The sequence below is a fragment of the Macrotis lagotis genome, chromosome X (assembly GCF_037893015.1).
Source record: "Macrotis lagotis isolate mMagLag1 chromosome X, bilby.v1.9.chrom.fasta, whole genome shotgun sequence".
In the NCBI taxonomy this organism is placed as follows: domain Eukaryota; kingdom Metazoa; phylum Chordata; class Mammalia; order Peramelemorphia; family Peramelidae; genus Macrotis; species Macrotis lagotis.
In genome coordinates, this window is record NC_133666.1 from 247,111,221 (window position 1) to 247,255,399 (window position 144,179).

The 144,179-nt window shown below is 36.5% G+C and overlaps 2 protein-coding genes and 1 non-coding gene across 4 annotated transcripts; 1 reads left to right on the top strand and 2 right to left on the bottom strand.

Moving 5' to 3' along the window:
• Positions 1-20,474: 20,474 nt before the first annotated feature.
• AGGF1 (angiogenic factor with G-patch and FHA domains 1) lies at positions 20,475-77,896 on the top strand. Of its 2 annotated transcripts, none has more exons than XM_074204101.1 (14): positions 20,475-20,686; positions 24,615-24,717; positions 26,125-26,327; positions 27,040-27,219; positions 34,037-34,225; positions 57,532-57,880; positions 58,463-58,574; positions 62,151-62,202; positions 63,250-63,351; positions 65,495-65,660; positions 67,568-67,650; positions 71,791-71,918; positions 73,691-73,790; positions 76,138-77,896. In XM_074204101.1, the coding sequence occupies exons 1-14, from the start codon at positions 20,507-20,509 to the stop codon at positions 76,336-76,338; spliced, it is 2,148 nt and encodes a 715-aa protein (XP_074060202.1). In that variant the 5' UTR covers positions 20,475-20,506; the 3' UTR covers positions 76,339-77,896. The 2 variants fall into 2 exon arrangements, with proteins under 2 accessions (XP_074060202.1, XP_074060203.1); XM_074204102.1 differs by having other exon boundaries at positions 27,055-27,219; positions 76,138-77,894.
• Positions 74,409-114,362, bottom strand: ZBED3 (zinc finger BED-type containing 3). Its single transcript, XM_074204103.1, has 3 exons — positions 114,167-114,362; positions 91,157-91,267; positions 74,409-89,888 (listed from the first exon to the last, which is right to left on the bottom strand). The coding sequence occupies exon 3, from the start codon at positions 89,840-89,842 to the stop codon at positions 89,192-89,194; it is 651 nt and encodes a 216-aa protein (XP_074060204.1). The 5' UTR covers positions 89,843-89,888; positions 91,157-91,267; positions 114,167-114,362; the 3' UTR covers positions 74,409-89,191.
• On the bottom strand, positions 95,834-95,975 carry LOC141503871 (small nucleolar RNA SNORA47). Its single transcript, XR_012473155.1, has one exon. It is a non-coding gene; the product is annotated as a small nucleolar RNA SNORA47 (small nucleolar RNA).
• Positions 114,363-144,179: the final 29,817 nt, after the last annotated feature.

A 144,179-nucleotide genomic window follows, 5' to 3' on the forward strand; every position in this document is an offset into this window, starting at 1 on the left:
GAAGAGACAAGAAGGGGTTGAGGACAGGGCTGAATCACAAAGGTCTAGGCGAGGTGCTGGAAAGACACCTAAAAGAGTTGGCAGGACTGAAACACCAGGAGAAAGGGAGAAAGGAAAGTTCCAGAAGAGCTGGTGGGGCTCAGGCTCCGTTGAGTCCTGCACTGCGAGGGGGGCTTAGCCCAGATGTTGATAGTCTTGCCCACTTCCTGGGCAGAGAACTTTGGTAAAGGGGAAGAATCCACCCCCCACTGCCTATGTGACTGAGGTCAGGTAATGACTGGAAACTGGAGGATGAGCTGAGGTTGCTCTTATCTTGGCAAATTTATATTTGACAATGAGATACATTGAACAATAGGAGGCAATTTATATCTTATTGGGGCCTGTGGAGTTGAGGGAAGCCCTTAAGAAACATCAGACAGGTACAAATAACATTTTCTTTTCTTTCTTTCTTTCTTTTTTTTTTTTTAAAGGTTTTTGCAAGGCAAACGGGGTTAAGTGGCTTGCCCAAGGCCACACAGCTAGGTAATTATTAAGTGTCTGAGACCAGATTTGAACCCAGGTACTCCTGACTCAAGGGCTGGTGCTTTATCCACTATGCCACCTAGCAGCCACCAAATTACATTTTCTTAATATTAAAAACTAGACAAATATTTCTCCTTTTACAGGAGGACCCATCAGAGCTTACAACCCACAATACAATCTTTGAGAAGTCAGTTACTTCTCTCAACTAGAAGCAGAACTTTGGTGGAACAAATAGAAGACCCATCCAATTAAAAGGGCATATATGTATTTTTACTAGGGAATGGAGAGGGTGGTTCAGTACCAAGTCATGGAAAACCGACATGTTGGAAATTACTTGCCTTTCCAAGGTTAGTATTTTCCAAACTACCTTCTTCACTAGGCCTCCCTTTTAGAATTAAAATATGTCATGATGAAAAATTATAAAGAAGCAAACCCTATATGGGAAACTCCATAAATTAGGTTTAATGGAAGAGGGATAAGAACTAGTCCTGTGACAGATTTTAGTGATACTGGGAACTCTCGGGTGAAAAACTTCCTTCTACCTTTGCTGCTACTTTTTTGGGGAAGGTTGAGGGTGGGTGGGCAGGAAATCACAGTTAGGTGAATTGCCCAAGATCACCCAGCTAAGAGTCTGAGGTTGATTTGAACTCAGGTCCTCCTGACTCCAGGATGGCTCTATGTACTGTATCACCTAACTGTCCTTAGCTAATATTTCTCAAAGAGTGGTCTTGAATGCTGAGAGATCAGTGTTTTCTCCTGAGTCACAAAACCAATATGATTTGAATGAGGGACTTGAACCCAGGCCATCTTGGTTCTAAAGACAATTCTCTCTATCTGTTCCCATAAAGTAGGGATAGAAACATTAGCTAATCAAGAAAATAAACTATTCCAGTTTAAAGTGGAGAATAAAAGGTGATGAGATATCTTTTCATTTACAGTTTTATATTACTTTCGATCCTTTTCAGCCTTTATGTTAGGAATAAGTAATGAGAAGAAGTCACAAACTCTGGGATCCTTTCCACCCTCCAAAAGGAAAAGTACAATGCAATGGGATGAGGAAAAAGGGGACCTGGGTTTGTGATTTCATTGCCATAGAGATGTGCTGGGTGAAGAAATTTCCTCTAACATTACAGATCAACATTTTTTTCTTTTTTTGGGGGGGGGGAATAGTCTTAAAGGCTTGGATCTTTGCCTAGGTGACTTCCTTAGAGCAACATTCCTAGGAGGTGTTAGAAGAAAAAATTCAAACCCAGGTCTTCCCGGTAGGGCACAATAAGAGGCACTATGTTGCCTCCTCACCATGAAGAATGTTTTAAAAGTTATTAACTTACCAACAACAACAAAAAACAAATAATTGGGGCAACTAGGTGGTACAATGGATAGAGCACCGGCCCTGGAGTTAGGAGTACCTGAGTTCAAATCCGGCCTCAGACACTTAATAATTACCTAGTTGTGTGGCTTTGGACAAGCCACCTAACCCCGTTGCCTTGCAAAAACAAAAACAAAACCAAATAATCAGATAAATATACAAAAGAAGTATCAAAATCTTACAATAAATCCTTAGTATTTTATAAGGTAGAAGTAGATGAAAATTAACAAATAATAAAAAGGGGAAATATTGTTCTCTATCTTTCATATTTCTATGTATGCATACAGTATCATATATACATGTGGACATAAACACACATGTATATATGTATATATACTTGCACATTATATACATGCATATATGAAGGACAGAATTAAAACTAGTTTGTTTTATATAATATTATATATTTTCAGGTTGCTGACTTTGTACTACATCATTCCATAAAGATATCTCTATTTCCTTGATATCATCATATTCTGTTATATTAATATAACCTCATTTAGTTGTCATTCTCCAATTGCTGGACAAATAGGTGTTTGCTTCCAGTGTTTTACTATTACAAACAGAGGAAATAGAAATATTTTTGTAGTAGTAGGTCCTTTCTTTTATGAGGAGGAAGGTAGAGAAGCAGGAATGAAGTCTTATATGCAGAATCATTGGGTTGGAAGGTATGATTAATGTTTTATTTTTATTGTATATTACTCTCCTAAAAATTTACCCTGATGTACCTTACCCATTAGACAGTGAGATGATACAATGGATAAAGTGCCCAACCTGAAGTCAGAAAGGCCTGAGTTCAAATCCTGCCTCAGATACTAGCACTAGAAAATAGCAAGTTGCTCAACCCCATGTGTAAAATGTGCTGGAAAAGGAAATGGCAAACCACTTCAGTATCTTTGAAAAGAATACCAAAAATGGATTCATAAAGAGTCAGACATAATTGAATAGCAAATCTCCTACCCATTCTGCATCTCTAAGATAGAATTAGGGTTAGGTAGTTCCAAAACTTCACTTGGGATCTTTTTTTAAAATGATGCTTTATTGCCACCTGCTGGTGAGAAGTCAACCAGATTCTATTTTTTCCTTTCAGCAAATTAAATAAAGGGCCATAATGGGAACTTAGGCTAAGGGTTTAATAGAGCCTATCAAGCAAGAAGCAACCTTAATAATTCATCTACCCTTCATTTTCATACAGTACTTCCATTAAAAACAATTGACCAATTTTATTCCTCTCCCTTTACTACTCCTTAATAGTAATTTCATAACTATTCTCAATCAAAAACCCCTGAATTTTATGATATTCTTTAATTTTACTAACTTTTTATGTAGTAGTTCCATATGGTCATCATTCTTTGTATAAAACTTTCCATCTTCATTAAATAGTAATTTTTGTACCTTTAACTGTCTTTAGCTAATTGTCTTTCTTTAATATTTTCATAGAGTTCCTGAGCTATTGGAACTCTGTGGCTCTCCTATGAATTATAATTAAATTTCTCTCAGTCCCTTTAATTTGTAATTACCCAAATTTCTCATTCTGAATCTATTATTTTTTTTCTGTGACTCTAGGCAAGTCCTTGAGTTTTTATGACCTTGGTCAAAAGAAGAGGATGGATTAGATGATTTTAAGGGTCCTTTCTAATTTTATGTCTTCTGATGACTCTATGAAAATCCCTACAAACATCTCACAGCTCAGCTCTACCTAGGCAGATCATAGCCCCTCTATAGCTCAAAGCATTCCCTGTGATTGGAAGAGTCTAAGAAACTTGGTCACACATCTAGCAAGTAGCAGAGGAAAACTGAAAATCTGTACCCGGATCCTCTTGATATTTCTCACATTGTACCCACAACTCCACTGTGCTTCACTATATATTCTTTTGTATACATTCCATTCAGAGTTCACTTTTTTAATGCTAGGCATGTACCTCTAAGTAAATAAAGTTAGTAGAAGAAAAATCAAAGCACACAAAAGATATATTAGACACTTCTTAATTTCTTGCAAAAACCCTTTGCTCTGCTACAGGATTCCTGATGGATTCATTTAATTAACATGTTTCATGAAAACATTTTAAATCACTGAATTTATAATAATTTGATATGCATCCAGTTCCAGGGGAAAAAATCAATTATGTAAAGGAAAGAAATAAACATTTATTAATCACCTACTATGGTGATTGACAAATAGCATCTCATTTATTTCTCATAACAATCTTGTAAATTTTGTGCTATTATTATCATCACCATTTAACAGCTGAAGAAGCAGATGCAAATAGAGATTAAGGGATTTTCCCAGTGTCCTCAGTGAGGCTGGATTTGAACTCAGACCTCCCTGACTCCAGATTCAGCACTCCATTCACTATTCCATCTAGCGAAGTACACCTATAATATTTGGGTCTGCCTCATCTTCAGATGATTACTGACCCCTCTTCTCCTTTGACTATTTAAATTTTAAATTAATATTTTGTTTTCCAAATATATACAATAGTAGTTTCTACCCATCATTTTTTTTAGGTTTTTGCAAGGCATACAGAGTTAAGTGGCTTGCCCAAGGCCACACAGCTAGGTAATTATTAAGTGTCTGACACCGGATTTGAACCCAGGTACTCCTGACTCCAGGGCCGGTGCTTTATCCACTACACCACCTAGCCGCCCCTCTACCCATCATTTTCTGTAAAGTTTGAATTTTAAAAATCTTTCCTCCACCCTCCCTTCCCTTCCCCATCCCCCCTCAGAAGACAGCCTGATAATCTTAATGCAGTAGTCCTGTTTCCATGCTATACATTGATCAAAATTGAATGTGTTGGGAGAGAAATCATATTCTTGAGGAGAAAATAAAATATTAGAGATAGCAAAATTATGTAATACATAAGATACTTTTTATTTAAAAAAATGAAGGTAATAGACCGGTCTTTGTTTAAACTCCACAGTTCTTTCTCTGGATACAGATGGTATTCTCCATTGCAGATACTTTAAAATTGTCCCTGATTATTGCATTTATGGAATGAGCAAGTCCAATAAGATGATCATCACCCCCATGTTGCCATTATAAAACCTAGGATATAAGCCCATTGCAGAAAGCACACCCAGGGATTGAACTTCCCCATCTGGAACACCCCAGGGACAGTGATTTTATTGGTTGTGCTGTCTCCCAGATGATGAATGTCTCCCATAATTTAAAGTATGAAAGAGTTGCCTAAAGCTTACAACGTTGTGACTTACACAGAATCATGCAGCTGTGCCATAGGGGAGATTTGAACCCTAGATCTCAGAGCAATTTTCTTTCTATTACCCCATTCTGCCAAAATGTAATCATACAGCATGTTTGTTTGTTTTTCTTGTTCTAACTGGCACTTTATCAATATTGAATGTTATAATTTTATGTAAAACCAAATCAATTTTTCATTCCATGCTTATCTTTTCAAAATCCTAGGCAGCCTGCTTGGCTTGGGATCATCTGGGAACCTAATGAGCTGATCAGCAACGCCACTGTGTTCTCCATTTTAAAGTTATTGGCCTATTTACTGGTGAATTTTATTTCAATTCACACATACTTTTTAATCAGATACAAATAGTCCCAAGCACAACATCTTAAGTACACTTAATGTGTACTTGATGATCATGATAAGGGCATCAGGCTTAGAAATGCTGGATCTTCTTCCAGAGAATGTTTCAGTGGGTTAAAGCAATTACTTAGTACTTTTATCCTAATTGCAATTACGGTAGAATATTTGTCAGAAAAAGAGAAGAAAGAAGTCTGTTTTCAACAGATGATATTAAAATATCTTGCACTTTTATAAACACATGAATAACAAACATGAAAGCACTTTTAAGACACTCTAACTCAATCTTTAAATGTGATTTCTATTTTTATTTCTTTGATTCAGATGAATTCGAAACTGTCCTGTGCCTAATGCCAAAGAATCATTTAACCTACCTTCAAAAGGGGTTGGGAAGAAGGAAAAGTTCTGAGAGTATTTCAGGACTCAAACTGGCAATTGTTAGACTCTTTCCTAATTACATAGGTGTCTAAAAGCATGTTTGTTTGTTTTTTCCCTCAAGTCTTACTAATGCCTTCCGGTTTTACATCACAGCTATTTCCAGACATTTATGGATATTTCTAGCAGCTAGTTGGAGCAATGGATAATGTGCTGGGACTGGAATCAGAAAGATTGTTCTTCAAGAGTTCAAATTTGGATTCAGATACCTTTTGTGATGCTAGGCGAGTCACTTAACCATCTGTAAAATAATAATAATAATGTTTGTCCTTCATTCTCAAAGAAGACCATGATATCCACGAGGGATGACCATAATACCATGAGAAGCACATAAATTGGATGGGGGCGAGGCAGGGCTGTGCTAAGTCACCAGCTTCACTTTCTCCTCCAGAGTCATTTGGGTCCAGTGACCAGATATGAAACAGGACAACTTGGAGAGGTCCTAGATCTGAGGCAATGAGAGTTAAGTGACTTGCCCAAGATCACACAGCTAGTAGGAGTCAAGTGTCTTAAGTCAAATTCGAACTCTCATCCTTCTGACTCCAAGACCAGTGCTCTATCCACTGCATCATCTGACTGCCCTATCTGTAAAATAAGCTGGAAAAGAAAATAGCAAACCACTCCAGTGTCTTTGCCAAGAAACTCCCATTAAGAGTTAGAAAGAGGGGGGCAGAGCCAAGATGGCAGTGTGAAGGCAACATTTCCCAGGAATTCCAATCCCCAACCTCCAAAAAAAACAAACAAATGAGAGCTCTAGCCAAAATTTAGAGTGGGGCAGAACCCACAGAAAGACTGAGTAAAACATTTTCCTAGTCCAAGGTAACTTAGAAGTTCCATGGGAAAGGTGTGTTTCACCAGGACCAGGGGTTGGGAAAAAAGCTGCAGCCATGATCCACAGCCCAGCCCAGCACGGCACGGCACAGCCCAGAGATCACCAGCAACAGCTTGAAGGGTTGGGAAGAAAACTGCTCCACCAGAATGAATGTGGAATGAGACAGCACCAGCCGCAGAATCTGCAGCGAGAATCTGTAGAAAGCAGCTTGTATCCCTAGAGACAGTAAGTGAACTCTGCAGAGATTTCTCTGCTCTCCTTGGGGTAGGACTCTGCTGTTTGCCTATACTCACATATTGCAGTTTGGGCCCTCATACTAAATAACCAAGCTGGATCCCTCCTTATAGCCCCAGGGCAGAGGGGAAGTACAGGGACCATTTACATATCAAAGCACAGGCTAGACAGCATAAGACCTTAGGAGAAATAAAGGTCCTAGTGGGGTGTCTCAAAAACAAAAAAACAACTCCAAAGCCTTGGAAGTGCAGTAAATTAGTCTTGGGCTGAGGAAAGGAGTAAACAACAGAAAAAAGAAGAATCTGACCATAGAGAATTACTTTGGTCCCATGGAAGATCAAAACACATACTCAGATGACAACAAAATTGAAGCTTCCATATCCAAAACCTCCAAAAGAAACAGAAAATGGGCTCAGACTATGGATGAGCTCAAAAAAGACTTTGAAAAGCAATTAAGGGAGGTGGAGGAAAAATTGGGAGGAGAAATAAGAGCAATACAGAAAAATCATGAAAACCAAATCGAAAGCTATGTGAAAGATATACAAAAAATACAGAAGAAAATAATATGTTATAAACCAGTTTAGGCCTCATGGAAAAAGCAAAACAAAAGGCAAATGAGAAGAATGCCTTAAAAAGCAGAATTGACAAGCTGGAAAAGGAGATAAAAAAGCTCTCTGAAGAAAATAACTCCTTCAAATACAGAATGGAACTAAAGGAAGATGCTGACTTTGCAAGAAATCAGGAAGAAATAAAATTTCCAAAAAAAAAGTCAAAAATTAGAAGAAAATGTGAAATATCTCATGAGAAAAACAACCAACCTTGAAAAACAGATCGAGAAGAAATAATTTTAAAATTATTGGGCTATCTGAAAGCCACGATCAGAAGAGCCTAGACTTCATTTTTCAAGAAATAATACAGTAAAATTGCCCTGAGATCCAAAGCTGAGGGTAAAATAGAAATTGAGAGAATTCACTGCTCACCCCCAAAAGAGATCCCAAAAGAAAAACTTCCAGGAATATAATAGACAAATTCCAAAACTCCCAAATCAAAGAGAAAATTCTAAAAGCTGCCAGAAACAAACAGTTTAACTACTGAGGCTCCATAGTCAGGATTACACAGGATCTGGCAGCATCTACATTAAGGGCTTGTAGGGATTGGAATGTGATATTCCGGAAGGGAAAAGAGCTTGGTTTATAACCGAGAATCAACTAACTACCCAGCAAAACTGAACATCCTCTTTCAGGGGAAAAGATGGACTTTCAATGAAACAGGGGACTTTCAAACTTTCCTATTGAGACAACCAGGGCTGAACAGAAAGTTTGATCTCCAAGTACAGGACTCTGGTGAACCATAGAGGGAGTGGAAGAGAGGGACTAACTATGAGGAACTCGATGATGTTGAATTGTTTGTATTCCTGCATGGGAAGATATTGATAATTCATATGAACTTTCTCATTTACAAGAGCTGTTAGAAGGAGTATATATAAGGGGTGGCTAGGTGGTGTAGTGGATAAAGCACCGGCCCTGGAGTCAGGAGTACCTGGGTTCAAATCTGGTCTCAGACACTTAATAATGACCTAGCTGTGTGGCCTTGGGCAAGCCACTTAACCCCGTTTGCCTTGCAAAAACATAATAAAATAAAAAATAAAAAAAAGGAGTATATATAGACAGGACATAGGAAGGAGCAGAATATAATGGTAATGATATGGTAATGGGATGGAGTCAGTGGGTGATGGGGGAAAGTACTGGGAGAAAGGAAAAGGAGAGGAGATGAAGCTGAAAGATTTCACATAAGAGCCAAGAAAAAGTTTTTTTTCAATGGAGTGGAAAGGGGGAAAGCAAGGGGGAATGAGTGAGCCTTCATTCTCATTGGAAATGGCTCAGGGAGGAAATGACATACACACTTAATAGGGTGAGGAAATCTGTCTTGCCCTGGAGAAGGATGGGAGGAAAGGGACAGGATAAGAGGGAAGGGGGTGGGGAATAGGTGACAGAAGAGAGGGAGGATTGAGGGAGAAGGTACTCAGATTCAACACACTTTTGGACAGGGCCAGGATGAAAGGCGAGAGAGAATAAAATGAGAGTGGGGAGAAATAGAGTGGAGGTACAGCTAGTAATAGCAACTGTGGGAAAAATATTGAAGCAATTTCTCTGGTGGACTTATGATAAAGCAACTCACCCCAGAGACAGAGTCACTGAAATCTGAACACAGACTGAAGTATAATTGTTTTTTTTTCTCTCTCTCTATTCTTGAGGTTTCTCATCTTCATGGGGGGGGGGGTTTATGTTTATTCTTATGTATACTCTTATAATACATTCAATTTACATCAATGTATGGCATGAAAACAATGTAGAGACTATCAGACAGCCTTCTGTGGGGGGGGGAAGGGAGGGGGGAGAAAAATTGTAGAATTTAGAGCCTTGCAAAAAATGATGGGTACATATTACTATTGTATATAATTGGAAAACAAATAAAATGCTAAAAAAAAATTTTAAAGAGTTAGAACTGAAAAACAACTCAATAGCCACATTTCTAAACATCTCCTACCTCCAATCCCAATGAGCCTTTCCTTAAAACAAAGGAAAAAAATCTAATTAAACCCATCTTTTCTGATGACATCTCTCCAAAGAAATACATTTCTTGACATTTATTCTGGGACAGAAATTAGTCATTAGAGCAAAAAAGTATTTGTTTTCATAAAAGTGTCTTTACATCAACATTTGAAAATGATCCATAATTCATCTTCTCTGTTCCTTCTAATACCACCTTTTTATTGGACTACTGTATAGTTACATGCATGTAATAATCATATAAGAAGTATTATAAAACCAACAAAACTTGGGATTTTTGTGTTGCCTTTCTTCCTAAATCCTTACTTTCCTTCTTCAAGGGTCTGTGATTTCATTGATCTTAATAGTCCTTCTCATGCAGATAGCAACTCATCTATAGGATGCACTAATATGATGACATAGTATTAGAATGTCAGAACAAAGAAAAGATCCAAAGGGGAACATGGTTGAGGGCTGCCTGCCTACTACCTGACTAGCTTGTTGGGTTTTACTGTTCTTTGTATTCCCAGTATTTAACATGGTGCTTAGCACACAGTAGATCCTTAATATATACTTCTTGATTTTATTTGACTTGCTGTCAGGAAACCTGTTGGTAGGAATAATAGATACAGTGCTGGACATAGAATCAAGAAGACCTGGATTTGAATCCTGACTCAGATACCCACTAGGGATGTGACTGGGCACATCAATTAATTTTTCCCCATCTCAATCTCTTCATCTGTGAAATGAAAAGGATAGCCATAGATGACCATGAAGGTCTCTTTCAACTTTCAATACAAGAGTCCATGATCCAGGATCCTATCTCTTTGAGAATCTGCTTTGGATTTCCCTGGAAAAAAAATGGGAGTGACTTGTCATTTCCTTCTCCAGCTCATTTTACAGATGAGAAACTCAGGCAGACTGAGTTAAGTGACTTGCTCAGGAACACAAGTATCTGAATATGGATTTAGACTTAAATTCTCCTGATTCCACAGTGCCACCTAGCTGCCCAATGCTTGTGATAGCTAAACTTATTTTCTTATTATTCTCTATGTCTTAATTCCTAGATTCATATTCATATATCCTAATCAAAGGAAAGACTAAGATATAGAATAGCCATTGTTTAAGGATACAAACTACTGCCCAAAGCACTCTCCTACCCAAGTAGGTCTTGGCCTTTGAAATGTCACCTTTATCTTTAATGACCCACTTCCACTATAGTTCTGGCAGACTTCAGAAAAACCTGGAAAGAATTGCATGAGTTGATTTTTGAGGGAAGAGAGCAGAACCAGGAGAGCATTGTACACTTTAACAACAATAATATTGTGTGATGATCAACTACACTGGATAAAGGACTTGTGATGGAAAATACCATCCACATCCAGAAGAAAAAGACAGAAGTATACTATATTCACTTTTAAAACTTGTTTTATGTTTTTTTCTTTTTCTCATGTTTTATCCCTTTTTGATTCTTCTTTCACAACATAACCAATATGGAAGTATGTCAAAATGTACATGTACAACCTATATCAGATTACTTATCTTGGCAAGTAGAGAAGTAAAAAGATGTGGAACCCAAAAAGCATACCAAAAGATGAATGATGAAAACTATCTTTGCATGTAATTGAAAATATAAAATACATTCTAAAAAGGGGAAGCAGCTAAGTGTTGCAATAGATAGAATATGGACTTGGAGTCAGGAAGAACTGAGTTCAAACATGGCCTCAAACACTTACTGGATGTGTAACCTCGGGCAAATCACTTAACCCCAACTGTCTGCTCCCCCCCCCACCAGTAGCTTTGCTGCTGCACCCTATGAATCATGAGGCCTTTTCACCTGACTCACAGGAGAAAACTCCTCTATTTGTTTCCTCTTAGAATGTGAGCTTGAAAACAGAGACTACTATGCTTTTCTCTTTGTACAGTACTTTGCACATTTTAAGTGTTTAAAACATGTTTTTTTTCATTTATTCATTTATGGACTATTTAGGGGTAACAATAGGTACACTCAACATGCTCAGCTATTCTATTTTCTGTCTCTGTGTTGGTGGCTCTCTATTCTATAGTCACCAATGTTCCTTTTAATCATTACCACTATTGTTAATAGGGATGATGAGACACACATACCCCCACAGACAAGTGCTACTATTAATCTCCTTATCTTTTCTTCCTAGTCTTTTCTTTTTTTGGATCTTTCTGCCCCTGTCTCATCTTTGTTTTGGTCTTTCAAAGCTTTCATCAACCATCTAGTTCCTTTCCTTCTGCATTTTCATCTAATCAATCTCCACACATTAAGATTAAGCATGAAACCTTTAACTTTCCTTAATTACATTCATTTGTTGTTGAGTTTTCAGAAGTTATTTTTTTGCTGCTTTTTGTTATTTTGGTTACTTATGGGCATGAAATAAACTCAAAGTTTCTACAAAGCTATGGTCTTATTATTTTACCAAATAAATGACTATTTCTAATGGATATAGCAAAATCAAATTAATACCTAAAAAATATTTAAAATGTAATCAATTCTATTTAAGAAAACTATCATCAAGTTTTTAAAGCAATTAAACATAAAAAAATGTAATCATGTACAGAGCCCCGAATATATAGGCACTTAAAAAAATTTGTGAATGACATTGGAAGCTCGTAGGGCTTGGAATACAATATACCAGAAGGCAAAAGAGCTTAGAATGCAGCCAAGAATGAACTACCCAGCAAGGCTGAATGTCCTCTTCCAGGGAAAAAGATGGACTTTCAATGAACCAGGAAAATTTCAAAGGTTCCTTTTGGAATGGCCAGAGCTGAACAGAAGGTTTGATCTTCAGATACAGGACTCAGGTGAAGCATGGAGATTGGAGGAGAGGGGGGAAATATGAGGGACTTAACGAGGATCAACTGCATGTATAGAAAAACGATACTGATAATATTCATATGAACCATCTCAGTTATTAGAGCAGGTAGAGGGAGCTTTTATAGTTGAAGCACAGGAGAAAGCTGAATTCGAAGATAAAATATGGTGTAAAAATGGAGTCAATAAGAAAAAAGGGAAATGGAATGGGAGAAAGAAAAAGGAGAGGGGAAATCGTCCAAGCTATTTCACATAATAAGATTTTTTTTTTTTTATTACAATGAGCTATTGCAATGATATGGAAGGGGGGAGGCAAGGGGGAATGAGGGAACCTTTTCTCTCATCAGAGATGGCTAGGAGAGGAAACAGCAAATATACTCAATGGGATATAGACATCTGGAGTAAGAAGGAGGGGGGAGCAGGGGGAAGGGGTGGGGATGTAAATAAAGGAGGAGAGGATGGACCATGGTGGGAGAGTGGTCAGATATAACACATTTTCTTTTTTTACTTCTTGCAAGGGGCTGGGATTGGATGGCCTGTCCAGGACCACAGGGCCAGGTGGATTCTGGGCCTAAGGGAGGGTATGGGGGCTCAGGGCTTCTTGGCCCCAGGACCAGGGATCTGTCTGCTGAGCCACTCAGCAACCCTACAGCAGAGTCAGAGTGAAAGGAGAGAGAAAATATAGTACATGCTAGTGGAGAAATAAGAAAGGAGGCAGTTGTGATCAGCAATGGCAACGTTGGAAAAATATGGAAGTAACTTTTGTGATGGACTTATCATAAAGAATGTGATCCACTCACAACAGAGTTGATGGTGTTGGAACGAAGACTGAAACACATTTTTTATAATTATTATTTGGGGGAGGGTGCAGGGCAAGTGGGGCTGGGTGGCCTGCCTGGGGCCACATAGTAGGGTGATCTTTGGGTATCTGGGGCCGGATTCAGACCCAGGTGCTCCTGGCTCAAGGGCCAATACTCTGCCACCCAGCCACCCCTACTATTATTATTATTTTATTTTATTTTGGGTCTTTTTTCTTCTTCTTCTTTTTGGTTTTTGCAGGGCAGTGGGGATTGGGTGGCTTGCATGTCACATGGCTAGGTGATTGTTGGGTTTATGAGGCTGGATATGGACTCGGGTGCTCGTGGCTCCAGGGCTGGTGCTTCGTCCATTGCACCACCTGGCCATACCTACAATTATTACTATTATTTTTTTAATTTTAATTTTTTTCTCCCCCCTTTACTTTTTTGCCCAAGCAAGTCTATCTATATTCATGGGGGGAGGGGTATTTTGTTTACTTGTAAACAAGTATATTTTATTAATGTAAAGAAAAACATTTGTACAAAATGAGAATAAAAAATAAATTAAAAAAAAGTTTGTGAATGAAAGTAGAGTAGAACAAGTTATAAACTGAGATTGAAACAATTTCACTAACAAATATGGATGCAAAAGTCCTAGAGAAAATGTTAGTAAGGAGACAATATGTTACAAAGATATTGTAACCAAGTAGGATTTATGCCAGAAATGCAGTCGGTTTAACAGAAGAAAAACTATTAACATAATTGATCATATCAATAACACAAGTAACAAAAATCATATTTAATAGATGCAGGAAAAGCTTTTGACAAAATACCATTCTCATTCCTATTAAAAACATTTGAAAGCATAGGTATAAATGGATTTTTCCTTAAAATGATAAGAAGCATCCAACTCAAGCCATCATTGGGCATTATTTGTAATGAGAAGCTAGAAGCCTTGCTAATAAGATCAGAAGTGAAACAAGGATGTTCATTATCACCCAAATTATTCAATGAGAAAAGAAAAAGAAATTGAAGGAATCAGAATGGGCAGTGAGGTAATAAAACTATCTCTTTTTGCAGATGATATGAAAATTCTATAGATTCAACTAAAAAGTCAATTGAAGGGGTGGCTAGGTGGCACAGTGGATAAAGCACCAGCCCTGGAGTCAGGAGTACCTGGGTTCAAATCTGGTCTCAGACACTTAATAATTACCTAGCTGTGTGCCTTGCAAAAAACCTAAAAAAAAAAAAAAGTCAATTGAAGCAATAATTTTAGCAAAGTAGCAGGATATAAAATAAACTCACAGAAATCATCAGCATTTCTATATATCACTAAAAAAATCACATAAGAAAAGATAGTAAGCTTAAGACATCATTTAAAATAACTGTAGGCAACATAAAATACCTGAGAGTCTTTTTACCAAAACAAACCCAGGAACTATATGAACACAATAATAAAAAACACTTTTTATATGAAGACAGATTTAAATAATTGGAAAAATATTAATTGTCCGTGGGTAGGCAGGTCAAATATAATAAAAATGACAATTCTACCTAATCTACTCATTCAATTCTATTTCAATTAAACTATAAAAACAATTATTTTATTAAGCTAGAAAAATTATGAGAAAATTCATTTGGAAAAACAAAAGGCCAAAAATCTAAAAGAAATTAATGAAAAAATGTAAAGGAAGGTTTACCAGCTGTTAAACTATATTAAAAGGTAAGTAATTATCAAGACTATTTGATGGCTAAGAAATAGAAAAGTGGAACAAAAGAGACATGCAATACATTAGCAAATGATTAAAGTAAGCTATTTGACAGATGTAAAGATTTAAGCTTTTGGCTAAAAAAATTTGTGGGGAAAACTGGAAAGCAGTTTGGCAGAAATTGGGTATAGATAATACCTTATAACAGTTATCAAGATAAAATCAAAATGACTACCTGATCTAGATATAAAGAGAAATATAATAAGTAAGTTAGAAGACCATGGAACATAAAAGAATTTATGTATAAACAAGAGGTAGAGCGCATTTAAATTAAAAGATTTTTACAAAAAATCAATTTGGTCAAAATTAAAAAGAAATCAGAAAATTGGGAAAATTTGTATAAGGCAGTTTTTAGACAAAAATCTGTTTCCCAAGATGAATGGGGGAAAGGCATAGAATTTATGTGCTCTAAAATATTTATAGCAGTTTTCTTTGTGGTACCAAAGAACTCGAAATTGAAGGGATGCCTATCAATTGGGTAAAGTTAAATAAGTTGTGGTATATCATTGTGATGTAATACAACTGTGCTGTGAGAAATAAGTTTTTTTAAGAAAACATGGCAAGACTAGTATGAAATAATAAAGATTGAAATGAGCAAGATAGAGTACACTGTATACAGTAGCCAAAATATTGTTCAATGACTAGGGCAGCTAGGTGGTGCAGTGGATAGAGCACTGACCCTGGAGTCAGGAGTACCTGAGTTCAAATGGGACCTCAGAAACTTAATAATTACCTAGCTGTGTATGTAGCCTTGGGCAAGCCACTTAACCCCATTTGCCTTGCAAAAAAACACAACAACAACAACAACAAAAAAACACCAAAGACTAACTGTGAATGACTGTGTAGTTCTGAGTAGTATAAATACTCAAATCAACTACAAAGGACCTATGAAGGAAGATGCTATCTACTTCCAGAGGAAAAACTGATAAGTAGAAATATGCATAGTTTGGTTTTTATAAATATGTGTGTATACACATACATTCATATATATGTCAAATGGTGGCTTTCTCTATTGCAATGTGGGAATGGGGAAGTCAGGAGGGAGACAGATCAGAACTTAAAATGTAATAAAAACTCAATAAAAAAGAAAAAGATATTAATAAAACTATATCTTTTATATTTACTATCTAGCTAACATGATTCCACATATCTTTCTCTCAGAGAAAAATTGCACTCATATAATGATGCATTCATTTAGCAAAAGTTATGTTGTTTTTAGGCGTTGCTCAATTTTCAAAAATTCCTCAGCTATTAAACTTGTAAAATTTTGTAGAGTTGCATAGTAACTTCTTTCTAACAATTGTCAAGTTTCAAATTAGCATGAGGTTGGATTTAACTCAAAACGTACCAAAATGCTATTGGAAAAAAACATACAATTTTACAAAACAAATTATTCCTTAACATGTCTAGAAGTACATATTTAAACATTAAATCCAAATATTTGCAAAATTAAATTTTACTTATGTTATAAGTAAACTAAGAAACTGGCACCCACATTGTCATCATAGGCAATAAGTGAAAAAGCATCCACTCAAAATTATAGCTATTAAGTATTCACTGATTAACTTTTTCTGCAAAAAAATTCATTGATACGTTTTATTTTTACATTATTAACATTTCTAGATTATCCTCCATCTATGAAAGGTCTCTTTTAAAAAGCAAAACAATTAGCATTAAAAACAAATAATTCATTGACCTCATCTGACATTTCACATCGATTAGCACCCTCCCACATCTCTATTTTTAAATGAACATAAATCTGTTATTTTTTCTAATTCCTACCTCATTGAAAAGAGAAAAAAAAAGAATTTCTACTGAAAAATATGCAAATATCCATTCATGTGTCTGGCCTCATATATATACATACATACATACATATACATATACATGTATATATACACACACACACACACACACACACACACATATATAAATAAAACTATTGAGGAAATTTGTTTTGCTTCACTCTGGAAAACTAACCATACAATTTGTCATACATATCAAAAGAGAGGAACAAATGATGATTTTTCTCTTGTGTCTACCTCAAACTAGGTTATCCAATAACTAGAGTCTTAAGTGAAGAATCTGTCTAGTAGTTCCACACATATTTGAAGGGCTCAATATTTAATGTCAGCCAGATTCCCATGTGCAGTATCCACTTTGGGCTCCCTTTCCCAACTCTCATTTGAACAGGCAGGTTTGTTTGCAAAACTGACATGCTTTGAGGTGAGGCAAAGGAGGCAGAGTTATGCTTCACTTCTCATTGCAAAGACAGGGGTGGAGGTGGAGGCTGCAAGACACTACAAGAAGCGTATTAAAAATTTATGATTGCACTATTTAACATAAAAGAGAAAAATAGACTACACAGACTATTGAAAAGAGGAACAATAGACCCTAAGAAGTTAATCTACTTAGACTGACTGAATGAAAAATCATTTATTAAGTATTCACTATGTGTTGAGTATGCAAATAAAAAAAGAAAATCTCTGCTCTTAAGGGGTTTACATTCTAATAAGAGATAACACATATAGGAGATGTGCAAGTTGTATGGAAAGGCCCCATGACCTTACAGTACAGCAGAGGGTAATGCAGATTTTTAATGTTACATATGATCTTTTTATATGCAATTATTTACATGTTGTTTTCCCTATTTGATTGTGAAGTCCTTGAGGATAAAGACTGTCACATATAGACCACATTCAGTCGCAAGAATTTTCTTTTCTGGGTTTTCAGTATCTGTGGCTGTTAAAGAAGCAGGGGCCAGGTGAGATCCCCACCAGATTTTCTCTCCTTTCTCAGCTTCTTCTTGCTTAGGCAAAATTATATGCAACATTTAGACCCAGTTTGGGAATGGCAAGACACTGCTGGATAAATGCTCTAATTTTATTAATTATACTTTTCAGCATGAAAGAAAAAAGTCTGAAGACTTTAGGCTCAACATGGATAATGGAATGTGGCAGATGGGGTTGTTATTCCTGAGACCTTGGAACTTATATGTTCATTAGAAACAGTTGGTCAGTATTTGGTGTTAATGGCAGTGGGCCACTGATTGGTAAACAGAGGCATGATCTGAAACTGCTCCACCTGGCCAGGAACAGGATTGCTCTGCAGATGCAGACACAGACACCTGGGACTGAGAGGAAGAGGGTAGGTGCTTGCTCTGTGTGTTCTCCTGATTTACCCTAGCTCTTCCAACCTTATTCATTTACTGCATGTAGATGTTCCTTGTCACACATGGGGAGTGCTCCCCTAAACCCATCCCCCCATCTAGACTATCTTAACACAGTACATGTGCAGTTTATGTGGGAAAGCTTCCTAATAATTGGAACAACTCAAAAGGGGATGAGGTTTGACTCAGAAGCCAGTGGATCTTCACTGGAGATCTTCAAGCAAAGAGACTGATTGAATGCCTGTCAAGTATATTGAAGAGGGGATTTTTGCTTAGGACTGCTTAGACTACATAGTATTTGAGATCTTTTTTTTAAATTTAGATTCTATGGTATTTACCTCTCTGAGTTTCAGATTTCCTCATCCATAAGAGACCAGACTAGATGAGTGCTAAGGTGTCTTCTTTACCCTTTCTTTTTAGGTTTTTACTAGGCAATGGGGTTAAGTGACTTACCCAAGGCAACATAACCAGGTAATTAAGTGTCTGAAGCTGGATTTGAGCTCATGTCCTCCCGACTCCAGGGCCAGTGCTCTATCCACTATGACACCTAGCTGCCCCGTTCTTTCACCTTTAAATTATGAAGTCTGAAAGAGGTAAGCTTAGTAAATAAAAGGAAATACTACTTAAACCAAAGAGTTTTATTCACTTTTCATTAGAAAGAAAAAAGTGGACAGAGTTGGCCTCAGATATACCTGCTTTCAAACTGCTGCCTCCCTCTGATACATACCTGTTGTGTAAAACCAAGAAAATCATGTCCTCTCAATGTCCCTAGCAACTCTCTAAAACTAAAAGCTGCAAAGCAGTTTCAGATCCTGAATTGGAGTTCCACACACATATGAAATCACAGGTCTGGACCTCCCCCAAAATCTTTAAAATTAAATTTAAGGGGGGGGGGCGGCTAGGTAGCAGAGTGGATAGAGCACCGGCCCTGGATTCGGTAGGACCTGGGTTCAAATTCGGTCTCAGACACTTAATAAATTACCTAGCTGGGTGGCCTTGGGCAAGCCACTTAACCCCATTGCCTTGCAAAACCCCCCCAAAAATAAATAAATTTATGGGTGGTAGAACCAGAATTCATTATTGCCAGTCTTTGTGGTTCTCTGACATAATTTTGTAAGAGACTTTGTCAGGTTAATTTTTCTATTTTTGAGTTGCATCTACGCTCAAAGATAATAAAACCCACTTTTATAATTTCTGCATCATGTTGATCAATTTGGCAGCAGCAGCCTTACGCATAAACTTTTAAAAAATAGCAAAAACACAGGCTACCTGACCTCTCTCTACAAAGTGAAAGGATGACCAATACAAAATAAAAATAATAAGCATGTTAAGATTTACAAAGTTTACTTTTACAAATATGATCTCCTTTTATCCTTATAGATATCTAAAACATATACATATAAATATCGAATACATATAAATATATAGTGCATATAAATACATAATACATATATAATACACATAAGTATATAATACACATAAATATATAATGCATATAAATATATAATACATATATAATACACATAAATATATAATACACATAAATATATAATGCACATAAGTATATAATACACATAAATATATAATGCATATAAATATATAATACATATATAATACACATAAATATATAATGCATATAAATATATAACACATATATAATACACGTAAATATATAATGCATATAAATATATAACCTTGTAATCCTTTATCCTTATATCCTTTTTTTTTAGTTTTTTCAAGGCAATGGGGTTAAGTGGCTTGCCCAAGGCCACCCAGCTAGGTAATTATTAAGTGTGTGAGGTCGGTTTTGACCTCAGGGCCTCCCGATTCCAGGGCCGGTGCTCTATCCACTGGGCCCCATAATCTCCTTACATCCTGGGAAGTGTCGGCTGTCCCCCTGGTTCCGGATGAGGGAAGCGAGGTAAACAGACCCGAGTCCATCCGGCTAGTCAGTTTCCGAGGCTGCATTTGAACTCGCGACCTCCCGTGACTTCCGGAACCTGCTCTCGCCCCAGCCCGCGGCGCGCGTGCGCAACAGCTTCGCGGCCCCGTTTCCCCCCCCACCGTGCAAGCGGAGACTAAGGCGCTCCGTCACTTCCGGCTCCGCCACGGAACACATCCGGGTTACGCGAGGCCGTCGCGCCCGCGCCTGGCCTCCCCGCGCCGGCTCGGTCACCGGAGGAGTCAAAGTTGTCGCCAATAAAGTTTTGGTGGTTGCGGTTCGGGGCGCGTCCGGCTCCTCCGTCCGTGCTTCCCGCGGGCGCGCCCGGAGGCTCGGGGCGGGGAGGCATGGCCGGCGGGGGCCGCCGGCAGGTGGGCGTCGGGCGGGGCCGCGCCTCCCGCGCCCTCGGGCTCCGGCTGAGCCGGCGGGCCGCCTCCTGAGCGCGGCCTCTCGCCCCCCCCCCCCCCCCCCCCCCGGGGCGCCGGCTCCATGGCCTCGGCCGGCCCGGCCCCCGGGCCCGAGCTGGTGCAGCTGCGGCGCAAGGTGGAGAGGCTGGAGCAGGAGCTGCGCAGCTGCCGGCGCCAGGTGCGCGACATCGAGAAGGTGCTGCAGCACACGGAGCGCTTGTACCAGGGCGCCGAGAGGTGCAACCAGGAGCTGCGCGCCCAGGTAACCGCCCGCCCGCCCGCGCCCATCTAAAAGCTGCTGACCCTCGCGTCCAGCCCGGGGCAGATCCTGTACTCTGTGCCCCCCACGCACGCACTCGCACAACTTGCACGCTCTCGGCTGTTTGACCCGTTAAGTTGGGCGCCGGATGCTGCCCAGCCCCGGACTTCTGGAACCTCACACTCCACCGGGCATTCCTTCTGTTTCAGGAAAAGGCGAAATTGCTCGAGAGGAAAAACTGAGAGCCGCGTTTCGCTTGTTTATAAAGTGAAAGGCTCTGACGGGCCGGCCGAGGTAGCTTCAAGTCCCGGATTCTATCATGATTCCCTTTTTTTTTTTAGGTTTTCCAAGGTCACACAGCTAGGGCATCATCGTGTCTGAGGCCGGACTTGAACTCCCGACTCCAGCGCCGGGGTTCTATCCGCTACGCCGCCCCGCGTGATTTTTTCTTAAGATTAACATTGTTTGGGGCAGCTAGGTGGCACGGTGCACACCGGCCCTAGAGTCAGGAGCACCTGGGTTCAAATCCGGTCTCAGACACTTAATAACTACCTAGCTGTGTGGCCTTGGGCAAGCCGCTTAATCCCGTTTGCCTTGCAAAAACCTTAAAAAAAAGATTAAAATTGTTTGGGGCAGCTAGGCGGCACAGTGGATAAAGCACCGGCCCTGGAGTCAGGAGCACCTGGGTTCAAATCCGGTCTCAGACACTTAATAACTACCTAGCTGTGTGGCCTTGGGAAAGTCACTTAATCCCGTTTGCCTTGCAAAAACCTTAAAAAAAGAAAGATTAAAATTGTTTGAAAAGCACACAGCCTATGCAGTCTATATTATCCTCAAGTTTGTTGCTTGACTTTTGTACAACTTCTAATACCTTTGAAATCCTAAGACAACATTGCTGAGTTGAAGACATTTAAAAATCCTGCAAACATGGGCATCAGCTGAAATTGTGCCATGTTTTTATGAATTTATATCTGGCTATAGTCTTCTTCTATCTCCTAAACATGACTCACATCCATCCACCCACCCCTCAGTACTTTTTCAGAACACTATTCCCACCTTTAACTTAACTTTTCCCCCTTTCCAACCTGGACCCAATCCTTAGCCTCAGTGTCTGGATCCAACCAATCCTATCACTGCACATCCCTCGCCAAACCTTGACCCTGGATACTTCCACCATTCCTTACTTCTGTGCTATTGAAAAAGCAGAAAGAATAGGCCCTGTAGACTGGGCTCATTATAAACGCATGCTGTGTAACTTTTATTGGGCCTTTGTTGTATCATTGTCACAATCCTTTCATTCCTGTCTGTTTCTTTTTCCTTTAGATGGTCAGCTCAGGAACTCGGAGACTTCTTTTGTATCCCCAGTACTTAGCATGAGCATGGCACCTAGAAGGCACTTAATAAATGTTATACTTAGAAACTTCTTTTTCCCCCTTATCTTCATCTAAAAACCACTTCCAGTTTCTGACAAAATAGGGTGGACAGACACTCTGGCTGAGGCATCCATTCTCTTCAACTTCTCCCTTTGTATTGGTTCCTCCTCTAAAGGCGGCAAAAATGCCTATCTTCCACCACCACTTGTGGTTGGGGTTGGGGAAGGACACATACAGCCCCTTGATTAGAGCCTGCTCTCCACTCAAGCTGTCCTATCTAGCATTCCTCCCTTTTTTAACCAGACTCCCAGAAAAAGTTATCTACACTCTTAATCTTTTATTATTTTCTGTCATTCATTCCTCAGTCCTTTTTACTATGGCTTTCACATTGATCAATTGATCAGTGTTGGGTTTTTTTTTAACTTTTTGAACTATCATTTGACACACTGTTGAATACTTTCTCTCTACACTTTGTTTTCTCTAGGTTTTCAAGACACATTATGACATTCATTCTCCTGGTTCTCTTCCTACTTAATTGCTCCTTTTCACTCTTTTGCTGGTTCATCCTCAATATCACATCTTGGTGCTCCCCAAGTCTTTGTCTTGGGCCATTCTCTGTCTTCCTTTTTTCTTCCTCCTGTAGTCTTGTCACTTTCTCTTTCTTTTTTCTACTCTTCCACTCTCCCTCCTTTTCTCTCTTTCCCCCTCACCTCGTTGTCTCTCCTTTAATTGACTTCAAAATCTGTTTAAATTTCCTCAGTCTCCTGAATATCATCAATTGTCTATTAGTCCCTTTTAACTAGATTATCCTCAAGGCCTCACATCTGTTTTATCTAAATTAGGACTTGTTTCCCAAAACTTCACTTTCTTCCAGACTTCCCTTTTTTCTGTCAAAGACAATACCGTGCTTCATAATCTTATTATCCTGGTTTCCTCATTTTCTCTGAGTCTACATGCCCAGTCAATTCCTTTCACCTGTATCAAGCTTCTAATTGGTCTCCCTGCTTCACATTCCCTAATCCAATTCTTCTATGCTGCTGCCGAAATGATTTTCTAAAAGTGCAGATCTGACCACATCACGTCCTTGCTTAATAAACTCTATGTCTCCCTTTTGACACTAGGATAAAACATGCTTTTAAAGCTCTTTACAACTTGGCTCCTCATTTCTAGCCTAACTGAACACTGTTCCTCCTCCCTTACTCTACAGTTCAGCTATACTGGCCTTTCTCATATATAACCATACATCTCCCATCTCTCATGAGTGCACGTCCTCCCAAACTGTTGTTCAGTCTTTTCAGTTGTGTCCAACTTTCACACTTTGTTATTATTTTCCAAAGAATGTTTATATTATTGATCTTTTCAGCTCAATAAACCAAAGTACATAAGAAGAGGATCAAAGTAAGATGGAGAGTTTCAGAGAGAAGTTTTAGTTTTTAAAATATGTGGTTTAAGTTGGTTTTACACGTATTTGATTAGGAAGTGGTTTTGTCAACATTTTAAGACATACTTGATCAAGAATTTAATATGAGAGATAGCATGAATAATTGAAATGGATGAAGTGCTTCCCCCAAGTTACTTTAACCCTTCATGTCAACTCTCTCTTTCTACTGCCCCTGTTTTTGTGCTTGTAAGTGGCTAAAATTGTGAATTAGCCAAAATTAGGTACTTAAGAGGCAATAAGTGCTCAAAATAGGAATAATCTAAATTGCCTACATATTTGGCACATAATGAAGAATTGATTCTGAATTTTTCATCACTTTTCAAAGGCCACAGAGGTTATTCAGGTAATATGTCATTACCTGCCCTTTGGACAGTTGACAGAACAAAGAGAGCATGACTTGTAGCAAACTAACATTATTTTGTGTTAAAAGCAATATTAGGCCATAACATGAAAAAAGCAACTTTTGATTTTCTCCCTGTCAAATGCCCTAGATATCAGAGTAGAATGCTTAAGAGTTTGTTCAAGGACTTAAATGACATAGGCACATATAGGGTAGTTATATCCCAGTAGCTAACATAGTTTTCTTCTATCAGAGCAGTGGTTTTTAATCTTGAAACTGCTATTTTAAGAAATAAGCTCACAAAAGCATTTAAACTGCATTAATACATTTAATTAAGTACATATTGTCAAGGTTGAAGGGCACTGAGTAATATTACAGATTTAATTGCAATACAGATAGAAATTTGTATTTTTCTAGTTTTGTAATTCTTTATGGAGAACTACTAACCTTTTTAATCTTAGCATCATATTTATAAATCATTTGACATGTTGGTTAGAAAGAATCCATTTAGGGAATTCTTTAATCTCCTTCAATTAGTTAGATACTGATTTCTGTAAGAATTAATACAAGAGATATTAAGAATCATTATATCCAGTTCCTTGGATTAAATAGGAAAGATGAAAGAAACTCAGTGTTAGCTCTGTATACTTAAAAAAAAACAAACCTAACAGCTTTTGTCAAGAAAAACAGTTACTGATAGTTATGTAGAATGTTGTCTGTAATTGGTTAAAAGTATCTTTTTTTTTTTTTTAAAGATAGTCCTTTGTTTTCTTTCAGGTAGAAGAGCTCAGTAATGAAATCCATTCTAGGAAAAAAAAAGAAAGTACCAAGTCTGATGTAGAAGTCCAAACAGACGACTATATTCCTTGGTCAACCTCAGGTATTTAGTAATGTTTTGTTCTTCATTTTCAAAGAAGATCACAACATCAGGGAATGTTGCCAAGAGCTGCATGTGAATTGAATTTGAGTGAGGGGAATGCTGTGCTAAGTTACCAGCCTCACTTTCTCCTCCAGAGCCATTCGGTTCAGATATGAATTAGGACAACTGGAGATGGCCCAGGATATGAGATAACCAGGGTTAAGTCACTTGCCCAACATCACACAAATAGTTTGAGGCAAGTGTCTGAGGCTGGATTCGAAGTCTCATCCTCTTGATTTTAAGGCTCTATCCACTGTGTCACCTAGGGTTATCTTTCTTTAAATTTAAAATAAATAAGTATCTGGTAGAATTTTTTGTCCTGTTCAGTTCAATACAGTGAGCTAATTCCAATAAGTCAGAAAACCCTTTGAATGGAAGTTATTGGCATGTGCTGTGCTTAATATAGGAATGTGTTGCTGATAAAATGTCATCAGGAGAATTATTTTAAATTATGTTTTTAGTAGTGGTGATGATTGATGGATCTAAGCCATCTACCTTCTCACACGAGCCTTTGTATAACAAAAAGATGTATCTGTGATGTTTTTGAGATTAGTGCAATAATTTATGTGAGTAGTGTGGAGTATTTACGCAGTGCAAAGCTTACTGTCTCTTATGGGATGCTGTCCATCCTCTTGGCCTCATTAGCACCATAGCCTCAGTAAGTCTAAATAGAGGATCAGTGATCCTGACTGATTTTTAACTGATCTTTTCCTCAAATAAACCGTCTTGTCTAACTTATCTGAACTGCTAAATTCCTAGGTTCATATCTGTAGGTATATGAGCTTCAGTTCAAAGAGCTCACACTTAATAAACTTGCCATTTAACAAGTGTTTTCTTTCCAACAACCCTATGAAATAGCTGGTATATAGCCAGAATGTACAGTTTCATACTAAGCAGAGAAGCTGAAACTCAAGCCTGATTCTTGTTGTTCCAAGTGTGATGTTCTTCCTTCTGCATCATGTAAAAGTGCCTTATTGGGCAGACCAAACTTTTCTACCCAGTCTTCCTGTTATTGTCATAGTGAGGAGAGAGAGCAAGGAGTCTGTATAGAGAGTAAGTGGTTGCTAAAGGTTATTTATAATAGAGTTTACCTTAATACTTCTTTCTTTTCATCTTTCTCAGACAGTTCCCTTTTTTAAAAGTTTTAAAGCTAAGATACTAGAGATACCTGGAAAGAGATTTGTTATTGAAAATTGATTTGAATATTATATGGAAGTTTTTAAAGTACATTATATGGGTAATAGAAATCAATGTGGTTATAATTTAATAACATTGTTTTTTGAGGGTCCTTCATTGATTACAAAATACTATGAAAATATAATGTCCTTTCTGACCTGCCTAATATAATTTACTTTACTTTTGCTACAGATTATTATTATCAGACATACTATCAGAATGTTAGTCCTCCAGATGAGGGGTCTGAACATCCACTTGAACAAAATCAAAAGCATGAAGAGCCCAATCATAATTCTACAGACCCATTACATAGAGAGAATGAGGGTCATACTGACATTGATACAACAGAAAATGCTAAATATGAACAAGAGGATAATTTTACCCCCAGTTCACAGGTAATAGACTTGCAAAATTCAAACTGTTACTACGTGGTATTTTTTTTTCACTTTGTAAGTTCATTTCTAACTGAGAATTTCAATATTATAAAATAGGTGAAACTAGACTTTAAATAATCATAAATGAAAGCAAAGTATAGAAATCCTTGGGCAGATAGATAAAGAATTTCTTAGATGTGTATTTTTTTATCTGTATGTCATATACTACAAAAATTTATGATGTAACATTATTACATCACCTGCTTTAAATATTTTCTTATGCAAATTTCTTTAGTAGTTATGGTCATATAAGGGAAATAACTTTCAAAAGTAAAAAACCGAGGAAATTTTAATTATGAAATAAAAAATACATTTTTGAAGGTAACAGTTCCATTTATTTTTACCTTCAGGATCTATTATTTGCTATTCTGCTTCTTATTGATCTGAGAAATAAAAAAAGATACCTAACTAATTGGTGGTGGCTTAACATTGGTTATTCAGTAATTATCACATACTAACTTTGAACTTCTTCAAAACTGGATCATATTTGAATAGAATACCTTAAAGAATTAAAAAGCCATCCTCATTGAATATTGAAGTCTCAGTCACCTTCAGTAGAGCTTTTCTCATGTTACCTGAGTCATATTGTTTTTAATCATTTTTTCAGGGTCAAAACCTATTTATGCTTATCTCTTGGTCCTCTTCAGGATACCTTTTGTCTCATTTCATTCAGTTTTTACTCCCCCAGGAAGCTGAAGATGTAGTAGGAACAGAAAATGCCGAATTAGATGGTTCATCATTAGCTGAAAGTTTGAGAGCTGCTGCAGAAGCTGCTGTATCACAAACTGGATTTAGTTACGATGAAAGTACTGGATTATATTATGATCACAGCACTGGATTTTACTATGATTCTGTAAGTCCTTCAAAATCTTTTCTTTACTGTTGTATACTGTTTTCTGGTTTTAATCATGTTTAAATCTAAGTTCAAAAGAAAAAGAAACTTGCACTTTTTAAACTTCTCGGAATTATTTTGTTTGTTTTTGCAAGGCAGTGGAGTTAAGTGACTTGCCCAGGGACACACAACTAGGTAATAAGTGTCTGAGGCCAGATTTGAACTCAGGTCCTCCTGACTCCAGGACCAGCGCTCTATCCACTGTGTCATCTAGTTGCCCCCAACTTCTCAGAATTATTGAAGCGCATTGAGAGATTATAGAATGTTCCAGAATTTTCGTTCATTAGAATAAATATAATTGTGTTTGTTGTAGAATTTTTTTGTTCAATGTTTGTCACTTCATTTTTGCCATTTATATTCCATTTTTATATAAATAATGTACAAAAATATTAGAATTTTTAAGAGTTTTTAATAATTATATTGTTGCAAGAAGAGTGAACATTTTGGGTACATAAATTTATATTCCAAGTATTTTCAAAAGAATTTTTTTTTAAATTACTATAACAATAGGCTGAAAAGGGGGGAAAAAAAGGGAAAAAAACCCTGTTAGATGGAAAATAACCAAGTGGGACCTGTATTCAAGTTTCATGATAAATTATTTTTTATTTGTATAAATCCATATCCAAGTACTAGTTATCTTTCTTTTAAAAATCTCAGTAATCCTTTTATTTATTATTAGCAAACACATATATTAGCATGTAAGCATGTCACATTTTATTAATTTATGTCTGTGTTCATTTTCAATAAATGAGAAAACAGAAGCATAGAATATATCATTAATTATACCAGAAAAATAATTTGAGTTCTTTATTTTCAGTGTTGTGTTACTTCACTGAATTATGCTGCCTTCTGATTTTTTTTACATGATTTGATAACATCAGTGATATAGCTCATACTTTCACATTCCTTCAGTCAATGTGACTTGCTAAGAAGGAAAGTGTGGGGATAGTCTCCAACAAGGCAGCTGGTTTTTTTTTTTTAAGATTCTTTTTTATTTAGAATTCCAAATTCTCTCCCTCCCTGTAACCTTTCCCCCACCTATTAAGAAGGCAAGTAATATGAAATTCACTCCCTCCCCAAAGGCAAGAAAAATAAGAAAAAGTGAAAAAATATGCTTCATTCTTTACTCAGAATTCATCAATTCTCTATTTGGAGATGGAAGCATTTTTCATTGAGAGTCCTTTAGAATTATCATCGATCAGAGTAGCTAAGTCTTTTCTCAGTTGGTCATCATTACAGTATTGCTGTTTATTTGTACAGTGTTCTCTTGGTTCTGCTCACTTCCATCTTGCATCAGTTCATATAAGTCTTTAGAGGGGTTTTTTTGTGTTTTTTTTTTTTTTTTAGATTTTTGCAATGCAAATGGAGTTAAGTGGCTTGCCCAAGGCCACACAGCTAGGTAATTATTAAGTGTCTGAGACCGGATTTGAACCCAGGTACTCCTGACTCCAAGGCCAGTGCTCTATCTACTGTGCCACCTAGCCGCCCCTTTAGAGGTTTTTCTGAAATTATCCTGCTTATCATTTCTTACTATACAATAATATTCCATCACAATCTACCACTTGTTCTACCAATCTACCACCAACTTGTTCTGCTATTTTCCCCAGTTGATGGACATTCCCTCAATTTCCAGTTTTTTGCTACCACAAAAAGAGCTGTTAAATATTTTTGTATGTATAGGTCCTTTCCACTTTTCTTTGATCTCTTTGTAATACAGTTGCATAATGGTGTCATTGCTGAGTTAGAGGGTATGCATAGTTTTATAGCCCTTTGGTCTATGATAGTTCTATATTGTTTTCCTGAATGATTGAACCAGTTCACAATTCCATCTAATAGTGTTATATGTCCCTATTTCCCCCCACATCTCTCCATCATTTGTCTTTTTCCTTTTCTGTCATGTTTGCCAGTCTGATAGTACCTCAGAGTTGTTTTAATTAACGTATTTTTAATCAGTACTTATTTATTTAAATATATACCTATATTTAAAAATATTAATTTTACCTTTTTATATTGTAAGTTTAATCTTATTTAAAATGTTAGTGATGTAGAGCATTTTAATATTGATAACTTTGATTTCTTTTGAAAACTATCTGTTAATGACCTTTGGCTCTTTTTCAACTGAGGAAAGGTTTATTTCATATTTTAAAAATATGAGTTAAAATAGAACGTAAACTTGCATCTGGGAGTATAGAATATTCTCAGGTGGCAGCTAGGTGGCACAGTGGATAGAGCACTGGCCCTGGAGTCAGGAGGACTGGAGTTCTAATCCGGCCTCAGACACTTAATAATTACCTAGCTGTGTGACCTTGGGCAAGTCACTTAACCCCATTGCCTTGAAAAACAAACAAATAAATAAGAAGTGTCACATAAGGCTTAGGGGAAAAAGTACTATTAAGATCAAGGAGAAGGGGATCTCAAGGCAAAATTCAAAACCTGGGTCTTCTACTTCCTAGCTCTGTGGCTTTAGAAGAATTAGTTGCCCTTTTGGGTCCTCTATTTCCTAATTTATAAAATGAAGGTGTTGGATTCACGACTTCTAAGGTGTCCTTCAGATGTACATACATAATCATATCCTGATTGAAGGGACCATGGATGAAACTTTTCTCTGTATCTGAAAGATTCCAGAAATAGGCTTCCTATCACCATAATCAAGCTCATCCCTGATTATACTTTGTAGTAGAATGAGAAAGCTAATCCCTTCTTCCTAGTAGACCCTATTTAGCTACTACCTAGCATTGTGACTTTAGATTACACATTGAAACCTCACTTTCCTTATCAGTAAAATGAAGAGATTGTAATGGATTTTTTTAAAAGTTTTTCTCTAATTCTAAAAATTCTTTACTTTCAGGATAATATTATAATAATCTTATGATTAATTTGGAGCAATTTCTGGGGAAACCACCTTAAAACCTCTCTCTCAATCTGACTGCCAAAACCTTTCATTTCAAAGTTATAATAAGATATATATATATATATATATGAAATGGAAATGACTGAAATTCAAAATATTAACAGTTATCAGGTATAAATGATGACATTAAGGTCTTTTTCCTCTTTTAATGGGAATGAGATCTACAGAAACCTCAGAGGAATAAAGTTTTATACAAAGGGGAGAAAAGTGTACAGAATGCAGAAACCAGCAAACTGGAAGATCAACTTAGCCAAATGTTGGCCAAATAATAGCAGTACTTAAAATTATTTTTGCTCATGAGTTGTGTGCACGTTGGTGCCTGTTAACTGGAACATTACATTGAGCGAATAATTTTGACCAACATTGTTACTTCACAGGATTTATGAAAGTTTTTGTTTTGTTAGACTTTATTAAAAGGAGCTTCATTCACAGAGGATTCATTCTTTGAGGTATCACTGTCCACTTGCTTGAATTTACAACCTTAAAAACATTTAAATTTAAGGAAGAATATCATATTAGAACTATTGTAATTCCATATTATCTTTCATTATTTTTAGTGTCTCACTAAAACCAATTACATTTTAAAGAGATCAATGACCTCATTTCTAACCTTGTGCCATTATAATTATATCATTCCCTGTTCTAATGTTACAAACAGGATTTGACTTCAAGCATGAATTATCCATAAGGAATAACTATTATCATGAATAGTGTTGAAAATAACCAAATATTTTAATATTTGTGCTTAGAATTCCAAGTAGAATTTTTTCTTTAGTATTTTACAATCTTTTATTTATATTTCAAAATAAATTGTAGCAAAATAGATTACTCAATGTGTTTTAATGTCCTCACTATTCTAAAACCCAAGGTAAATAAAGTTTAATATGCTTTAAAATTCTGTTTGAACACACACCTAAAGTAAAATTTTGAGGACCCATTTTTGCTGCATACTTTATACACAAAAGAAATTATTTTAGTGTAGAAAATATAAAGAAAAATGTTTTCTTTGCTTCTCTTAGACATTGGGGGGCTAGTAGTTAAATTCTAATGATTTGAACTCAAAAATTAAACTTTTCTGTGGATATGCATTGAACATTTGGGAGACTGAGCTAAATTTTTGAGCAATAAGGAGAGCCTGAATGAACCTTGAAATTTCAACCTTCCCTAGGCTGATATGAGCGAGAGTAGTAACCTGGTCCATGTAGGAAAAAAAAAGTTGTTCTGAGTGACCAAGGATATCTGAGCACTGTGATCCAGGTGGCCCTATCCTATTGTATAAGTTATGAGTTACACTATTAATACATATTTCACTGTGATCATTTCTTCTTACTGATACAGAAGATAAATCTTTCGTACCTGAGCAGTCAAAGTTTTGTAAGAAATAGTAGTCAAAAATAGCTTATCACCTATTGGCTCACCTTTGGGGGGATGGTTTTGTCTGGCCAGGTATTGTCTGGTATTTGAATGAAAACCTGCCACGGGGTCCATATTTCTTTCCACCTTGGTGAAACCTGTGAATACTTAACATATTCACAAATTGATGTTTATGAAATTGATGCCTGTCTCTCTCTCTCTCCTTCCTGCCACAGATTTTCTAATTTTTGAGAAAAGACTCCAATAATACTGTTAGTTTCCATTACAGTATTTCATGGTCAGTTAATCTTTTAAAATGAAATAGAAGTCCTCAATCTTGATGACAGTCTTTCTAAATTTTCCATAGTCTTCAGCTAAGGATTTGAGGCGATACAGGGTTTTTACATTCACTGCATAAGGTAGTAGATGTAGCACTAGGATTAGTCTGAAAACCGAGTTTTGCATGCAATCATTGATGTTTACTAGCAGTGACCTCAGACATACCGTGACATTTCTCAGAATGTTTTTTTAACGTGTAAGATGGAGGTGATATTTTTACCACCTACATTGTCACTATTCTGAGTCTCTGATTCTATTGGCATGTATTCTTGACTTTTTTTGTAAATAGAAAGGTAAATACTTGTATTTATAATATCAGATCGACAGGATTGTGTGATTATGACAACAAAACTGGTGTGGCTTCAGTCATAGTCTTATTTTTATTCATTTAGGTTCCCCTAGAAAAGCTACTAGGGAAAACCAAAATCTTAATTTTAAAAAGAAACCTGAAAATAGATAAATCAAGAAGAGAAGAGCCTCCTGCAACTTTTAACAATATCAACTATGAAAAAAAACCAAAGGGTTTTTGTTGTTGGGAGTTTTTTTGGGGGGGGGTGCCAGACAATGGGGTTAAGTGACTTGCCCAAGGTCCCACAGCTTGGCAATTACTAAGTGTCTGAGACCAGATCTGAACTCAGCTCCTCCTGACTCCAAGGCTGGTGCTATATCTACTGTGCCATCCAACTGCCCCCAAAACTGAAGATTATTTTAAAGAGATTCAGTTAGTCATAAAAGATGAAGTATTCAAACAAGCATATTACTTTGAAGAATTAGGAATTCATTATTTTTTAGTTGATTCTGTTTTTATTATTACTAAATTGTAACCTTAACACAAGAATATTTCTATTTCTTAGGCTCTACAGGTAGAAGAAATACAGTATCAGTAATAGATAGGATTTTTTGTTTCCCCCCCCGAGCCTAAAACTGTGCAGATGTCAGATTTTTAACTTCTCCATTTCCCATAAAAGTACAAAGCAAATGCGGTGAAGAAATTCAGTGTATTGTGAATGTGTTAAGAAATGCCTAGTGTAATAGATGTGTCATTTGATTGTTGTCACATTGAACTATTAATAGGAAAAATGGAAGCATTTCTGCTTCAGTTTTATATTTTAAGTGTTTATTTTGTTTGAATATCATTAATTTTTTACTCTTGATATGTAAAAATGACTCATAAGAAAATATACATTAGATTGAATCACTAGTTGTCTTCTGCTAATACAAATTTTCAGCAGAGAACAAAAAATTACTAATTTTCCTTAAATGATTGTTTATCAAGGCTAAATTATTAGATTTAGACTTTTTTGTTAGTCATATGAGAATCAATTTTAATCTTGAATATGTGGCAAATTAGCACTTTCTGGGACTCATTTTTATGGTTTCATACTACAAATCAGTCATAGAATTTTCAATGTGGTCTTATTTTCCTTTGGTTATAGCCAGCCCTGGGGGAGGCGGTGTATACATGTGTCTATAATCAATGCAAAAGGTTTTACAGTTACTTTTAAACCATAATCTGTCAAAACTCAAATGTCACTTTGTAAGTGAAGGCACAGTTTTTAAATTCTTTCATTATAAAAATATTAAATTTGGGGGCAGCTAGGTGGCATAGTGGAAAGAACACCAGCCTTGGAGTCAGGAGGACCTGAGTTCAAATGTGACCTCAGACACTTAATAATTGCCTGGCTATGTGACTTTGGCCGAGTCACCTAACCCCATTGCCTTAAATAAATAAAAAAAATTAAGAAAAAATATTAAATTTTATCAAGACTATTGTTCTTAGTTTCATGAGTTATTTACTGAAAGTTTGACGGTCTCGTCATTATCTTCTTAAGTACATTGTAACTTTTTTACTATTAAAAAGGTTTTTTTTAACTATAAAGGATAGATGCATATTTTGTGAAATTGAGACTTTTAGAGGTTGAACCTGGCAGATCATATGGAATAACACAATTATAGAATTGGAAATCATACATTAGTCTTTTGGAGAGAAGGGATGAGATTACTTGTTTTGAATTGTGCAGTTATTGCACAGTATAGCATATAAGTATTTCAGGAAGCTATGAAAATGTACAATATTGGGCATATTTATTGGTATTTATGTTGTGCTTAATATTCCTTGAATTACTAACTTTTTACATTAATATAACTCATTGTTTTTTTTGTCTTCTTTGAAAGGAAAATCAGCTGTATTATGATCCTTCTACTGGAATTTATTACTACTGTGATGTGGAAAGTGGTAGATATCAGTTTCATTCCCGAGTAGATTTACAGCCCTACCAGACTCCCACCACTCAACAAAATAAAGATAAAAAAGGGAAAAAGAAAAGGAAAGATCCAGATTGCTTTACAACCAATGAAGAAAAGGTATTTTTTCATATACAATCTTATAAAATAAATATTATATAATTATTATATTTACACCTAAAATTATAAAGAAATCACTAAATTATAAAAAAAATCACTAGCTATGTGAATTCAGACCATAATCTTGAGAATCTTATTAAAAATTACATAAAATTTTGATAGGATAAATGTGGACTTGTTCACTAGATTCTGGCTACTGAACTTCAAGGCTCAAAATATATGCCATCTTCTCCATGAAGTCTTCTCTGACACCGAGGTAAAAGATATCTCTCTCTCTCTCCTCAAATTAGCCATAGAACATTGCCTGAACTTCTCCTTTGAACTATCTCTTTCTCCTCTATGTTATTGCAATTTGTATATTTGCCTCTTCCATTAAATTAATATTCTTAGAAAGCATAGCCAGTGTCATATCTGTCCAAATAGCAGAGGGCCTTATACATAATAGGTGCTTAATGTGTTTGTTGTAATGAATTGAAATTAAGAAAGCTATTTTTAGGACAAATAAGCCTTGCCTTAAGTAGTTATTAACAAATATAACCTCTGTAATGACAAGTTATTTGTACAGGCTAAAAATATTAATAGGTTCAAAGAAAAAAATATATAGATCTCTGGTTAATCAATTTTTAATGATCAAAGGGCAGTTAAGGATTCATTCTCTTAACATTTGAATGTGGTTTCATAAGGAGATGATAAATGAACAAAGTTATCTCAGCCTAAATAGTTTGCCAAATATACATTCTATCCTAAAATTCTTCCCCAAATATCAGCCCAGCTCAATCCATTTTGAATCTTTATTTTTCACTTTGATTATGCGTTTATTCATTTATTTGTTCCCAGTTCTCTCTTTCACCTCCCTTTGAATTCCTGACTTTTCTCAGGTTTCAGCTGAAGTTTCCACCCTTTACAAGAAGCCTTTCCTAGTCTTCCTTAATCTGCATGCCTTAAGTTTTGGATTATCATCAGTTTACCCTGTATTTATTTGTTTTTACGTATTTACTTGCATGTGGTCTCCCATTAGGCTGTAAACTTCTTGTTCAGGGATGACTAGTAATTCTGATGTGAGGGCAGCCTCTCTGGTTACCTAAAGCTTAGTGCACATCTGGTACATAGTAATATGTGTGCCAACAATAAGTGATTGTTGCCTTAAACTTATTACAGATTTTAAGTTTTCTACACAAACTTATTAGAGATGAATCTTTCTCAGTAGAGGCAGCATTTACAAAAACAAATTATCAATGACATTTATCCACTATCTATCTACTTCTGTAAAGGAAAAGAGAAGGGAGAAGAAATAAGGTTTTAAAAGTTGCAGCCCAACTTATACAAATTTAAAGTCATTATCCCATAAGTTTCCTAATTTCTCCTATCATTTAAAAGGCATCAAGGATTGGAAATAATCAGATCAGTTTCTGAACCCCTAAGTTAACAGTTGTCATCGATTTTCCTCTTCTTTCTACATGTTAACAATAGGGCTTTGTTTCCTTTAGGGAATTCAGTTGTACCTTTTCCAATTTTTTTTTTTTTTAAGAATCAATATCTAAACTCAATTAGATTGACTAGTTGTTGTTTTCTGCTAATATAAATTTTCAGCAGAGAACAAAAAAATTTAATCATTTCCTTTAAATGATTGTTTATCAAGACTAATTTAGATTTGGACTGTTTTTTGTTGGTCATATTATTGAGAATTTATTTTAATCTTGAATATGTAGCAAATTAGCACTTTCTGGGACTCATTTTATACTTTCATACTGCAAATTAGCCATAGAATTTTCAGTGTGTTTTTGGGTTGGACAGCCCTGGTATAGAGTCAAAATGAAGTTTCTGTGGTTTCTTATTCTGAAAAAACAAAGAACATATAAGCTTCTGCTATATATTGAAGCATAAGAAATGGAAGCATGAGAAGAAGGAATGGGAAATTGGTGAATATAGGTGACTTTAGGACTTATTTTTAGGTCAAACATAAATCATATGAAGCTTCAAAATTTCTAAGGTAGACAAATCAGATTATATTCCAAGAGGATTAGAACTAGTTCTTCTCTTCTGAAAAGTTATGTGCTAAGTTATATACATATATACAATAATTTTCTATTTATCCTGTCTAGCAGTCTTAACCTTCTGGATCATAGCCTTGAACCTGGAAACAAGAAAAGTTTCTTAACTCACAAAGACATTGTGCTATATCCAATCCAAGAGACCCTCATGCTCTTGCTCAAAATTGAGTCTTACTTAACTATCAGTTCTTATAAACTTAATTATCTGTCTTCTAGCTCACCTCATATTAGAAGTAGCATAGGAAGGTGAATGCTGCTATCAGTAGCCTAACTGGGGTACAGTGAGAAGTGGTAACGTAACAGTTTAAAGGAAGGACTTAAAAAAGCAACTTATTAGAGAAGCATCACAGGGTGTATGAGAGCAAAACAAGTAGACCTTGCCTCACTAGCCCTTGAGCATAATATGCTTTTATAGAACATTATTATATTCTTTATAATAAGCCCAAATCATCAAGAAAAGATGAAATCATCTATATCTTGTTCTATTTAAAGATGGCAAGAAATAATATTCCTTTAAAAATGATTTAGGTTTTAAAAGTATTGATAATTGTAGCTAAAAGCAAAAGTTCCAGCAGATGGGGCTAATACAGCACGAAAGAGAACTTTGTCAAACAAACCTCTCTTTCCAGAAAAGGAAGTTCAGGCTTTTCCTTCTTTAAAAGTAGTGTCCAGAGAGGATTATTTAACTAGAACATTTTTTTTAATTTTGCCCATTTTTTCCTTCTTTTATAATTTTATCTAAAATTTTCAAGGAGCGGAATTAAATTTTTGTTTCTAAAAGCGTTTTTTTAAATAGAATGTGATATTTCCATATAGGAAAAAAAAGCTGTCTATGGATGGATATAAATGGTTCAAAGAGGCAGCCCCATGTAAGTGGATTGAAGGAAGACAGTCACAGATTTTTTTCTGATATATAACTGGTCATGTGACCCTAGGCGATTCATCAAACTTTTTTTGCTTTAGGCAAGTCTCTACAACCATCATTTGTAGAGCAATTGCTTATCTCCATTGAAAGAGAGTTTTCTCAATGAAAGTTCCCTATATTGAAATGAAAGGTCACTGTTACTAGGAATTAGAAAAAGGACTGGATTTAGAATTGGAAGAAATGAATTTGAAGTCCCAGTTCTTATACTGACTATGTATATAATGGGTGGTAATTTTGTGCTTTTTGAGGGTCTGTTTCCACTTTACAAAAAAGGAAATAATAGTTGTACAACAACCTACCTTACAAAATTGTGGGGATAGCATTTTATAAACATTAAGGCACTATATCAGCATGAGTTTTAGCATTGGTATTTGTTGTACTGTGACACTCTAAAATCTAGTGAAATCTGTAAGGTTGTTTTAATATTAGATGTCCACAACTACCCCCAAAATATCTTTAAGAGGATCATGGGGTAGGTAGTAGATAGGGCATTGGAATCACAGTAACTCTTGGTTTAGATCTCATCTCAGACACTTATTAGTAGAGTAACCCTGGGAAAGTCACTTTACTTGTCTGAGCCTGTTTCTTTTTCTAGCTTTTTTAGTTGCATGCCCAATTTGCTTTCCCTATTTTATTTATATAAGCATTTAGAGATAAAAAAAAATTTCCCCTAAAAACTGCTTTGACTACAATCCATAAATTTTGGTATGATGTGTCATTGTCTTTAATGAAATTGTTATTTCTGTGATATTATGTTTGAGCCACTCATTCTTTAAAATTAGGTTATTTAGTTTCCAGTTAATTTTTGGTTTATTTTTCCATGGCCCTTTTGCATCATGATCTGAAAATTATACAGTTATATCTGCCTTTCTGCATTTGATTGTAAGATTTTTTTATATCCTAGTACATGGTCAGTTTTGGTATAGGTATCATATACTATGAGAAAAAGGTATATTCCTTTCTAATCCTCATGAACCAAAGCATTATTGTGAAGCAAAATCATTTCTTGAACCATATAACTGTTTCTTTATGTATAAAATGAGTAAGTTACAACTCTATGATTCTTGTATGGATTATTTTCTATAAATATTTTGTTCATCTGCATTCATGAAGAGTCAGACACAACTGAGACAACTCAACACCAACAACAAATTTTTTAGTAAGTACCTGCTAATTTGAAAGGCAAGATTTAACTAATTCTTATGAAGTATCATTTTTACTAAGAAGGGGACCTACCTTCAAAGTGTTCAAAAACTAACAGGAACTATCCAGAGAAGATACTGGTACTCCTTCTCACCAGATAGGTCTTATAGCTTTAAATAATAGAACAAAGTACCAAGATACTAGTAATTGTTTTTTTAATTGTCTCTTTGGAGGTGGTATGGTATTAAGCAAAGAAACCATAGAAAATAAAATAACCAACTTTACCAGAATAACATACTAAATGACCTACAACTGTATCTAAATATTTAATGACCCAATTTTTTTTCCAAACTGGCTCACAAATACCCTAAATTTGTCATTCTTTCATCAGCTGGAAAATTGAGTTGGCTTAATTTAGGTGGTAAACTTTCAGAAATGCAAAATGAATCTGTGAGAGATTTTTAAAAGTCACAAGAGATCACATTTCAATGATCTACAGAGAGGATAAAATAATCTTTAGACTATTGAAATGTGATCTCTTGTGATAATAACTTTAATAATCTCTTACTGATTCCTTTTGTCTTTATGTGATAGTCATTTCCTTTTCTCAATCCCAGATTGAGCCCTCCTTTATGACAAACAAAATATGTAATAAAAGACAGTTAAGACAGCAGCCTTATCTGACAGTATATATACTATATTTTCCGCTAGTTGTCCCTTGCCTTTCTGCCTTTTGTTCTCTCTTCTTTAAGACCTTCACTGATTTTTCCATTACCTTGAATTTATTTTTCTTTTAGTGATCTTTTCACTTACGTTGTTTTACTTTTATTTATTTTTTATTTTTTTAAAGAAAGATTTTATTTTGAGTTTTACAATTTTTCCCCCCAGTCTTGCTTCCCTCCCCCACCCCCCACAGAAGGCATTCTGTTAGTGTTTACATTGGTTCCATGTTATACATTGATCTCAGTTGAATGTGATGACAGAGAAATCATATCCTTAAGGAAGAAACATAAAGTATGAGATATTAAAATTGCATAACAATATAATGCTTTTTTTCCCCTAATTTGACGGTAATAGTCTTTGGTCTTTGTTCAAAGTCTATAATTCTTTCTCAGGCTACAGATGGTATTCTCCATTGCAGATAGCCCAAAATTCTCCCTGGTTGTTGCACTGAAGAGATGAACAAGTCCATCAGGGTTGATCATCACCCCTGTGTTGCTGTTAGGGTGTACAATGTTTTTTTTGGTTCTGCTCATCTCGCTCAGCATCAGTTCATGCAAATCTTTCCATACTCCCTGAATTCCCATCCCTCCTAGTTTCTAATAGAACAATAGTGTTCTGTGACATATATATATATACCACAGTTTGTTAAGACATTCCCCAATTGAAGAACATTCACTTAATTTCCAATTTTTTGCCACCACAAACAGGACTGCTATAAATATTTTTGTGCAAGTGATGTTTACCCTTTTTCATCATCTCTTCAGGGTATAGACCCAGTAGTGGTATTAACTGGGTCAAAGGGTATGCACATTTTTGTTGCTCTTTGGGTGTAAATCCCAAATTGCTCTCCAGAAAGATAGTAATCTTTTATTGTTGAAAATAATATCTATTATATTCATATACTAAATTTATTTTGTATATAATCCCTGTTATCAATAGCCCCTTTTGTTTGCAGTTCTTTTCTATCATAAAAATTACTTGCTTGAATGTTCTGTTATATACTTGATCTTTGACTTCCCATGAAGTCCGGTTATGTAGTTGCTACATCAGAGTGTCTGTACAGTTTGCTTTTTATTTGCCTAACTCCCACTTGAAACCCTGAAGTATGACTTCACCGTAACCTGCCAGGGATCAGTATGCATGTCTTGGTTGTTCCTGTCTTTCTTCATCTTTGTCCGTTGATTTTACCTTTCAGTAAGTTAATATATTGAATACTTTCTGTAATGTAGCCTCTAAGTGTGAGATGCTCTGATTTTAATATTGAACAAGTTTTAGTGTACCAGCAATGTACAGGGGAGTAAGGAGGACATCAGGAGGGCTTCATGAAGGAGGGGTGCCTGAAGCAAGCTCAGAAAGAAGAAAGGGGGAATGAAATGTGGACTGATGTGTAAGAAAGCTCCTTCTAGGGATCAGTCAGTAAGTATTTAATAACTATCTCATATTCATCTTACTCTGCTGGGCTCTCATGCTGCTGCTGAGAACACAGAAAATGCAGAACACAGTCCCTGACCTTGAGGAGCTTACAGTATGATGGAGAAAACAACTTGTAAATAACTAGGTACAATCAAGCCATGTCCAGGATAAATAGGAGATAATAAGCAGAGGAAAAGCACTGGAATTAAAAGGGTTTCAGAAAGGATTTCTATAGAAAGTGGACTTTAACTGGACCTTGAAGGAAGTCAGGGAAGTCAGGAGGTGGAAAGGATTAGGGAAAACATTCTGTGCGTGCATGAATGACATAATATAAAAATACCTGAAAATGAAAGATGGAGTATTTTTGTTGAGGAACAGCCAGGAAACCAGATTAAAGAGAATGTTTGGGGGCTGAGAAGAGAAGTGGAGGAAGCCCGGAAAGAGGGAAGGAGAGAGAAACTAGTTATAAAGAGCTTTGAACAACAAACAAGGGATTCTTTCTGTGATTGTGGAAATGATAGGGAGCCAAACAAGGGATTCTTTCTGTGATTGTGGAAATGATAGGAAACCACTATACTGAATAGAAGTGTTGAAATGGTTGAACCTGCACTTTAGGAAAATCATTTTGACAGCTTAATGAAGGGTGGACTAGAATGGGGAGAGACATTCTGATGGAGATATGAGACCAGAGGCTAGCAGATAGGGCTGAATAAATTGAGGATCATCTGCATGAAGATGATTATTGGTTCCAAGAAGGCTGATGACATTATCAAATAAAGTAGTATAGAAGGAGAAGGCCAACATCAGAACCCTATGGGACACCCACTGGTTATCAGGCATGACCTGAATGATCTATCAAAGGAGTAGTCAGGTAGCTATGAAAAGAACCAGGAGAGAGTAGTGTCATGAAAATATGGAGACAATGTAATATCAGGAGAGAAAGGAGTGATTGGTAGTGTCAAAAGCTGTGGTGAGTTCAAAAATAATAAAAAAAACCTTTGGATCTGGCAATAAAAAGGATATTGGTAACTTTGGAGTGAGCAGTTTCAATTGAATAATGAGGTCAGAAGCTAGACACCAGATTGTAGTTAAAAAAAGAGCAAGAGAAGAGGAAAAAAGTAGCTATGAGTTTGAGAAAGGAAAAAGGGAGCTTGAGGGTAGATGGTAGGGTCTGTTGAATTTTTTTAAGGATTGGGGTTCTTGGGCTTTCTTTTAGGCATCAGAGAAAGAAACTAGCAGATAGGGAGACACTGAGGGTTAAAGAGAGAGGGAATGATGGTGGGGGGGCAGTCTCCTGGAAGAGAACAGGAGGGTAAAGAGGAGGACTACCTCCTAGATTAGACTAAAGCAGAGAGAATCAATACTGGTGTCCAGAAATTTTGATGAGAGGAGTTGTAGAAGTGAAGGTCTGAAGCTATGGTCTTAACTAAAAGGGTTGAGAGGGGAGGAGGCATGATCATAACATGAGAATAGGGTGGAAACATGCATGAAGGGGTTAGTAAAGAGAGATTGATTATAAAGGGCTTTGAGGAGTTAATCCTTTTTTTTTTTTAAGGTTTTTTTGCAAGGCAAATGGGGTTAAGTGGCTTGCCCAAGGCCACACAGCTAGGTAATTATTAAGTGTCTGAGACCAGATTTAAACCCAGATACTTCTGACTCCAGGGGCCCGTGCTTTATCCACTACACCACCTAGCCACCTCCTAATCCTTTCTTGATAAGCAATAGGGATCCACTGGGTCTTTTTTTAATAGTGAGGTGATAAGGCAGTATGTTAGAAATATTTATTACAAAGCAGTGAAAAAGATTTATTTAAGAAAGACTAGCCCATTCAGAGACTAGTAGTCTAAACAAGAAAGGGACTGATCTTTGAATGTGTTGTAGTTGTATCTGGAAGGAAGGAACAGACTAGGAAATACTCTGATAGTGGTATGGATAGGTCTTGTCCTGACAGTTGATTAGAAATGGAGGACCAAGTTGAAGAAAGAGTTGAAGATGACTCAGATTATTAACCTGGGTAAATCGGAGATTAGCAGTGTCATAGACAAAAATAAAGGAGTTTGGGCAAGGGATGAGTTTTTTGGAGTCTATTTGGAACCTATTCAGTTTGAGGATGTAGTGGCCAGATAGAGTCCTTGTAATATGTTATAGTAGAAACAGCCCTGGATTTCAAGTTGGAAGACTTGATTTTGTATCCCGGCTGTGGATAAAACCCTATGACCCTAGGCATCTCTTGCCTCATATTATGAAAATGAAGAAGTTGGATTCGGTTGCTATAAAATGAAACTGATACTGTACCAAGGAGTTAGGGATATTTGCACAAAGATGAAAATTGAAGCTACAGGAATGAATAGCATCTCTGCTCTCTGTGTGCTCTTTCCTTTAGTGAGGGGGGCTAAGGACATAACATTGGGGGACACCTAAGTTTAAGGAATAGGAAGAGGAAGAAGAGATAACAAAGGACACAAAAGAAGTGGAGGTAGGAGAATTAAGATTATATAAGTCAGCAGGGTCCAGCCCTGCTGAAAAGATAAGAAAAACAGAAAAAGGACAATGAATTGGATGGTAAGGAGGCTATTCTGATGACCTTGTAGCTGCATTTTAAGGAGAATTAGGGAATGAAAGGTAGATTACATGGACTTTATTACTACATGATTGATGAATAAGTAGAGGCAGCAATTGTAAATCACAGATGTATTTAAAACACTTTAGGGTTTTGGGTTTTTTTTTTTCTCAAGGCAGTGGGGTTAAGTGGCTTGCCCAAGGCCACACAGCTAAGTAATTATTAAGTGTCTGAGGCTAGATTTGAACTCAGGTACTCCTGACTCCAGGGCCACTGTTCTATCCACTGTGCCACCTAGCCGCCCCCCCCCCAAAACACTTTATATATCCACTATAAACATCCAAATGTTTAGAAATTTTTTTTATCATGTAAGAGATTAATATATGTGTCAAAAGGCAAGGAGCAGTCATCTGTGATCTTTAAAGTGAATTAATTTAAAATAATATGCTTTTCTCATTTTAATTAAAATTAGTTTGTGCTTGTATTCAGTAGCAAAATGTGGATTATATGAAAGGAAAATACCAAAGTAAATTGTTTAGTATCTTAAAATGTAGGATTTTGTTTGTAAATAAATATATGCATCTGAGGATTGTTCACAAAGTAGTTTGTAACTGATTACTGCATAATAATAATAATCTTGTGGTAATACAGTATTTTGTTAGACATGTATGTGAACCCTATAAAATGAATCCGGTCCATTTGTATCTAGGAGTGACAGAATAGTACAAAAGATAGAGTATTGATCCAGAAATTAAGAGACCTGAGTCTCAATCCTTACTTCTGACTTTACCTTAGGGTATAGGATATGTTCAAGTGAGATTAGTACTTCTCGTATGAGGGCTGCTTTCTGCCTTTGATATCTCATCTGTAGTTCAAGAAGTTGTAGCATGTGCAGTAGTCGTACTTTGGTAAACTATTTCATCAGAAAGTTGAAAGTAGTTGAGGGATCTCAGACCCTTTGGTGAGTTCAGAGGGTATTTATCCACTCATGTGGGTAAATACTTCTGGTGGAATGCACAGATGAGAATAATTTGTTCCAAAGGCTATGAAAGTGGCTGAAGCAGGCACTTCATTTTTGTGGATACTAAGATCCCGCTGAATTCTGGCTCCCATCAGTTTTCTTGGCTTTTGTCTTCCTGCTAAAACTTTGATGACTCTGGAAGAGAGAGTGAGGCTGACAATTTGTGCAACTCTACCTCACTTAAATCCAAGTTATGTGCAAATCAAAACCATCTAACCAGTTTTATCTATCTCAAAGTCCTGTGGCAGCAAACAAGTGGCAACTGCAGGTGCAGATACACTGGAAGCTATTATCACAACCCTGTATATAGGCAGCCTGTGCTACAAGTTCATCTCAGTGGAAGCAGCAGTGGGATTCAGCAGCCCCCTGGATATCTGAATAGCCTTTATTAAGGACCTTCATAGCTGGCCCTTATGAGGAAGGTGCTCTAAAAATTGTATGCTTCACCCAACCCTGGTTTGCTTACCACAAAAGGCAGGGATTACATCCCATGATTGAAACACAAAAATACAAAAAATATTGGAAAGATGATTTGGTCCATGGATGTGCACACTTGGACATCTAGAAATCCAGTAGCCCTGAAAGACCAGCAGCTTTTGTTGTGAAAGAACTCAGAAGGTTTAACATTCAAATAGCCACTCTGAGTGAAGGCTGACAACTTGTTTAGTATCTTAAGGTTGGAACTCTTCACGTATTTTGTAGTCTCAGAGAAGGGGAGTAAATGACAAAGAGTCATCAGTGTAATTGCTCTTTACAAGAAAATATCATGCTTGTCAGTGTCTATGTGCTCAGCATAATGAAACCTGATGAGGCCATAAAATAATTTTACGAAGACCTGGGGGCTCTCATCATCAATGTGGTGGAAGAGAACAAGCTTAGATTTGGGGATGATTTTGTTGCAAGAATAGCCACAGACTACCAGACATGGTAGTGATTCCTTGAGAAGAATGCTGGCCAGCAACAGCAGCGGTCACTTACAACTGAAGACTTGCAGGCCTCATGACTTTCTTATCACCAACACTGTCTTCTATAAAGCAATAAAACTTTATAGATGTGCCCTCAGAGCAAACATTGGTATTTAATAGACTGTGTCATTGTACGAAGAAGAAGAAACAAGACAGAAAGAATGTGAGAATGACTAACACATTATTTGGTAGAGTGCTGGACATCATAGACATCCTCTCCAAGCTAAATATTCACATTCAAAAAAAGCAGCAGAGATAACTATCAGAAAATTTTATCTACAGATTAGAGCACTTCTCTGAGCAGGAAGTTACTGTGCTAACTTGGAGGGAAAGTTCGATCAATATATGGTAATTAGCAGTGGAACAGAAAAGGAGCAGCTTTCAGAGTTTTAGTGTATATTGATGCATTTATTCATTTGGATCAAAACATTTGAAAATATTAGGACTTGCTTGACAGAAATGATGGGGGGATATTCAGAAGCTACTAAACAAACAACAGAAATGAGAACTCCATAAGGTTTACTAGCAGGAGAGTTCCTCCATATCTAAGAAGGCAACATTTAGCTTCTTCATAATAGAGTACAAAACAAAGCAAAGCTTAGATGTTGAATTCTCGAAATTCAGTTTTTACCCTAATAATAACAATCCAAAACACTTTTATGATGCCCTGAAGGCTATTTGGGTCAAAGATCTATGGCATATCTCAGGTACTTGGTGTTGGTGCAGTCAGTCACATTGATTAGTGATAAGTTTGTGATCCTGGAGGGATGGTCTGAATACTTCTATCATCTCAATAGACCATCATCAATTAGTGCTGAAGCCACCAAAGTCAGTCCTTCTCTAGCCTAATTTTTAACTGGAGAAAAGGTTTTGAGTACCATTAGACTACTCTTATGTGACAAAGTACCTGGTGCTGATTCTATTTCAGCTGAGATTTACAAGGTTGGAGGAGGGAGGTCCATTCATTGCTCTTACAAAAACTGACTAAAATTTTCCAGATTATATGGCAAGAGGGAGTTATACCCCAGTTCAGGGATGTCATCATTGTCCATCTCTATAAAGATAAAGGAAATAGATTGTTCTGTGACGATCACAACATGGGACTCTCTTAGTTGTTGCTGGCAAGGTTCTTAATAGAATCATCCTTAATAGACTCATATTTCATGGTCATCTACCTGAGAACCAATGTAGCTTCAGAAAGGAACAGCCAACACGGTGTCTGCTGCCAAACAACTCCAGGAGAAATGTCAGGAGCAAAGCAGAGGTCTGTATACAATGTTTGTAGATCTTTGATACTGTCAGTTGTGAAGGCTTATGGAAAATTATGTCAAGATTTGATTAATCAGTATTGCACATCAATTACATGACAGCATGCTTACCTGGGTTCTAGATAATCTTCAATGCTCTTGTGCTTTCCCCATCAATAGTGAAGTGAAGCAAAGCCTTATGCTTGCTCCCATGCTTTTCTAGCATGATGTTTTTAGCAGTGTCCAATGCCTTCAGTAGAACAAACGTGGTATCAAAGTCAACCACTGCACTGCTGGTAAGTTATCTAATTTGAAAAGGCTACAACCAAGACTAAAATGGAGGCAGAGTTGGTTCATGATTTTTTATTCACAAATGATTTTATATTCAATGCTGCTTCTTAACCTCTGAATCTGAGATGCAACATAATATAGATTTTGTTATTTGTGCTAATTTTGGCCTTACAATTCACAGCCAGCACCATACCATCCATACTTGGAAGCATCAGTTACAGCAAATGGAGAAATTTTGAATACTGTGGATAAGTTAGTTCACTTCTTTGACATTATATTTTCCAGGGATGACCACATAGATGATGAAGTTGATTGATGCATTGTCAGAGCTAGCTCAGTGTTTGGAAGATTCTAAAGGAAGTGTGGAAGAGAAAAGGTATTAGACTAAACCGAAGGTCTACAGAAGCCATTGTGCCAACCTCATTGTTGTTTGCTTGTGAAACCTGGACAGTCTACTTAGTGGTATGCCCCAAAACTGAATCACTTCAATTTGAATTGTCTTAAAGATTCTGAAAATCACCTGACAAGGTAAAGTGCCAGAAATTGAGGTCCTTTCTCAAGTTAAACTACCAAACATTCAAACTTTGTAGATTGCAGAAAGCAATCATTCTAATAGTTGTGTCAGTGCCAGACATTTTTACATAAAATCTTTCATGGAGAACTCATACAAGACAGGTGCTCACATGGAGATAAGAAGTGATACAAGTACAAGAACAAGAACTTTGGAATCAGTTGTGTGACACAGGAGACATTGGTAAAGGACTGCAAATCATGGTAAAGCACTGTGTTCTGTGAATGAAGCAGAATTTCAATAGCTATATACATATATATATTTATATATTTAAAGACATCTTTACTGCAAATATTCATTTAGACCATTTGTGTCTATTGTAGAATCTTCTGATCAGCCACAGTTAGACACTAACTTAACTCCAACATGGTGATGTAATTTTGGTCCTCTTTGAGAATGAAAGACAAGGGGTGGCTAGGTGGCGCAGTGGGTAGAGCACCAGCCTTGGAGTCGAGAGTACCTGGGTTCAAACCTGACCTCAGACACTTAATAATTACCTAGCCGTGTGGCCTTGGGCAAGCCACTTAACTCCATTGCCTTGAAAAATCTTTAAAAAAAAAAAGAGAGAGAGAGAGAGAGAGAGAGAGAGAGAGAGAGAGAGAGAATGAGTATGAAAGACAACCATCATGCAATTTGTGTGTTACTTTGGACAAGTCGTTTCATCACTTTAGGCCTTAGTTATCAGAAAAGAAAATACACTAATATGTTAGTAATATTCAAATTTGAGAATTCTGAAACAATCAGTATAAGCTCTTTTACGAGGCTTATTTTAAATTCTAAAAATGAACCTTGTCTTACCAGGAAACATAGTTTAATAAAAATATCTTGACAATAACTTCATTATTTATACCATATACCGTATGTCAGTTTTTCAGAGTTTTAAAACTCAATGAAAAACACCACTATAATTATACTGATTATATTTATTTTATTTTGGGTATATCTGGAGGTACATCAGAGACTTTTAGGACCTTAAGATCGTCATCTATTTAAATATCAGTTTATAGTTAGCTGTACTTATGTTGATTTACTAGAGGTCTTTTATTAATAGAAAGCTATACACACTAGCTTTTATTATATTGATTGCTTTTGATAGATCTGTGATTTCACTAATATGGATTCTCATTCCACCATTGTATTATTGTATTGCAACCTCCTGTGACTTTTTTTTTTGCAAGGCAATGGGGTCAAATGGCTTGCCCAAAGCCACACAGCCAGGTAATTATTAAGTGTCTGAGGCCATCTTTGAACTCAGGTACTCCTGACTCCAGGGCTAGTGTTATATCCACTGCGCCACCTAGCCGCCCCTCCTGTGACTTCTTTTATGAGTATGCTCACATATTTCAATATGTCTTTCATGGAGGATATTATTTCTGCACTAATGGATTCCTCCCTTTTTTTAGTGTCTCTGGCATATCATTGTACCACTTATTTCATTCTCCCCACATGACTAGTTTTGCTTACTTTGTAGGCATCTTCTTGATAATGTAGTTATAAAGTTTACTGTTGCCATTTGATTTTCATCAATCATTTATGAAGATATTCCCTTCCCCCTTCCCACCTCTCAGAAAATCTTCCCTTCCAATAAAGAAAAACATAAATAAACCCAACTGATATAAAAACCACATGAGAGGGGGCAGCTAGGTGGCACAGTGGATAGAGCACTGGTCCTGGGGTCAGAAGGACTTGAGGTCAGATTCAACCTTAGACACTGAACAATTGCCTAGCTGTGTGACTTTGACAGTCACTTAACCCCCGTTGCCTTAAATTAAAAAAAAAACACAAGAGCATATGTAGCATTCCACATTTATAGTACCCCCATCTTTTCCCTGAAAAATGGGAAATTTGTTTTATTTCTCTTCAAGAGCCAAAATTATCAGTTATATAGCATAGTTTTGTTATATTTTTCTCTCCATTACATTGTTGGAATTATGTATGTTATTTTCCTGATTCTTTATTCTGTTTTAATTCACTTCCTCCCTTTTTCCTTAATTCCTTTCTTAAGCTATAATAAACATTCCATTGCATTCATATACCACAGTTTGTTTAGCCATCTCTCCATCTATGGATGCTTAACTTTGTTTCTGCTTATTTGGTAACAATAAAAGTGCTATAAATATGTTAGTATATATGATAAATTTCTTTCTGTTACCTCTGTTGAGTAAATGTCCAGGAGTGGAATAGTGAGGTTAAAAGGATGTGTGCAAGTGGTAATGTTTTTCTACTTTTTGCATATATTACCTTAGATATTGTTCCTGCCACTTTTATATCTATCATGCATATACCTTTCTATTGTTGTTTTGGTTGGGGTTATTTTGGTTTGTTTTCATTTTATAGCCATGTAATATCTCTGGGATATTTACTACAAATAATAATAGTAATTTGTAGTAAAGAAATAATCTTTTTGAAAACATAAAAAGTTTGGGATCACTGAAAACAACGATCCTTTCTCAAATATAATTCACTTTGATTTCTTTCAATACCTCTTCACAGAAATCGTCTCATTGTTATGTTGAAGAAAAACCGCAGCAGATTCTATCATCCAGGAAAGACTTTAAGTACAACAGCCTGTTTTCTGAGTAACAAGCCTAGTTTGTTGCAGAGATGATCACTCATCACAAATAGACTGAGCACTTAAGTGATCAATTTTTTCAACCATGACAAGAGTAAAGAAAGATCTGTGTGATCCCCTTTTGTGGAGAAGTCAAAATAGAGTAAGAAGGGCACTAAGAATCATGCAATTTTATATTTATGTAGAAATTTACTACATGTTGTCACTGTAAATGTGAAATTCTTGTCCAGTGTATGTTGAGTGGAGATGATACTTGGAGAAAACAAATCATTTCGTTATTGACATTTTTTCTATAAACAAAGTGAGACAATAGAAGTAAGTTGCAGCTATAATGGTAATTCACAGATTCTCATTGGAGAGAGAGAAAAAAAGGATTTGACAGAGTTTGTATAATTGTTTATCCAAGGCAACAAGAAACATTATTCCTTGGAATTCTTAGTTATCTCACATAGCAGTGCTTATGATGAACATTTACAAAAAGACAACTGTGAATTATTTTACGGTTTGTGTGTCAGATCTGTTGGAAAGGATAGGGAGGTAGAAAAGTTCTACAAAGAATTTAATATAATTCTGAAATTTAAGGCAGCACATACTTGTGACTTTGATGCAAAGGTACACATAGAAGGAACTAGCAAAATTAGAAAAGACCATAGGAGTAAGAACTGCAAGGAGCCAAAGACTTATAAACTACATAGCAGTTTCATGTCTGTTTATCATGAATACATTTTTTTTACTTAAAATTTTCCTTTTTATTATTATCTTAATAAACATATCAGTGTACAAATAAGAAAAATGAAAATTGTGAACTTAGTTACATGCAGTTTGGGGGATTTTTGTAAGTATAATAAATCTAACATGATAGCATCAACTAACCTTATAAGTGTCCTCTTCTGAATTTTTGTTTTTTTTAAAGAATCTCACTTATATAATAGTCTTGCAAATATTCAAGAACAGTTAAGAGGTGCTGGTCATGGTAAACTCCAAACTACATTATTTCTTTTTTAATTTAAAGATTTTATTTGTTTTGAGTTTTACAATTTTTCCCCTAATCTTGCTTCCCTTTCCCGTCCCCCACAGAAGGCAGTCTGTTAGTCTTTACATTGCTTCTATGGTATACATTGATCCAAGTTGAATGTGATGAGAGAGAAATCATATCCTTAAGTAAGCAAAATAAAATATAAGAGAGAGCAAAATTACATAAGATAATGGGGTTTTTTGTCTTTGGTCTTTCTTTAAACTCTACAATTATTTCTCTGGATATGGGTTGTATTTTCCGTCAACAGACAGCCCAAAATTGTCTCTGATTGTTGTACTGATGGAGTGAGCAAGTCCATCAAGGTTAATCATCACTGCCACGCAGCCTTCAGGGTGTACAGTGTTTCTCTGGTTCTGCTCATCTCTCTCAACATCAGTTCATGCAAATCCTTCCAGGTTTTCCTGAATTCCCATCCCTCCTGGTTTAATAGTGTTCCATGATATACATATACCACAATTTTTTAAGCCATTCCCCAATTGAAAGACATTTGCTTAATTTCCAATTCTTTGCCGCCACAAACAGGGCTGCTATGAATATTTTTGCAAAAATGATGTTTTTACCTTTTTTCATAATCTCTTCAGGGTACAGACCCAGTAGTGGTATGGCTGGATCAAAGGGTATGCACATTTTTATTGCCCTTTGGGCATAATTCCAAATTGTTCTTCAGAAAGGTTAGATGAGTTCACAGTTCCACCAACAATGTATTATTGTCCCAGATTTCCCACATCCCTTCCAACATTGATCATTGTGTTTTCGGGTCATATTGATCAGTCTGAGAGGTGTGAGGTAGTACCTCAGAGATGCTTTAATTTGTATTTCTCTAATAAGTAATGATTTAGAGCAGTTCGTCATATAACAATGGATTGTTTTGATTTCCTTATCTGTAAATTGCCTTTGCATATCCTTTGACCATTTGTCAATTGGAGAATGGCGTCCTTGAGTGTATCTCATGAGTTTTGGTATGTTTCATTATTGTCATTATCTAAGATGAAATAATTCTTTCTATAATTTGTGGTTTGATCCACTCATTCTTTAAAATGAAGTTATTTAGTTCCCAATTAATTTAGGTCTGTATCTCCCTGGTTCAATATTGCATATGATTGTTATTGCATTATGATCTAAGAAAGACATAGTCACTATTTCTGCCTTTCTGCAATTGATTATTAGGTTTTTATGCCCTAGTACATGGTCAATTTTTGTGTTAAGTGCCATATACTGCAGGAAAAAAAGTATATTCCTTTCTGTCCCCATTCAGTTTCTTCCATAAGTCTGTCATGTCTAGGTTTTCTAGTAATCTATTTAGTTCCTTAACTTCCTTCTTGTTTATTTTATGGTTCTCTAAATCTGAGAGTGGGAGGTTGAGGTCTCCCACTAGTAGACTTATGCTGTCTATGTCTTCCTGTAACCCCTCCAACTTCTCCTCTAAGAAATTGGATGCTATACCATTGGATTGGATGCATACAAATTTAGTATTAAAATTATTTTCTATGGTAACTTTTAGGAGGATATAGTTTCCTTTTTTTTTTTTAAGGTTTTTTTGCAAGGCAATGGGGTTAAGTGGCTTGCCCAAGCCACACAGCTAGGGAATTATTAAGTGTCTGAGGCTAGATTTGAACTCAAGTACTCTTGACTCCAGGGTCAGTGCTCTATCTGCTGAGCCACCTAGCTGTCCCTAGTTTCCTTTTTTATCTCTTTTAATGATATCCATTTTTGCAGCTGCTTTATCTGAGATAAGGATTTGCCCTTGCTTTTATCACTTCAGCTGAAGCAAATTATATTTTTCTCCAACCTTTTACCTTTACTCTATATGTATCTCCCTGCTTCAAATGAGTTTCTTGTAAGCAGCATATTGTAGGATTCTGGTTATTAATCTACTCTGCTATTTGCTTAAGGCAATGGGAGGATAGAGGAGATTGAATGGGGGTAAATCATTACATTAAGAGGTACAAAGGACTTATTGCAATAGAGGGGGAAGAAGGGAGGAGTTGAGAACTGCCTGAATCTTACTCTCATCAGATTTGGCTTAAAGTTAATATACATACACTCAGTTAAGTTGGGAACTTTTATTACTTTTCAAGTAATAGAAGTAATAAAAGGGGAAAGGGGGACAGGGAGAGTTCATCCCATTCACATTCAAAGTTATAATCACTAACTCTTTATTGCCCTCCATGATGTCTTCAAATCATTCTATCTGAGTCACCAGAAAAGTCATGAGTGTCCATCACTTCTGGCTAAGTATATTTTCTCTATTAATAAAGTTACAATTCTCAAGATTTATGAGAATCTTTCTCCCAGGTGGGGAATATAGCCAGTTTCATCTTATTGGATAGCAGCTTTTTTTCTTTTACCCTTTTTTTAATAACCTTTTCATGTGTCTCTTGAGTCTCCTGTTTCATGTCCATATTTTCTATTTAGCTCTGGTCTTTTCATCAGGAAATATTGGAAGTCTCCCATTTTGTTAACTGTCCATCTTTTCCCCCTGGAAGAGAAGTCTGTTTTGCTGGATAGTGAATTTCTGGCTGCATTCCAAGCTCCCTTGCTCTTTGGAATATCTTATTCTAGGCCCTTCGATCCCTTAATGTTGATGCAGCCAGCTCCTGCACAATACTTACTGAGGCTCCTTGGTATTTAAATTGTTTCTTTCTGACTGCTTGCAGGTTTTTCTCTTTTATTTGATAGTTCTGGAATTTGATCACAATATTCCTTGGTGTTTTTATTTTAGGATCCCTTTCCAGAGGAGATCAATGTATTCTTTCAATAACTGTTTTGCCTTCTGGTTCCATGATATCAGGACACTTTTCCATCACTGAATCCTGTAATATATAGTCCAGGCTTCTTTTCTCTTCAGTGCTTTCAGGAAGACCAATAACCCTTAGGTTATCTCTCCTTGATCTATATTCGAGGTCCGTGATTTTGGTGATCAGGTATTTTGCATTTTCTTTTATTTTTTCCATCTTTTGGTTTTGTTTAACAGAATCTTGTTGTCTCATGAAGTCATTAGTTTCCACAGATTACATTCTTTTTTTTTAGAGAAGAATTTTCTTCATTTACCTTTTGCAACTCCCTTTTCCAATTGGTCAGTTCTATTTTTGAAAGAATTTTCCATTTGCCCAAGTGTAGTTTTGAGAGTTATTTTGTTTTTGCATTTGTCCAATTATATTTTCCAATGTTTTGTTTTCTTTTTGCGAGATGTTAATTTACTCTTGAGTTTCTTTTCCTAAATTTTCCAATTGATTTTTAAACTCCTTCCTGGTTTCTTCAAGAAAGTCTTTCTGGGCTGGAGACCAATTCATATTCTCTTCAGAAGTGCTAGATCTCTCTGGGTTAGAATCTGATACTTCTAAGTATTTCTCCATGGGTCCCCCTTTCACTGGTTTTTCTTCATTATTCTAGGATCTTGTGTTACGGGGGAGCTGGCTCTCAGAGGTTTGCTTTTGAAGATCCTAGAGGCTTTGTTCACTTGGCTTAGTAATTCCAAGGGCCGGCCAGTAGGAGGTGCTGGTTGCTTCCTCTGGAGTGATTGAAGCCCTTTCCCAAGCCTGGAGGGAGGGAGGAGGGGGCAGCAGGGTCTGAGTTGACCTTGAACAGTGAGCTAGAAGCCAATCTCCCTTTCAGCTGAGTGTGCTCCTTAGTCTACACCTGTGTCTGAGGGGATGGGGGGGGCTTGGCGGCTACTGATTGTTCCTGGAAGAATGCTCCAAAGGTGTGGAGCTAGAGGATTTCCAGGCATGCAGACCTCCCCTCCCCCTGGCCAAAGCCTCTCAGGCTAAATTTGGTTCTTGACCTGCCTCTCACCAAAGTCTCTGAGGCTAAAGCTGGTCCTTTGACTCTTCCCCACTGCTGTTCCTGCACGGACCCTCTGGTCTCCTCTCCTGGTTCACCCACAGTTCCCTGAGACTGACCTTGTTAGTAGATGTTCTTCTCCTAGCTTCTTTTTCTGGGTTTTGTTGATCGAGTTTCTGTTAAGAGGTTTCTTTCATGGTTTTTTTTTTTTTTTTTGAGGGGACACAGGGAACACTTAAGGCAATGCCTGCCTTCTCTCCTCATCTTGGCCAGAAGTCTATTTTTTTAAAAAACATAATTGACTGTATCTTAACAGAAGATAACTAAAATATGTACAAGTAAAACCTCAAGAAAATTACAGTATAACCATAAGGTTATCTAGTATTCAAAAGAAATGAAGCAAGAATAGAGTAGGATATAAACCTCTTCCCACTCACTAGTTGTTTGATCTCATACATTCTCCGAGTATAAGTTCATAACACCCCACCCCTCATCTCAGGGGTAAAGCCATAGACCCTACTTTGGAAAATACTCCCTCAGACATTTTAAATCCTAACATGCTCAAGGAAACTCATCTTCTACCAAACCCACCCTTCCTGATGAGAGTGAGTAGTGGCAAAAGACAGAAAGCTGGAAAGGTGCCCTCTAAATATTTTGCCCTGCTCATACCTCAGATTAGCAGAAGAAAATAGGAGTCCTGTAAAAAAAAAAAATGTGCCAAACAAATGAATACAATGAAATATTCTTGTGCTGTAAGAAATGTTAAAGAGTATACTTTCAATAAAATGTGGAATAACCCATCAACTAATGCAGAGTAAGAACTATTTTCTAAACTAAATACAAATGAATTAGCTACTTTTTTTACATTTTCATCTTAATATTAAGCATAAATCAAAATTGTATTTGAAATAAATCCAAAAATCAAGATGACAAAATGGGGAAGGGGGCATTAGTTGAAAGGTTCATTCCCTGTTAAATGTGTAATTGCCACTAAGCTTTTTGTTCCATTTTAAGAATTTAGGTTTTAAGAATGTATATTGCTGTTACATTGAATCTACAATGTATTCTTTTTAAGTAGATCTTTTTAAAATTATTATTTCAAAATAAAATATCCTTAAAAAGATGCTTCTGGGGCAGCTAGGTGGCATAGTGGATAAAGCACCAGCCTTGGAGTCAGAAGTACCTGGGTTCAAATCTGGTCTCAGACACTTAATTACCTAGCTGTGTGGCCTTGGGCAAGTCACTTAACCCCAGTTGCCTTGCAAAAACCTAAAAAAAAAAAAGATACTTCTAATGAAAAGCATTTCCATTGACTTAGCTTTCCCTATAAACTTACAATATTATAATTTGCAAATTAGTGGTAAAAAGACAGGCAAGATGGCAGCAATGTTATGGTGTATTTGACTGGAATATCTAAGACAATAGTTTATTCACTTTATGGAAGTTAATTTAACTGAAATGTGCTTTAGTCTTTAATTATAAAATTTTTACCACTTTAATTTCCTGGAAAATTTAAATTTCTTTTGGCAAGCAAGGCGAAAATTATTCATATCACAATTCTCAATTAATCTAACTCTAGCAATTTAATCATAGATTTAAGTTTTTCAAAGATCTAGTATTTGTCACAAACTTGGTTCCATTTTCTTATATCCATATGTAGGTAAAAATAGGTTCTTTCTTTGCAGGGTTTTTATGAGGTTTGGGGACATCATAAAGACCTTGGGGTTTGTGAAAATGAATGAGTACTGAATTTACCAAAAAGAAAAAGGGATTATTCAACATGAATATAATGACATAATTTTCATTGTCATTGTAAGGCATAAATTACATATATACATATTACATAAATTATAAATAAAAATGAAATTTTGTTATTTTCTTATTCTCATGCTTCTGCATGAAAACATTTGCTTTGAGTTTTGTGTGTCTTTAAAATGAGGTAGTTAAAGGCAAAAATAGGTGAATTCTATGGTAACATTACTGACCTATCAGAGTTAAACTAATCACATTGGTCATACAGAATATTTTATTTTGTCAGGTAAATATTTTATCTAGGCAGTTCATCTTTGAAATATGTTTTTTTAGATTTAATCTGGTGAATAGGGAGGTTAATTCACCTTTTGAAGGGATCCTTTAATTCTACCACCTAGGATATGGAAAGGGAAAGATCTGGACCTGTGCTATCAGTGGTTTAGATACAAGGTAAGTTGTCTGCTGATGCAGGTCAGCACTTTCTCCGCGACATATAGTTTTAGGGCAGAGACCGAGTCTTAGAGCAGGGTTTCTTAACTTTTTTTTTTCCATTATAGATCCCATTGTCAATCTGATGGACTCCTGTGGACCCCTTCTCAGAATATTATTTTTAAATAAGTAAAATAAAAATTATATATGACTACAAAGGAAATCAATTATATCAAATTATTTTTCTTAAACATGTTTACTGACCTTAGGTTAAGAATCCCTGACTTAGAAAGTCGGCTAATTTGCTTTGCTCCATGGCCAGTATATCAGAGCCTGGCTTCAAGGCCATTTCTGTATCCAATATATTTGCTACATTTCTGATTAATAACTATCTTTACATTAAAGTTAGTAACTATTGCTATAGAAAGCCAAAACCAAACTTTAAGCTAAGTTGTCTTCTAGTGAGTGTTAAGAAAATTAACATACTCTCAAAGTAAATGTGTCAGTAATTCAGCAAAATCCAGAAACATCTGTACCACCCTGTACTGCAAGGAGTTTATGTGCATATTTGATCCATATACAGAAAAGACAGAAAATTCATTATCCTTCAAGTTGAGTTTACAAGTTGATACTGTGGTCTTTATGCTCTACTCCATTTTGACATAATTGTTAAAGAGATAGGATTAGTTCTAGGAGATTCCTTGTTGAAAAGTTCTAGAAGTAAATTAGTTGTAGGAGTTCACAGTATTTCCTAAGATAGTTGTATTTTCTCTATATCAAGTTTCAGCTCTTTTTAATAAAATATTCTCTCTTTTTAACCATAGGATTTGGATCTAGAAGAACATAAAGCGTCAAATAGTTTGAATTGTCTTACCACCAACGTCGATCACATAAACTGTATCGAAAGAGAAGAATCCACAAATGTGAAGAAGAAAGCCAAAATAGATAATCATAATAAAAATAGTCCATTGAAGTTTGCTGATGCGGATGGCAAAGATAATGTAGACTCACATCTTAATGTAAATGTCTATGATTTGGCTTTATTTAAAGAAGACAAAATAGTAGAGACAGACAGTGAGCCAGAAGAAGGTGAAATTACGGATTCTCAAACTGAGGACAGCAGTGATGTAACTAGTGAAGACAATATTACTTCAGCAGACACTGAAGATGAAGGTAAATTAATGCCTTGTAAATAATTTAAGCAATTTTGCTAAAAACTAAGCATTGTAAGGGAGTAGACTAGAAAAAGAACTTCAAATTTACATGATAAACCTGTAGGAAAAAATGGTTTTAAAATAGTTTAGCTTGGTTTTTTGATGTCTCTTTTAATCTAAATATAGTTAATAATATGTACTTTTTTCATTCATGTATCCTTAACAGGTAATTAGGAATAATTTAACTATTTCTAAATATATGGTATTTGCTCATTTTGGCAACTTCAGTTGCCAAAACTTAGTTTGCCAGTATTAGGTGCTAAAAATCCTTGTTTTTTGTTTTCTTTTTATTTTGTAATAGATGTCAAGGCACTGAAAGGAATATGATTTTAAGTGTTTTTATTATTTTTATTCTCAATGCGTTTTTTCTATATTCTTTTATAATGAATTATTTTAAAATTTTATTTAAAATATGAAAAATGAAATGAAAATCAAAAAATTCAGAAATAATTTTATGATATTGAAATTTTAAAAATTAATCTCATTCTCTTTAAATTAAATGATTATTCTTTGTTTTTTCTTTTTTTGTTTTGGGTTACAGAGGAAGAAAAAATTTGGCCTCCATGCATTAGAGTCATTGTTATTAGATCACCAGTACTGCAGACAGGTTCACTTTTTATTATCACAGCTGTGAATCCAGCTACAATTGGAAGGTAAAATTTCTTAATATCTCTTACCATATTATCTTAGAGAATTATAAAATTATGTTCACATTTAATTTTCTGTATATAGGTTATCTAGGTTAAATTTATTTTCAAGGCTGTTTTATTTTAGCATTTTATACTGATATATCTATATATAAATTCTGATTTAAATATTGTTCTAGATATAGATAGATGAGTAAGTCAGTGGTGATGCAGGCCAGCACATATATATGTACACATTTTAAACACAAACACTAAGCATTCTATAAAAAAAATTTTGGAATTTTTAAAAATTTAACTGTGGTACTTTATTAATATGGATAGAATAGATATTAATATAAGAATGAAAGAAATGAAATTTGGTACATAGGATTGTCATTATACAACACTATAATTGCCAGTTATATAAAAGTATATTGAAGTCTGAAAGTGCTTTCGGCAACTATTTTTACAAATCTTCAATTTCAGTTGCTTAGGATGGAAGAATAGGAATAGGTCAGAATAGGGTAGACACGATCCTGTATCAGATGGGAATTTTATTTAATTAAAATGCTCCTTTGTTTTTTAAAGCTCTACCTTTTCAAATTCATTGCACATTACTCTTTACACATGCTGTGTTCTGGCCAAATTTTACCATTTGTTGTTTGACATTCCTCAAATCCTTTCCTATCTCTAGCTTTTCACTGGCTGTCTTCTAAGCTGCAATATGTTCCTCTTCCTCTTCCTCTTCACTTAGAATCCATGGCCTGCTTTGGTATCACCTTCTAGAGCAAGTCTCTGCTCTATTCTCTAAGTTGCAAATGCCCCTTCTTCTTCTTCCCCCTTAACTTCAGTGCCTCCTATATAGGGCTACGCTGTAGTTTATGGGGATACAAAAAAAGGCAAAAGACAGTCCCTGTCCTGAAGGAGCACCATCAAACATGCAAAGAGATATATACAAACATGCAAAGATAAATGGGAAATAACTAACAGAGAAAGCACTGGGATTGTATGAGGTTAGGAAAAGTCTTCTTGTAGTAGGTGGAATTTTAGTTGGTTTTTAAAGAAAGCCAGAGAGGTAAGTAGTCAAAGCAGAGGAGAAAGGAGGGTTCCAGGCATAGGAAATGCCAAAGAAAATGCCTGGAAATGAGAAAGGGGGATATTTTTATTCAGAGAACAGCCATTAGGCCAGTGTCACTGGATCAAAGAACATATGTTGGAAGAGAAAGGTATAAGAATACTGGAAAAGGCTAGGGGAGACTTTGAACACCAAACAGATCTTACCTTGTTCGGAACATCCTCCACCCACATACAAACCCCTAGAATAAAAGCTTTTGAAGGCAGAAAATGTTTTGTTTTTATCTTTGTAGCACAGGACCTAGAAAGATGCCTGGCTTTTTAATAGACAACTAATAAAATACTTATTGATTAACTGAATGAATTAGAAGAGATAATTTGCTACTGTTTAAAGTGTTATAGTAGCCTGAAAAATTAAAGTATTTTCAAAAAGACACAAATCATTTCTTGGTAGTAAACCAAGACCCAGTTTTTTTCTCAAAGAATGTTATTTATGTAGTTTTTAGGTTTATAAAATGACAGTATAAATGGTTCCCTCTTTTTCATTATGTTTAATTTACATGCAAATTGCTTTCATAAATTTGTACAGAAACACAAGATCTGTAGTATAAGTAAGTTTTCAAGCTTTTTGATACCAGTCTTATCCAGGTGACTGTGTGACCAGAGTAGATTTCCCATTTAATCAAATAGATCCATCCTCTGAACCAAGGATTAGCCAGGTCTTTATGTAGTGGAGAGCTGAGAAGAAATAAATCCAGGTCAAGGAGATAAGTATATTTGTCCCTTAAAAGTTATTCGAAAAGCAATTTAAGGGGGAAAAAATAGTATTTGTTAAACACTTGTTTGCATGATTGCTTCGGTAGATAATAGTTTTTACTTGAAAAAGAATGGAACTAAATTTAAAGTAAATGCCCTCTTATTTTTCACAACATAGGAAAAATGTAAACTATTTTTAGGTTCTAGATAAAAGCACAGACTTTGAAAGGTTTTTAAAATTGGCGAAGTGAACTTAGCATTTATAGCTCCTTTTCTCTCTCATTGCACTCAATTTGGATCAATGTACAACATGGAAACAAAGTAAAGACTGAAAAATTGCTTTCTGTGGGGGGAGGGAAGTAAAATTGGGGGGAAAACTGTAAAACTGAAAATAAATGAAATCTTTAATTAAAAAAATAACATTTATAGCTCTTTCATTCCTTAGACCAAAGAAATGAAGTTGCCAAATCATAGGTGTTGAATAATAATCTTTTCTTGATGTAAACTATAAAGGACAGGAAAGAGAACATTGCAGAGCCAAAGATTAATACTTTATTTTTTTGGTCTTTCTTGATGATATCCGAAGGTTCACCATTTCAGGAAAGGAGAGTTTAACTGGCAGAGAATTCTCTCAATCTCTTGAAATGGGCCTATTGGCATGCTGATTGACCGAGTACTTTAAACAAACCAAAAGGTTATAAAAAACAAATATGTACCCTAGGGATCTGAACTTGCCTAAGGAGAGCAAAATCTCTTTACTTTGAATTTGACCTTCATCTTTGATTCACAATCGGATGCCTGTTGATGATATGCCTTTCTTAAGAGATTGAGGGAATGGGGCGGCTAGGTGGCACAGTGGATAGAGCACCAGCCCTGGAGTCAGGAGTACCTGAGTTCAAATCCAGCCTCAGACACTTAATAATTACCTAGTGGTGTGGCCTTGGGCAAGCCACTTAACCCCATTTGCCTTGCAAAAACCTAAAAAAAAAAAAAATGAGGGAATTCCTCAATAATTCATACCTTGGGAATGCATCATATAAATATATTTTGTTGTTTACACTCACGTTTAATATCCTAAACAAGGTACATGTACACACCCTTTCCTACCTGTTTCCTGATCTATCTTGATCTCATCTTTTTTGTTTCTGTAGTTTGTACTCACAGCCTCAAAATGGAAACTTCATGTGGAGAGAACATGAGATTTTTTTCTTCTAACAGTTTCCAGAAGCTTAGGGACTTTATTTCTTTAATTTCAGTATTTTTTAAAAACTAATTTCTGGCATCAATGCCATTTTCCATCTACTGCAGCTCCTAACTAATTTAAGCAACTGAATCCACTGTGCTCAGCAGAGAGAATGAACTTTAATCACACATAAATAACTTCACATTTTTCCATGGAAAGGGAATCATATTTTATTCATTGACTTAACCTTATATACTCTCAGACAATAGAATCCCTCATAATACAATAACAAAAATAAGGATATAGTCAAGAGATCTTGGAAAATTAATGCAAAGTTAGTAGAAAGAAAAGGTTTCATAGATTTATTGTAGATGGAGCTTTATTATAAGTTGTTTTCACTATTTTCGATTAGGCACCTTTTAGTTAGCAGAAAATTTAGAGTAGGATTTAAAGGCACAATCCATACTTGAGATCTTTTCAAGATTGAAAAGAATGAATTTTAAATATTAGCAGTTCCTCAAAATTCCATTGTCATTCTGTAAATGATATAGTTATATATAACTGAAAAACTATTATATTTAACTTTGCAGAGAGAAAGACATGGAGCATACACTCCGAATTCCTGAAGTTGGTGTCAGTAAGGTAAACTTTAACTAAAAAATATTTTTCTTCCTATGTCTTAAAGCAGAATTATTAAGCTGTTGGACTTTTCTGATTTGAATTCTAAGCTTTTTTGTTTTGTTTTATGAGTTTTATGGGCTGCTGTCACTTTCTCGTTCATAGTAGAACCTCAGAAGGAAGATTTTAGGATAAGAGTGAAAAGCTCGAATAAATAGTGAGTGAGTTAAATAGAATTTTACAGAGAAGTAGGAAGAGATAAGAACCCTCTGAAGTTCAAGATTAGAAGCTTCTAAGACTACTTCTCATTTAACTTCATTCTCTTTCTGTGTTTATCTTGTCATCTCATTTATTTTTCTTTCTCCTTTGACTCAATCTTTTTCCCTTTTGTCTTTTTCCTCCTCGACCAAAACAGAAAAAAAAAGATGAAATTGAAATATCTGTACTGTGAATGTTTATGTGGGAAAAAAATGTATTATTAGTTTTTATGTTAATTTTAAAACCAAATGAACTTAATATTTTATGCTCTTGTCTTGACCTAGAGCTTCCTTCTTAGTTTCCCTCTCATGCCTCAACTTAAACTATAGACACTCTAGAATGAACTAAATGACCATTAATGCTTAAGTTTCCAATCTCACACTTGAAAGCAGAATGAGGCAACCCAAGCCCTCAACCTTATTTCTTTCAAGCCCTTAAAGTCATTGGTTTTGTAGTACAAGTTTATATGTTCATATAGATATAGATCTAGATATAGGTTTCCTTTTGAAAGGGAAAAAATATTTAGATATACTTGAAAAAATAGCATGTATGTCAGATGCAAACTTTATACTAGTTAGACCTGGAAAGAAAGTACGGCATGTATCAAAATGCACCAGTATGGTAAATTGCTTTTTTATTCAATGTGGCGCAAATTTTAAAAAAAAATTCAATATCTAAAGTAGATAAATGTAATAGTATCTTACCTTTAAAATTAACATGTTCAAAGACATAGAACAGTATTAATGGTCTAAGACAGCATAATTTTACAAAGGTCATATTCATTTAATAGAATTTTTTTATTTCCTTCTCCAGTTTCATGCAGAAATTTACTTTGACCATGAGTTACAAAGTTATGTTCTTGTGGATCAAGGCAGTCAAAATGGTACAATTGTTAACGGAAAGCAAATTCTTCAGGTGAGTGTAATTATGTTAGTCATACACCTATATGTATTATTCTATGGCTTGAAAAAACAAACTCATAACTCTCTAAAAGCTACTACATTCGTAGACTATCTTATTTCTTCTGGCTCCATTTTGTCTTTCAGCTGAAATATATAGATAGTCCTTTACCCACTTTTTTCCTATGGACTCTTCTGTCCCCTCAACATGTCCTACTCTTCTGTTCCTGGATGTCCTTCCCACCCATCCTCTAAAGATCAACTCAAAGTGATTTCATCCAGTCAACTTTTTGATGATTCTTTCTATTAGTAACTTTCCCTCCTAGAAAGCACAGGTCCAGACCCTATCTCACCACTACCATCTCCTCTCCAAAAAGTTCATTTTAATTATCTATTTTATGTCTTATCTCCTATTGGAATGCAGTCTCCTTAAGGGTGTATATTATCTAAAATTCATCTCTTCATACCACTTAGTACAGCATTCTGAACACAGTGGGTGCTTAATAAATGTTTGGTCAGTTGAAATGACTTGTATCAGTGAAAAGAGGACTGGATTTGTAGGTCAGAGGAACAGTCTTCCAGTCTTGACCTTGCCACTTATTATCTGTATAACTTTGGGTCATTTCACCTAGAGGCATCTCAGTTCAGCTACTAAAAAGGGGTTAGATTTAGACAATCCCAGGGGTTCCTTCCAGCTCTGAGAGCTGTGGTTATGACGGGTTCAAGTCTTCTCTCTGGCACAAGCTGGACATGTGACTTTGGGAAAATCCTCAACTGTCCAGTGACCTAACTCAGTGGCAAAATACCTGCCAATCTTATGTTGGTTGAGGGAATTTCCTATACTAATGAAATCATAGATCTGAACCAATAAATAAATGTATATTACGAAGTTTGGTATATGTCATTTTTTTCAGTGGTGAAGCTGAAATCTTTTTTTGTAATATATGGAATCTATTAACATAATTCTAGGTTCAATCATTGATTTCTTTTCTCAAATCCAAAATATATTGTAGCTAATCTGTTATCAGTCAACTTAATATGCCCCTCCCAGCCATTACTTGTGTCATTAGACTTTTAATGATAAATTTAGTTTTCCATCAATAATTAGATCTGGAAATTATATATATGAAATTCCTTAACAACAAATTCTGAGATCTCCATACTTTTGGGTTAAAGTGCAAAGTGCAGATTGTTATAGTAAATATATTACCAGGAGTAATGCTTTTAATTTAGGAGGACTCATATTGCTTTAGAGCTCAAACTCAAGAGAAACAATTCCTGTGGGCAACATACTGACTTAGAAAACTACTAATTAATATTGTCTATGTGTATTGTATTTTTATTTTGTTAAATATTTCTCAGTTATTTTTTTAATTGGGAGAGTTTGACATCTCTGCTTTAGATTAACAAGCAAAAAGATGTACTTTGAGCTCAAGAGAAAGAATGCAGGCCTGTTGTATGAACCACGCCAAACATGTGGTCCTCTTGCTCATTCCAACCTCTTTCTATGTGATAGTCGTATATTGTATTGGATAAGTTGGGAATTTCTATAGCATCTACTCCATGCCAAGCACTAGGTTTTATCTCTCATCTAATTTTTACAGCCACCCTGCTAGGGAGGTGCTGTTACTTCATTTTACAGTTGGGACACAAGGACAAACAGGTGAAGTGACTTGTCCAGGATCACAGAGCTAGTAAGTGTCTGAGGCCAGTTTTGAACTCAAGCCTTCCTTTCTTCAGGCCCAATGTTCTATCCACTGTACCAGCAACTCTTTCAGATTGGAAATTTAATTGGGTATATCTGATGGGGTTGAAAGAAATGTTTGAAGGGGGGGAGAAATGAGGGTTGTGAAGGGAAATTATTATTTGATGGCAAGATTAAAAAAAACACGAAAGCCTCAATTTAACTGATTTCTTCACATGTAAATAATCTTGATCCTAGATAATAATTACATGAATAGGAACCAGAAAAGACCTTTGTTGCTCTGAAATTTTTATATAAAATTCGTTATATCCATATCCAGAAGACTGAGTTGCTCTTGTGTAGATAGCATAACCTTGTATTTGTTGTCCTTTAACTTTCCTTGAAGAAGTAAAAATCAGTTATGTTATGTAATCGTCAATCGTCTTGGACTTTGTTTTATGTATTTCTTCTATAGCCCAAAACAAAGTGTGAACCTTATGTACTGGAACATGGAGATGAGGTGAAAATTGGAGAAACCGTGCTGTCCTTTCACATTCATCCAGGTAGTGATACTTGTGATGGCTGTGAACCAGGGCAAGTTCGAGCCCACCTTCGCCTTGATAAGAAAGATGAATCTTCTGGTAGGTAAAATTTATCATTCTATATGATATTGATTACTTTTCTTTTAAATTGGAATCTTTAAGCTAGCTACTAATATGGGGGAGAGCTTATGGGCATTTGCTAATCAGTTTTTTATGAGTGAAGTGTATTCTAGGAATAAGTTTATTCAGCAGGGCACATCCATTAAAGACAGTGTGTTTTATATTTGAAAACTGGGCAAATAAACAATGTCCCTACCTTAAGAAAGCTTTCACATTCTTGTCCTTAGCACTTTGATAAATGTAGTAACACTTGAAATGTGGTGACCAGAAGAAAAGCCTATGAGATATGAACATGGGCTCTGCTGATATTAATTCAATTTAATAGACTTTTGCAAAAACTGAAACCATTTCCAAATGTCTTTCAATGTAGTAATTATTATGTGATTAGAATTATAATTGTACTTTTATCTAATTAGGTCCTGTTTCTTTTAGCTTCTGTTGTTGATGTTGAAAAAAGTCATTGACAGACTCCTTAGTAGATCTCTTGGTATTATTCACATGAGGTGGAGTTCATATTGCTTTGTGGCAGGGGATGCCAACTTTTTCTGATCCCCAAACTTAGTTTTCAGTAAATATTCTGTATTTTTCTTTAGTATGAAAGGAAATCAAATTCTGATATTTACAATGTGCATGCACATTGGGATAGGGTCTAGACCTGTGATTTCATCAGAGTTCTTAGGGGAGAACTTCCTATGCTAGCACAAGCCTTCACCTTCTTAGACTTGCCTCAAGTCACATGGTTGGTTCTTGTCTCTCCATATCAAAGAAGACCAAAATGACATCACTGTGACTGATCAGATTGGTATGAGCTTGGAATGCTTATCAGACACAAAAAGGTGTTCACAAAATGTGAATACTTGGGGTGGTTACTCACTAAACTTACATATCTCATGTTTCCTTTTAGTTGCTTCAGTTCTCCCTTGCTTATGGAGCACAGCCCTCTCTCTGATCAGGGCATTGTGCCAGTGTCTCCCATACTATATGATGAGTTCTTAAGTTCTTAAGAGAAACTTGCCTATATCACTAAGTCACATGGCCATCATGTGTCAGAGGTAAAATTGAACCCACATCTGCCTGGGTTCAAGGCTAGCTCCTTATCCACTATGCCACTTTATTTCACAAGCTTAGGATTATACAGTTATTTACCAAATATTCTCCTTACCCCTTTGATTAGGCTCTAAAGATACATACATATCAAGTTGGGGAACTATGCTGAATTATCACAGTACCCACTTTCTGAGACAAAATTAATGTTATAGGAAGTTTCCAAGGAACTTTTAGTACCACTTAGCTAATTTTCCTAAATTTTAAAACTTCTTGGACACTGCTCTTAACAAAGTTATTATTTCTAAAAATTATATTCATTATTCACTTCTACTTAACTGATTTTTGGGAACAGGGGCTAATATGTTTTTCTGTCAGAATATCAAACAAGAAGCTAAAATGTCCTCAATTCTTTACTAGTTATTTACCAGTTCATGTTAAACCATTGGGAAAATCACTTAATTTTTTTTGTACCTTTTATAGCCACATTCTTGACTTATAAGACCCCCTTGAAAGATTAAGATCTCTTAAGTGGTTTGGGGTCTTAATAAGAATTTTCCTAAAGTAACTTATTCTTTTTGTAACATACACCAAAGTTTAGCTGTGATATGACCCAATACTAGAATATAGAATACTTATAATTCTGTTCAAAGCAAGGACCTCATTAATTGTTGAAAGATCATTTAATAACAACATTTCATTGTACCTCTTTGCTGTTGACTTACAAATAGAGTATTACTACAGTTTACAAGCACTGCCTGCTGCAAAAGCTTCCATTTCCTCCAAAAAAAAAAATTTCATGCTTCATGAGTCTAATGTTTAAATGGTTATTCTTTTTTTAGTTGGTCCAGCATTAAGTAAAGAAGAAAAAGAGTTGATAAGAAGAAAAGCATTAAAGAAAATAAGAGTAAAATATGGCTTAATGGTGAGTGTTTATAAGGGAGTAAATAATATATACATATATATTTATACATATATATCTATAATATAAATATTACAGGCAATACGCCTGTAATAGCATAGATTGATCTATCAAGCATTTGAAGTTTTTATCAATATGGCTGAGATTAAGTGAAAAAAGTGTTAAGTTAGGACAAAAAAGAAACAGTTGAACCTCTTTATGGTATACTTTACCATTATCATAATGCTGAGATAAACATTTTCATTTTTCTTTTCTCTGTGATTACATTCAACAGTCTTCAGTTTTCACATTAGAAAATTGAGTCTCAAAGTTCTATCCCTTTTTTCTTCTTCTTAGACAATCATCCTAATTCAGGCTTGTTTCAGTCATTTGATTGATTTCCCAGCCTCAAATCTCCATGTTCTCTCAGATGCCAAAGTGATTGCCTGACAGTGTCACTCCATTTCCTAAATAAATGCCTCTTCATAGACTTCCTCATGCCTTGAATTCACTAGTTCCTTACTTTTCCTCTTAGAATTTCTAGTTTCCTTCAAAGTTCAGCTCAAACACCACTTTTTACACCAAATCTTTCCTGAAATTCTCCCCCCAGGAACTAGTGCCTCCACCCCCCCCCCAATTGCCTTGTATTGCTTTACTACAAACGTTTTGCATGCATATATTTTCCCCACCTGAATGTAAGCTTCTTAAAGGGAAATTTCTTTTCATTTTTATCTTTGCATCCCTAGTAACTAGAACAATTCTTGATACCTAGTGGGCACTTAAAAAATGTTTCTTAATTGATCAAAGTAGCTTACCAAATATCAGACAGCTGAGAGACAGAGCCAGGAGTAGAATCCAAACCCTCAGAATCAAAGTCTAGTATTCTTTGGAGTTACATTACAAAGACCTAGGAAGAGGAGTCTACTGTTCACAAAATTCACCTAATTTTTCCATGCAGATAAAGATTTTTGTTCTATATGCATTTTTCCCTGATGATTGTTTTCTAATTTTTTTTGGTTCTGATGTGATTTTATTGTTATAGGAAACTCTTAGTGAGATCTACTAAATGCAGATCAGCATTTACAACTTAGAGTATTAAAAATTACTTGGAACTCTTAAGAAATGAAGCCCTTGCCTATATTGATTTTTAAGTTTAGTAATAATAAGTCTTTACTCAAATCTTATTAAAACATCTCCACATTAAATGGAGGGGGACATTTGTTAAATGACTGCTATGTTCATAAAACTGCTGGGTAGAGAAGCAAGATTAAATACACTTTAGTAAGATAGAGTTCCAGTATTGATAAATGATGATCATACAAAATTGCATGTACCAAATGAAATGTGAAGGAAAGTCATTACTGAGTGTACTAGGGAAGGCTTCTCAGAGGAGGAGCCATTTGACCTGGGTAGAATGTAGAGCATTGTGGTGTGTGGATGGAGTTAATGAGTCCTTGACTGGAGGTAGATACCCATAGAGAGTAGTTGAATGAGATATGGCAGAATAGACAGCTAAGATGATTACACGTATAAGAGACTTGCAAGAGAGGGAGAGAAACATTTATTAAGTACCTGCTGTGTATAAAACCCCAAACTGTCTGAGAGAATACAAAGCAAAAAATCAGACAGACCCTGATCTTCAGGATCCACATTCTCACTAATAAATGAAAAGAAAAATGCTGGTCTTTAAGGGGCAACAGCAAAGCAAATGGTTATACACCTTATTTAACTAATTTCCATTCATTGTTTTCTTGAACTATTTCATGGTTCCAAGAACCTTCATGGTAAGAACTTTGGTTTTGTGTCTTAGGTAACTATGATTAATAAGGACATGTAGACTATTACACCTGTGCAAGTTGCCAGGTCACATGTCTACAAGAGTTGCTTCTCTGAACTGTGTGTGTGTGTGTGTGTGTGTGTGTGTGTGTGTGTGTGTGTGTGTATGTATATATATATATATATTACTGAGAGGTTCAGGAAGGAAGTAGGCCTGGGGTATATGGGGCTGTTGGTACTTCAGGATTTTTTGTCTTAGCTACCTTTTTATGGCAGTTTGTTGCTACTGGTGGTAATGGGACTAGAAGCAAGGCAGGGCAAATAGTCTGGAAACCACTGCCATTCTCAGGATTTATTTTACATATATATATATATATATATATACATACATACACACACATACATACACACACATACATACACACACACATATATATGTATATATATATGTATATATAATATATATTTTACATATATAGATATATTTTTACATATACATACCAAAAATATTTCTATAACATTGTTGTCTTCTTCCATTCTTCCCAACCCCCAAAATACCAAGAAAAAATAAAATGGGAAAAAAAATAAGCTACATGCATTCAGAGTCTTATTAGATCCCTTTCTGGAACTGAATAGTATTTTTCATCAATTCTTTGGAATTGTTATGAATTATTGTATTTCTCAGAATAGCTTTCACAGATGATCATCATTACAAAATCACTGTTGCTATATACAGTATTCTGGTTCTGCTTATTTCACTTTGCATCTGTTCATATAAGTCTTCCCATGTCTGTGGTTTTTTAACTCTTCTGCTCATCATTTCTTTAATTTTTTATTTATTTTTCCAACTATATGCAAAGATAGTTTTCAACATTCATTTTTTGTAACTTATGAATTTCATATTTTCTTCCTACCCCTCTCCCTAATAGAAATATAAGGTAATACATCAAACATAGCTATATCCATATTAATCATGCTGTGAAAGAAGAATCAAATAAAAAAATTTTAAAAAAGCCAGAGGGGATAAAGGCCATATTATATAAAACAATTTTTAAAAATTGAAATTGTGGGGTGGCTAGGTGGGACAGTGGATAGAGCACCAGCCCTGGAGTCAGGAGTACCTGAGTTTAAATCCGGCCTCAGACACTTAATAATTACTTAGCTTGTGTGGCCTTGGGCAAGCCACTTAACCCCATTTGCCTTGTAAAAAGCTAAAAAATATAATAATAATTTGAAATTGCTCATCATTTCTTACAGTACAATAAATTGTATTGGGCCAAAATTTGCAGGGGAAATTGTGGGGAAGATATTTTTCTAAACTCTTAGATTTGAATTTTTTCTATTCTGATTCCAAAATAAAGAAAACTGATACAGTGATGCAGTAGAGTGTTGAAACTCATTGATTTATATTAACTAAGTATTAGATGTTCAAATTAATTAAAAATTTTCACAATTGCATCATGTATTATTGGTGTTTTTAACTGGATAGTCCCTTATCACATAGGAATTTCCCATGTTTGTTGAATTAAAATGTAATTCACCTGTTTTGGGGATTTTTATCACTCAAAGCTCTTGTATTTGTTACTTAGAATAATCATTACAGGGGTGGCTAGGTGGCACAGTGGATAAAGCACCGGCCCTGGAGTCAGGAGTACATGGGTTCAAATCCGGTCTCAGACACTTAATAATTACCTAGCCGTGTGGCCTTGGGCAAGCCACTTAATCCCATTTGCCTTGCAAAAACCTAAAAAAAAAAAAAGAGTAATCATTACAAAATTGACAAAAACATTGTGGGGCAAAATTCTAAGAATCAAATGACAACAACAATAGCAAGTCTAACGTTTTTGTTGCTTCCCCCATATTGTGGGCATCAAGTGAATTTCTCGTCTGCTTATTTATAAAATTATGCCACTAAATTTTCTTTTCTAATAAGTGCTATAAAAGCCATTGAACATTCTGGCACACTTTTTGCATCTTCAAATGTAGGTAAACATAGATTTTTTTCCAGCCAAGGACATATATTGACCTCTCAGGTATCTGAAACACCTTTGTGTACTAGCATTTGATTAAAAAACAGTGACTACATGTCATTGAAACAAATGTTATTAAATATAATTGTGTGTTTACCTTTAGCCAGTGATTTATTTTGCTATGAAAATATAACTGACTATGGAAAAAAATAGCTGAAACTAATAAAAATCTGAAATAGGGTTTTTCAGTGTTAAGGATTTGGGGGCGTTAATTTCTAATATATGTGAAAACATTTGCATTATTGTAAAGATGAATGTTTAATAACACCAGTAGTCTCCCCACTGTACATTAAGATAGTGTAAATCAAATTATTTTAAATTTTCCTTCTTCCCTAATGATTTTTATATATTTATTAAGAATACAGAATATGAAGATGAAAAAGCTCTAAAGAATCCAAAATATAAAGACAGAGCTGGAAAACGTAGAGAGCAGATTGGAAGTGAAGGAACATTTCAGAGAGATGATGCCCCTGCTTCTGTCCATTCGTGAGTATTAGACATTCTATCACAAATTTCAGTGTATCAAGAAGTATGCAATGTGCATATTCAGATTGCCTAATGTATGCTGATTTCTGTTCTAATAATCTAAAGGGAAGTTGATAGCAGAACATGCAACAATCGGAAGTATGAAATTGTCCAGTTCTAGGCTCTTATTTATAAAGCCTATTTTTAATTAAAAGCCTTCTTTCATGTTAACCATAATTCTCCCTTGTTCCTGAGAAGGTGTGTGTGTGTGTGTGTGTGTGTGTGTGTGTGTATTTTTTTGAATAAATTTAGTTGTATGTGGTATATATGCATAATTTAATATAATGTAATTAGTGTTTATTGAACCAAGTATTTGTTATTATATTATGTTCCCAGCACTCTCCTAGGCACTAATAACAAAAAGACAGAAATGAAACAGAGAAGGAGAAGGGAATCAACTTGAACTCACAATATATACAATATAAATAAATACAAGGTCATTTTGTTGCAGAGAGGCATTAATAATTAGATAAGGAAAGGTCTGTTGGCATATCAGCTGAACTTTGAAGGAAATATGAAATTCACTAATGGAGTGAGTTCCAGGCAGGAAAGTCAGGTAAAACAAAGGCAGGAGTGGGCTTTTCATGTGAGGGGGAACAGCAAGATGGCAAGTTTGACTGGATCGGAAAGTGTTTAAAGGCTAATAATGTTAAGACCAGTTTAAAGGGTAGTAATGTAAGCTAAGACCAGAAAGGTAGATTCGTGCTAGGTTGTTAAAGACTTTAAATTTCAAACTGAGGAGTTACTATTTGATTTTAATTAGGCTATTGGAATAGTCAAAGTAAGAATTGATGAGAATTTAAATTAGGGTGAACAGCAGAGTAGAGAGGAAAATGGTTAGGGATTCATTGTCTTTTAGGGGTAGCCAAGTTTCTGTGAGTGTCAGAAGGAAGGAGAACACGAGTAATCTCCATAACATAAAAAAACACTATCATTAAGTTCTAAGAAAGATAAGAGTTTACTTTTGGTAAGGAAGAGAACCTCTTCCTTGGAGAAGTTTTGAAATTTTTTTTTCCCTGAAGTACAATTCACTATACAATCTGAGATTCATTCCACTTAAGTGACCATAGATTTAGTTCATTTTACTTTATGTACTGAACATGTAGAGGGAGATTAGACTAATGCAAACTAGACTGTTGAATTTATCCTTATTGCAAAACAAAAACATGGGCAGTTCATAAGAAATAAAGTACAGTATGTCTTTTTTTTTTCAGTTTAAATGTTGCTGCTTTAGTCATCTTTTTCTCTCAGAGGAGAACTTCTGGATTTAGTTAAAATTGAAATCTAGCATATAAACCATAATTATTTAATTTATTTCATCCACTGGATTGTATCAAGAGAAAAGTTTTTTCTTTTAACAGTGATTATGAAACTATTAAAAAGTTAATTCTCTGTGGGGCAGTACTTGGGAATCTGAAGATCATTTTAAAAAATGAAATTAGCGATAAAGATATAAAAAAAAACAATGGTGTGACATTCTTAGCTTGTTATTCAAAGACTGCCTTACCTAACTTATTTGAAACTGACAGGAAAATAATTTTTAAGAGTCAGAACCTTGTTTTTGTTATTTTTTATTATTTGTTATTATTAAAATAACTTTTCTGTTCTAGAGATATGGAACAGACCGTAACAAAAGACTTTATTTGGAATTGTCATTTATTGCATTTATTATTATTCAAAAATATTTTAAATTCTCCTTTATATACCAAGTAATAATTTTTATTTTCCTTTAGTGAAATCAATGACAACAACAAAGGTCGAAAAATGTTGGAAAAGATGGGTTGGAAAAAAGGAGAAGGCCTAGGAAAGGATGGTGGAGGAATGAAAACTCCAGTAAGTCTTCTATTTTCAAGCCCTGATTTACTTGCCAGTAAGGGAATTCCTGGTAGAAAGTTGGAATGACAAATGTTATTTCATTGAGCCGTAGTGTATCTTGATTTTTGAGTTTTTAATTGCTTTCTTGTGGGTATGCCAAATCCTTAACATTCAAAAAGTGAATCTCATGCTACTGTTCAACCCAGGTACTCCTAACCAATATCTTGATTATCAGTGTAGCTGCTTTCTTTTTTTATTCTAGGTATTTGATTCATTTAACAAATTATTCTGAGGAGCCCATAGCTTCACCAAACTGTCAGAAGGTTCATGATACAAAAAAGGTTAAAAACCTCTGGCTTAAAAAATCCGTTCCAAGTTGTGAAGAAATAACTTACAAACTCCTATAAAAATATGAATTAATATTGGGAGGCCCATACTTAGCTAACACTTTATATCTCTCCCCCCCCATCCCCAGCCCACCTGCAGCCACCCAAATCCTGACAGGTAGCCAAAGAATTCATCAGGAAGAGGATATTGACAAACCAACCCTCCTTTCCTGTCCCCCTCTCCCCCCCCCCACCTCTTCCTCCACTCTCCAGAGAAATAACCCACACATAACCTTCCCCACCCATTCCTACCCCTTGCCCACTACCCACTTCTCAGTAGTTAGTTCGTGGGGAACATTCTGCTAAATATCAAGAATGGTCAAAGAGTAACCAACTTGCCCTGCTGATAGTTGGTTGGTTCTTGTCCTTTGTTATCAAAGAAGACCAAAATGATATCACTATGTTTGAGACAAATTACAGCGTGTCCAACTGTGGCTGATCAGACAATACAAGCTTCAAATGCTCTACCAAAGGTTGGGCACAAATAGGCCATATGAACACTTGGGGTGGGTACACTAAACTTAAATATATCACGTTTCCTTTGAGCTACTTCAGTTCTGCCTTCCTCATAGAATGTAGCACCCTCACTGATGAGGGCATACCCATGCTGGGCAGTCCTGTGGCAGTCTTCCATGCTGTACAATCACTTCTAAAGTTCTTAAGCGAGACCTTTGGGGTATCTCAGTATCACTTCTTCTGACCCCCTTATGAGTGCTCGCCCCATGTGAGTTCTCTATAAAATAGTTTTTTTGGCCAGTGTACATCTAGCCTTCTAACAATGTGTCCAATCCAGCGTAGTTGTACTCTCTGTAATAATGTTGGAATGCTAAGCAGTTTAACTTGAGAAAGGACCTCCGTGTCTGAATCTTCTCCTGCCAAGTGATCTTCAGAATCTTCCTAAGACAATTTAAATAGAAGTGATTCAGTTTCCTGGCATGGCTAGATACCTACCAGATCTTCAGCTACTGCCATCTGGCTTGCCTTTGCATTCTGAGGTTCTCTGACCCTTTCATAGGTGAAGCTACTATATAGATAAATAAATACTTCCCATAAATTGTGAGCTCTTGGAGAGCAGGAACTGTCTTGTTTTCTGTTTGTCCCCTTAGTTTGTAGCACAGTGATTAATACATAGCCTCTAACAAATGCTTCTCCAGTACATGTGCCAGCTGTCCTTGTCAAGCTAGAAGACCTTAAATTAATTCACTCTTTTAAAAGGTGACTCTTCGGTTCAGTTTATAGATCAATAGATTCTGTTAGTTTGTAAGCGTAAAGTTCATAAAGTGGATAGAATGATGGAAAACAGGAGATAATGAGGAGCAGCATAGTATTGTGAATACCAGATACTTAATTTGAAGCCTCATTTTACTTTTTACTAATTGTATGACCTTGTCCAAGTTTCTTGACCTTTCTAGGCTTCTGTTTCCTCATTACAAGTTCCATAATAATCATTTAGTACTCTATGTAACATGAGAAGGATTTTTCAATGCATTTATAACTAGTGTTCTCACTTTTCCCCAATCAGATTGTAGTCTGAAAGAAAAATGAAATAAGCATCTTCTGTTTAATGTTTCTATTGTATAATTTCCCCTATATTCTTTTCAGGAAAATAACAATAAGCCAATAGTGGAGTCTTTTAGTTGAAGCCAGGCTAGGGTTTGTTATATGACCTGTTTCTACTTGTAGTCAGACTATGAGAATAACATTCTGAAACCTAGCCAGATAAAATTAGGCAGATGCTTTGGAAAGCATAGTGCATCCTGATTTCATGATAAATATGATGATGAAGGGGAAATAGGAAAAAAAGATTAGAAATTACATGCACAGAGGTGAATCCTTTTATCATATGAATTGGATATATTTGACTGCGCTTGTCAATTTTAAATGAGAGAACTCCAAGGGATAGTTAAAAAAGCAAATTTCAGTTTATTTAGAATTATATAATAGTTCTTAAATAAGATTATTCATTTTTTTTTAAACAGATCCAGCTTCAACTTAGAAGGACACATGCAGGTTTGGGGACAGGCAAACCATCTTCAATTGAAGATGTTCAGCTTTTCCAAAGTAAAAACAAAAAGAATTGGGAAAAAGCAAGAGAAAGGTTTGCTGGAAACTTCCCAGAAGCTAAACTACAAAAAGAAGCACCAGGAGTCATGCCTTGGGTAAAAGGGACAGCAGACTGAAAGCCAATTATAGAAAAAAGAAATTGAGAATTTTTAAATGTTTAGATTTTGTTTTTTTGTGGGATTTTTATTTTTCAAGTAAGTGTGTATGTGTGAGGGAATGGAATAACGATTTACCCTCTCAGGATTCAAAGTGGGTAATTCAGTGTAATAAAATTGTTAGCTATGGACTATTTAGTTATGTTGGTCAAATTTGCATCTTTTTTAAACACCTTATTTTAAACTAATCAGTGAATTAAGTTGTCATAAGTTTCATTGAGTGAAGCAAGGTTCTCCAAGAACAGATGTGAATAATAGAATACAAACATAAATTAGTGAATTCTTTCCTTTAAAAGGCCACCTAACTAGGAATTTTTTTACATTGCACTTCCTCATTTACAACATGTAATTTTCTTTGTAATTTAAAAGGGAAGAAAAACCATACAAATATAAATGGCTTTTTAAAAGGTACACTTGTCTTATCTCTGTGTAGTCATAGTTATGAAACACAAAATAAAGAAGGGGCATCTCTGACTTCATGCAGAATCATTCTGGCTACACACTTCTCTCACGTGTCCTATGAGAAACTGTTGAGAAAGTATGGCTAGTTGTGTGTGAATATTATTATCCATGAGATAACCTAAAAAAACATTATTGAAAAGATAATGAACAGGTTGTAGTAAATTAGCATTTTCCTGTTTTCTTCTATGAAGAATGTGTTGATTTGTAAAGCATAGTAACCATTTACATTTGGTATGTTTGGAAACTGTAAGGTGTCCAGATGTAAACAGCTGAATACAGTATTGAAATATTTAATGTCCTGGCCCTTTTTTTTTAATAAATCCATTGCTGGCAATGGAATTTGTGCCAGGTAAATCTGATTTCCAATGAAAAATGAATTACAAAATAAAGGCCTCAAAATCAAAATATTTATTGAATATGTTCTTACACAATAAAAACTATTGTAACATTAAACTGTGTGATTCATTGAACCATATGTTTAATAAATTATACCACTTGTTGCAGTAGGACCAAAAGAAAAGCAATGACTGTACTAAATAAGAATTTTTGGCAGCAAACACCTCAGAAATGTTGGAACTGCAGTCCTGGTTTCTGAGTGTAGGTGTCACTGCTCTGCAGGTTATCCGGGTTTTTTGCATTCCATTTTACTTTCACATCAGCTTCTGTACTGTCAATCTAGTAGAGGAGCGGACTGTTTTCTGCTAATGAGTGCAACCAGCAGCTCCTCCATCTGCTAAGAGGAAAGGTTTTGGTGTCTCTGGACATGAGAAGAAATTCTGGTAGGAGTAGAGTGATGTGGACAGAGAGGAGGAAATTTTACCAGATGAGGCCAAAATGGACTCCTTTGGTAAAACCTTAAAGAGAAATTGACCAAACTGCATCTTCCTTTGATACGTCTCTTCCAGGCCTTCTGTGCCACCGGTGCCCAGTGACTTTGGAAATAGATTTGGATTAAATCTGTAGTCTTTTGTTTCCAACAGATTCAGAATGGATCCTGATACTGAGATCACCTCAACCACCGCTAGTCGTGGCTGAATTAAGGAGCCCGGGCAGGGTTTACTTCTGATGGGGGGGGGGGGTCTTAGGTCTAGCATTTTGCCTGCCTTCAGATAATATAAATTTAAAATGATTCTAATCATCTTAGTAATAATAATCAAGTATATATGATACAACAGATCCCAAAAAACTAACCTTAGATTCTATTCATACAACTTGCTTTCAGATTTCTGTTTTTTATATTTAGCCTAAAGTCTTAACCATGCACCTAACATTAGATTTGATCTTTGATAATGAAGATTTTGAAGATATTGTAAAATGCATTCTCCCTCCTTCATATTTTTATTTGTGTTGGATTTATAAAATTCAGAATTGGGGAAATACTTGAAATGTACCTCAGTTTTACTGCCTATTGAAATTTATTGTCTGCTTATACAAATGATATTTTTGACCATACAGTTTTCAAGGCTATATAAAATATAACTTACTTGAATTCAGTTTAGTTAATTATCTTATAAATGTTTCACATTTTTTTTTGTTGTTGAAAAATGGCCCAGCACAATCCTGAACTTTGTAGAATCTAACCATTTTGAAATATAGGCAATAAATATCTCATTTCTGACCAGTTTGAGATAGAGGCAATAAATATCTCAAACAGAAGAAAGTCTCAATGTCCTGAACTTCACATCCTCTTCGTTGCCAAGCAAATATAGTAATCACCTAATTGCCGGAAAAAGGGGAGAAAGGAGACTTCTGCCATATGAACAAACCGTTGTCTAATCAATCTTGGTTTTTTTTTTTCTGATATTTGGATTATAAACATGATAAAATTGTTTTCCTGAATTAAGAAAAATGTTCATAATGAACATTGTGTATTAGTTTTATTTCTTTTTTGTTTTGTTTTTTAGATTTTTTGGAAGGCAATGGGGTTAAGTGGCTTGCCCAAGGTCACATAGCTAGGTAATTATTAAGTGTCTGAGGTGGGATCTGAACTCACGTACTCCTGACTCCAAGGCCGGTGCTCTATCCACTGCACCACCTAGCTACCCCTCTTGATTTATTTCTCTAGACTCTAGACAGTCGTCCTTCAGCATTCTTTGGGATAGACTCCTTCAAACATGAAAAACCATGAATAACTTTAGGCCCTACTCCAAACCTTTATTTTTAATAATTCTGATCTTATTAACACACAAAATAAGTGAAATAAGACCACATCCACGAAAAAGTTGCAATTTCTTAGCAAGAGATCTCATTCAGACTTTTAAGAGTTGCCAGTTCATGGGTTGCCTTTTACAAAAAGCACAAGATACAGTTATCATTGGGAAAACATCATGTGACTGAGTCTGGATGATAGACAAGGAGGAGGCATTTCCAAAAAAATGGATAGCTCTTTTTTTAACACAATGAAACTTAAAATTGAATTTCATAATAAATTATATATGTGTACTTATGATAGTAAATGACAAAAATAGATTAATATAAAAAGTGCATTTATGACTTAAAATTGTTTTTAGTTTTCTTTACATATGTTTATCATCTATGATTTTCCACAGTATACCCACAAATCTCCAAAAATTCCCATTTAATTGTTGATGGCCAACCCACAAATAACTGAAACCTACAAATAAATGTTGAGGGATGATTGTACTGCTTTTATAAGCTGTAGATTGGAAATGTTTTAAAAATTCAGAGGCTATATTTTCCAAAAACTTGTGTACTAATGTTATGGGGAAAGATATGCTTGACAGCATCCCAAATGTACATTGATATAAATACCTGAGATTTTCTGTGTTTTGGAACGTTTGAAAGTACTACTCATGTTTGATAAATCCAAAAGCAAATTACCTAGGAAAAATTCCCTCTCAGACAAGAAATACTGGAAAAAATGGAAAAGCAGTCTGGGAGAAATTAGATCTAGCCTGGCATCTTTACCATATTCCACATGTGACCTGAATTTTAAAAATAAAATAGGAGAAGCAGATCACTTACCTTTTCACAGCGCTATTTAGGGGTGGTTGAATTAGCTAAAGCAGTAATGAGGTAATGGCAAATGTGATTTTTATAAAATTGAAAAAATTGTTGCATGAACAAAATACAACTTAGAAGAGAATCAACTAGAAAAAAAAATTGGATCAAGCAGCTATAAGGTAGTTTTAGCAGTCTGGGCAGCAAGAGGAATTTTGAAGCCCAGGAATCCTGCTGGAAAAGCAGCATTCTCAACCGCAGCCCTTAACTCCAACCCTAGACTCCAGTTACCTACACAGGTGCTCACCATCTGGGGAGAAAGAGCTGCTCCACATTGACAAACTAGATCCCCAAGAGAAAAAGTCAACTTGGCAGAGGATTAAGCAAGGGAGGAGCCCAAGAGGAGGTCAGGATGATTGTTTACTGAACCAATCATTGCAAAGGTTGACCCTAAGCCCAGAAGGCAGCAGGGAAGAATAAATCAGTAAAAGTGCCGCCGCCACCCCCACCCCCCAAAAGAAAGGACACCTGGGAAATAAGCAGAATTGACTAACCAAGAGAAAGAATAAAGATGACTTGCCTCCAGAAATGAGAAAAACATACTGAAGTCTAGCTCAGGAGAGAGAATCTAAGTAACAATTTAAACAATTGTCCCTGTTATTCCTTGTACAATTCAGAGGATTATTTCTTACCAACTTTTAACTACTAGTTTTTTTATTAACTCTAGAAATACATTTTAAAGGAAACAATCCTACCTCATCCCATGAATTTTTTTTAAAACTAGATAAGTTGATCTAAAAGTGCTGAGATCACATGGTAAAGCTTGACTCCAAGCTTCTCATGAAAGCAAAAGCCCAACTCTGTAATATTGACATAAGAGTATTGATTAGAAAGGTGTTGATTGTCCTGCATAGGGTTAACAGTTTTTATGCCATATTAAATGAAGCATAGATGACAATTGGAGTTAAGGCCTTGAATTTAAAAATTTTATTTTAATTAATCTGTATCCTTGTCTTTCATTACAATTGTTTCCTAACTAAAACCACTCCCTGGTGTATTTGATCTTCCTCTCATTACTGTATACTACCTGTGACATTGTCATCTTTGTGGTATAATTTTTTTCCAGTAGCTTTGTTAATGAGCTGTAAAAGAGTAGAGAATGGTGTGGTTTTATTAAATACAGAATTAGTGGAACTTTTTTTGTAAAGACCTAAAACACCTTAGCCATATTCAGAATACTGATATTTGCTAACCTCTTTTTAGGGAGTTGCCTCTGAACTTAAAATAAGGAAGCCACTGGACTAACAGTTTAGAAAAGGATTATAACTATGAAATATTTAGACTTCTGGCATATTTTTTTTTTTGGTTTGGTTTTGGTTTTTTGGTTTTTTAAGGCAATGGGGCTAAGTAACTTAACTTGCTCAAGGTCACACAACTAAGTAATTACTAAGAAGACCACATTTGAACTCAGGTCCTCCTGACTCCAGGGCTGATGCTCTATCCACTGCATCACCAGCTGCCCCCTTTTCTGGCATTTTAAAAAAATTTTCAGTTTGTTTATAGAATATGTGCTAATAACTAAACAAGAACTAATAAAATCTGATTATAAAAATGTTTGATAGACAAGATATGTAGACAACTAATAAATATATAAGGCCAAAAGCCACCTAATAATGCATTTTCTTGGACCCCTGTAGAGCTTATCCATCAGCATCTATATCCAGGATCCATAGTACCGCCAGACAAAGGACCTAGAGTTAAACCAGGAGGAAGAGCTTGTTTCAATTGCCTTAGGGAAATTGCAAAGCTCCTTCCCAGATCCCAAACTTCCCACAAAAGTGAAAGCCCAACTCTGTAATACTGACATTTTGTCAGTGTTGCTTTATGGTAGCAAGGCAATACAATGTCCCCCAAAACATGAAAAATATGCTGGGTGTCCTAAATTGAGTGGACTTTTTAGATCATGTGATCAATTTTCTCTGATCCTCATAGCATCTCAATCTTCTCCAAAACTAAAATTAATGGGCTAAAGATAAAACTTTGGTCATGGTCTGGCTCATTGGATGGCCTGAGGAATTTGGAAATGCTTAACAAAATAATACAACAATGTTCATTTGTGGTTTTCAGAGTTAATGTGACTTTTTATTTGGCTTTGTTTCTACTGAATAGGACATCAGCAACCCAAAAGAAGGTAAAGAATCCCACTCACACTTTCTCACTCCTGCCTTCAGTTTTTCTTGGCCTGTATATCTCTAAGTCATACTTTGAGTCCTATAAAGAAGGGAATCCCAAGAGTTCCAGGACTCAATTTTATCCATGGCTTTTATTAAGAAAGGGATTTGGACCACAACTATAATCTTAAATAATAGTAATTTAGACAGAACTGTTGAGGAGGCTTCAATGTATTTGAATATCCTCAAATATCAATATATAGTTCAAATATTCAATGTAAATAAATTAACAAGCATATATTCATGATTGTGAAATCACAACAAGCTCAATGAATTTTAGCTGCATAATTCTTAAATTCAGATAGGATAATTATGATATGTGCAAAATAATGAACCTCAAATGTGATCAAACTGGAAACTGGATATGCCAAAGTCAAGAAGCTCTTCTAGAGGTAGGAGAGCATTTAAAGTAGGCATTGTGCCTATGGATTAATGGCTATTGACTGTACAGAAATTTCTACAGGCCTTAAAAGTGTTTTTTTTTTAATCTAAGCTTTCTCAACTTCATTAAAATTTCATTGGCAAAGAAGCAGAAGATGATTTGGGGAAGTAGCTGGAGTATTATCAAATGTATTTTAACATGTGACAGAGTTTTACTCAGTATTCTATTATATAAAAAGACTTCCGAGGCCAGGAAGGTTGCCAAGTCATTCACCTGATCATTACTTATCTTGATCAAAGTCACAGGAGACTATATACTGAAATAATAAAGCTTTCATTAGCATTTTATGTTATGGTTTAAAGACTATTTTAATAATATGAAATCAGCTTTCAGAGAATATTATAATCAAGGCTTTCATAAAAAGAAATATTTAATAGTATTTAAATATGCAATTACCCCCAATACTGTCTGCATACATTCACACCATTAACTCACTGAAAATGGGCTTTTAATCTCTAAAATGAGCATGGTAACTTAAACTTTACATATAGCATTATCAGAGTGAGTTTATGAGTGACCAAAAAATCAGTCTCATTGCCTAATCACATGTTTAAAAAAAGGGGAAAAAAATACTTCAAATGGAATTAGTTCTACCTCATTCACCAGACTTTGGCTCTTTCCAAAAAAGTTAAATGCTACCATTGAAATCATGGGGAAAAAAAAACCAACTGAGTCATGTTGGTTGTGGAGCTTATACTCAAGGAACTGCCCATGTTTGGAGTAATAGCAACATCACTGCAACAACTAGAACCTCCAACATGACTGAAGAAGTTAACACTGATATAGGGGCTCTGTTAGATCGCCCCATAACACCTTCTGACTTTGGCACTTTCGCTAGCAGGAGATTGCTATCGGTGTCCTGCTTGTTAAGGAGGTTAGTCAACAAGCATTAAATGTTTATTTACATGGCTTTGTGGAGGTATTGAAAAAAGCTAGGCAAAATGTAGTCTCTGCTCTCAAGGAGCTCACATTTTAGTAGGGGAATCTAATTATCTAGGGACAAACAAGATATATGCAAGGTAAACTAGAATTTATCTCAGAAGGCACTAACATTCAACATCAGTATGATGAGTGATGAGTCTCTAGGAGCAGCAAATGTGGGTGAGCAAACCAACCTGGGTCAGAAATGAAGCAGGTTAAACCTCCTATACCTATCTGAAGTGGGTCTGGCCCAGGAGTAGCCCCTGAACTTCCCACCTTGAGCAAAAGGAGATCCAGTCTCAAAGAGTAATAAATACATGTTATCCTCCTCCCCACAAAAAAAAAAAAAATTTATTCCAGATCAACACATTTTTCTTTTGAAGTAAAATTAGGAGACTGGTAGATCTGGGGCTACTATAGTTTAAGTCATTCTGTGTAAATTAAGAGACATTGACTAGATTATCATTGTTGATTGGATTCAGAATTAGGCTTGTCTATCTTTGCAAAGAGTAACCTAAGAGCCATGGATAAAAGTTGAAGGGCAGCTAGGTAGTGCAGTGAACTGGAGTCAGGAAGACCTGAGTTCAAATTCATTCTCAGACACCTTGTGTGACCTTGGGCAAGTCACTTAACCCCATTGACTAGCCAAAATAAATTGCAGAGGCAAATTCAGAAGTTATTATAAAAGGTTGGTTGGTGGATCTGTTTAATATCAACCAAGCACCAAGTCTCCAGAAATCTGACCTACCCTTCTACCACTGTTACTATTGTTATTTAGCATATACCAACACTATCCCCAGGTCCAACCTTCTTTCTCTCAATGTCAGAGTTTTATAGAACTATATATAAGGACCCTATAAAAACCAAAAGACTTTATTGGCTTGGAAAATTACTCCGTTCCCTCCAGGCCTCTGGTGGGATTAGCCCAATTATACCTGAGTTGTAGAGGACTTTTCACCATCTTCATCAGCTGTCCTTCATATTTTAAGTATGACCCCTCTATAAGCCTGCTTTGCTTTACTGTCTCATGATTTCCAGGTTTCCTTGTATTGGATTATATTCTTCTGAACCTTCCTGTCTGCATTGATTGATTACATAAGGACCTTCTAAGTAAAGCAAGTGAGATCACCAATCACTTTCCCTTGGGACATGAACAGAAACATCTGTTTAGAAGGTCCAGTCCTCCCTTCACTTACACTGATTCCTTGAGAGAGCACATTTGATAACATGGTCAGCAACAGACCCTGAGTGTACCTTCCACAAATGAAGGCAAATTAGACACAGATTTTTGCTAGAGGTGAAGACGTGATACTTCCTGGTGGACACGCCAGATAATGTGCTATATGTTGGAAACAGAATATGTTGGAGATCCTGGGTTCAAATGGTGAAAATGTCAAGACAAGAAAAACCACAGAAGGCGGTAACCAGAAAAATGTATTAAAAATTAAAATGGGTGTATGTATGAGGATGGAAGGATATGACAATCCAGCAGAAAGACAAAATGTACCTACAACCTAGAACAATCTTCTGACAGCATAGATTGAAGTGGAATAAAAACTAAAAAGAAGCCAAATTATCATTCCTTTATATGCAATTTAGCAAGTCATTACATCACTGGGCAATTAGAGAGATGGGAGCTCACCTAGCCACTCAGGTCACCACCACTTGCCTTGAACAGGTGCTGATAATTCCCATTGCAGGGAAGGTCAGACAGCAGCCAATCATCAAGCTAGAAACAAGGAGAGAGGACCTACACTCTGCCTGGCTTTCTGTACGGTCCATTTCCTTTTTTGTTTTCTTTCATTTTTTTATTTAGACTTTTTTTTCATATAGTTTGTTTCACAGCAAACAGAATAATACATTTCTTCTTCAAAATTTATTTTTATTCTGAAATGAATCATGTATTCCAACAAACATAGAATGTTGGGTTTGGTGGAGGTAAGGAGTGGGTAAGGATTGTCCATGAAATTACAGGTCTCTATCATATCCATTTGACTTTTCTTTTTAAAGTGTAATCTCAATCTGTAGCTTTCAAAGCTATACTTTCTGTCAATGATTCTTTCTGGACATCATTTATTCTCTTCTTTGCATTTTAACAAAAGTTGCTACAATGGTCTTCTTTCCTTTTTTTCTAAAATAGCATACACACACACACATATATATATATATATATACACACACACACACACATATACAACCTACAGAAGAGAGGATAGTACATAAAACTTCTCCTCTATATAAAGTCTTTTGCAAATTTTTTGCCTTCTACATAACAAAACCAAAAAAAAACACCTTTGCTCCCAAATGAGCCCATTTTCTATAGAAGGAAACAATATATGCTAAGCATATGCAGCTGACCTTGAGAGAGTGGTCCATGGGCTGGAATAATGTACCCAGTCCATATCCTGCAGACTGGACAGGTTCCGTCCTAGGGAGCCTGCCTTCTCATAAGATGGCAAGTGCCCCAGGAAATGATTTTCCTTAAATTAGATGATGGCTCACATTTAGGTTTCTCATCCCCTCTCCCCAAACTCTGACATATATGAATTATTCATATGAGGCACATTAAAGACTTTTGGTGCAGATCTACAACATCAAACTTAAAACTGAATTCAGTAATAACTCATAACTACTGTTCCTACTAGCTGGGAAGGTAAAAATGTATAAATATCATCAGAACAATGATCCTATAATTGTGTTAATAAGACACTTTACATGTCAGCTCAGCTCTGTAGTGTATACAACTTCTACTATTTCTGCTGGTAAAACAGCCAGATTCTGGCAAACCCCTCTTTTCCATGATTGTCCTGTCTTCAGTCCTTTCAGTAGTACTTGGAAAGTCTGGGATTTCAAGTGCAGGTGAACCCTCCTTCCACACCCATAGTTTTCATATGTTGCCATAACCAAACAAATCACAAGTTTGTACCCAATTTGGAAAGGAACCTCTCATCATTAGGCTGGAATGGTTCTTAGTCTAGCCATAGGATCATAAGATTCAATGCTTCAGATTTTCAGAGATTATCAAAGCCAGGGGCTCTTGGTCTGTGGTCCATAAACATTTTCCCCAAATTCTGATAACTGTATTTCAATACAATTGGTTTGATTTTTAACCCTAATATCCTGAGAAGGGTTTATAGGTTTCACCAGACTCTCAAAGGGTACCAGGATACCAAAAAGACTGCAAACCCCTGATTAGTTCAACCTCCTGATTTTACAAAGGAAGAAACTGAAGTCCAGAGAGAGATGGGGCTATTCAAAGTCATGGCTAGCAAACCCATGCAAAGAGAGGCAGGTTGGTGGTCTATATAAATACTTTCTCATATAAAAGCAAGGGTTTTTTTATGAATAGTAAAAAAAGCCAGTTTCAATGAAACATAGGTACATGTAGCTGAGTACTGTTCACTCATTAATTCAATACTTACTAGCTTGGCCCTAGGGATAAAAAAAAAAATCTCTCCTTTCAAGTTTACATTGTTGGAGGTAGCAGGAAATAAGGCTGGAAAATTCTGGGATCAGATTTCGGAGGGTCATCAAGGCTAGGCACACCAATTTTGGATTTTATCCAGGAGGTAATAGAGAACTAAAATATTTTGGCAGTGACCCATTTATTAATAAAATTTCTCTGATAGTAATGTGTAGGATGGCTTAGCTTAGAGAGACTGGAGACTGAGAGATCATTTAGGAAGCAATGGGGGAAAAAAAGTGAGCTCTACAGTAGCAGAAAGGATCTAAATGGGAGACATTATAGAAGGGTTTGAAACGAGTCTTCAAGGGATCCTAGAATGGAGAGAAGTAGAGGTATCCAAAAAGAATGCAGATTATTCTTTCCAGAAATTTGGCAGTGAAAGGAAGTGAAGAGCATATTATTACTTGGAACAATCATCACAGTTAAGAATATTCTTTGATATAAAGACAAATTGAATTCATCTGTACATGGAAAGGAAGGAAAAAGTAGAATTCTGAAATGTCAGAAAGGAGAAGTATTTACTTGTCATATTCTTGGAAAATGAGGGAGGGAATGGGCCCCAAAACACAGGTTGGCTATGGAATAAGAGGAAGTCATTTCCTCCTGGTAGAATGTAAGTTCTCTGAAAGCTGGGTGTTTTATTTTTGTCTTTGTAACCCCAGTGTTTAACACAGAGCTGGCCAGTTACTGATGTTCAGTAATGTCTGGGCAATATCACATCAGTATCGGCCAAGGGGTTTTAGTGATAGATAAGGTACTGGAGAGGTTTTTCCACTTCCTTCTCCAGTGGATTATGGCCAACAGAGGTGAAGTGACTTGCCCAGAGTCACACAGATAGGAAGTACCCGAGGTCACATTTGAACTCAGGGCTTCTTGACTCCAGTCCTAGCACTCTAATCCATTGAGACACCAAGTCTCTGGTCATTTAGTAACTGCTTGTAAATTGAGTGATTTCTCTGACACAGGAAGGAAAGAGAAATAAAGAAATGAAGGGGGGGGGAGAGAAACCACAGGGCTCACACCTGATGATCCAAATCTCAATAAAATAGGAAGTGATCATTCATAGAGAGGTCAATCTAACCAGCAAGACCAGTCAGTGCCTTAAGAAGAGTGTGAAATGGCTGTCTCAAGGGATCCAAAAAAAGCCCTAAAAAGCTAAATTAAAGGATCATCAAACAGTAGCAAGGGTTCAGGTATGGTTTGAGATTAAGAATCTGTATGATTCTTAATTAAGAATTAAGAATGAGATTAAGAATCTCATTTTTGTAGGGGGTTTCCGCAAGCAGCTTTTGGAAGTCTAGGAATAAAGAAAACAGAAGGACGAAGTCTAGGACTTGTATATGAATGGCTAGGGCTCACGGAAGCATGGACAGCTAGGTGGCACTGTGGATAGAGGGCTGAGTCTGGAGTCAGGAGGAGTCCTCTTCCTGAATTCAAATCTAGCCTCAGATATCAGCTGTGTGACCCTGGGCAAGCCACTTCACCCTGTTTGACTCAAGTTTCCTCATCTATAAAATGAGGAAATGGAAAACCCCAAATACTGTTATGGAGAGTAAGACATGACTGAACAACAGAAAAGCATTCCTAAAAGGGTTGGCCATGGGTAGGAAAATGAAATGAGAAGGAAGTGACAAAGGACCTAGAGTCAGAGGAGACCCCAGTCAAATCAATTCCTAGGTTTCATCCTAATCTAGAAGCAAAACTAATCCAACTTTTATGTGGGCCCTCACACTTTACAGGATTGATCTAATCATCTGTGGATAGGCACATAGTGTTGATTGATAGACACAGTGACTCCATATCCATCAAGGTTCCAGGTGGCTGAGCCTGCCTTGTGTATGACTAAGGTTTGGGTACAGGGTTTGCAAAGGTCTGGCAGCCCTCTCACATTCATTGGCTCCATCTCAGAGGAGCTACTGCCTCCAAGAGGGAGTTTCACTAGGTTCCAAAATGGTGTCCTCAATGGAGAAAGCCTTGATTATAGGTCAGACAATGTGTTGGGGATTCATACCAACAGGGAAGTATAGGATCCTTGCCTCCGATGAGCTTACATTCTCCACCCAACAGGTGGGTGGAGCAGAGAAGACAGGACTGAGGCAAGAATCTCTTTACCAGAGCCAAGGGACCCAGGGAGGGCAAGCCTTTGGAGAGTAGGGATGCTATAAAGAGCTATAGACCCCATTCTGTGGGTCCCCATTAAGAACAAACCAAGACCTGGAAAAGGCCGTAAGTGCTGAAACTTAAAGCTAACCAGCCCCTACCACCATCTAAGCAGCAGGGAGAAAAGCATGAGGGTTCTGCCTTGCCTCAGAAAGACCCAAGGTCAACATTCTAAAAAAGGACTTTGGTTATTAGGTAGCCCTCGCCATGATCCTCTTGCTCCTCTTTGATCAGGGTGGACAGAGGCGCAGTGGCCAGGGCCAAAGCATTTTCCCTCTGGCATACTTCCAGGAGCCGGGCTTGCAGTCCCTCCTTCTCAGCCTGAAGCTCCTGCCTCTTCTCAGATAAATCCTTCTCCTCCTCTTCAATGGCCCTTTTCCGTAATTCTAGGACTCTCTCTCTCCTCTCCACTGCCCGCTCTCTCTTCTCCAGTTCCCTCTCCCGTTGGCTGGCCCGCAAAGCCAACGCTCCCATCTGCTCTACCAGGCGCCCCCAGTCCCCCTCTACGGCTGGTGGCGAGGGTGGCAGGGGAGGCGGCACTTCCAGACGAGGCCCAGCCTGGCGGTGCCCACTCTTTTCCAGTTCTTGCTTATGCACACTCTTCAAATGATTCCACAGGGCAGTGGTTCCGACGTTGAACCCTGGGCCTCGACTGACCTGCTTTCCACACAGCCTACAGGTGGCATATTGGCTGGCAGGGAGGCCAGAGTGGGCCAAGGGCAGGTGAAAGTATTCCCAGGCTTCTGAGTATCGAGCTCCCCACCCATGGGCCACAGGGGCAACATTTCTGAGGGTGTCAATATAAGAGCCACCTTCTTCCATTTTTTTTTTCAGCTGACTCCTCACACATCAATCATTATTCCAGGTCCTTAACATCAAAGGGAGGGAAAAAAAAATAATTAAAATGTGATATTGCCACAAATCTTAAATCATAATAACTACAGTCATTTTGCCCTCAAGAAAACCATTTCTTCCCTTTGGAAGAGAGTCTCCTGAAAATTAGGCAATTTGTATTTATTTTGATATTTATATATCAATTTTTTGTAATAATTTTTTCCAGAATATTTAAGTCTATACTTTTATGATTTTATAATGTTTACACTAAATTATTTACAAGTCTATTTTTATACTAATTTTATAAGAAAATTTAAGTCTATAGTTTTATGCCAAAATTTTCCACAAAACTGATCTATACTTTAAATAAAAAAGTTTATACTAAATTGTTTAGAAAAGTCTGCATTTTTAAAAATTTATATATTTAGTATTTTATTTTTTCCCTGGTTACATGTTAAAATAATTTTTAACGTTTATTTTTAAAGCTGAGTTCCAAATTCTCTCCCTTTCTCCCACTTCTCCTCTCTCATTGAGAAAGTAGGCAATTTGTTATAGACTATAAATGTGTAGTCATGCAAAACATTTCCATAATAGGCATGCTATGGAAAAAAAAAGCCTTAAATTCCTCCCTCCCCCAAAAAAAGAAAGTTCAAGAAAAATATGATGGGGAAAAAAAGTATACTTCAATTTGTATTCAGACACCATAATCTCTTTCTCTGGGGATGAATAGCATTCTTCACCACAAATCCTTCAGTGTTATCTCGGATCTTGCATTGCTGAGAACGGCTAAGTCATTCACAGCTAATCATCCTACAATATTGCTGCTGTTATTTTGTACACAGACATTTCACTTTGCATTAGTTCATGTAAGTCATTCCAGGGTTTCCCGAGAGCATACTGCTCAGACTCTACATCTACATTTTTATACTAATTTTTTTATCAAAAAATTTAAGTCTACACTTTTATATATTAATTTTTTACAGAAAACTTAGTCTATATTTTATAGCATACTTTTATACTGTTTCAGAATATTTAGTCTATATGGTTATACCAAACTTTTTTACTAAAATTTTTATAATACAATTTGTACAATTTAGTCTTCATTTTTTACCAAGATTCTAGTCTCAGAAAATTGTGTTTTTAGCTCCAGCTTGTAAAAGTAAGAACAAAACAAAAACCAAAAAAAACCCTTTGTTTCTAATGACCCAAGATAAAGCCTCCCCCAAACCCAAATTTATGGCTAAACATTTACTTAGTCTTTAGTAAGGAAATAAAAACTAAAGAAAAGCAGTAGTTTCTCACCTAGTCAAAATGTTGGGGTTTTTTCCAAGACATCTAACGTAAAAAAACCATAAATTCAGTGAAACCAATTCCAGGAGCCTTTTCTACCAGGAAACTGATCCACCATCATGCCTAGGGAGGAAGGGAATAGAAAAAGTAATTTTTGTAACACTTTTAAAGTTACCAATTCATTTTTTTTCTTTCCAGAAGATCACAAACACAAATATCATTATTCCCATTTTACAGATTAAAAAACAAAGGTACAGACAACCTGAGTGATTTGCTCACAGTAAAAGAACAGGCAAATGTCTAGAGCTAGGACCTGAACTCTTCTAAGTCCAATTCATATCATTTTCATTATCACAATGCTGTTTCCCAAAAGAAAGGATGCTACTTTGTTGCAATTTTTAAACAGGAAAAATTAACATAGCATATTTAAAACTTCTAGATCTAGAGTTTTGGGTGAAAAATAAATAAATAATAGTAAGTAATTTTAAAAACTGTCAGATAGATGGTATGAAAGCTAATTGTACTGATATTAGTCATTTTCTTTACAAACAGCAGTTTGTAATCCTGATAAGGATTCTCCTTGGAACTACTCTTATGATTTATTTTGTTAGGAAAAAGAGAGAAAAAGAAAAAATTAACTATCTTTATTTTTTATGATATTGATAAACATCAATAAAAGCACTGTCTCATAACAAAAAAATTGGTTGTCCATGGCACTGTAAAACCCTATTTTTAAAATTATATATATTTTTAAATGATGTGTTAAATTTTATTAGTCTTTTTTTCCTATGTCCACTTCTGAGCTTCCTTCTACTCTTATTTCTAAAAAAATTTCCTTTGATGCTTTTTTTTCCTTTTGGCATCATCATTATCTTCCTGTTCTGCACAACTGTTTCTCCCCCCCCCAAAAAAAATAAAAGTCCCCCCTTATATAAGTATTGTCACACAAAACAAACCCACACATTGGTCTTATCTAAAAATATATGTCCTGGGGTAGCTAGGTGGCACATTGGATAAAGAACCAGCACTGGAGTCAGGAGTACCTGGGTTCAAATCCAGTCTCAGACACTTCATAATTACTTAGCTGTGTGGCCTTGGGCAAGCCACTTAACCCCATTTGCCTTGCCAAAACCTAATGTCCTATCCTACATTGTGTGGTTCACAGTGGGTGCTTAATAAATGTTGATTGATTCTATCACCTTTCTGCCAAGAGCTGTTCCACCTGTTTCACTGTTGACTGACAGGGGTCATAATCGGTTATTAGATTCATCAGAGTTCTGAAGTCTTCTGAAGTTGTGTTCCTTTACAAAATTTAGTCATGGCATAACTTTTCTAGTTATGCTCACTCTGCTCTGAATCAGCTCATACACATCATCCCAGGTTTTTCTGAAACTTTCTCTTTCATCTTTTTTCTTTCTTTTTTTTTTTTTTTGGTTTTTGCAAGGCAATGGGGTTAAGTGATTTGCCCAAGGTCACACAGCTAGGTAATTATGAAGTGTCTGAAGTCACATTAGGCCACATCAGGTCCTTCTGACTCCATCCACTTTATCTTTCATCATTTTTTAGAGTGCAAAACTATTTCAACAATATCATTTACAAATAATTAACTTTTTAAATTTTGAATTTTTATTCCAAATTTAACAAACATCAAATAAAATGAACACTTCCATATACACTAAAATGTAAGAAAACTGGGAATCTCTATTATGAAGAACACTTTTCTTTTTAAATATATAAATTCAACATGTTCATTGTTAAACTATTTTGCTTGTCTGTGATTCCTTCTGTTCTTTTTCTATTTCTACCTTCTTTCTCCATTTCATCTCCTTTCCCTAAGATAAAAACAAAAAAAGGAAAAAATCCTCATCAAAACCGTATTATCTGGCAAAACAAATTCCCCCAACCATATCCAAAAATGGATCCATACTTCATCTTGATTCATCTCTGCCTGGAGGTGGATAGCTCGCTTCAAAGCACTGTCACTCTAGAATCAAGGTTATTTATGGAATGATCAGAGTTCCTTATCTTTCCAAGTTATTTTTCTTCATGTTTTGATCATTGCATGAATTATTCTCTTGGTTCTGCTCATTTCATTCACATCAGTTCATATTCAGTACTCCCAGATTTCTCTGAAACCATCTTTTGTCATTTCTTTTTTTGTTTGTTTTTTGCAAGGCAAATGGGGTTAAGTGACTTGCCCAAGATCACACATCTAGGTAATTATTAAGTCTCTGAGGCCAGGTCTCTTTCCACTGCACCACCTAGCTGCCTCCATTTCATCATTTCTTATGGCACAATGTCTTATTTGCCCATCATAATTTGTTCAGACATTCCTCAACTGATGAATACCCCTTTAGTTTCAAGTTCTTTGCTATTAGGGCTGCTATAATATAATTAACTCAATGTAAAATGTAAAATCTGAGATCAAACTAAATATACAATAATGTAAGCTTTCAATTCGACTCTTAACCTCTTAACAGTTACACTATTGTTACAATAACATTATAGTAGCCCAAACACACCCATGCTGAATTACATTACTAAGTAATATCCACAAATACAGATAAATCTATCTACAAAATAAAAACTGGGGCTTTGGAGTCAGAGGCCCTCTTTTAGTATTTGTGTGACCTTAGGCAAGTCAATTAACCTCGTGGATTCAGTTTCCTCTGTGGTAAAATGTGGAAGTTGGACTAAATAATCTCTAAGGTTCCCTCCAGCTCTAAAATCTCTCATCCTAAATGCATTTGGCTGTTCTGGATTGAAGCCTTTTCTAATCTTCTAAGTAGAAGGAGCATTTAAATTATATGACTTCTTTAACTCAATGTCAAAGGAACTTCTGAAGGGGCTCCCTCATTTCTTAGCACTCCAAAAGATTTCTTTCAATCCTAGAATTTCCACCCCACACCTCTATACAATAGTACATACCTATTAGGAGGGAAGGGAGGAAGAAACATTATAGAATATTCAGAAAAAAAAAATATTTTTGTACTAGAGTTCAAAGGAAGCAAAACTTGGTGCTTTGAAACAAAGGGTTTTAACTATTCTGCATCAGGAATTCCATTTTCGTTTCTCCTTAAGTCCTGGAGGCAAATTCTTGGATGGTAAGGAGAAAAGATGCTAATTGTAGAGCAGCTAGGCTAGAGAAGGAAAGGCCAATGCTAGCTATGTTTCCCTCTTATGCTATGACGGCAGCAATGGGTTAGAAATCTACCTGGGGACCTATGGCTCCAACAAACCATCTGCTGTCCTTGGAAAGCAGTGCTAGATGGTGGTAGAGATACAAAGACTTAAAAAGGGGTCCCTGCCCTCAATAAGCTTCCAATCTAGTAAGAAAGATAAGAACCTTTACATTCATAAATACCATAAAATAACATTAATTAAAAAAAATAGAAGTAGAATCTGGTCTTGAGGCATCATTGATAGAGAGCTCCCAGAAAAGAAACTAATTACCAGTGCAAAGTATATAGTCTTAGACAGTTGCCTAATGTACTGAGAAATTAAGTGACTTGCCTAGGGTCACAGCGTCAGCATTCTCTGAGGCAGGACTTGAACCCAGGGCTTCCTGGTCTCTAAGACAGCTCTCCATCCTATGCCACAAATACCTCTAATAGATCTTAAAAATGGGAAAAAGTCCTTTATTTACAAAAATATTTATAGTACCTGTTTTTGTGGTGGCAATCAGCACTGGAAATTAGGAGATGTCCATCAACTGGGGAAATGGATGAATAAGTTGTGGTTTATGAATGTAATGGAATACTAATGTGCTATAAGAGATGACGAGTTGGTGGATTTCAGAAAAACTTGGAAAGATTTATATGAACCAATACCTGAAAAGCACGAAAGTCCAAGAATCACTCATACCACTTGATGCTTTGAGGCTTTCCTAAAGAGTCTAGGTAGAAATGTAGACCCAAACAATAAGGCACTGTTCGAAGAGTTGTGAACTGATCCAACCATTCTGGAGAGCAGTTTGGAACCACGGTCAAAGGGCAATAAAACTGCATCTTTGAATGGGTAATACCATTTCTAGGTCTGTATCCCAGAGATCATAAAAAAGGGGAAAAGTCCCACATGTACAAAAATATTTATAGCAGCTCTTTTGAGATGGCAAAGTATTGGAAAATGTGGGAATGTCCATGAATTGGGGAATGGCTGAACAAACTGAGGTAGATCAAAATTATGGAGTACTATTGTTTAGTAAGAAATTATGAGTGGAAGGACTTGGGAAAAGCCTGGAAAGACTCACATAAACTGATGCTGAATGAAGTGAGCAGAACACTGTGCATATTAGCAGCAACACTGTGTGAGGATCACGTATGTGGACTTAGCTCTCCTCAGAAATATAATGATCAAAGACAATTCTAAAAGACTTGTGATGGAAAATGCCATCCGCATCCAGAGAAGAAACTATGGAGTCTAAATGCAGGCCAAAGCATGCTATTTTCACTTTTTAAAACTTTTTTTTCTTTCTGGTGGTTTTCACCCCCATTAATTCTGATTCTTCATTTACAAAAACCAATATGCAAATATGTTAAATAGGTAAAACTTCTATCAGATTACTCGCTGTCATGGGGTGGGGGAGAAAAATGTGGAACTCAAAAGCTTACCAAAAAAAAAAGAATAATGAAAACTATTTTTGTGGAACTGAAAAAAGAAAATAACATTAAAAAAAAGTGTAGACCCAAGCTACTGTCAGCAAGAGAAGCACTGCTCTTTCCCTTCCATGTATTAGAGGAAGGCAAATGCTTCCAGCATCATTTTACTGTCGGAGGCAATAACCAGTAGGAAGCAGTACAAAACACAACTGCTTCACCTTCTCTGTCCTCCATGAACACTATGGGTCTCAAGACTCTTGACCTACACTGCATGGAGTAAAATTAGAGATAATGCAATCCTCTAAGGCAAGGCTGCTTCTTTGTCCAGGGGCAGATTTTTAAGAGATCTGTGAGGGGGAAAAAAATCACACCTTCATTTATTACTACAACTGATATACTATAACTGAAATTTAGCTTTTTCCTTTAATTATGAATGAAAGCAACAAAGATTCTTCTGAGAAGGAGCCCATAGGCTTCACCCATGTCTAAGGGGTTCAGGATACAAAACTGTAGTGACCAAAGGTTGGCCCCAAAGAAAAGGAAAAAAAGAACATTCCCCCATTGCTGAAGACTGAGGGAACAGAAGTAATTTTGGTGTCACAGCACAACAGATATTTTCTGTGTTCGTTAGTTTTGTGGATCTATCTTTTTTTTTAATCTTTTTCATTCTTTGTTATGAGGGTTGGCTCCCTGGTAGGGGAAGTGAGTGTTAGGAAATGTAAATGATATTAAAAAAAGAGGTTTCTTATTTTCTAAAAAAAATTTACCTTGTATTTTAGAATCATCATTACTATTCATATCATCCCAGAGAGGTTAAAACACACACACACAAACACAAAGATTTCCTTCAAGGTGACCTTGATGTAAAGCCAACTTGAATCCTTAAAAGTAGAGGAATCTGGAGAGCTGAGATAAAACTGGGATTGCAAAACCTGAGCAAAGTATGGAGAAAGACACATACCAAATGGTATACTGTATAAATGTGAAGTGTGATGAAAAGGAAGGCACTTTTACTTTATAAAGTTCTATATAAATAAAATTGTTGTTTTTATTACGCTAAAACCAAACATCCAGTTAATGTCTTTATTAAGAGACATTCATAAACTATAATTCTTTAAAAACTTACAATTTTAAGACTAATTATCTGTTAGTTTAAAACCTTGTAACTTCGTTACAGAATTAGCATTTCTAAGTCTCAGGTAAGCTTGGGTCCAGATGTGAACCATAAAACACGGTGAAAATCAAACTGACTTGCAAAAAAATTAAAAATGATTTTATTTAGTTGCAGACACTAATGGGCTTAATCAAGACTGACCAACTTGCTTAAAACAAATAATTATTCTTGACAAAAGAAATGTAAATGAAATCCCAGTTCATTAATTTGCTAGCTTCTCTTCTCTAAAGGGACAGTGGCCTAATATAGATATACAAGTAAAAATAAAAATGGTAATCCTAAATTAATTTATGGATTAATGCAATACCAGAGGGTTATTTTATAGAATTAGATTAAAATAATTATATGTAGAAAACTTCCATTTTCCATACCTTTTCAATGACAAATACAAATATAAGAAAATCTAGTAAAAAAAACTTATTTATATGAAATGTATGTGATTGATAAGTTAGGGATACTGTCAAACTAGCCTATGATGCCTCATACCATTTTCTTCTCATCTCAAACACTTATCCCAGTACCAATCACATGGGTGTCACATATATAGCTAATGTCACACATCGTAGCTAATGAACATATCTTTCTTAATAAAGACATTAACTGGTGGGGAGAGGGAATCAAGAATGGAGGAAAAATTGTAAAACACAAATAAATAAAATCTTTCTTTAAAAAATAAATAAAAATAAAATAAAGCCATTAACTGGTTTGGTTTTTAAGCCTAATAATAATAATAATACTGCAATATACATAGAATTTTAAAGTAAAAATAAATGCTTAATTAGGGCCTCACTATTAACATCATTTGCAGGGATACTTTCTATGGAAGAGGAATTAAACTTATTTTGGTGTCAAAGATATAAGCTAGAAGTAACAGGTAAAAAGTGACAAAAAAGAAGATGGAGAATAATTAATTTTCTCAGAATGTTTGAGTAATCTCAGGTGGTATTGCTGAAACATTTGCTACGATGAGGTCGTCAAGCTAGTGCTTGCTTAGGTTGAACTGGACCCAAGAAGTATCTTCCAAATCAGTTGATGAGAAACTGTAAATAGTTGTCACAAATACATTGCACATAGTAGTTTAATAAATGAGCTGAATGTCTACAAGTTTTCAAATTATAGTTAAGACTATACTTTTAGGCAGTAGAAGTATTTCTAAAAAGTTGAGTGGAAAACATTTGTTGGTAAACTAATCTTTTAAGGTACTAGAAAGATTTTTTTTTTGTTCAACAATCCTTTGAAACTCTTTAAATAACCTGGTTAAAAACTACCTTCAGATACTAGCTATGTGATCCTTAGCAAGTCACTTAACCTCTGCCTCAGTTTCCTCATCTATAAAATGGTGATATTAACAGCACTGATCCATCAGGGTTGTTGTAAGGATCAATGAGATAATATTTAGAAGGCACTTTGCAAACCTTAAAACTCTATGTAAATTTTAATTATTAATATTATTTTTATTATTCTATTTCAAAATGCCAATTTGAAGTAGGCTATGTCTATAGCCAGTTTTCTTAGAGAGTGCATATTACTGTTTATACTATTGTGTTGTTCAGTTGTTTTAGTCAAGTCCAATCCTAGGGGACCTTTTTTTCATTTGGGGTTTTCTTGGCAAAGATACTGGAATGATTTGCCATTTCCTTCTCCAGCTCATTTTACAGATGAGGAAACTGAGGCAAACAGGAATAAGTGACTTGCCAGGGATCACAAAAAGTGTGAGTTGGAATTTGAATTCGAATTCATATCTTCCTGTCTCCAGGCCCAGCACTCTATCCACTGAGTCATCAGCTGCTTCCCATCCAAGTTAACTTCTCTACTTCTTGGGGAAAAAACAGTTTAAAAGGAGGTGAGGATCAGCTTTCCTAACAAGCTTTGGGGCAGGGAACTAATTGTTTGATCACCTAAGCAAAGACAATAACTCACTCCCGCATATGGCAGGAGTGGCAACCATATGTCTGATTTCAAATATTCTATTCCACTGTCCCATGAACCATCTAAATGTTCTGAAAATTCCATTATTTCAGTGAATAGCATCTGAGTGTGTCAAGTCAGCAAGCATTACAATAAAAATATACCGTTTCAGAAGCCAGAGTCGCAAGCTGAAGAAACACCACGCTTGCTCACTATCCTGTGTTATTATAAGCCTGTCTGAACATGGAGAGAGATGTTTGTGGAACAGATGCTTGTGGAGAGAGGTGGAACAAACCACATTTCTGGTTTAAAAAAAAAACAACCCTCCAAATAGGGACTGTGCTCATCCATAGACAAGCACAGACACCTATAACATCAGAGCCCAACTGAGAGGAAAACAACAATTCTTTTCACTTGCTCTAATATTGAACTGTGAAAATCAAAAGGAAAAAAATCCAAGGTAAAGTCACTCAAACTGACATTTTTAACTTGAAAACAAGGGAGACGCACACAGAGTATATGTATATGAGTGCAGTTAAATTTTATCGTAGAGGTTTTTTAATGCAACAAAATTAAAGGAAATGCTCTCTGGCTACACTAGCAAGGTACAGGAATACATAGGAACACGAAACCAAACCAAACCAAACCAAACCAAACCAATCACTTTTCATTATTGCCCAGAAGATTAACTGTAGCAAAGAAATATCTGTTGGAAGAGGATAAATAATATTGGACGCTTCTTCTGACATATCTTGTTATATATTATTACTCAACAAACAATAACAGGTCTAGCATTCCTGAGAACCAAGATGACATTTTGTTGTTGTTTAGTCTAAATTTTCAGTTACATCCAATTCTTTGTGATCCTTTTGGGGGGCATTTCATGGCAGATATTACAGTGGTTTGCCATTTCCTTCTCTAGTTCATTTTACAGATGAGGAAACTGAGGCAAATAAGTGACTTGCCTAGGATCACACAGATAATAAATATCTGAGACTGGATTTGAACTCAGGTCTTCCTGTCTCCAGGCCCATCTATCCACTTCTCCACCTAGCCCAAGTTCATGGTCAAATAAACTCCATTTCATGACAATCTGTTTCTGTAGTTCATAGAGTGAAGTGTTCACAATTATTTCACTAAAATGTTTAAAATGTTGAAATGAATGCTAATGGCAAGAGGATAAAGAGTGCTTTTAATTCAATTTTAACAAAATGACTATTTCCTGGCCTCCTAGTGCACTAAAACCTTTACAACCTTTCTCAGTTGCAAAGATATCTGGAATTGTCTAAGGGATGAGGATGGAAAGCAGTCTCACACCAACATTCTAATCAATCACTCCTCAAGTGTTTATTATGTTTTATCCTGTGCCAGACACTGAACTAGAAAAGTAAAAACGATTCTTTGTCCTTAAGGAGTTTACATTCTAATAGAGAAGAACCTTGAGATGAATTACTTTAAAATACTTCCTCTGGTCCTCTCTAATCTCAATCTCTGACTCCTCCAATCCATTATTTATAGATAAGAAATGATAATAAAATAGAACCACTACTCATCTAAGCAAAATGCTTCCTCTACTCTCTGATCCTCTCAAATCTCAATCTTTGGCTCCTCTAATCCATGATTCATAGATAAGAAATTATAATAAAATTGAACCACTACCCACCAAATATCTGTCTTCCTCTAATTTCACCTCATTCAGGCCCCTCACCCTTTACCCAATTCTTCTGTCACCTCTGTATTTCCTGTCTTCCCACAGTTAAATTTTCCTTTCATCCTCAATCTCTCCCTCTTATTCCTTTCCAAGGTTCTTGTTCTAACTATAAACCCTCCCCAAAGATGATCTCTGTTGAGGAATTTTTATATCAGGGAGAGCTCTGAGAGAATCTCACCCATTGGGAAAAGGTCAAAAAAGTCAGGGTCAAAATAAAGAGAAAAGATTTATTAACATGTTAAGAAGGCTCTATGAGGGCAGCAATTTAACTTCCTCAGAAAATAGTACTTGGTTATGTAGCGGTCAGTAGGGCAGGGTCAATAAGCAGCATTTTGGAGCAATTAACTGGACCAGTAGGGAAAGCCGATTACTGGACTTGACTGTGGACTCCATATGGGAGGATTAACAGTTCCCATGTGTCATCAGCTTGCTTAACCAAGCTATTAATTCTTGCAGTCCAGCTTTTTAACAGATGACTGACTGGAAAGCTTATCCAAAAGGAAAGAATGAGGTTGCCATTTTAATCCCAAAGATGTTCCTAAGAGGAATGGCTTTTTCTTCCGCAATCCAAACACCCAAATTTGATTTCACTGTAATGGATCAGTGATCCTGTTATACCATGGGAACTGTAAGGAGAAGTCCTCCAAGGCTGGGGGTCAATATTTGAGATGATAGACAGGTCGTTTGAAACTCCTGTAATTCATCTGGAGAAGGGGAAAGAATGAAAAACCATATTTGGGGGAGAGTTTGACATCTAGTGATTAGGCGATAAAATTATTATATGACAAAATTTTTACTCCCAGAATCATTAAAAGTCCTTGAAAAAATGGCCTCAAAGTGAGGGCAGCTAGGTGATACAGTGAATAGAGCACAAGCTCTGGCATCAGGAGGACCTAAATTCAAATCCTGCCCTTGGGAAAGTCACTTAATCCCACTGCCTTGTAAAAAATCAAAAAAAAAAAAAGAAAGAAAAAAGAAAAATAGACTCAAGGCCTAGCCATGAGAACAAATTCTGTGGTTTTTTACTGTTCAACCTTGGAAAACCAGGTTGCTGTTTTTGAATCCCAGAAACCAACTACTTCACCTTTGCCATTTTCATGACTATGTAGGGAGAGATTACAGATAATCCACTAAAATTTAGGAATATCTATACTCATAAGGAACCCTTGGCCAAAGTGGTGAAATCCTGTGATTTGCACTACACCTCTAGGGAGGTCTGCAATCTACTTGTGTCCAGGTAAGAAGCCTAATATTCGGATTCAGAAAGGGGGAAGTATCATCACCCCAGATTATAATCTGCCTCTGAGACAAGGATCTGCAATCACAACTAAATGAGTTGGAGGGTGGCGATGGGAGAGTGACACAAAGTTCCTCTAACTGTGAAACTGAGAGAAACTTCCATTCTTCCCATATCCAACTTGGGGGAAGGGCCAAGAAGGCAATGTGATGTCACAGCAATCTCTAATATAGTTTGGTACTTCTGGCAAGGGCTAAGGGTAACTTCCTTGAGATCATACTGGTACATCTAAAAACTCAAGTCATCTCAAAATTAGGCAACCCATCTTTGGGACTGGTCTGGGAGGTTAAGGTCTAGATTAAGGAGTCTAACCAGGGACTAGAAAATCCAATCTATGATGCTTAGCACCTAGACTATGGTAGAGATATTCACTATGATGCATTAACAGGGACTGGTTCAGATATTGGTTTGGACAGAGTGAAAGGGAAATTGTTGGGACCCCAGGCTGACCTAGGGCCTTGGAACTATCCTTTGAAGCTAAAATCCTTGGGGGCTATACATCATACCCAAGGTTTTGCCATAATTGGTTAGCCATTCTGTTAGCTCTAGAATACTAAACCAGAGCCCAGTATTCCTTGCTGATCTTCCTAGAGCCCCCCTCATATTTTTCCTTTTCTCTAATGCTTGTGACAGACCATACTGAACAAATCTGTTATAGATTCCACTTTTTCTGGCTTGGGCCACAAGGATTTTCCTGGCTGTCTGTCGAACTTCCAACAAAACAACGTATCGAGAGCAGGGAGACTGCTTGTGGGTAACCAGGAAGTTTCTCAGGCGCTCAACATATCCTTCCCATAGCTTGTGCTCAGCGGCACACTTGGGAAAGTCGCTAGCTGAAGGAGAAGTAGGAGGACAATGTTTTAAGAATAGGGGATATGAGTGATTTGGTAAGAGAAAAGAAGTGACCAGAAACATAGCCTGGGGCCCTTCAAAGTACAAGGAGGCATTTAGACACCTGAATTCACTGGATTGCTCCATTGGAGAATGAAAAGGTGTAAGTTGTTTAAGGCATGAGGGGAGATCTGCAACTGCATCTCTGAAACTGTGGTCTGACCACATGAACAGAGAGTAGAAATACAGGGAAGAGTTGCATCTTTTAAGGGAATGGTTCTCAGCCACTACTACCTGGTGAGAAAATAGAGGCCCCAGGACAACCAGAAGACCCAATACCAAAACCATGGTGGTCTCAGCCCTGGAAAGGACCTGTGGCTTCAGGACTGAAGGGGTTAGGAGGCTCAAAGGTGTGAAAAGTAAGAGAGAAGATAAAATATATTGGGAGGGATTAGGAAAAATCAGAGTATGCCTTGTCAGAGCAGAGACCAGGCTCATGGAATCCTTCTTAAATGCAAGAAGCAGCAGGCTGGTTGTCAGGTAGGATGAGCTTCTGGATTCCTTGGATTTCCTGTCCTCCCTGCTGGTCCTGGGTGCCAGCTGTGACTTGGCAGGAGTGATTAGCAAGACTCCAGGCTGTCTATCCCCCTCCACTTGGGGACTATTTGGGCTTTGAATAAGTCCTGGGATGGACCTTCCCACCCCAGACACCAATCAGACTTTTCCTGGGGACTCTGATGTATATCCTGCACCAGGGAGGATGGTCTGGATCAGCCTACGATGCTTTGGTTCTCCTGTAAAGGGCAGATAGTACTTGAGTTAATGCAGTGATTTTAGTATACACAATATCCTCAAAGACAATTTTTAAGTTACTAAAGCATAAAACTGGATCAAGGCTTTTGGAATATCTTACATTAAATGTTCTCTGAGCTGAGTTCTGATTATAATGAGAGACACTCAGAATCTATCTTTGTTTCCTATCTATGGACACTGGCATTTTTAAGCTGGGTCATTGTCAAGGGCAGAGCTTTAGTCCACTAAAGATTCAAATCTTCAGACAACCCCCAGACAACCTCATAGAAAAGGCCTTAGGGATTCTTTCTATTTGTTTTCTACTTTCCACTTGGGAGTGGCACAGGAGTATGAAATTATAGTGAGAACCCGAGGGATTTTGCTAGCTGATGTTTAAGAAGTGAAGTGGCTCCCTGGTACGACTCAATCCATATTGGGAGGCTGGATTTAAGGATAAATTCTGTAAAATTTTTGGTTACTGTGATGGAGTCTGTTCTCTGGACAGGATAACATTCTACCTCTCTATTAAACATATAGACTATTACACCAGGCAATATTTAAATCTCAGAGAGGGTGAGAGTATTATGAAATTCCTAGAGTGGAAGATTAGGCCTCCATGGGGTGCTCCTACAGATCTCTGGCCCTTTTCCTTCATTATATTTCCTTCATCATATATGTGATTTTAGGTGATGCAGATAGTTATTTGATTGATCTCTGGGCAATACCATTTTTTTCCATCAGTCTCAATGCTATGCCATATGACTTTTGCATATTTGGTCCATCTGATGGGTCGTAACTGCAAGCCAAAATGGCAGGAGTGGGAGACAATGAGGTTTCCATTTGGGCTCAAGATAGGCCTCATAACGATCCCTGAATAAAAAGTTGGTGGAGCAGTCTATTGATGTCTAACTTTATCTCTCAGAGTGGGGTATGGGGGTATTCCCTCACATAGAGCAAATGGCAGAGGAAGGAACAAAATAGGGTGTCAGGAAATACAAAAGTATTAAAAATTCAAGGGTCGGGTCTGCTAGGTGGTGTAGTGGATAGAGCACCAGCCCTGGAGTCAGGAGTACCTGAATTCAAATCTGACCTCAGACACTTAATAATTACCTAGCTGTGTGGCCTTGGGCAAGTCACTTAACCCCAATGCCTTGCAAAAAAACAAACAAAAAAAGCTTAATGGTCCTGGACAAAGGGGTAAATACAATATCCCTCTGGGTGAAATTTTCCCTCTTAATCTGGAGGATGGGAACTCTAGGGATACTGCAGGGTGAAAATGTATAATATGGTACTCCTTTGGATAGTAGTGATTCAGTAACATTCTCTTCTCTGAATCCTTGGGATACTGGGCAATAGACTTGGAAAAAGTTTGTTGGTCTTATAGTACATTTTGACCACTGCTAGCCCAAGAAGCAACTCCATATAATTTGAAAGGATTACTCACAAGGCAGAGAAAACCTTTTCTTTGGCCTGAGAGCTGGGGTGGTATTTCCCCTTAATTTTGGGGGTGTGGGAATTTAAGAACTGCCTAAGGGGGTCAAGTACCCAATGAAAGGGCCCAAATTAGGGAGGAGGGGGAGTAATTGGGTGGAGAATAGGATTCCTCCCCTATTCTAAAGCATATACCACACTTTATGATAAAAGCAATTCTATCTAACATTGATGACTTCCCGAAGGTATACCTCTAGTGTCAATGAGAAAATTCAGTTTCCCCACCCCTCATTGTGATCTAGATCTGCCAATTTCTCTGGGACCAGAGAGATTACAGAAGGGGGGTCCTGGGGGAGCCCTCTCTTTCCTGTTGTTCTTGGGTTCATTTCACCAATGTCTAATCTCACAATAAAGACATCAGTGCTTATCTCTGCTATGTGACCCTTCTACTCAAGAACAAGAATTTCACTACATGCTTATTCTGGAGTAATTCTAACTGAAGAACTAAAACAGCCCTTTTCAGTTCCTTCTTAATCTCCTGTTGGAAATTAAAAAAAAAAAAACAACTAAGTAGCTGTGGAGTTAATAACACTAAATGGGAACTCATACCAGCTCATCACTTAACTTTTTAAGGAGAACTGCAATGACAAGGAGGCTCTTCACCAGGACAGAGATGAGAAGGTATTGAGGAGAGTTTGTATCTAACACAGTAGATCTTTTTAAAAGTTTCCCATAAAGTGTCCCACAAAGGACTGGGATGCTCTTCTTCACATTATTTGCATAAATCCACTTTCAGTCAGGTTAGTCTTTAGATCTCTCTGATATGGTACCTGGGATCCTCTTAACCCAGCATCTAGTCTGGTCTTTATCTATAGTTGGAAATCCTAATAATGGGTCAGGCTATCTTTTATTCTGGATGAAGGGGCTGTCATGGAATTAAGGGGAAGGGTCAGGAGAGGGTTGAGTTTGAAGGTAAGAAAGAAGGCAGGATTTAAAGGAGAAGGATCCTGAGACCACAGATTAAGGAGATCCTCTAAGTAGGAGCAAGACTGCAAGAACGTGACTTAGGACTTCATATTTCATATAAACAGCAAAAGAAGCTCTATATCCCACAGGAAGACTTGTACATGGCCAATAGCCATCCCTGGCACCATGCCTTCTTTGTTCTATTGCTACACAATACCTGGCCTGGCCTGAGAGTAATGTGAAGATCTACAACTGTCCTGGAGCTATCCAGAATGGGCTTGTGAATAAGCTCCCTCCAGTAAAATCTAGTTACTTCCATTCTGGCTCTTTCTATGGTATCTCAGGATTCTCTTGGAAGCAGAACTGTCCCTCAGGATAGTCTTCCGCCTTCAACTGACATAATCATAGCACAGCAGACTTGCCACCTTACAATTGGTGTAGCTGACAGGAAACTGAAGAAATGGGCTTGGGGAGAAGTCTCCACAGGATTAATACCAAATTGATCTCTCACCTCCCTGTTACAGCTATGCCCGAAGAAAAGATGATTGGCTCATAGCTAGAAAAGGTTGGCTATTTCTGTTGCCTAGCAAAATAACACTTTCCATCCCTATCAAGAGAGACTTTGAAATTGCCCTTATTGTCATAGGACAAGGAACAGAATAATATCAAGGGAAAAGATGGAGGTGACTAGGAACTTTTTGACAAAAGACAGAGGATGCTATAGAGGAAAAGAAAACAGGGACAGTTTCTCTCTCTCTCTCTCTCTCTCCCTCTCTCTTTCTAGTTTTTATTCCCTTCCTCTCTCTAGCCAAATCAGAGGGCTTCTAGGAAAGACAGAAAGAAAAACAAATCAGTGAAGATTATATGGAAATTATTTGTAAAGGAAATGTCAGACCAGAATATACAGGAAACAAGACAAGTCCAGTTTTGAAAGGTAATCATTCCAAGGTTGTTGCATTTGTGTTTGCATGTGCATTTAAATATAAGGTATGTCAATAATGCAATTTAAGATCTTACTGTTTTCAATCTGAATGTATAATAATTCCATATTCCAAACAACTCAGAAAATTAGTGTTTGGACTTGTTATCTGTCTGCTAATAGTTATATAGTCCTAAGATTAAAATCCCTAAAATAACTTTTTCAGAATGCAATGGAAATAAATGGACAAAGATTTAAAAAAAAAAAACTTGTGAGACAAAGATGTGAATCTATTCATTTGTGAGGGTTAAAGTTAGAAATCTCTTCTGTTTTGCTTTAAGGATAAGAATTTCATTGTAATCAGTCATCTTAGTGGAGAGCAATGTTTGTGTAGAATATGGATAACAACAAAACTGTTTTACTAGGCAACTCATTTGATATAAATTGTTCTCTGTATATAATTGGGAATTAATTATTCAGTATAACTACACATCCCATTCCACTGTGGTCTTCTGTTACAATTAAAGTCAATCTTTTGTTAGTTAATTCATGTGTGTAACCATTGAGCCTGGAGGTAGAAAGTCTCTATCCATATTTTCACAGATAGCATTAGATGCTTAATAATATCTGATCCTCCTAAAGAACAGAAATTAACTAAAGTAGAAAACAAAGTTAGGTTTATTTATTCATTTAGAATTGAGCTTCTCTTTTTGAGTTTGGTATTCCTTTCCTGTCTTAATTTTGAGCTCTTTACTTTAGTCTTGGAACAATGTTTTCCTGCCTTTTCATCTCAATTTGATAAGCCCAAAGGAACTAATAGTGCATCTGTTTACAAATGGAATCTTCTAGGAACCTTCTAAGATCAGTTAATTTGTCAGAATCAAAGGAGCCTTCAACTTGGTCACTGCCACTTCGATCCCACTGGTCCACATATTGATCTACATTGGGTCTTATTTGGTTTACTCATTCCAAATTTGTTGGACTAAGGAGACAAGCTAGCAGGTGGCAGCTAAATGAAGACTTTGATCACCCAAGCAAGGATGGACTAAGAGTCAGAGTATTTTGTTGAATGCCTGTGATTCATTCTAAGTTTCAGGCTGAATTGGAGACTCTATCCCCCAGTGAGACTGTACTACAAACAACTTAGCAATGAGGAGCTCTATCCCCAGGTCTCATCTCAAGGTTGAAAATTTTGACAGGCATGAATAAAGGGAAAGAAAAGGAGTAGTCCTAATACTGGGACAGGAAAGAAAGAATCAGGGAAACACAAGGCTCAGAGACAGATCCGCAGTCACAGTCCTGGAGAGAAGAAAGTCCACGGCACTGAAATACACTCACACATCCTACCTTGGCTTTCTACTTTTCCTGAATTATTCCTTGGGTGGTAGGTACAGTTGCTAAATGGTTAAATAGTTCTAGTCAACTAATCATTAAGATTTAAGAAAAATTCCTGATATGATAGGAAAGGAGTAAATAGAACAGGACAAAGGGAAAAGGAAGTAGGTAAATAAGAGTTGGTTAAGCTCCACACCCACATACCTGCTCAATCTTAATGGTTACTTGTATGTGATTAATTTGGGGAAAATGATTCTTCCTTCCCCTTTGGAGAAAAAGCTGAAGAATTTAAGAGGCTACTTGAGTCAAAGTCTTACCTTGTGATGTACCTCAGTGGTCCTGAGTGATGGCTGTTTCCATGACTGTGAGGGGAATTCCAGTTAAATCACGTCTGACATCAAACTGTTAGGGAATTTATTGACTAGGGAAGTCCCTGGGAGAATCTCACCCACTGGTGGATCCACAAACTAGCTATCTAAAAAGTTGAGGAGTCAGCCTAAAGAGAAAAGACTTAATAACATGCATAGGAAGCTACTCAATGAAGCAGTTTCAACTTTTTGGGGAAATGGTATGTCCTTATATAGCAAAGTAGAATTTAGGTTAAAGAATCAATGAGCAGCATCCTGCATCATTTAACCACATCAAAGGGGTATTGTTCTATCATACAAGGAAAGACAATGACTGGATTTGACGTAGGCACCAGTAATGGGGTCCATTGTATCACCAAATTGTTAAGTATTTCAAACTATCTCATGATTTTACCAGATGATCTGCTGGAAAGCCCAACCAAAAGGAAAAAAGGAGATTGCCAATTTTAGAAATAGGGCTTCCATTTTATTTAGAAAATATGTTTCTAAAATGGTATATCTCCTAAGCAAAGACAGTAACCCACTCCTTCATCTCACAGGGCAATCATAAGTCTGATTTCAAATATTCTATTCCATTGTTCCATAAACTAAATGTACCAGGAAATTCTGATATTTCAGTGAATAGTATCCAGGTGTGTCAAGGCAGCAAGCATTACAATGAAATATATGGTCACAGAAGATTGAGAATCACAAGTAGAAGAAACACCAAGCTTGCTCACTAGCCTGTGTTATTTTATGCCTGTCTGAACATGTAGAGAGATGTTTTTAGAGAGATGTGGAGCAATCCTCATTATTTCTAGCAGTAAAACGGGATAAATAAAGACTATATGTACCAATGGAAAAGCATAGATGCTTTTAGCAACAAAGTCAAAGTCACTGAACTGCACTGATGGGAAAACAATAATGATTATTTCCACTTTCTATAATACTGTATATACTGTGAAAATCAAAAGAAACAACTCCAAGACAAAATCATTTAAATCAACAGATTTATAACTCACAAGCAAGAGGGATACATGCAGAGTATATATGTATGAGAGCAAATAGATTTTACTATAATGGCTTTTTTTATGCAACAAAATCAAAGAAAATGCTCTATTTGGCTATACAAGCAAGGTACAAGAATACATGGAAATATAAAAAAACAAAAAAAAAGCCCCCAAACTGTCATTCTGCTTTAAAAGGAGATAAATGATATATGGTCCAGAAAATTAACTATAGCAAAGAAATATCTATTCGACCAGGATAAACAATATTGGATGCTTCTTTAGATATATCTTCTTATACATTGAGCTTACTCAGCAAAATACAGGAGTCCTGAGACTCTTGAAAACCAAGATGATGCTACTACTTAGGTTCAAAGTAAAATTTCCACATTTCCCTACTTACTCTGCTCTTGTAGATCAAAGTTTGAGATGTTCAAAATGATTTCATTACAATTTTTTTTTAAATTAAAATGAGTGCAAATTGCAAAATTTATCTTGTTTTTATGTGTGCTTCTGATTAAGCTTTATAAAGCAAATATTATCTGACCTCCTTCCATACTACATAACCCATGGATTTTCTTAGCTGCAATTAAGTCAGCTGGAACCACCTACGAGATAAGGACTATAGAATGTCTCACACCAACATTACAATCAGCAAACATTTATTAAGCTCTTTCCCTGTCCCAGATAATGTGTTAGGCATAAGGGGACAAAGAAAGACAAAAACCATTCCTTGCCCTCAAGGAGCTTATATTCAGGTGAGGTTCAAGAAGTATGGGGATATAGATAGCTATAGACAGATAGAGACAGATTTAGGGAGAGATGCATAGATATAGATCTATCTCTCTCTATATAGATATCTATAAATATATATATAAATATTCAGGAAATAAATATATTCATTAAATATATGTATGTATATTTTATAGATAGAGAGCTATCTCTATAAATATATATATACAGGAAATAAATTTATTCAATAAATATATATATATGCATATTTTAAATAAAACTGCCTGCCTTGGAGCAAGCAAATTAGAGCACCCTGGGAGTCTCTCCACGTGGAGGGAACTTGCTTCTGAGAGAATCACAATGATTTCTAAGTGTTTGGGCAAGGCTGTGGGTCATTCACAAACATTCTGTAACAGATTCTGCTTGGCTAAATCACATGGCTGGGAAGAGATGGCAAAGCAAAAAGACCTGGGCCAGCACTGGATGCCTCTTTCCAAATTATTCAGTGACTCCTTCCATGCCCCTTTGAGTCATGTAAGAGTATGCTGTAAAGCCATGGTGGCTCCAAGAAACAGGCCTTGGTCCTTGGCCTTTTCTTCTTTTCTGTGTGAACTGAGTGGAGTCTTTAACATAAGGAGTTTCCAGAGCAATCCAGAGCAAAATTCTGGGAATCACTATATAGGTCAGGTTTTGCATCAACGTTCCAAGGAGCAAGAAGGAACCTTTGGGAGTGCCATTTTAGGGTTCTAGGTCAGTGGAAGTTGAGACAACTTAGCAGAGTTGATGTTATGGGGCTAAATTTGAACCTATTTTCCAGACACTAAGGAAATCAAGGGAGAGCACTGAGGTATTGAAAGGGAAAATATGCATTTGTCTTATTATATATTGTATATCTGTACAAGTTAATTGATATTAAATGTAACTATGTTGACAGTCACAGAATCCTAAGAACATAGATGGGAGTAGAGAAGAGATAACCCAATGAAACTTCCAGTCTAGCATGTTGGATTCATCTAATCATATTTAAAAAAAAAAAAACCCAAACAAGATTCCTTGTTTAATAAGAAAATTTATAAAAGTGCTAGAAGGAATGGAAAAATTCTTTGCTTTGATTTATTTCTTCGGAGAGCCCAAGCCCACTTATTCATAAGACTTTGGCCAAATTACTAATAGTAACTTAAAAAGTGTAAAGTAATACACTTCAGAGAAGGGGGGGGGGAGATTTTCATATTATATGTCCTGAATTGGGATTCTAGTCCCAGCACAAGCCAAAATGATTTAGAAATAAGGAGGAGGGGGGGGGGGGAATACTAAGTAGTACTAAAAGGCTGGTAAGATTTCTCAGTCATAAATGGTCAAAGGATATGCAGAGGCAATATAAAGATGAGGAAATCAAAGCTATCCATAGTCATATGAAAAATTGCTCTAAATCACTACTTATTAGAGAAATGCAAATTAAAGCAACTCATGCCTCTTAGATTGAAAGATATGACCAGAAAGGACAATGATCAATGTTGGAAGGGATGTGGGAAATCTGGGACACTGACACATTGTAGGTGGAGCTGTGAACTCATACAACTGTTCTGGAGAGAAATTTGGAATTATGCCCAAAGGGCAACAAAAATGTGTATATATTTTGATTCAGCAATACCACTACTGGGTCTATACCCTGAAGAGATGATGAAAAAGGGTAAAAACAAAAATATTCATAGCAGCCCTGTTTGTGATGGCAAAGAATTGGAAATTAAATTCACATCCTTCAACTGGGGAATGGCTTAACAAACTGTGGTATATGTATGTCATGGAACACTATTATTCTATTAGAAACCAGGAGGGACAGGAATTCAGGGAAGCCTGGAAGGATTTGCATGAGCTGATGCTGAGTGAGATGAGCAGAACCAGAAAAACACTGTACACCCTAACAGCAACATGGGGGTGATGATCAACCTTGATGTACTTGTTCATTTCATCAGTGTAACAATCAGGGATAATTTGGGGGTATCTGAGATGGAGAATACCATCTGTATCCAGAGAAAGAATTGTGGAGTTTAAACAAAGACTATTACCTTTAATTTAAAAAAATTATCTTATTATATAATATTGCTATCTCTTATACTTTATTTTTTTCTTAAGGATATGATTTTTCTCTCATCACATTCAATTAGATCAATGTACACCATGGAAACAATGTAAAGACTAACAGACTGCCTTCTGTGGGGGAAGGAAGCAAGATTAGGGGGGGAAATTCCAAAATTCAAAATAAATAAATAAATATTTTAAAAATAAAAAAAATTCTCAGTCATTTCCAACTACATTGGGATATTAGGTTAATTCTCTTTAGAGAGTACTAAGCCTATATAGTAGTATACTAGCCTAGCTCATTAGAGATTAAGTTCTCTGTGATAATTACAAATTTAAGAGAACTATGCTCAGGATGTAAGGAGATCACCCTCCCAGGAAGAGACAAGAGAAGAATTTAGGAAAAGATTCAAACATGGATCAGTTTTGGGTAGAGGTATTTTGCAAATTCCAATGAACAGGCTGCTTAAGGAGGTTAATTATTTTCCCCCTTTCTCAAATGGTATAAAATTTGACATTTTATCCAGTTTCCTTGTGATCATCATGAGATGGTCTTCAATCACTTTAGGTTTATTTGGTAAATCCCAGAGAATAAAATTTTGTTTCTAATCTATATTTTCCTATTGTGTCATTTTTACCCTAAATTTTTAAGGTTCTTACAATCTTAGGGTTCACCCTAAACGACCACTTGAATCAATTTTTTTTGAAGCATGAAGGGAGGGGGAGAACAAAAGGCTATCCAACAACCTGAATTTGGGGGATAAAAAGAAGATGACTGATAAAATGAGATCAAATGATTGCCAATTTAGAAATTCTCAAGTCATGGGATATATAAAGAGGTGAAAAACTTTTCTAACAGTGGGTTGGGTTTTTTTAAAGACTTTCTCTGGAACTCTGAGGGGAAAAGAAATTAAAGGCCATTAAATACACTTAAAACAAAGGAGACTCTTCTATTGGAGGAAATGTCCTGCAGCTCAAGGACCTGGATTCAAATCCCATCTGGGCCCTTTTGAACCTCCCTATGTAAACACGAACCATTCACTTAAAAATCTGCCTGGGGCTCAGCTTCCAAATCTGTAAAGACGAGGGGCTAAGCTAGATAAATCCCTGGACTCTCTTCCCCTCCATCACCAAAAAGTAACGTGTTAACAATTAATGTTCATTGTCAATTAGTATTAATTCTAAGTCCGGGGCCGCCGGGTCGCGCTTGACAGAAGCCCCGGGAGCCGGAGGCGGGCAGAGCCGGCGGGGGCAGCCCGCGCCTTGGCTCCCGGGGCCGCCTTCTCCTCCGTGACTTAGCCGCGCTTCCCGGGCCCGGCCCCGGGCCAGCCCCGGCCCCGGCCCCGGCCCCGGCCCCGGCCCCGGCCCCGGCCCCGGCCCCGGCCCCGGGCCAGCCCACCGCGAGCGGGAGCCGGGTCCGGCCGCGCACAAGTTTTGCACCCACCAGCCACCTGCGCCCTTGGGAAACAAAGCTCGGGCACGGGCCCTGGGGGCAGGCGGGGCTGGGGGCTGAGAACCTCGGATTCCCGCCAACCCCGGGCCCGGCCCGGCCAGGCCACAGCACCCCCAGCGCAAGCCCACTTCGGAAGCCCGTACCTAGCGCCCCCTTGGAGCCGGGCGCCGCAGCCCGGCCGGGGAAACGGAGTCAGAGGGGCCGGGGCCGCCCGGGCACCGAGCGGGCACCCGGCTGGGCCGGCAGCCGGGCCGCCCGACACCCCCCGCAGGCACCCACCCAGGAGCGGCGCTGATCTGGAGCCTCCTCCACCCCTCGGGCCGGACCCGGGGCGAAGGAGCAGGAGTCCGGGGCCGGGCCGAGCCGCCCTCCGCTCCCCGCCCCTCGCCCGGCAAGCACCCCCGACGCGAGGCGCCCCAACTTTCCCGAGGCGCCCCCTTACCGAGGCCGGACGCGGGCTTCCCGCCTCGCCGGCGCACAGGCACCAGGACTCCGGAGTCCGAGAAGGCACCCGGGCCCCGACGCCACGTACTCGGGACCCTGGGGCGGGGCGGGGCGGGGCGGGGGCGCCGCAGCCCACCCGACCCCACTCGGGCCGCGGCCCGGGCCCCACCTGGCGGGCTGTGCCCAGCGCCCCGGGGTCCTGGGGGCGCGCGGCCGTCTGGTTCTGCCGAGCCCCCGCCGGCTGCCCCCGCTCCCCTCCCCTTAAAGACGCAGCGCCGCTTTCCCGGTCCCGCCGGGACGCGCAGCAGTGGCCCGGGGACCCTATGTCAAGAGACGAGGCGTCCGCGAAATACCGAGGCCCGCGGGGCCCGGGGGCTGAAAAGAGAAGAAACGACTTTACTTTTTTTTTTTTTTTTTTATTAAAAACAAACTTTTCTTTTCCTTTTTGTTAATGTGATCTGCCAAGACCTGAGCGGCCCGGGTCGGAGCGGCGCCTCCCGGCCGGCTGCTCTCGGGCGGGAGCAGCGAGGCCGCTGGGGAGGGGGCCCCGCGGCCCGCCCTCTGCTCTGCGGGCTGGGTTTCCCGGTGGAGGAGTCGCGACTCCTAGTGGTGGTGCTGTTGCCCTGGCCCACAGCCAGCAGCAGCGGCCCAAAGGCTTTGTGGCTGGCAAAACGCGTTCATACGCTTTAACAAGACTCTGGAGGGAGCTCGGGCCCACCATTCATGGACATGCTGGGGCCCCTTTAGTTCCTGCAGAGCCTCAACTGTTGTGGTATGCCCTTGTGTCTCTAAGAATGGTCGTTAGCCGATCCTCACGGCAACTGGTGGGCAGGAGCCTTTTAGACTCCTTCCACAGCCATGAAGCGGTCACTCATTGTGGAACAGATTGACCAGGGCAACCTAAAGGTCCGTAGGGATGAGCAATACCAGAGAAGATTGAGGGACCAGGAAGAAGCATGGAGAACTCCAAGGCTCTCATCCAGATCTGGCCACTGGACCCCATGGTTCTGAAGGAGAAAGTGAGGCTGGTGACATAGCACAGTGCCCCCTCACTCAAATCCAATTCATGTACTTGTCACGGCATCACCCCCCGCCCCGAGGTCATGGTCTTCATCAAGAACGAAGGACAAGCATTATCAAAGTCCCCAGAAAAACTTGGGAGGATAAACCATTTCAGTGAGCAGATAGGGTGCTGGGCTCAGAATCATGAGTTTAAATCCAGCCTCAGACACTTACTAGCTGTGTAACCCTGGGCAAGTCACTTAACCCTGTTTGCCTCAATTTCCTCATCTGTAAAATGAACTGCAGAAGGAAATGGCAAACCACTCCGGTATCTCCACAAAGAAAACTCCAAATGGGGACATGGGTTGGATACCACAGAACAACAGCCCAAACATGTATCAAATTCTGGGAATATTCGGGTCATTGAAGTCAGTCTTACAGTCCTTAACAAATTAGAACATAAGTTTATTTTTTTGTTGTTTTTTAAGACAATGGGGTTAAGTGTCTTGCCCCAGCTAAGCAAGTTTTAAGTGTCTGAGACAGATTTAAACTCAGGTCCTCCTGTCTTAAGGGCAGGTGCTAGCTGTCCCATAAGCCTATTTTTTTTTTGGTTCTTTTAAAAAAAATTTTCCCCATAAGCCTATTTTTAAAGAGTCTAAGGCCAAAGAATAAATCATACCTTATAATTAGGCACATGAAAATAAGGAAAGGATTAGTTTTAACTATTTTAGAAATAAAGTGAATTTACTATTTTTGGAACTTATAGGTATAGGCTACTATCAAAAAGGTAAAAATAATAAGCACTAAGATTGAGCCTTATTAATATTTCAATTTATCTTTGATTTCATCAATTGAGGTGTAACAAGAATCATCTTGTCCACTGTAATGAACAGATCTGTAGATAATAATGATAATTATAGTTCAAGCACAACTAGTAGTTATATAACAATTTAAGGCTTGAAAAGTTTTTCAAATATATCTCATTTGATCTTCACAATAATTCTTTGAGACAGATGTTATTTTTATCTCCATGTTGCAGATAAGAAAACAGATATCTTTATTTGAGTAGGAGGATGGAAGTGACCAACAGAATAGTCTTAAACTCCCCTATCCTAGAGAAGGGTATTTGGCCAGAATGAAATCTATCTGTCCCACATGCAATGTTTGTAGAATAAAGGACACAATCCTTCAGGGTAGGAGTCACTTTCTGGGGTCACTTGGGAGAGGAAAAGAAGCAGTTTCTGGAGATGTAGACCTAAAGGGTAACAATTTCATATTAGCTTACTACACAGATATCAAGGCAACATACTTATCAAGGAAGCAGAAAAAGAGTTGGAAAATAATTTTGTTGAGGTCACAGAACACATGGGTGTCAGGGAGGCCTTGCCAACTGCTCAACTGGGGAGAGAAGGATCTGACTCAAGAAATTCAATTTTAGAAATCTCTAAAGATGAAAGCACCAGCAGTCAAGGGATCTTGGAACTGGTTCCTTATACATTCCACAAACAGAAGTTAAACCAGAAAAGCTCCTTCTTTATCACAGCAGGAAGGGACTTTCAACTAGGGTGGGGCTGGATATTAGACTCACCTACTAGGAGTAGAAGTTTGTCCTTCCTTCTCAAAGAAGACTGTGATATCAGGGAGGTGGTGCCATGACAAGAAAGCAAATTGGATTTGATGGAGGGGGTGCTGTGCTAAGTCACCAGCCTCATTTTCTCTTCTGAGCCATCTGGGTCCAGTGGCCAAATATCAATCAGAATAACTGGAGATAGCCCTGGATGCCAGGAAATAAGGGTTAAGTGACTTACTTAATAATAAGTAACATACTAGGAGGTATGTCTAGGAGGACATGCCAAGAGGGATGGCTCCTCCCAAACCCAAGATCATTGTGTCTTATCAGTTATGTCAAGACTTCCCACAAATGTGAATACCACCGTGACAAAGCAGCTATTTCTAACTCAACTAGCCCTCAACCTGTCCCCACGAAGAAAAATTCATCTCCAGGTAAAAGGTTTGCCTGTTACTAATGAAAGGATTTATCATTATGCATCTAACTGGTTCACATTGGGTGTTCAATCTCCCAGAAGTTATGTCTATGACAAATCAATCCTAGCCTAGAAAGAAAGAACTCTCTTGGCCAGTGATTTTTTTTAGATTCAGTCTTGAGGAAGACTTACCTAGTAAGATAAACTATTTTTTAATATATTTCTATGAAACCTCCTTGATTCATTTGTTTCTTTGATCTCAATGTCCTTGTTCTCTCAGAGGATCCCATTTGCCCTAGAGAATTATATCATGTCCCCTTCAATTGACAGGCTTCCATTCTTCTGGAATGGTTTAAAGAACTTCTTAAAAAGAGTTTGGGGGACCAAAAGGTGGTATTGTTGGGAGGCATCTTGGTGACTCGTAGTATAGGAGAGGTGAAAATGTTGCTATATAATTATATAATTGTACCTGATTATGATATTTGTCCCTTACTCTCAAAAAAAAAAAAAAAAACCAAGACATTAGGGAGGTGATGCCATGGCATGCAAGTGAATTGGATTTAAGTGAGGGAATGCTGTGCAAAATCACCAGAGCCATCTGAGTCCAATGGCCAGATATGGATTGTGATGACAGGAGATGGCCCTGGATGCAGTGGGAGATCTTGATTTTTTTTCTTGGTTTTTGCAAGACAATGGTGTCAAGTGACTTGCCCCAGGTCACACAGCTAGGTAATTATTAAGTGTTTGAGGCTAAATTTGAACTCAGGTCCTCCTAACTCCAGTACTGGTACTCTAACCACTGCCACACCTAACTGTCCCTTGCCCTTGACTTTTTAAAGCTAGATTTTCCCCAGGTCACAGTTTGGCTGAGTCAGCACCCATTCAATGATTAAGGTTAGGTTAAGAGTGAGGAAGAGTCCTTAAGCCCCCATGGAGGAAGGAAGTAGAGAAGGCAAAGATTTTTTCCCTGCTGTACCCCTCAGAGAAGGGGAGATTGTGGCATCAGAAGGTGGGCCAGGGACTACTGAGTAGTTAGTGGTACAAATAGAATCTAAATATGCAAGAGGGTTATGACCTTTTAGTCACTTTATTGCAAAGGACTCTGATGCAGGATGTGAAGAATGGAGAAAGATGATGAGTTCAGTTTTGAACTTGATGCATTGAGGTGCCATTGGGAAATCCCACAGAGAGGAGTACCAAATGTAGGACTCTAATTCAGGGAAGAGATTTGCTTAAATTCAAAGAGTTGAGAATGAATTGCACAGAAATGATATAAGAACACATTTTGATTGGGCAAGATTGCCAAGGAATAAAGAATATGATATATATAGAGAGATGACTGAGAACAGGGAGGTAGAAAACAGCTACCTTAAGGGCCAAGATAAACAGGAAGAAATTGGAGAAGGAGCAGTTAGGGAAGTAGGAGAAGAATCAAGGGAATTGGAAGTCACTAGAAGAAGAGAGCACCAAGAAGATAGAAGTTATCAGTAGTGTCAATTGTTGCAGAGAGGTCAAGGATGACAAAAACTTTAAAAAAAATTAATTTGGCAATTAAGGTGACCTTTGTAAAAGCAGTTACTGATATTCACAAAGATATGTATAGCTTCTCTTTTGTAGGGTCAAAGAATGAGAAGTAAAATGGGAATTTATTGGGAATGGTTGAATGTATTGTAGCAGAATAATGACAGCTCAGTAAGCACTGAGTCTGGAACCAGGAAGTTATGAATTCAAATGTGGCCTCAGACACTTATTAGCCATGTGATTTATGACAAGTAACTCTATGACAAGAGCTTTGATCAATGAATTATCTCATTGTGAATACTGAAGGGCTTCCAGACTCTTGGTAAAGAGCTGGTAAACTATTGGTGCAGAATGAAGCCAACATCTTTGGACATAAACCAAGTGATAGTTTATGGCATATATGGTATATACCATATACCATATACCATATACCACATACTATATACTATATAATAGTAGCTTGAGTGCCAGGAGTCAGAAAGATTCATTTTTCTGAGTTCAAATCTGATTTAAATGTGGTAGTTGTATGATCTTGGGCAAGGCACTTTAATAATGTTTGACTCAATTTCTTCAACTGTAAAATGAGCTGAAGAAGGAAATGTCAAACCATTTCAGGATCTTTACCAAGAAAATCCCAAATGGGGGTACAAAGAGTTAGATGTAACTGAAATATGACTGAAAAACAAAAAGAAATTAAACAGTATGTCTGTTTATGATTTTTAAAAGAAGAATGGAAGGGTAAGAAAGAGGAATGCCTTGGGAGAGGGGGGATGGAAGAGGAAAAATAGGGGAAATTATCTAAATGGATGAGCCATGCAAGGAAAAATTTGTTTCGGGAGGGAGGAGACACTTTAACCTCACTCCCAGTAGAATTGGTTCAAGAAGAAAAGAATACAAATATACACATAGTTGGGTAGAGAAATTCATTTTATTCAGTAGGGAAGTAAGTGGAAAAAGGATTAAGAGAAAGAAGGAGGAAGAGGGGGCGGCTAGGTGGTGTAGTGGATAAAGCACCGGCCTTGGAGTCAGGAGTACCTGGGTTCAAATCCGGTCTCAGACACTTAATTACCTAGCTGTGTGGCCTTGGGCAAGCCACTTAACCCCGTTTGCCTTGCAAAAATCTAAAAAACAAAAAATAAAAATAAGGAGGAAGAGAGTAAGAGAAAAAGAGCAGAAATAAAACACTTTTAAGGAGGGGATAGGTTGATGAGATTGAAGAGAAATACTCAGCAATCATTACTGGGAATGCAAATTGTATGAATTCACCCATCAAAAGGAAGTGGATAACAGAATAGAACATACTTGAAATAAAAAGGTTCAAATAATGTTAAACTAAGGGACTAAAGCAGAATCTTTTATGTTGTAGCTGAATTAAAAAGTTTATGGTAGCAATCAGTCTCTTAGACAAAGCAAAAAGAAAATTAGATCTAATTAAAAGAGACAATCAAGGAAACTACACTTTACTAAAATATACCTTAGCTAAGAGTGAAAATATATGCCCCAGGGGCAGAATGAGCTTGGAAAATGCTGACTTGATCAGTCATGTCCCCAGTACCTCATTAGATTAAAATTATTATCACATTAATTACCTTGAACATCCAAATTCTTAAAGGAAATGTTAAATGAGTTATAGGAGGAAATAGATGGTTGCTGTTGTTTGTCCTTCATATTTGAAGAGGACCATGATATCAGGAAGGTGATGCCATGACATGCAAATGAATTGGGTCTAAATGAGGGACAGCTTGTGCTAAATCACTAAAGTTCTCCTCCTGATCCATCTAGGGCCAGTGACCAGATATGGATCAGAATGCCTGGAAATGGCCCTGGATGTTTTGGGAGACTTTGATCTTTTAAACTAAGGTCTTCAATAGGTCTCAGTTTGACGGGAGGGATGTCATACCCATTCAGTGATTAAGGTAGGTAAAAAATAAATGGAACAAAGAATAGCTTCTAATGAGAATTAAAAAAAAAAATAACCCAGGATGGGAAGTCCCTCTGGGTTTCTGACCAAAATAGAAACAATTGCTATTTATATCCACTCTGAACCAGTTAGGGCTCAAACAATGGCTATATGGGGTTAGTCTTAAATCTATTTTTGGCCAGTCAATGAGAGCCAGAGTAATTTGGTAAATCCCAAGTGTAACAAAATTAAAAGTAAAAAACCTGGGGCAGCTAGGTGGAACAGTGAATAAAGCACTGGCCCTGGAGTCAGGAGGACTTGAGTTCAAATTTGACCTCAGACACTTAATAATTACCTAGCTGTGTGACTTTGGGCAAGTTGCTTAACCCTATTGCCTTACAAAAATAAAAAAAAAGAAAGAAAGGACCCCATCGAACTAATAAATATAACTAGAAAATGGATTTTTTAAAAAAATAAACCAGTAACTAATTTGATTTTTAAAAAGAAAAAAATCAAATTATCAGTATCAGAAAATGAAAAAAGATCAATTTAAAACCACTGAAGAAGAAATAAAAACAATTACTAGTAGTTGTTTTGCCCAGCTATATGCCAAATGAAAATGGATGAATATTTACAAAAATATAAACTGTCCAGATTAACAAATGAAAACAAATATTTAAATTACCCTATCTTAGTAAAAGGATTTAAACAAAGAATAAATGAATTCCTTAAGGAAAAAAATCCAAAACTAGATAGATTGATAAGTGATTTCTTCCAAATATTTAAAGAACATAATTTCTTTTTCTAAAAAAATTTATTTTTATTAAATATATTATTTGAGTTTTACAATTTTCCCCTATCTTATTCCCCCCCCCCACAGAAAGCAATCTGTCAGTCTTTACTTTGTTTCTATGTTGTACATTGATCCAAATTGAGTGTGATGAGAGAGAAATCATATCCTTAAGGAAGAGACAAAAAGTCTAAGAAATAACAAGATCAGGCAACAAGATATCTGTGTGGTTTTTTCCCCTAAATTAAAGGGAATAGTCCGTGAACTTTGTTCAAACTCCACGGCTCTTTATTTGGACATGGATGGCACTCTTCCTTTGCAGACAGCCCAAAATTGTTCCCGATTGTTGCACTGATGGAATGAGCGAGTCTTTCAAGGTTGAACATCACTCCCATGTTGCTGTTAGGCTGTACAGTGTTTTTCTGGTTCTGCTCATCTCACTCAGCATCAGTTCATGCAAATCCCTCCCGGCTTCCCTGAAATATGGCCCTTCCTGGTTTCTAATAGAACAATAGTGTTCCATGACATACATATACCACAGTTTGCTAAGCCATTCCCCAATTGAAGGACATTTACTTGATTTCCAATTCTTTGCCACCACAAAGAGGGCTGCTATAAATATTTTTTGTACAAGTGATGTTTTTACCCTTTTTCATCATCTCTTCAGGGTATAGACCCAGTAGTGGTATTGATGGGTCAAAGGGTATGCTCATTTTTGTTGCTCTTTGGGTGTAGTTCCAAATTTCTCTCCAGAAAGGTTGGATGAGTTCACAGCTCCACCAACAGTGTAATAGTGTCCCAGATTTCCTACAACCCTTCCAACAATGATCATTATCCTTTCTGGTCATATTGGCCAGTCTGAGAGGTGTGAGGTGGTACCTCAGAGAAGCTTTAATTTGCATTTCTCTAATAATTAATGATTTAGAGCATTTTTTCATATGGCTATGGATTGCTTTGATCTCCTCATCTGTAAATTGCCTTTGCATATCCTTTGACCATTTGTCAATTGGGGAATGGCTTTTTCTTTTAAAAATATGACTCAGTTCTCTGTATATTTTAGAAATGAGTCCTTTGTCAGAATCATTAGTTGTAAAGATTGTTTACCAATTTACTACATTTCTTTTGATCTTGGTTACAGTGGTTTTATCTGTGCAAAAGCTTTTTAATTTAATGTTATCTAAATCATCTAGTTGGTTTTTGGTGATGTTCTCCAACTTTTTCTTAGTCATAAACTACTCCCCTTTCCATAAATCTGACAGGTAAACTAGTCCTTGATCTTCTAATTTGCTTATAGTATTGTTTTTTATGTCTAAATCCTGTAACCATTTGGATCTTATCTTGGTAAAGAGTGTTAGGTGTTGGTCTAGTCTAAGTTTCTTCCATACTAACTAAAGAACATAATTTCAAAACTACATAAACTGTTAGCAAAAATAGGTTTAGGGGCTGCTAGGTGGTATAGCGGATAGAGCACTGGCCCTGGAGTCAGGAGTACCTGAGTTCAAATCTGCTCTCAGATGCTTAATAATTACCGAGCTCTGTGGCCTTGGGCAAACCACTTAACCCCATTTGCTTTGCAAAAACCTAAAAAAAAAAAAAAAAAAGGCTTAAAAAAGGACACCTTTTTCTTCGACGCAAACAGGATCTTGATACCTTAATATTTTGAAACCATAGAGAAAACATAGGAAAAAGATCTAATCAGTGGTTTCCCTAATGAATATTGATGTAAAAACCTTTAAATAAAATACCAGAAAGTGATTACAACAATATATCACAAAGATCATACATTGTGATCAGACTAGATTTACTCAAGGAATGCAGAGTTGCTGAATATTAGAAAACTTCTGAGTATAATTGACCATTTCAATAACAAAAATCATATGATTATTTCAATCAGAAAAAACTATACTATTCATTCTTATTAAAAACATAAGAAGGCACAGAAGTAAATGGAACTTTCCTTAAAATTATAATCAATGTCTTTCACTTTTCCTTTAAGATCAGGGATAAAGGAAGGATATTCATTCATTATCATGCTAGAAATGTTAACTATCACTATTAGACAAGATTAAAGAAATGTAAGGAATTAACATAAGTAATGAAGAAATAAAACTATCATTTTTTGCTCATATGCTTACTTAGAGGACCCTAGAATCAACTAAAAAACTAATCAAAATACTTAACAACAACTTCATCACAGTTGCATGATATAAAATAAATCCACATAATCAATACTTTTATATATTACCAACTACTTGCCCAGGTTCTGCATAATAAATATAATGCTCTCTAACTTTCCCAGTCACCAGTGAAGTTAAGCAGGACTGTGTGTTTGCTCTCGTGCTTTTTTTTTAGCATGACGTTGTCTTACACCTTCATTGACGATGAAAATAATATCAAGAGCAGCTACCACACTGACGATAAATTATTTAACTTGAAAAGGCTACAAGCCAAGATTAAAGTGAAGGGAGAGTTGGTCCTCAATTTTTGTTCACAGATGATTATTTATTTAATGCTACCTCGGAGGCTGAGATACAACAAAGGTGGATCAATTCTTTGCTGCCTGTTGCCAATTTTGACTGAACAATGAACACCAAGAAAACAGAGGTTCTCCACCAACCAATACCATACCAAGTATATATAGAACCATTTTGAGTACTACATATAAGTTCAACTTATCTTGGCAGTGGATTTTATAAAGATGTAACACATAAATGATGAGACTGATACATGCATTGCCAGAGCTAGTCAATGTTTGGGAGACTCTGAAGAAAAGTGTGGAAAAGAAAAGGAATTGTATTGCATCAAACTGAAAGTCTACAGAGCCAATGTGCTGACTTCATTGTTGTATACCTCATTGTTACTGGACAGTGGACCAGCACCATACCAGAAAACTGGATCTCTTTCATTTGAATTATCTTAGAAAGATTCTGAAGATCACTCAAAATTAGATGTTGGATAGTGAACTCCTTTATTAGGATAAACTGCCAAGCATTCAATCTCTTCTACAGAAACAGCAACTCTGATGTGATGACTATGTTGTTCTAATGCCAATAATACATTTGTCTAAAAGACTTATTTTATGGAGAACTTACACAAGGCAAGCACTCAATTAGAGGTCAGAAGAAAGAAATACAAGGACATTCCCAAGATCTCTTTGGAATCAGTTGGGAAACTGGGAAATATTGGCACAGGACCATCCAGCATGTTGTGCCCACATCAAAGAAGGTGATGTACTCTATGCACAAAGAAGAATTGCAGTAGCTCGACTGAAACATGACATACTCAAATCTAGTGCCACCTCCTTTCCAAATGTTCATATGGTTTATTTGTGCTGGACCTGTGATAAGATCATCCAAATTTGTATTGGTCTGATCAACTGTAGTTGGACACTCAACTTGACCCCAATATAGTGATGTCATTCTGGTCCTCCTCAAGAAAGAAGGACAACAACCACATATTACTAATATTACCTAGTAGAGAGAGAAATAAAAATTAAATAACTAAAGAAAATATAAATTGCTTGAGTGTCTAAATATCAGGACACACTTAGGAATTACACGAACATGATTACAAAATATTCTTCATACAAATGAAGACAGGTCTAAATAAATGAAGACATATCCAATTGCTTATGGATAGACTGAGCCAACATAGTACAAATGACAATACTACCTAAATTAATTTTCTTATTCAGTTCCATACCAAGCCAGTACCAAAGAATTACTTTATAGGGTAAGAAAATATATAATAAAATTTATCTTGAGGAATAAAAGATCAAGACTAACTTTTTAGATATTTAATTTATTTTATTTTTAAATTATTTTTACCCCAGTTACATGCAAAAGCAAGTTTCAACATTTACCTCCAAAAATCTTGAATTCCAAATTCTCTTCCTTCCTCCTGCCCCACTCCTCCATTGAAGAAAGCAAGTTACTTGGTGTGGGTTAAAAATGTGTAGCTATGAAAAACATTAGTCATATGATAAAAGTAAACATAACCTCCCACACTCACAGAGAGAAATCTCAAGAAAAATAAAGTGAGAAAAATATGCTTCACTCTATATTCAGACATCATCAACTTTTTCTTTGGTATGAATAGTATTCTTTATCATAAGTCCATCAGAAAAATTGCTTCATTATTTTTTCTCACAGTTGCTATTGCTAGTTGTATTTCCCTTCATCCTAGTACCCCCTCATCCCCATTTCTTCTACGCTCTCTCTCCTTTTATCCTCTACTCAACAGAGTCTTGCATCAGATTATCATCTCCCACGATCTTCCCTGTCTTCTTTCACCTACACCACTCCCCCCTCCCCCCCCTTCTCCTATTTCTTTCCTTTCCTATTTTCCTCTAGGGTAAGATAGATTTCTATACCCAATTGAGTATGTATATTATTCCCATTCCCTCTCTGAGTCACTTCTAATGAGAGTGACGTTCATGCACTTCCCCTCACCTTCCCTCTCTTCCAACTCCACTACAAAAATTTTTTCTTGCCTCTTTTAATGTGAAATAACTTACCCCATTCTACATTTCCTTTCCCATTCTCCCAGTACATTCCTTTCTACCCCAATAACTCCATCTTTTTAATATATTATACTTTCAAATTCAACCCCCTCCTGGCCTTCTCTTTATATGCTAAAAGGTCAAGACTATTAAGAGAATCAATGAAAAAAAAAGAGAAAAGACCTAGCAGTAGCCAATCTTAAGATATAGTACAAAACTTTAATCATCATACAACTTAATACATTGTAAAAAATAGAGAGGATGATGAGTGGAACAGATTAGGTACATAAAAACAAAATGAACACTATAATCCAGTGCTTGTTAAATTCAAAGATCCAAGTTATTGGGGAAAGAATTCACCATTTGATAAAAACGTTTGGGAAAATTGGAAGTTGTGTGGCAAAAACTAGGCAAAGATTAACATCTCACACCTCACATCATTATAAACTCAAAATGGGTGCATGATTTAGATGTAAAGCATCATGACATAAATAAATTAGTGGAGCAGAGAAGAAATTATCTGTCACATCTCTGGATATTGGAAGAGTTTACGGCCAGAGACTGACAAATTCGGAGAAGTAAAATGAATAGTTCTTATTACATAAAATTAAGAGGTTTTGTACAAACAAAACCAATGCAACTAAAATTAGAAGAAAAGCAGAAACTGGGGGAAAAATCTTTGCGATGAGTTGTTATGATAAAGATCTCATTTTTAGGAAACCAAGTCAAAACTATAAAATAAGAGCTATTCCCCAATTGATAAATGATCAAATCATATGAATAGAAAGTTTTCAGAAAGAGAAGTCAAAACTATCAATAGACATATGGAAAAATGTTCTAAGTCATTAATAATTAGAGAAATAATAATTACCCATAAGATTGTGTAATGTGATAAAAAAAGGGAAAATGACAAATAATGGAGAAGATACGAGAAATCAGGTGCACTAATGTAATGTTGGCAGAATTGTGAAATACATTCTGGAATACACTTTATAACTGTGACTGAAAATTTATTAAACTCTGCGGTTCTACTAAGGTTATAACCCGGAGAAATCAAAGAAAGAGGAAGAGTATTCACAAGTAAAAAAATTGGGGGGAAACTCTTTTTGTAATACCAGAACTTTGGATATTGAGGGAGATGCCCATCAATTGGGCAATGGCCAATCAAGTTAGGGTATATGAATGAAATGGAATACTATTGTGCTGTGAGAAATGATGAAGGGAATGGTGTCAGGGACATCTGGAAAGACTTGAACTGATACAAAGTGATATGAGTAGAACCAAGAGAATAATCTACATTTTAATAGTAATATTGTAAAGATAATTGACTTTGAAAGACTTGGCAAGTCTGATTAACAAGATAACATACCATAATTCCAAAGAAGTCATGATGAAACAAATTATTCACCTTAAGAGAAAACTAATGAACTCATAATGCAGATTGAACCATATTTTTTCTTGCTTTTTAAAAAATGCATGGCTTATGCACACATTTGTTTATTGTATTTCAGCATGTATAAAATGCACCTTAATTTGGGGGCCTGAAATTTGAAAAAAATTACATAAAGTTTATTGAACTCAAATTTTATTCATCATGAAATTCAAAGACCTTCTGCTCACAGCTTTCAGGCATCTTTTGGACAAGTCTGGTGCCTGACGCATGCTTAGTCCATTCTGTTTCATGAACCTGAAGCACCAATTGTGTCCTTTGAAATCAGTCACTTCTTTTTCACTAGAATTCTTCTGGCCTTCTGCTGAAACATCTTTATGGACACAAGAATTCCACTTGCCCTTTGTTCTTCAATATATTTCTTCATTTCCCTGAGTTTGTCAGGCCATTTGGCTGACTTGCCTCTCATGGCCGCCTTCTGCTGGGGTGTTTGCAATGGGTTTCTTCTTCCATAGGCAGTCTTGGATTGTTTTCTCAGTTGGAGGAGGACCAAACTGATGTCAGCAGCATGATTTCCATTCACTTTTGTAAACTGGATCACTTTGAATTTGAATTTAGCAAAGGACAAAAATCTTTTCTGAGCTATTTCTGGACAGAATGTGGGAAAATGTATTCTAATAAATGCGAAATGAACACAAAGACAACAAGCTTGAAAAAATGGGAAATGCAAGTAAAAAAATCTCCAACCACTGTATAAGTTACTCCCAGTTTTTAGACCCCAAATTTTTCCAAAAAAGGGTGTGTCTTATACATGGGGAAATATTGTATATGATAATACTTGTAAATTATTTTCTTTCCTTTTCAGTGGGGAAGATAAAAAGGAAAAGGTGAAAATTTGGAATGAAAAAAATTCTCTGTGCTTAAAATTTTTTTTTCAAAGAGATGACAAACTTAAATGAAGAAAAAGTTTGAGTGTGTGTGTGTGTGTGTGTGTGTGTGTGTGTGTGTGTGTGTGTGTGTGTAATGGCCAAGGCAGATATCATTTTGCTGTACTCTGAGGGTTTGAGAAAGACAGATTAGAAATATACATAAAAATAAAAATATACATAAAATATACATAAAAATAAATTTAATTTTAAAAACCAAAAATCTATAATCCTATCTTTATCTTTATCTCTCTAATTTGCCTTTTTATTTCTCTATCTCTCTATCTATCATCTATCTATCTATCTATCTATCTATCTATCTATCTATCTATCTATCTATCTACCTATCTATCTATCTATCTATCTGCTCTAGTTACAGCATTCCCTATTTACTAATCCTTAGTCTGATTCTCTTACTAAAGCTATGTTGATTCCCTTTGGTTACCAGTTCCTTTTCTAGATATTCATTAATTATTTTTTCAAGAATGTATTCTTGAAGTTTCCCAAGACTAGTTAAGGTTAGTTTTACTGATCTGCTTTTGTTTTCTTTTTTCTTCTCTTTTAAAAAGCATGGTTCATTGGGTAAGAGAGGAAGGAGGGCTATGATGAGGATGAGATTAAACACTAGAAGTTTCTGATTTGATTTGATTTTTTAAAATTAACATGCATTTATATACTCTTTCTCCCAACTCCTCCCCCCCCAAAAAAAGACAAAACAAAGAAATATTAAATTTCTATAACAAAAAAGCATAGCTCAGCCAAGCAAATTTCTGCATTGACTATATCCAAAAATGTATCTCATTCTACATGTTTTGTCTTTTACCTCTCTGTCAGGGGTTAGTTAACATTCTTCATTATTGATCTTCTGGAATCCTGGTTGATGTAGTAGAAATTGTTCTTTTCATTATGTTCCTTTCACTCTGCATCAGTTCATATTAGTCATCCTTGGCTTCTTAAAAATCAATACCTTCCTTATTTCTTATTCACATAATAGTATTATATTACATTCAATATACTCTGATTTGTTTAGTCATTTTTGAGCTGATTAGTTTCCAGTTCTTTGGCACCACAAAAAAAGCGAACAAACAAAAAATTGCTATATAAACATTTGCACACATCAGAAGTTTTCCTTTGAACTCTTTGTAACCTAAACCTAGTAGGATATCACTTAGTCAAATGCTATATACAGTTTGGTAACTTTGGGGCATAGCTCTAAATTGCTTTTCAAAATGGCTATAACAATTCAAAGCACCATCAAGAGTACATCAGTGTGCCTGTTTCATCTGCAGCCCCTTTAATATTTGTCATTTCCAGGGCAGATAGGTGGTGTAGTAGATAGAGCACTGGCCCTGGAGTTCAGGAGATCTTGAGTTCAAATCCTACCCCAGGCACTTACCAAACCAAAACTTACCAAACCAAAACAAAATCGTCATTTCTTTTTTTTTTTTTTTTTTTAGGTTTTTGCTAGGCAATGGGGTTAAGTGGCTTGCCCAAGGCCACACAGCTAGGTAATTATGAAGTGTCTGAAGCCGGATTTGAACCCAGGTACTCCTGACTCCAGGGCTGATGCTTTATCCACTGCACCACCTAGCTGCCCCTCATTTCCTTTTTTTTAAATTAAAGATTTTATTTATTTTGAATTTTACAATTTTTCCCCTAATCTTACTTCCCTCCCCTATCCCCCACCCCAACAGAAGGCAGTTTGTCAGTCTTTACATTGTTTTCATGGTAAACATTGATCCAAATTGAGTGTGATGAGAGAGAAATGATATCCTTAAGGAAGAAACATAAAGTATAAGAGATAGCAAGATCAGACAATAAGATATCAGGATTTCTTTTTTTCTGAATTTAAGGTAATAGTCCAACTCCACAGTTCTTTCTCTGGATACAGATGGTATTCTCCATTGCAGACAACCCCAGATTGTCCCTGGTTGTTGCACTGATGAAATGAGCAAGTCCATCAAGGTTCAACATCACCCCCATGTTGCTGTTAGGGTGTACAGTGTTTAAGTGTTTATCTGGTTCTGCTTATCTCACTCAGCATCAGTTCATGCAAATCCCTCCAGGCTTCCCTGAATTCCCATCCCTCCTGGTTTCTAATAGAACAATAGTGTTCCATGACATATACCACAGTTTGCTAAGCCATTCCCCAATTGAAGGACATTTATTTGATTTCCAATTCTTTGCCACCACAAATAAGGCTGCTATGAATATTTTTGTACAAGTGATGTTTTACCCTTTTTCATCATCTCTTCAGGGTATAGACGGAGGAATAGTATGCTGGATCAAAGGGTATGCACATTTTTTTTTTTACAAATAATGTTTTTTATACATTAATAAAATATTCTTGTTTAAGAGTAAACAAAATACTCCCTATCCCCCCAAAAAATAGACTCGCTTGAGCGATAAAGTAAAGGGGAGAGGAAAAAATTAAAATTAAAAAATAATAGTAATAATTGTAGTTATAGCCAGGTGGCACAATGGATGGAGCACCAGCCCTGGAGCCAGGAGCACCTGAGCCCATATCTGGCCCCATACACCCAACAATCACTCAGCCACGTAACATGCAAGCCACACCAACCCCACTGCCCTGAAAAAGAGCAAAAAAAAAAAAGCGAAAAAAAGACCCAAAATAAAATAAAATAATAATAATAGTAGGTGTGGCTGGGTGGCAGACAGAGCATTGGCCCTTGAGCCAGGAGCACCTGGGTACAAATCCGGCCTCAGACACCCAATGATCACCCTGCTATGCGGCCCCAGGCAGGCCACCCAGCCCCAATTGCCCTGCACCCCTGCAAAAAATAATAATAATAAAAATGTGCTTGAGTCTTTGTTCCAATACCAACAACTCTGTCGTGGGTGGATCACATTCTTTATGATAAGTCCATCGCAAAAGTTACTTCCATATTTTTCCACCGTTGCCATTGCTGATCGCAACTCCCTCTATTTGCATTTCTCCACTACTATGTACTATATTTTCTCTCTCTTTTCACTCTGACTCTGCTGTAGGGTAGCTGAGTGGCACAGCAGACAGATCCCTGGTCCTGGGGCCAAGGAGCCCTGAGCCCCCCTACCACCCCTTTAGGCCCAGCATCCACCTGGCCCTATGGTCCCAGACAGGCCATCCAATCCCAACCCCTTGCAAGAAGTAAAAAAGAAAATGTGTTATATCTGAGTACTCTCCTCCCATGGTCCATCCTCTCCTCCATCACTCACATCCCCCCCCTTCCCCCTATCCACCCCCCTCCTTCTTACTCCAGATGTCTATACCCCAGTGAGTATATGTGCTGTTTCCTCTCCTAGCCACCTCTGATGACAGCAAAGATTCCCTCATTCCCCCTTGCCTTCCCCCCTTCCATATCATTGCAATAGCTCATTGTAATAAAGAAAAATCTTATTATATGAGATATCTTGGCCTATTCCCCCCTCTCCTTTTTCTTTCTCCCATTACAATTCCCTTTTTTTCTATTGACTCCATTTTTACACCATATTTTATCTTCAAATTCAGCTTTGTCTTATGCTTCAACTATAAAAGTTCCCTCTACCTGCTCTATTAACTGAGAAGGTTCATATGAGTATTATCAGTGTCATTTTTCTATGCAGGAATACATGCGGTTCATCATCATTAAGTCCCTCATATTTTCCCCCTCTCCTCCAATTTCCATGCTTCACCTGAGTCCTGTATCTGAAGATCAAACCTTCTGTTCAGCTCTGGACATTCCAACAGGAACATTTGAAATTCCCCTGGTTCATTGAAAGTCCATCTTTTTCCCTGGAAGAGGACATTCATTTTTGCTGGGTAGTTCATTCTCGGTTGCATTCCAAGCTCTTTTGCCTTCTAGTATATTGTATTCCAAGCCATACAAGCTTTTAATGTAGTTGCTGCTAAGTCCTGTGTGATCCTGACTGCAGCTCGATGATATTTGAATTGTGTCCCTCTGGCTGCTTGTAATATTTTCTCTCTGACTTGGGAGTTCTGGAACTTGGCTATAATATTCCTAGGGGTTGGTTTTTTGGGATGTCTTTCTCGGGGGGGGGGGGAATCGGTGGATTCTCTCCATTTCTATTTTGGTCTCTGCTTCTAGAATATCAGGGCAATTTTCCTGTAGTAATTCTTTGAAAATGATGTCAAGGCTCTTTTCCTGATCATGACTTTCAGGTATTCCAATAATTTTTAAATTATCTTTCCTAAATCTGTTTTCCATATCAGTTGTTTTTTCAATGAGATGTTTTACATTTTTTTTTCTAATTTTTTCATTTTTTTTGGTTTTGAAGTAATGAGTACTGATTTCTCATAAATTCATCAATCTCCCTGAGTTCTGTTCTTTGTCTGAAGGATTTGTTTTCCTCAGAGAGTTTTCTTATCTCTTTTTCCATATGGCCAATTTTGCTTTTTTAAAGCATTCTTCTCCTCAATAATTTTTTGAACTGTTTTATCCATTTGACTTAAGCTGATTTTTAGCATGCTATTTTCTTCAGCATTTTTTTGGATTTCCTTGACTAGGCTGCTGACTTCGTTTTATGTTTTCCTGCATTTCTCTCATTTCTTTTCCCAGTTTTTCTTCTAACTCCCTCATTTGATTTTCAGTCTTTTATGAGCTCTGTCATAGCATGATCCCAATTTCTGTTTTTTTTTTCTTGGAGTCTTTAGATGCAGGAGCTTGTCTTTCCTCATCTTCAGACTGAGTATATTGATCTTTCTTGGGATCATAAATAATGTATTTCTTAATGGTGTTCCTCTTTTTTCCTCTGCTTGCTCATTTTCCCAGCCTAAGCCTGTTTTGGGGGTGTTTCCTGAGCTTTTGGGACACTCCCACAAGGGTCTCAGTGTGTGAGGCTCTGTCCTCCCTCCTGGTCTGTGAATGACCATATGCGCCCCCCTCTGCCATGGGGCTGAGGTGAGGGGGGCTGCTCTTCTATGGGGGGGCCTAGACTGCGATCAGGATCTGAATGTGTTCAGAGCCCCAGCGTCCTGGGCCACCCCCCCAACCCCGGGGAGCAGAGCCTTTCTGCTCTTTTCCAGGTTACCTTGAGTAGGACAACTGCCTCACTGGGTCCCTCTGTGGGTTCTGTCTCTCGAAAATTTAGTTAAAGTCCTTAGTTTCGAAGATTTATGAGAGAGCGCCTAAGACATGATCCACTCGTCACCATCTTGGCTCTGCCCCCCCCATTTCCTTTTTTTTTTTTAAACCAAATTTGTCATTCTGAGTTTTGGTGAAGCCTTAGAATTTATCTCCTAAAATTTTACCAAGAATTAAAGTTACACTCACTAGCCTAGAGTTTATAAATTATATTTTTTCTTTTTTTGAAAATTAGAACCCTAATTGTCTTTCTTCAGTCCTATGATGCCTTTCCTATTCTCCATGACCTTTCAACTGTCCCTGACAGCTGCTAAATAATCACATCAATTTTTTTCTTTCCAAGGTTATCCTTTTTGATCCACAATAATCTAGGCTCCCTTGTCCATTAAAAGTTACTACTACCTACAGAGAAGCAGAATTGAGGGACAGAAGTTCATCCACTCTTTGATAACCACAGAGAGCATTGGACTTACTTGGAACTTCCATTCATGAGACTCACAAAATACCAGCTCCAAAAACTTTCTATTAAGAGATCCAGAATAATGACTGGCAGTGCCACCTGGTGGCTAAACTTTACCATAAGAAAATTCTTGTCCAATTTTATGAATGCCATCTCTTTTTTTCCCCCATGCAACAAATGTAGGGGCAAAGAATCTCTTTCTTTTTCTTTTACCTTCTAAATGGCCAGGCTCAATTAATCTTTTTTTTTTTATTTAGTTTCTCACTTTCCTCTTTCTACTTCATTCCCCCCAGTTTTATTAGGGCCTTTCTCTTCTCCACAGCAAGTCTTAACATTTTCTCTGGTATATTGGACATGGGGGGGCATAGTCAGGGAAAAGGAATTATTGTCTGCAGTATCTTTTTTTTCACAATGACTTTATAGTGTTCTTTTCATACTAAAGTAGTTAAAATCATTTCCCATTTACTCACTCTGGTTTTCAGAATCACATTCAGAAATTTGATTTTTTTTGTATATATTTTTTTGCCCTTTTTATGTGAAAATTGTCTATCTTTCCAATTACATGAAAACAATTTAATATTAATTTGAAATTTATTTAATTATTTTTGAATTTTACAATTTTTTTCCCTTCTCACTTCCTTCCTCACTCCCCATAGAAGGCAGTCTGATAGCCTTTATATTGTTTCCATGCTATAAATTTATCTAAATTGAATGTGTAGAGAGAGAAATCATATCCTTAAGGAAAAAAATAAAATATTAGAGATAACATTTTGTTTTTTGTTTTTTAGGTTTTTGCAAGGCAATGTAGTTAAGTTACAGCAAGGTAATTATTAAGTGTCTGAGGTCGGATTTGAACTGCGCCACCTAGCCACCCCCATTTTATTTTTTTAATTAAAGGTAGTAAGTAGGCTTTGGTTTTTGTTCAAACTTCTCAGTTCTTTCTCTGGATACAGATGGTATTCTCCATTGCAGATATCCCAAAATTGTCCCTGATTGTTGCACTGATGGAATGAGCAAGTTCATTAAGATTGATCATCACCCCCATGTTGTTGTTATGGTATACAGTATTCTTCTGGTTCTGCTCATCTCGCTCAGCATCAATGCAGATCCCTCCAGGCTTCCCTGAATTCCCATCCCTCCTGGTTTCTAACAGCACAATAGTGTTCCATAACATACATATACCACAATTTGTTCAGCCATTTCCCAATTGATGGACATTTACTCAATTTCCAATTCTTTGCCACCAAAAACAGGGCTGCTATGAATATTTTTGTACAAGTGATGTTTTTACCCTTTTTTCATGATATCTTCAGGATATAGATCCAGTAGTGGAATTGCTGGATCAAAGGGTAGGCATATTTTTATTGACCTTTGGGTGTAATTCCAAATTGCTCTCCAGAAAGGTTGGATTGAGTTCACAGCTCCACCAACAATGTATTAGTGTCCCAGATTTCCCACATCCCCTCCAATATTCATCATTGTCCTTTCTGGTCATATTGGCCAATTTGATAGATGTGAGATGATACCTCAGAGCTGCTTTAATTTGCATTTCCTCTAATAAGTAATGATTTAGAGAAATTTTCATGTGACTATGGATAGCTTTGATTTCCTCATCTGTAAATTGCCTTTGCATATCCTTTGACAATGTCATTTGGGGAATGGCTTGTTTTTTTTTATAAATTTGACTCAGTTCTCTACATATTTTAGAAATGAGTTCTTTGTCAGAAATACTAATTGTAAAAATTGTTTCCCAATTTACTACATTTCTTTTGATCTTGGTTACAGTGGTTTTATCTGTGCAAAAGCTTTTTAATTTAATGTAATCAAAACTATCTAGTTTGTTTTTAATAATGTTTTCTATCTTTTGCTTAGTCATAAACTGCTTCCCTTTCCATAGATCTGACAGGTAAACTATTCCTTGATCTCCTAGTTTGCTTATGATATTGTCTTTTTATGTCTAAATCCTGTATCCACTTTGATCTTAATATTCATTTTTTTAAATTTTGAGTTCTAAATTCTCTCCTTTCTTCTTCCTCTTTTGCCTCCCCCTTAAGAAGACAAGCAATTTCATATAGTTTTTACATTTCCATATTAACATATTTTGCAAAAGAAAATACAAACAAGAGTACAAAAGAATGTTTTAAAAACTGCATATGAGTCAGTTTGTATTCAGAATTAATCAGTTCTTTCTCTGGAGGTGGATAGCATTTTTATCATATGTCCTTTAAAATTGTCTTGGATCACTTGTATTCCTGAGAATAGTCAAGTAATTCACAGCAGGTGATTGTAGTCTTTCTATTATTGTTTTTTACTGGTTCTCCTCATTTCACTTTGCATCATTTCATGCATTATAGTTTTTCTGAAAGCATCTTTCTCATCATTTTTTATAACACAATAGTACTCCATAACGATCATATGCCACAACTTGCTTAGACAGTCTCCATTGATGGACAACCCTTCAATTTCCAGCTCTTTGCCACCACAAAAAGAACTATTAGAAATACTTTTGCACAAATTAGCCCCTATCTTTTTTCTATGATCTCTTTGCATAGTTACACTTTTGACTATATAAGGAGACTACTTCTAAAACATCCCCATAAGTCATCAAGGCTCTGCTTGAAGACATCAGAGAAGGAGAAATCTTACTCTTTTTTTTTTAGGTTTTTTTTTGCAAGGCAAATGGGGTTAAGTGGCTTGCCCAAGGCTACACAGCTAGGTAATTATTAAGTGCTGGAGAACGAATTTGAACCCCGGTACTCCAGAGCTGGTGCTTTATCCACTGTGGCCACCTAGCTGCCCCGAAATCCTACTCTTAATCTTTACCCTTCAGGGCCCATTCCATATTTAGAATGTACTGATGCTTAGAGTAATCAAGCTATCTCTTTCCTTGACCTTTCCTATAGACAATAAAGGCTGGTTAACTCACTGGATAGTGGTCTGAAGATTATGGTTCAGAGTTCAATTCCTTGAAGGAAAGAAGGAGAGGAATCATAGGGCAGTGTTCCCGGTTCCCAGAATTGATCAATGTAAAGAATTTGAACAGATAAGTAAGCATTTATTAAACCTTTACCATGTATCATACAAGAATAATAACAATTCCTGTTTTCATTTAATCAGGGCAGACAACACATATTGAAGGGTTTAGCACCAGAGTGGAGGGAAAAGCCCAGGAGGCTAGTAGGTGTCACAATGGCTATGCTACAGAATAGAAAACATGGAGGGGACAAGTTCAATCCCATTGGGAAGCAGAGAACTGGTCTAAAGATTGGAATGTTGTGGATAGACTGGGCTTCCTTTGGTCTAGGTGGTGATTTGGGGTAGGGGGTCAGAGTCTACCTTAGAGAATAAAAGTGGAACAGGTTAGAAGAGATAATATTTTATGGGAACAGTGACAGTAGATTATGGGATGATCTAAGTGACTTGGTACAATGGAGTATAAATGTTTATCTACTCTGGCTGGAAACCCTTGAGGTATAATATGAATGGATAGAACACTGAGATGATTTGGGGGGGGGGGTCTTACAAAACCAGGGAAATCCTGACTGTTAAGGAGCTAAGATTAAATGGTAAAGAGGTAAGGAAAATTATTAATATTTTATATAGTACAAAAGGCTTCAAAAAAGACTTTAATTATATCATTTGATCCTCATTATGACCCTATGAGGTAGATGTTATTATTGTACACATTTTATAGATAAGACAACTGAGACTGGGGGGGAAATGATATGACTTGTTCAAGGTAATAGAATTTTATGAACAATTTTAAAGTCCACACCAAGGATTTTGTATTTTTTTATAGGGACAATTAGGTGACAACTAAAAATTTTGGTCTAACTTTTTCCTTATGCTTTCAATTTTATTAGTACTTTCACTTTTAATTTTTAGAATTTCTAATTTGATATTTAATTGCGGATCTTTAATTTGTTCTTTCTCTAATTTTTTAGTTGCATGCTTAGTTTATTTATTTCTTCTTTCTCTAATTTATTCATGTAAGAATTTAAAGATATATAATATATCCCCTGACAACTGCTTTGACTGTATCCCATAAGCTTTTGTCTGTTGTCTTGTTATTATCATTATCTAGGGTGAAATCATTAATTCTTTCTATAATTTGTGGTTTGATCCACTCATTCTTTAAAATGAGGTTATTTAGTTTCCAATTGGTTTTAGGTCTATCTCTCCCTGGCCCATTATTGCATGTGATTTTTATTGCATTATGATATGAGAAGGAGGTATTCATTCTTTCTGTCTTTTTGCATTTGATTATTAGGTTTTTATGCCCTAGTACATGATCAATTTTTGTGTAAGTGCCATGTACTACAGAAAAAAATCATATTCCTTTCTATCCTCATTCAACTTTCTCCAAAGGTCTATCATGTCTAGGGTTTTCTAACAATCTATTTGCCTTCTTAACTTCCTTCTTGTTTATGTTATGGTTAGATTTATCTAAATCTGAGAGTGGGAGGTTAAGGTCTCCCACCAGTAGTTCTTTGCTGTTTATGTCTTCCTGTAACTCCTTCAACTTCTCCTCTAAGAATTTGGATGCTATACCATTGGGTGCATACATATTTAGCATTGAAATTTCTTTATTTTCTCTGGTACCTTTTAGGAGGATATGGTTTCCTTTGTTATTTCTTTTAACGATATTTATTTTTGCAGTTGCTTTGTTTGAGATAAGGATTGCTATCCCTGCTTTTTTCACTTCAGTTGAAGCAAAATATATTTTGCTCCAACCTTTTACCTTTACTCTATATGTATCTGCTTCAAATGAGTTTCTTGTAAGCAGCATATTGTAGGATTCTAGTTTTTAATCCACCCTGCTATTCATTTACATTCACATTCAAAATTATACTTACTAACTCTTTATTGCCCTCCATGCTATCTTCACTCTGTTTGTATTCCTCCCCTTTTTCTCTTATCCATATTCCCCATTATTTTGTTTCTGAATACCACCACTTTCAGTGTGTTTGCCCTCCTATATCCAACCCCTTTCCCCTTTCCCTTTGCCCCTTCTTCCTTCTGTTGGTTCCTACCCTCCCTTTCCCCCTTTTCCCCTTTTAATACTTGAAAGGTAAGAAAAGTTTCTTAACTTAACAGAGTGTGTATATGTTAACTTTAGGCCAAATCTGATGAGAATAAGATTCAGGAGCACAGTGCTTGGCTTCTCTCTGCCATCTTGGCCAGAAGTCTAAACTTTTTCTTTGTGAATAGAACTTTGATAAGAGACCTAAAAATAAAAAGGGAAGGGAATGGAAGTCTCGAATCCAGTTAGGAAACTATTGTCATAGTCTAGTCAAGGCTTGATGAGGGTGAACATCTTAATGTTTGATACTGAAAGGGAAGGATAAAAAATGTTAGACTTATGGATTACATGTTCCTATAAGGCAGGGGTGGAAACCTTTTTTTTTTCAAGGACCCTTTGGATATTTATAACATCACTTGTGGGCCATACAAAATTATCAACTTAAAAATTAACCTGTTATATTTGGACAAAATTTAATTAATTTACCTCTAAAATGTTTCTATATTTTTCAAATTTTGAGTGTCACCTATGGTTGCCTTGGCAGTGCCAAATTAAATGATTTCTTGGGTCTGATCAGATGTTCCCCTCCCCTGCATGAAGTAACTCTGATTTTACCATAACCTAGTACTTTGTCTTGTCTATCTGAATACCTTCTCTGATTACTTTTAGAATGATATTTGCCTTAGTTTAACCTATGTGACTTTATTTTTGAACATCCTTTGCATGGACTGATGTCCTGTTAACTAAATTTTTCAACCATTTGTATAAGCACTTATCACATATGTAATTCTGCAGTTGTACCCTCCCTGGAACTACAGTGATGATGCTCGCTAAGAGTTTGGGAACTCTCTTTCTGGGACAAGATTGTCTTGATTGGTTGAACCTCACTTCTTTTTGTTGTTGTTTAGTCATTTTTCAGTTGTGTCAGACTCTTTGTGATTCCATTTAAGTTTGTTTTGTTTTGTCTTGTTTTGTAAAGACACTGGAGTGATTTGTCATTTGATTCTTCAGCTCATTTTACAGATGAGAAAACTAAGGCAATCAGGAGTAAATGACTTGCCCAGGGTCACAGAGCTAGTAAGTGTCTGAGGCCAAATTTGAATTCAGGTTCTCTAACCACTGCTCTACCTACCTGTCTGAACTACCTTATTTCCGTTCTCCAAAATTAAAGGGTTTCACAGTGGAAAATGAGGTGGGGAAAAGGAGGGGAGAGTGGGAGGTGAAGTGGGATACTCCAAGAAAATTTTCATTTTCCTCACCCAGAGTCAAACAAGTAGAGATTTGAGAGTTTAAAGATTTTTAAAGTGTAGAAATCAAACGTCTAACTAATTTTTTTATGACTTATAAAAGGATTTTTATGGGTTTAGGGGAGAAAGGAGGGAGGGAAGATCCAAGTATAATGTCTGGAATAAAATAAAATAAAACAATGGGACTTTAGAAAATTAAATTGAATTAAAAGAATCGACTAGATAAACTGATAGATCCCTTCCAACTCTAAATCCTACAATTCAGACTAGCCCAAACTGATCTACCTTTTTCTGAACTTCTGATGACCTTAGAGCATTGTTTTCCATATGTTGGTCTCCCCAGCTAGACTATAGGCTTTTTGAGACTAGAATGGTATTAAGTGCAGAGCAGATTTTCAATAAATTCTTATTGATTGACAATTTTTCCTTGGATGTCAGTAAAGTAATGCCAATCCTTGCTGTCAGTCCTCCCTTTGCTGAGTTGTCTGCATACTAATTGCATTATGGTAATGTAGTTTGTGGCTTTCAGCTATCCTGCTGTTTTACTGGTAAAGTGGCAAAATTAGACATCACACTAAACTTTCCCACTATTTTTTTCTTCTTGATGTGTTTTTTCAGTATTTTTATTTCTGAACTTGAGTACTAAAAAAGAACATTTCTATACATATAGAGTTTTTATCTGAAACCATCAATCTCCAAGTCACACTGCTTGCTTTAAAACAAATATATACATATATATGTATATATATATATATATGTATATAATTCTACATACTAATTACAATACTCTCCTGCTTGCCCGTTTTCTTTTGAACTTCCCCTTATTTTTAGGTTTTTTGTAAGGCAAATGGGGTTAAGTGACTTGCCCAAGGCCACACAGCTAGGTAATATTATTAAGTGTCTGAGGCCTGATTTGAACTCAGGTACTCCTGACTTCAGGGCCCGTGCTCTGTCCACTGTGCCACTTAGCTACCCCTTGAACTTCCTTTTTAAAAAAATATTTTATTAGCTTTCCAGTTATGTACAATAGTAGTTTCTGCCTATCATTTTTTGTAAGGTATTGGAATTTTACAATTTCCACCCCTTCCTTCCCCCATCCCTCCCAGAAGGCAGTCTGATAATCTTTGCACTGTTTCCATGCTATACATTGATTGAAATTGAATGTGCTGAGAGAAATCATATCCTTGAGGAGAAAATAAAATATTACAGATAGCAAAATCACGTTGTACATAAGATACTTTAAAAAAAACTGAAGATAATAGACTTTGGTCTTTGTTTAAACTCCACGGTTCTTTCTCTGGATACAGGTGGTATTCTCCATTATATGTACTCTAGAATTATCCCTTATTATTGCATTAATGGAATGACCAAGTCCATTAAGATTGATCATCACTCCCATGTTGCTGTTAGGGTGTACAATGTTTTTCTGGTTCTGTTCATCTCATTCAGCATGAGTTCATGCAAATCCTTCCAGGCTTCCCTGAATTCCCATTCCCTCCCTGGTTTCTAATAGAACAATAGTCACCTATGACATACATATGCCACAGTTTGTTAAGCCATTCCCCAACTGATGGATATTCATTTGATTTCTAATTCTTTGTTACCACAAGCAGGGTTACTATGAATATTTTGTATAAGTGATGTTTTTACACTTTTGCATGAACTCTAAAGGGTATAGACCCAGTAGAGGTATTGTTAGATCAAAGGGTATATACATTTTTATTGCCCTTTGGGAATAATTCTGAATTGCTCTCCAGAAAGGTTGGATGAGTTCACAGCTCCACCAATCATGTATTAGTGTCCCAGATTTCTCACATTCCTTCCAACATTGAGCATTGTTCTTTCTGGTCACATAGACCAATCTGATAGGTGTGAGATGGTACCTCAGAGCTACTTTAATTTGCATTTCTCTAATAAGTAATGATTTAGAGCAATGTTTCATATGACTATGGATCATTTTTGATTTCCTCATCTGTAAATTGCCTTTGTATATTCTTTGACCTTTTGTCAATTGGGGAATGGCTTGGGGTTTTTTTTTTTTATAAATTTGACTCAGTTCTCTGTATATTTTAGAAATGAGTCCTTTGTCAGAAATACTAGTTGTAAAAATTGTTTCCAAATTTACTACATTTCTTTTTACCTTGTTTCAGTGGTTTTGTCTGTGCAAAAACCTTTTAATTTAATGTAATCAGAACTATCTAGTTTATTTTGAATAATGTTCTCCATCTTTTGCTTGGTCATAAACTGCTTCCTTTTCCATAGATCAGATAGGTAAACTATTCTTTGATCTCCTAGTTTGCTTATAATATTGTCATTTATGTATAAATCCTGTACCCATTTTAGTCTTATTTTGGTATAGGGTGTGAGAAGTTGGTCTAATTCAAGTTTCTTCCATACTAATTTCCGATTTTCCCAACAGTTTTTATCAAAGAGAGAGTTCTAATCCAGAAGCTGGACTCTTTGAGTTTATCAAACAGTAATGTACTATAATTGTTTCCTGCTGTTTCTTTTGCACCTAATCTATTTCACTGATTCACCACTCTGTTTCTTAGCAAATACCAGACAATTTTGATGACTGATGCTTTATAATATAATTTTAGAGCTGGTAAGCCACCTTTTTTTGCATTTTTTTCATTAAATCCCTGTTTCTCCATGTGAATTTAGGTACAATTTTTTTCTAGCTCATTTAAGTAATTGTTTGGAAGTTTGATTGGTAAGGTACTTTAGGTAGAATTGTTACTTTTATTATATTAGCTCGACCTATCCATGAGCAGTTGATATTTGACCAGTTATTTAAATCTGACTTTATTTGTGTCTAAAGTGTTTTATAGTTGTTTTCATGTCTGCCTTTGCAGGTAGAGTCCCAAATATTTTATATTGTCTGAGATTACTTTGAATGGGGTTTCTCTTTCTAGCTCTTGCTGTTGTATCTTGCTAGTAATATTTAGAAATACTGAGGATTTATGTGGGTTTATTTTATATCCTGCAACTTTGCTTAAGTTGCTAATTGTTTCTAGTAGTTTTTTTAGATGATTTTTTTTGGATTCTCTAGGTTTACCATCATGTCATCTGCAAAGAGTGAGTTTTTTGTGTCTTCCTTCCCAATTCTAGCTCCTTCAATTTCTTTTTCTTCTCTTATTGCTGAAGCTAGCATTTCTAATACAATATTGAATAGTAGTGGTGATAATGAGCACCCTTGTTTCACCCCTGATCTTATTGGGAAAGCCTCTAACCTATTCCCATTGCATATAATGCTTGTTGATGGTTTTAGATAGGTACTGCTTATCATTCTAAGGAACAATTCATTTATTCCTATACTCTCTATTGTTTTTAGTAGGAATGGGTGCTGTATATTGTCAAAGGCTTTTTCAGCATCTATTGAAATGATCATATGATTTCTGATGGGTTTGTTACTGATATGGTCAATTATACTAGCAATTTCCCTAATATTGAACCAACCCTGCATTCCTGGGATAAATCCTACTTGATCATAGTGTATCATCCTGTTGATAATTTGTTGAAATTGTTTTTCTAAGATTTTATTTAAGATTTTTGCATTCATATTGATTAGGGAAATTGGTCTATAATTTTCTTTCTCTGTTTTGACTCTTCCTGGTTTAGGTATCAGCACTATAAAAGGTGTCATAGAAGGTGTTACTCAGAGTTCCATCTTCACCTATTTTTCCAAGGATTTTATATAGAATTGGAACCAATTGTTCCATAAATGTTTGATAAAATTCACTTGTGAATCCATCTGGCACTGGAGATTTTTTCTTAATAGTTTGTTGAGTTTCTTTTTCTGATATAGTTTTATTTAGGTATTTATTTTCTTCTTCATTTAACCTAGGCAACTTATATTTTTGTAAATATTCATCCATCTCATTTAGATTATCAAATTTATTGTCATACAGTTGGGCAGAATAAGTCCAAATTATTATTTTAATTTCCTTCTCATTGGTGGTAAGTTCACCTCTTTCATTTATGATACTAGTAATTTGATTTTCTTCTTTCTTTTTTTTAATCAAATTAACCAAAAGTTTATCAATTTTTTTTATAAAAACAACTCTAGGTTTTATTTATTAGTTCAATAGTTTTCTTGCTTCTAATTTTATTTATTTCTTCTTTAATTTTTAGAATTTCTAATTTCATTTTTTCATTGGGTGTTTTTTGATTTGTTCTTTCTCT

Bases quoted from the DNA above. Each gene is read 5' to 3' on its own strand.
- AGGF1 (XM_074204101.1), top strand. From the start codon at position 20,507: ATGGCCTCGGCCGGCCCGGCCCCCGGGCCCGAGCTGGTGCAGCTGCGG. The intron at 20,687-24,614 runs GTAACCGCCCGC...GTTTTCTTTCAG, and splicing joins ACCAGGAGCTGCGCGCCCAG to GTAGAAGAGCTCAGTAATGA. The intron at 26,328-27,039 runs GTAATAGACTTG...CATTTCATTCAG, and splicing joins ATTTTACCCCCAGTTCACAG to TTTTTACTCCCCCAGGAAGC.
- ZBED3 (XM_074204103.1), bottom strand. From the start codon at position 89,842: ATGGAAGAAGGTGGCTCTTATATTGACACCCTCAGAAATGTTGCCCCT.